The 141198-nt window shown below is 47.1% G+C and overlaps 4 protein-coding genes across 8 annotated transcripts in view; 3 read left to right on the top strand and 1 right to left on the bottom strand.

The window, feature by feature from the left end:
• Window positions 1–3140, top strand: part of SCAP (SREBF chaperone) — a 39695-nt gene extending 36555 nt beyond the window's left edge. For both annotated transcript variants that reach the window (XM_072330423.1, XM_072330424.1), the window contains 6 exons: window positions 241–326; window positions 691–773; window positions 993–1159; window positions 1419–1499; window positions 1699–1905; window positions 2135–3140. In XM_072330423.1, the coding sequence (XP_072186524.1) occupies window positions 241–326; window positions 691–773; window positions 993–1159; window positions 1419–1499; window positions 1699–1905; window positions 2135–2380 (870 nt within the window). In that variant the 3' untranslated portion in view covers window positions 2381–3140. The remainder of the gene's footprint in view (window positions 1–240; window positions 327–690; window positions 774–992; window positions 1160–1418; window positions 1500–1698; window positions 1906–2134) is intronic.
• Window positions 3141–3241: 101 nt separating this feature from the next.
• Window positions 3242–18066, bottom strand: PTPN23 (protein tyrosine phosphatase non-receptor type 23). 2 transcript variants are annotated; one of them, XM_072330420.1, is made up of 25 exons: window positions 17901–18066; window positions 15345–15419; window positions 14565–14692; window positions 13888–13964; window positions 13171–13220; window positions 12631–12762; window positions 12085–12165; window positions 11499–11630; window positions 11335–11382; window positions 10975–11031; window positions 10326–10384; window positions 10007–10086; window positions 9668–9782; window positions 9165–9230; window positions 8698–8843; window positions 8141–8458; window positions 7858–8012; window positions 7540–7691; window positions 7171–7350; window positions 4944–7086; window positions 4688–4872; window positions 4421–4525; window positions 4187–4325; window positions 3984–4094; window positions 3242–3912 (listed from the first exon to the last, which is right to left on the bottom strand). In XM_072330420.1, the coding sequence occupies exons 1-25, from the start codon at window positions 17982–17984 to the stop codon at window positions 3373–3375; spliced, it is 5358 nt and encodes a 1785-aa protein (XP_072186521.1). In that variant the 5' UTR covers window positions 17985–18066; the 3' UTR covers window positions 3242–3372. The 2 variants fall into 2 exon arrangements, with proteins under 2 accessions (XP_072186521.1, XP_072186522.1); XM_072330421.1 differs by lacking the exons at window positions 13171–13220; window positions 13888–13964; window positions 14565–14692; window positions 15345–15419; window positions 17901–18066 and having other exon boundaries at window positions 12624–12759.
• A 1871-nt stretch (window positions 18067–19937) lies between these two features.
• Window positions 19938–48665, top strand: LOC140247938 (uncharacterized). The gene is made up of 19 exons (XM_072328138.1): window positions 19938–20023; window positions 20204–20255; window positions 20962–21584; window positions 21931–21976; window positions 22360–23002; window positions 25977–26008; window positions 26692–27320; window positions 27667–27712; window positions 28097–28729; window positions 30948–30999; window positions 31345–32028; window positions 36411–36442; window positions 37040–37667; window positions 38300–38307; window positions 43179–43185; window positions 43832–43863; window positions 44547–45189; window positions 47280–47311; window positions 48019–48665. The coding sequence occupies exons 2-19, from the start codon at window positions 20234–20236 to the stop codon at window positions 48663–48665; spliced, it is 5439 nt and encodes a 1812-aa protein (XP_072184239.1). The 5' UTR covers window positions 19938–20023; window positions 20204–20233.
• A 6892-nt stretch (window positions 48666–55557) lies between these two features.
• MINDY4 (MINDY lysine 48 deubiquitinase 4) lies at window positions 55558–120832 on the top strand. 3 transcript variants are annotated; one of them, XM_072329852.1, is made up of 18 exons: window positions 55558–55823; window positions 57556–57675; window positions 58084–58292; window positions 60742–61000; window positions 62204–62619; window positions 73589–73647; window positions 73969–74078; window positions 74792–74908; window positions 77269–77357; window positions 80238–80339; window positions 81481–81544; window positions 82980–83045; window positions 83622–83689; window positions 98607–98670; window positions 98827–98988; window positions 108079–108259; window positions 113042–113114; window positions 117674–120832. In XM_072329852.1, the coding sequence occupies exons 1-18, from the start codon at window positions 55761–55763 to the stop codon at window positions 117720–117722; spliced, it is 2271 nt and encodes a 756-aa protein (XP_072185953.1). In that variant the 5' UTR covers window positions 55558–55760; the 3' UTR covers window positions 117723–120832. The 3 variants fall into 3 exon arrangements, with proteins under 3 accessions (XP_072185953.1, XP_072185955.1, XP_072185954.1); XM_072329853.1 differs by having other exon boundaries at window positions 55613–55799; XM_072329854.1 differs by lacking the exon at window positions 113042–113114 and having other exon boundaries at window positions 117674–117862.
• Window positions 120833–141198: the final 20366 nt, after the last annotated feature.

Below are 141198 nucleotides of genomic sequence, written 5' to 3'. Positions count from 1 at the left end.
TGTTGTATTACGGAGCCGTTGTGTGGTGTCCGCTGCCACCCAGAACCACTTCCAAGGTGTTTGAATCAGCTTCTCCTTTCTCAGCACTCGGCTTTATTCCTCGTTCCTCAGCGTGAGGATAAGAGTTGCTTCATTTAGCGTGAGATAAAGCAGCGCTCCTGGAGGAGCTTGCCATCATGGTGGTCTGCCTGCGGGATCCCTGCGGGCTCGGGATCACACACGGCACCTTCCTCCTTCCAGGTGTGGGATGCCATCGAGGGCACCTTGCGCAGCAGCAACGACGAAAGCCAGTCTGGCATCACAGCCCTCGTGTTCCTCAACAACAGGTAACCAGTGCGTGTGTTCGGTGCTCCCTTACGAGGAGGATGTTTGGGGTGAGCCCAGAGCTCGCTGTGTCCCTCCTGCAGGGCGCACAGCCCAGCCTGGCAGACTCAAGGCGTTGACTCCCTGCTCCCACTCAGTCCCAGCAGCCCATGCCCTCAGGCTTTCTCATAGTGGAGCATGCAGAGTAACTCTGGGAGCTGCTGCCTGTGGGTGACGCTTCCTGCTCACACCTGGTTGCTGGTCGATGCAGTTTCCAAGCACGAGGAGCTGCCACAGTCTGTGCTGTGTGTGGGGAGGGTCCCCTTGTGGCCTCTCAGCCCCTGGCAGCAGGTTGTTCTGTGCTCACCGGGCTCATCTCTCCCCCAGGATTGTTGCTGCCCGGCTGAACGGCTCCTTGGATTTCTTCTCTCTGGAAACACACACGTCTCTGAACCAGCTGCAGTTCCGAGGTGAGCAGGCAGCACCTCACAGCCCCTGTTTCACCCTTCTCACTCTTGCCAAGGGCTGTGCAGTGGCTGCTGATTTGCTCGGCCCTTTGGTGCCCAGGCTCTCTTTGAGTTCAGCCCCGGGCATCCTCACACTGTGCCGCTCTGGGTGTGATCAGCCACACGCTGAGCTGCAGCGAGGCCTTACCGTGCTTGAGGCCTTACCGTGCTTCCTTCCTGCAGGAGCCCTGAGCAGGAGCAGCATCCCGTCCTCCCCGCTGTTCAGCAGCAGCGACGTCATCGTGTGCCAGCTCACCCACACCGTGTCCTGCGCCCACCAGAAGCCCATCACAGCCCTGAAGGCTGCAGCAGGACGGCTGGTCACGGGCAGCCAGGACCACACTCTGAGGGTGAGCAGCTTCTTCCTACATGAGGCATCTTTGGGTGTGGGTCAGCTCCTCTCGTCCTCCAGGTCCTTTCCTACATGCTCCTCCCCAGCAGCTCACCATGTTCCCCAGTGCCCTGATCCCAAGCTGTGCAGGTCCCACTGCGTGGCAGCATCACAGCCTTCTGATGTGGGAGACCCTCCTGCCTCAGGGCTGGGAGCCATTGGGCTCTGGGCTGTCCCTGCTCTCCCTGATCCTCCCCTTTGCCTCTCGTTCCCTGCAGGTGTTCCGCCTGGAGGACTCGTGCTGCCTGTTCACGCTGCAGGGCCACTCAGGAGCAATCACTGCTGTGTACATGGATCAGGTGAGCTGGGCTGGGAACCACGAGAGCATCCTTATGGTGGCTGCTGAGCCAGAGGAGAAGTTGGGCTGTGCTGCTCTGAGTGAGCCCTGCTGTGGGATTGCTCCCCATCCCATGGGAAGAGGAATGAGGGTGGGGAGTGCTGGTTGGTCCGGGTGGCTCCGCTGCTCTGTGGTTCCTGACCCGGTTCTGCCCCTCGCAGACGATGGTGCTGGCGAGCGGAGGGCAGGATGGGGCCATCTGCCTGTGGGACGTGCTGACGGGCAGCAAGGTGAGCCACATGTACGCACACCGCGGGGACGTCACCTCCCTCACCTGCACCACGTCCTGCGTCATCAGCAGCGGCCTGGACGACGTGATCAGCATCTGGGACCGCAGCTCAGGGATCAAACTGTACTCCATCCAGCAGGTGGGTGGCAGAGGGGAAAGGGGGGGAGGGTAATAATCCCTGCAGGCATTCAAGGCCAGGCTGGATGTGGCTCTGGGCAGCCTGGGCTGCTGGTTGGTGACCTGCACACAGCAGGGGGTTGGGATGGGATGAGCACTGTGGGCCTGTGCAGCCCAGGCCGTGCTGTGATCCTATGATACGAGTCACGTCGTGGCAGTGCTGGGGCTGAGCCTGCTTCCATTCCATGCAGGAAATGGGCTGCGGCTCCAGCCTGGGCGTCATCTCGGACAACCTGCTGGTGACGGGCGGGCAGGGCTGCGTCTCCTTCTGGGACATCGGCTACGGCGACCTGCTGCAGACCGTCTACCTGGGCAAGAGCAACGAGTCGCAGCCCGCGCGGCAGATCCTGGTGCTGGAGAACGCCGCCATCGTCTGCAACTTCGGCAGCGAGCTCAGCCTGGTCTACGTGCCCTCGGTGCTGGAGAAGCTGGACTGAGGAGGGACGGCTGCTGCTGCGGGACGGGCTGCGAGAGCTGGGCTGGATGCGGCGATGGGGCTGCGTGGGGAGCTCTGAGGTTGGTGTGTGCGCTGCAGCCACCGCGCTCTGCTCTGCACTGCACAGCCCTGCACAGCCCTGCACAGCCCTGCAGAGCCGGCTGCGGCAGGAGCTGCGGCTGGGGGAGGTTGAGGTGGTTCCCTGAGCCGGGCAGGTGATGGGGAAACAAATGAAGGGGAGCGTGGAGCTGCAGCTCGGGGCTGAGCCGGTGCTGTGGCTGAAGGCAGGACGGCTCGGTGCGGCCCCATGTGCCTTTGGGTGCAGGCCGGGCCCGGGCAGCCCCGCTGTGTGCCGGCTGAGCTGCAGCAGTTCCTGCCCTATTTATTTATATGCTGTATATAGTTATTTATTGTGGCAGGAGGGGGTGGGAGCTGCCGGGCCCCATCTGCAGCGGCAGCACCTTCCTCCTCCTCCTGGCGCTGCCCGTGACACACGTTGTGCTCCGCGGGGTCCAACGGGGCATTTCCCGGCCCTTCCTAATGCTCTTCTTGCTCTCGACGCGGATGGATGTCTGTCTGTCCCTCCAGCCCCGCTGATTGTCGGGCAGCGCTGCGGGGTCTGCGGGGGGTTGTGAGGACAGCCCGGCCCCAGCGCCCGCCCCCCGGGTGGCCTTAATGCGGCCGTGCGCCTCGTGCTGCGGCGCCGGCATTTTTGTACCGATCGTGTTTTCTATGTGTACAAAATCCATTAAACCGGACTAACAACAGCGTCATCTACCACCTTGTATCCCCCCCCCCCCCCATTGAGCCCCACGGGCGGGGCTGGAGCCGCAGCCCGAGCAGCAGTTCAGTGCCAGATGAAACTCCTTTATTTAGTAGCAAACAGCTGCAAAAGTCAGTTGTGGCCGCACCGAACCGGCCGAGTGAGGCCGCACAACGCGGGGCAGCGCTGCGGGCTGTAGTGCTGCAAGTGGGGGGGGGTTGAGCCGCCCCTCAGCTCTTGTTGAGCGTCCAGAGGGGGTCCAACATGCTGAGCGGGTCGTCGCTGGGTCGGGGCGCCCGCAGCCCTTCGCCCGTCTGCGGCTGCAGGAAGTTCTGCTTGTTCATGCGCTGTTTGCCCTTCAGCGACGCGTCCAACGTGAAGGCCTCGGGGGTCAGAGAGGCGAGCAGCTCCAGGGAGGAGGTGGGCGCTGGGGGGGCGGCGGGGGGCGCCGGGGGGCTCGTCTCCTCCACGTGGTTGCTGCTCTCGGCCTCGGCCGCCGGTTCCGGTACCGGCTCAGGGATGGCGGCACCGCAGCCCCGCTCCGTCCCGTCCCCTCCGTCCGTCTCGGCATCGGGCAGAACCGGCGCCGCCTCCGCTGCGGCAGCGTTGGGCACTGGGGAGACCTCCGGCCCCCAGCCCGGCCCCCAGCCCGACCCCCCTTCGGCCCCGCCGGGCGGTTTGATGCTCAGCTTGGCGATGGTGGCCTGGATGGAGCTGATGGGCACGTCCCCGCCCAGCACCAGGTCCTGCGGGTCCTGCTGGCAGTACAGCTGCGGGACGCGCTCCGTCAGCACCGGAGACACCCCCGGCCCCCAACCCGCCCCCACCGCCCCCTACTCACCTTTGGGGACGCGCTGTTGGCTTTGGGGGCGGGCGGGGCGCCCCCCCCGTGGCGCTGCAGCAGCTGCTCGGCGTGTTGCAGAACCGCCTCGTAGCAGAACTTGAGGTGCAGCTGCAAGAGGAAGGTGGGGGCGCAGTGAGCGCAGCGGCGGGACGCGACCACCACCACCACCACCCCATCCCGACCCCCCCCCCCCCCGGTACCTTCTCCTGCAGCATGTGTTTGCGCTGCTGCCTCATGCGCCTCACCAGCTGCGCCAGCTCGGGGATGCCGTTCCCCGCCTCCACCTCCTGCACGGCCGCGTACAGCAGGCAGAACGCGCCGGTTCGGCCCACGCCGGAGCTGCGGGGATACGGAGCTGAGGCCGGAGGGCACAAAACTGGGACGGCACCGAAGGGACCCCCCCCATTCCAAACTGAGCCCGCAGCGCCGCTCACCTGCAGTGCACCACGATGGGGGTGTGCAGCGGCCGCTGGTGCAGGTAGTGGCCGTGCACGTCCTGGATGAAGCGCAGCAGACTCGCCTTGCTGTCGGGCAGCCCCCTGCGGGGAAGGGACGCTCAGAGCGGGCTGCGGATCCCGACTCGACCCCCAGCCACCCCCCCCCGGTCCGGGCTGGAGCTCCGCGGGTGGGGGAGGCGCACTCGGGGGCTCCAGCAGCTCCAAACCGGCCCCCCCCGCTCCCCCCGCCGCCCGTTGCCGTACAGCTCCGGCCAGGACGTGAACTGCAGGTGGATGATGGTGCGTTTCAGGCTCTGATCGCGGTACTGCAGCGTGATCATCCGCTCCACGTGCGTCGGGGCCGCTTTGACGCTGCTGAGGACCAACGTGATGGGACCGTGCACCAGCGGCTGGCCGCGCTCCGTCGGGAAATAGCGCAGCACCTTTTGCTGTGGGCAGAGAGAAGCGCTTTGGAAACGCTCGGCACAACCGCGGCTCAACCGGCAGCGCAGGAACCCACCTTGTCCAGCTCCTGCTCCGACACCAGCATGACGATCACGGACACCTTCTGCTCGTAGATCATCAGCCAGAAGTCGGCGGCGGTTCCGAGCAGCGGCGCCTGCGTGGCGATGATGGTGGGGCAGTACGGGGACAGGTCCTCCACCCTGCTGGCGTTGATGTAATCGTCTTTACCCGAGCGCAGCACCACGCGGTTCCTGTCGTAGGGCATGATGTCCTGGTGCCGGTTCTTCATGGAGTAGCAGCGGGCGATGGCGATGGAGAGCTGCCGGGCGTCGCGCTCCTGCCCGTCCTGCAGCTCCTTCCAAAGCGCGTCCAGCTCCGCGGTGCCGCCGGGCTCCGTCAGCTCCAGGCGCTGCAGCAGCGCCCGGAATCGCTCCAGCTCGGCCCGCAGCCTCACGACGCGCTCGGGTTGCTCGTAAGGATCGTTCTCGATCAGCTGCACCGCTTTGGGCTTCTGACCCTCCTTGGCGTCCGCCTTGGTGGGCTGCAATAGGGGCTGCCCCACGGGCGCCTTGGAGCCGCCGTGTTGGCTCTCGGGGCTGGAGGACAGGAGGTCGTCGGTGGCGGAGCTCTGCCGCTGGAACGGGGACTCGGCGGCGCCCGGCGCGGGGGTCAGAGACGGCGGGGGGCGGTGCGGCACCGCGCCCGGCACCAACGGAGGGGGCTGCACCGGAGGCTGCGGGGACGGGGCCGGGGAGGGGACGAGCGGACACTGAACCACCACGGGGCCCTGAACGTGGCCGAGGACGGGGCCGGGAGACGGGGAGGGCTGCGGGGGTCTCATGGGGGCGGCGGGGTGTCCCGGAGCGGGGCTGGGGCAGAAGGGCAGAGCCGGGGAACCGCCGGGCACGGGCTGCAGGGCGCCGTGTACGGGCTGAGCCAGCGGGCCGCTCTGAGCGGGGGGTCCGGGCACCGCCGGGACGAACGGGAGGGAGCCGCCGTGCGGGGGGAGCCCGGGGGGCGGCAGTTTGTCCTGCCCGGGGGGCAGCGGGTAGAGCTGGGGCCGCAGCGGGGGCTGCGCGGGAGGAAGCTGCGCCACGGGGCCGGAGAAGGGCTGCTGGGCGAAGGGGGGCTGCTGGGGGGGCAGCGGGGGCTGGAAGGGCAGCGAGACCTGCGGGCCGGACGGGGGCAGGAACGGAGCGGCCGCCGCGGCGGGGAACGGCTGCGGAGCGGGGACGGGCTGGGGGAGAAGCGGGAGGTCCGCGGGGGGAGGGAAGGCGGCGGGGGGCTGCGCGGCGGGGAACGGAGCCGAGTGAGAGAACGGCGGCTGCGGCCCGAGCTGCGCGTACGGGGGGAACGAGGCGGCGGGGCCGGGCGGGCGCTGCGGGGCCACGAAGCCGCCGGCCGGAGGCAGAGCGGGACCGGGGAGCCGCGGAGGGGCCGCGCAGCTGGAGATGGGCGCCTGCACGCTGTCCACCGTGGTGGTGGCCGGCCGGGCGGCAGGACTCGGCTCGGGGGTCGGACACACCGCCGGGGGTCGGACGGGGCCGGGAGGGGGCGGCCCCGGTTGGCTCGGGCCGTAGGAGGCCGGTTGGCTCAGGCCGGGCTGCGGGGACGAGCCCTGGGGCAGCAGGTGGGGCGGCACCGCGTAACCGGGCTGCACCAGCGCCGCGCCGGGCTGCAGCGGAGCCCGCAGCAGAGAAGCGGCCGGGAAGAGCTGAGGGGCGGAGGAGGGGACCGAGCTGGGGGGCGGCCCGCTCAGCTGGGGGGCGGAGGGCTGGAGGAGCCGCGGCGGCAGCACCGGAGCTCCGGCCACGTGGGGGAAGGGAGCCGGGCCGGCAGCGGGAGCCGGAGGCAGCGCGTAGTGAGCGGGGAGGGCGGGGAAGCGCGGCGGGGCGAAGGGCTGGCCGGGCTGCAGCGGGGCGCTCGCCGGCCTGGGGGCAAAGGGGTCGGGGCCGGGGGGCCGCAGCGCCGGGTCGAGGGCGAGAGCGGCCAGAGTGGGGGGCGGCAGGCGGGCCAGGTGTGCGGCCAGCACGTCGGGGGGGAGACTGCGCAGCTCCTCGGGCAGGTCGGCCAAGCCCAGGGAGCTGAGCGGGGGGAGATCTCCCACCTCCGGCCCCTCCTCTTCCAGCTCCGGAGGCTTCTTCTGCAGGGCGGGTTTGGGGGCTGTGGGACGAGGGGGCGGCTGCTTCTTCATTTCCCTGCAGGGAGGGAGGAGGCGTTAAGGCCCAAGGAGCCTTTCCCGGCCGTCCCACCGCGCTCCCTCTGGCCCCGACACCACCTACTTCTCCAAGATCTGCTGCCTGTTGCTCTCAGCAGCCTGGCAGGCCGCCCGCGCCTTCTCCAGCAGCTTGGCAGCTTTCCCCTCCAGGTCGGTGTAAAAGTCCTTCCCCTCCTGCGATTTCTTCATCAGATCCTCGTAGGCTTCGTAGGAGGCCACCAAGGTCTGGACGGTGGTGTTCCACCTGCGGATGTGGCACAGAGGTGTGTATGTGTGTGCAGAGAGCCGGGCTGTCCTCATGATCCCCTGCCACTGAGCAGCCCCAGCGTGCAGCACCAACAGCCCCCAGCGCCCCCAGCCCCACAGGCAGCCCCTGCTTGGGGTGAGCAAGGGCTGTTTCCATACACCAAGACCCACATTGCCCCCCACTCACTTGTGCTCCACCTCGGCCAGGGCCTTGCGCACAGCTGCATATTTGACGTTGGCATCTGTCAGCGCCTTCAGGATGTTCTCCTGGGCAGCCAGGTTCTGCTCCAGGTACACCTTGATCTGGTCGTACTTCTTCAGCTGCTCCTCAAAGAGTTTCTGCCCAGACAGAGAAGGATCTGAGGGGCCAGCAGGAAGATGCTGCCACCCGAGGGGCTGAGGGGGAGGTTGGGATGGGGGCGGGATGGAGCAGAGCTCTCGCTGCAGCCCCTCCTGGGGTACACGGCACAAGGAAGGGCTCCCAAACACAGCTGGGGGCACCCACCTTCATCTCGGAGCGGTCGGTGGTGACCAGCGAGGTGGTGATATCGTCCTTCTGGATCATCTCACGCAGCTGCTGCTCCAGGGACATGCGCTGGTCCCTCATCTCCTGCACCTTGCCCAGGATTTTCTTCAGGTTCTGCAGAACCTGTTTGTCATCTGGGGGGACACGGAATGCTGAGCGGCTGCAATGGAGCCCACGCAGCGACCCCAGCCCAAACCCAAAGCAAAGAGAAGGAGCTGCAGGGGGTGGGATGTGGGGTGGGGGTCAGCAGTGCGGGTCTCACCTTCGCTCAGTGTGGGTGAGGGCAGCGCAGCCCGGACCTGCTCCAGCGGCCCACTGAGCAGGCGGAGGTTACCAATGTGCAGGTTCATGGCTTTGTGCAGCTCCGTGTTGGTGAAGCTGGCCTTCTCGTGCACCTCCATGTACTTGGAGCACTCCTTGCTGACCTCGGCCAGCCCTGTGGAGGCCGGTGGGGAGCCCTGAGGCGCTGAGCCCTTCCCCAGCAGCTCCTGCAGCTTCCGCTCCTGCGCCTCGTCCTCCTCCAGCAGGTCCCGGATCTCCTTCAGCGAGGCCTCCACGTCGGTGAACACCCCGGAGAGCACTGGAAAAGCAACACACAGGTTGGTCTGTATCCAGGATGGGCCTTGCAGTGCGCTGCAGGCAGCACCAAACCCCTCTGCTGCAGGCAGGACAGCATCACCCACCATGAACAGCCAACAGGAAGGATGCTTTAGGGGTAAGGAATTTATGCAGGCAAAGAATTGGTGATTGGAGGTTCCCCAGCTGCAGACAGGGGGATAACAGCCCAGCCCAGCCCCCTGCTGGTCCCCCTGAGCTCACCTTGCATGGACTGGACGAGGTTCTTGACGGTGTCAGGGCGCACGCTGAGCGCAGCGCACTTCTCCATCAGGATGGGGGGGATGTGACTGTACATGTCCAGGTTGTCCACTGTCTCAGGGTCCAGCTGCATGGAGTCCATGAACTGGCTACAGGTGAGAAGAAGCTCCTGAGTGACAACACCCAACCACCCCCAGCATCCCACACCATGGCCACTTCAGGGCACGGCCCTGCCAGGTTGGCCCCCCAGCAGCAAAGCAAAGCAAAGCTGCAGGGTGAATCTGGGAACCAGTCACTGCCTGGAGCTGGGCAAACTGGGACAGACTGTGCTCAGCACGAGGGCAAAGGGCTGAGAGCTCAGAGGGGTCTGTTCCCATCAGCAGGCACCCCATGCCCAGCTCACTGCCCTACACCTGGGTCTGGAGCAGTGGGAGAGGCCAGGGCCCCGTTCAGGTACAGCTCACACGTACTCCAGCACTTCGTTCTTGGCTTCAATCTTTGCCATCACATCTCGCAGCAGTTTGGCCTTCTCCTCACTACAACAGAGAGAAAAACCCTTTAGTGCTGTGACGAGACTCAGGAAACAGAACCACAGAATCATAGGGGTTGGAAGGGACCCGTGGAGATCATAGAACCACAGCATGGCCTGGGTTGCAAAGGCCCACAGTGGTCACCTGGTTCCAACCCCCTGCTGTGTGCAGGGTCAGCAACCAGCAGCCCAGGCTGCCCAGAGCCACATCCAGCCTGGCCTTGAATGCCTGCAGGGATGGGGCATCCACAGCCTCCTTGGGCAACCTGTTCAGTGCGTCACCACCCTCTGGGTGAAAACCCATGAAGATGAGCTGTAGCCCAACCCAATTGCTAAAGCACGAAGACATGAGGACTCCATGGGGACAGTTTGGGGTCTCTGAGGGTTTGCTGCCTGCAGGGAGGCAGCGTGGGGGCACAGCTCCATGGTTGTCCCGGGACACACCTGTACAGCGAAGAAGCCTCATGGGCAGCCATGGGCACCAGCTTGGCAAAGATATCAGGGCCGGTGACCTCGGGGTCCGTGGGGTTGACAGGGAGGGCTTTCACCAGTGGAGCACCTGCAGTTCAAACACAAAGCACGTGTGGGTCTCAAGCCTCCAAAAGGAAAAATGCTCTGTCCTAAAGACAGAGCCTCATTCCCAGCAGGTCCCACAGAGTGGAGGGTATCTCAGCACAAAGCCCCGCTGCTCCAGAGTTTTCCCAGAGCTCCACAACCCCCCCTCCCACATTCCTGTTTGTGCCCCCTTCCCCCCTTAGCAGCTCACAGGCTGCCCATCCTTACCTTTCACAGACTGCAGGGTGTCCAAGGCAGGCACAGCTTCGTGGTAGATGAAGTCATTGTCTTTTTTAGCTGAGTTGTACCTACAAACAACAAGTGATGAGAAGCACACACCACCCCTGGCTCCCTGAGCCTGCTCCCCTTGGGGTCAGACCCTGCCCCTCCTGGAATCGCTCTGGGAAGAGCCAAGAGCCTCAGGCAGCACAGGGGGACTCAGGATATTGCCATGCTGAGGTCCTTCCCTGGCTGCTCTGGTCACGATGTGTTTGTGGCCCACAGAGAAGCAGGACAGCTATGGCCGGGGCAGCCTGAGCACACTCACTTGCCACCGATCACATCCATGGTGAATCTCAGGGCTTCCTGGACAGTTTCTGGCTGTCCCTGCACAAGCGACAGTAAAAGCAAGTTAGTACAGGCAATGTAGGGTACTGCTGCCCCAGTGGTTGACTACAGCTATGTGAGCTGCAGGCACAGCCTGAGCATGCCCTGGGAGCAGCAGCAGCACCACCTGCTACTTCCTCATCACTGTGCCCTCCCTGTGGGGCTGCTGGAAGGTAGCAGCCTTGGGGAGGGCTGCTGGACATCCCAAAGGGGAACAGTGATGCTCTGGGAAGCCATAACGTCTGCCACTCCAGTCAGTGGGGAAGGAAAGCTTTTACATTGGCATCACCATCTCTTATATTTGATATCTCACTGCCCACCACCACACACCAGAACCCTGCATGACCCAGTCCCCATTTCAAGGCACTGCACTCCAAACTCACACCAGCAATGCCAAAGTCCCTTGTGTCACTCTGTCCCTTTCCTCAGGAGCAGACAGTAGTGCCTGGTGTCAGCCCCAGAGCTTTCCCTCAGCACTGCTCCTAGAGCAGGGACATGAAAGATTCATGCCCAGAGGTGCTTCCACAAAGCAGTGACACAATGAGAGCTTTAAAATCTGGTAGCTGCTACCAGAAGGAGAAGGAACACACCTTTGCCAGTTTGAAAGCTTCATTGAGTTTATCCAGTGCACTCTGGAAGTAGATGACCTGCAGAGAGAAGAGAAATTAGCCCCAGATGTGTTAAAAGCACCAGAGCTGGCCCAGAATTACATGCCTACTCCTTGCACAGGAGCACCACCAGCCAACCCCGGGGCCTGCAGCTTTGTTCAGTTTAATAGGGTTTGCCAAGAACACCTGCATGGCACTAAATCAGCCCCACGGAGCACCAGCACTCCTAATAAACTCTTAATGCAGACACCCCAGCATTAGCATGACAGCACCTCCCAGGACTCAATGCTACCAGGGCAGGACCTCAATCCAGGCAGCGTGGGTTGACACAGTCACACTTACCCTTTCTCCAAACTTCTGATTCTCCTCGGCCTGTTTGCCCATGTACAGCTGCAACACAACACAACAGTAGTGTTAGGGTTCCTTCCAATGAGGGAGATCTTTCTTGACAAGCAAATACAAGGGCTGCTCTCACACCACAGCCCGGTGCCAGTCTTCCCACTTACATGGGCCACAGCAGCAAAATAGTAGATCTTCATTTGCACCAACTTCTTCCAGTCCTTCTGGATCTTTCCCAGCAATGAGGCTGTCTCCGAGTTCTCCAAAGCCCGGCAGGCCTCTTTGTAGTAATCCACCACCTGTTGGGAACAGGATGGACATGTGAAAACCCCACAGACAGACAGACCCCAGTTTGAATGGAAAGCAGAAATGGATTCACTGACCCCGGTCTGAGATCACCCAGCCAGCACAGCAAGAAATTGGTGGGCATCTTATTGATGCATTTTGGGTCAGAGCCAGAGACTACAGCCATCTCTGTGTTAAGCTTAACCCAGAGGGTGGGTTAAAAATACAATTTTCTTCATGGAAATTTGATGCCTTTCTTCTTTGAGGAGCTGTGACTGCATTCCTAGCTTGTTGTGATAGCAGCCTTGTGTGGCTGCACTGATGCTGCACAGGGTCTGGACAAACCCTTCCAAGTTCCTTATCCCAAGCAGCATCGCCATGCACAGAGATAGCAAGGCTTTTTGCTAACAGCAGGTACTCATGGAAGCAGCAAGCATTTAGCACATAGGAGATCCTCCAGTGTCTCACCTGAGCACTGATCCGGGCCACAAGGAAGTTCTTCCTGTTGTCCAGCATGGACTTCTCCAGCAGACACTCCTGTGCCTGGCCCTGCCAAAGTAAGAATGAACCCTGAGATTTTCTGTACAGGGAACCTTCTTGGACCCACCAGTAGCAGTCCCTTTCTTGACAAGCCAGCACAGCACTGTTGACACAGCCCAGAGATGCCCCTCACAGCCCATGGGTCCAGCAGTGTGGGACTGAGCTCTTCTTTATTATTTCTCTCAAAGAGTGGAGAGGAGGAGTTCCTTGAAGAGGAGGAGTTCCTGTCCCTGGAGGTGGAGATGTGGCACTCAGGGACACACTGAGGACGGCTCGATGGTTGGACTTAGTGACCTGAGAGGCCTTTTCCAACCTTAATGATTCTATCTTTCACATCCCTGCTCCTAGGAGCAGTGCTCAGGGAGATCTCTGGGGCTGACACCATGCACTGCTTCCTCCCAGCCCCGCTTCCAGTCACACAGCAGCTGCCCCAGCCATTCCCACTTCCCCACTGTCCCAGAGCTCACTTCCTACCAGCATGAGGTTGATGTTGAGGTTGAGGATCTGGTGGCTCATGTCTACACTGTAGGAGTGGGGGAAGTGGTCCCGCAGGTAGGTAAAGGCACCGGCAGCACACTGGAAATGGGTGCACGAAACCTTCATGCCCTGAGCAGACAGGAAAACACGTGTCATGCGCAATGCAAACCAAGCCAGCGGATGCAATGAGGTTGTGGAAGACAGGAGAGGCAGCATCCTCCCTTCACAGCAATGGTTAGGGTGGCAAGATCCAGCTCAGCAGGGCTTAGATGCCTCCTGTGCTGTTTGTGCCTCCCTTGAGACTCCCAAAAGCAGTTGCCACAGCCTGCCATGAACTCCGAGGGCCAGTTTCAATCTAGAAAGCTCTCAATGGTATGATAGTGTTAACGCAGGCTGTGCACACACTAAATTGTGGCCAAATCCTGTGTGAGATCTGTCCCCTCCCAATCCTGTGTGCTGAGAGGACGGCAGACATCCAGAGTGGGTGTCTGACACTGATGCTTTTAACAACCCACACTAACAAGAAGGGACTGTTACCTCCTCAGACACTCTCTTGTCCATGGCGCCCAGCATGGAGTGCAGTGCACCTGGGGAAAGAGGAGCACAACTCAGTGGAGTGATTTGCAGCTGGTCAGCCCCCACTCAGCCCCACAAGCAGCGCCAAAGCCAGAAGCTGGGTGTCTCTTGCCAGTGAAGCCCAGATCTGGGTGGGGTTTAGCTAAAGCCCTTTGTTCTGTGCATTGTTGAACAGAAAGCAAGCTGCAATGCAAAGGACAGCTGCAGTCCCAGGGATGGGAGTGACTTCAGCTGCATTGACAGTGTCTCTGGAATGAGTGTGACCCTTTGGGTCCACAAGAAATCCAAGGTAGGAGAGCAAGAGGGCAACAAGTGTTGCATTTGCTGCTTTTAAACACGTTCTGAAGGATGCTGCATGACGCAGATGACGTCTGACTGGGTTGTCACTGTGCTAGAAAGAGCATTTGCAGCACTGCAGCTCAGCCCCAAGTCAGCCTTCTTCCTGCAGCTGTGGAACCTGCAGCCCAGCTATGACTCAGATGCAGGGCAGTGCGCAACCGGGGTGATCTCAGATAGAGAGAAAAAGGGAAGAAGTCTGGCAAAACCCAAAGTCAGCCTTCTGTGCTTCTGCTGGGCTGCTCTAAGGAGGGAACGCAGACTGAAGGCAGAGCACAGAGGAGGGACATCCCTTGCACACAGAGGGCAGACCAGCAGGGCAGCTGGTCTCCCAGGACTCACCCAGGTTGTACAGGATGCAAGCCTGCTCATACTTGATGTCCTCATGAGTCACCGTCTTGCCTGAAAAGATCTCTGTCCTGCAAAGAACAAAGGCTGCTCACCAGCTATAGGTGGAGCTACAGGCTCTGTCTTACATCTCCTCAGAGCCAGCCACTGTCTCCTATTGCTGCATGGCTCAGCTCAGCCTTCCTGCCAGCTCCCCAGGGCAGGATGCCATTTCCCACAGGGCTCACAGGAGCCCCCTCTGCCAGATACAGCTGTATTTCAGCAGCAGGGGAAGCTGAATCACAAAGAGACCAGTGATTACACTGCCCTCCTACAGCTTCTGGGAGGCAGATTCTCCCGACCAGCCTCCAAACTCAGGGGCCTTTCTGGTCCATCAAGCTGGAGGCATGTAGGACACTGTGCCTAAAGGGTCTTCCACACAGATTAAGGAAAAAGGTGCAGTGCAGAGTGGAATGTATTGGATGTCTATAAGGGACATGCAAAGCGATAAGGGAGCAGTTCTGGTTTGGAGCAACCTCCTTATTTCACAAAGTGCAGCAATCTCACATCTCACAATCCTCCCATCCTTACTGCCCCAACCCTGAATATACAGGAAAACTGTGCCCCACAAGGGCATGAAAAGGGAGCCCTTTTCCCCCTACCCCAGCACAGCAGCACGTTGCTGCCCTTACCATGCAATGGGGACTGCAGCCTCCTGCTCGGCGCCCATGGGGATCCGGCTTTGCAGGTAGTGGAGCTGGCCAAAGTATTTCCTCAGTGTGCTGCAGCCCTCGAAGTCCCTAGGCACGTTCACAGCACTCTGGGGGAAACAGAGAGAGGAAGAAGTTGCCCAGGGTTGGGCAGTGCACCAGGTGGGATGGCAAAAGGCCCTTGCAGCAAGGCGTGCAGGTGGGAGCATATGTCTTTCTGCAGGGGACAGCTGGGCTCACGCACTTGTTGGCACTCCCAAGATAAGCACACAGAGACAAAGATGTCTGTCTGCCCCAAAACTGTGCTTTGTGGAACCAATTTATGGAGCAGTGTGGTCAAGGAGGAAGAACCCATGTTCCCCTGTCACAGAGTGACACAATAAAAAGGAGGAATTTGAGAGCAACTGAAAAGGGGATGTCTCACACCCCTGACTGGATGTAGTAGGGGGTTTCTGCAGCCTGCAGGGTTGTTAGAGCTGTTCCTTTACTCCTGAAGGAAAGACAGAGCTGCCCTGCCAGCACTTGTACAAGCACAAAGCCCTTTGGCTGCCAGGCCAACAGCTCTGCCTCAGCTCTGTGTACCTGTCACCACCTCCTATTTGGAGGCTCTCAGTGGGACCGTGGCTCTCACAGTACAGAGCCCTGACATCCAACCTCCTCAAACGTCTCAGGGTGCCCAAATCACCTCAGGAGTGCAGGACACAGCCTGGCAGCTGACAGCACTGCCACTGAGTGATGCTGAGGCCAGCAGTGCTGACTTACCTGCCTGAGCACCTCCAGCTTCCGCAGCTCCTCATTGTAGTTCTCTGGGTTCTCCCCATAGTTCTTCAGGACAAACTGGAAAGGAAAAAGAACAGGTGAGAGCCCGGCCCCATCTGACAGCAATACTCATGGCCACTTTCCACTCCAGGTCTGGCAGGGGCTGCAAGAATCCACAGTGTTGGTTCTGACAGACATTTCTCCATGGAGCTTGCTCAGAGAGCAGCCGAGGGGTGGTGGGAGGAATGTACTCCTGCCCCAGGGTTCAGCCAGGAGTGGGGAAGGCACTACTGGGAAGGATTCACATTCTGTACTTGTCTCTAATTCATGTGCATTAGGGAAGAGCCTCTGCTGAGCACACAAGGGTGAGGCAGCTTACAGCATCAGTCCAGTACCCAAAGAGGCTACAGAAAAGCTGGGGAGGGACTGTCAGCAGCACAGAGGTAGGACAACAGTAATGGCTTTAAACTACAACAAGGGGGGATTTAGTAACACAATAGCACAAGGCAGCCCGGAGCAGCTGTGGGTGCCCCATCCCTGCGGTGTTCAAGGCCAGGCTGGATTGGAGGTGCCCCTACCCATGGGAGGGGTTGGGCTGAGGTGGGCCACAGGGTCCCTTCCAACCCAAACCATGCTGTGATTTTGCAATCCTCTGAGTGTTTGTGTGCCAGGTTAAGGCAGTCTGGGTACATGTGAAGCACTGCTAGCCCCCCTCGCCCACTATAGTAGATTCAAATAGATTTAAATCTCTCACCACACAAATAGAGAAATAAATAGAAATCAATCTATCCACAAAACTCTCAGCCAGGCCAGAGCTGCACAATGCCCAGGGCTGTGGGGCATGACTCAGCTGCACAGTGATGGGGCCACTCCCAGTGTCACCCTCTGTCCCCTCCCACCCCATTCTTCTCTATCCCCATCCCAAAAAGCAGCAGGCAAGCAGGTGGTGGCCCTGCAGAAACACCCCTCTCCATGCACGTAAATAAATGGATTTGTAAATCAACGAGGTTATAAACTGCTGTTTCCCTCCGTAGGTGGCACTGCAAAGCGCCAGCTGGAGGTTGGGCTTCTTGTTCGGAGCTGGTAATTAAGTACTGGATCTCCTTCCACCTCACAAAAACAAACTGAAGGACAGAGAGGAGGGATCCCTGCCAAGACAGTCCCCTCGTGCTGCAGGTGAGGGTGTGTGCTCACCACACCATGCTTTTCTCCTTTACAGAAGCAAACATCACGCTCAGAAGAAGGGGGGGGTGCAGTGCCCAAAGCACAGCTCAAACAAGTTTGAAGGGAGAGGGGCTCAGCTCCCCTCAAGGCAGAGTGACGGGCAAGGCACCAAGCTGGGATCTGCAGGAACTTTTCATTCCTCCATGTTTTGCTTTGGTCAGGGAACACACTGAACACGATGCCCTTCGCAGGCACAACGGATGGCCTTGCTAATCTTTCACATCTTGGCTCCAAGGTTGCCAAATATTCTTTTCCATCAGGGCAAATGCCAGATTGCTCCCTTAGGAGAAAACATGCATCCCATGGGAAGGGGATGAACGGGAATGGTTTGGGTTGATCTCAGCACAGGGCAGCAGCCCTCGGCCCATCATCTGGTGTCAGTTCCTGCATGCTTATATCCCAGGATAGGACTCTAGTTCTGCCTGTCCCACGCTGTGTCTCGCAACCCCTCAGCCTGAAGAGTCAGGGAGCCTCTCACCGATGACAGAGGCACACATGAGCACGAATCGACTTCTCTTTTCAACTCCTGATGGGTGCTGGGCAGCTCCTTTTGAAGGTCACTAGAACTCTGCCCTACTTGTATCTCTCTTCAATCCTTTAAGCAAACACTGCTGCACATTGGATCCTCCTGAGTGTCCTCATCTTCCCCAAAGCCCCAACAACAGAAAGAGATGAGGAGAAATTCACCAGCACACAACACAGAGCATCCGACCCACACTTCTCGATGACACCAGAGCCCATCATGGTAATGAACCACGAGTGCAGCGTTGGTTGGAGGTCAGCTCTGAGGAAGAACACGGTGCTGGGAGATGGTCACATGCTGCGGGGACAGAGCTGCCAACTCACCCTGTAACTCTGGATGGCTTCTGCTGGGCACTGCAGGGCTTGGAACAGCACTGAAGCTCCCTCACACCCCAAACTCCGCCTCTAAGCACTGGCAACAGTTAGCAATAAGAGCCCTGGGGGGTCCCAAAGCAGGCATAAAGCCCTTTGGTACAGGGCTGGGACATGCTAGCTGCCTCACTTTCAGCCCAACAGCCCACAGCACACTGAGCAGAGCCAGGATAAGGCGAGGTGAGCCGCAGTCCCCTCTCTCAGCCCCAGGAGCTCCCATAGGCCCCGAACCTACCGGGCCCCCCCGCGTCCCTCACAGCCCCACCGCTCCCCCCCTCCCAGGCTCCGGGCCCCCTCCCAGCTCCCACAGACGCCCCACACATCCCCCATTGGCTCCTCAGCCCCCTCGCAGGCCTCGCAGGCCCCACACGGTGCCCTCGGAGCGCTCCCGGAAGAGGCCTCTCCGCCTCCATCAGGCCTCAAGCAGGCCCCGATCCCCACCTTCTTGACAGCGGAGTTGAATGCGAACTCGCCGGCTTCTTTCAGATCCAGCCAGATCATGGGCATGCGGGGCACGGCCTCCATCCCGGCCCAGCCGCCACCGCCCCGCCGGAAGCGAGCGCAAGGGCTCACGGGAAGCAGAGTCCTCCAGCAGGGCCGAGGCTGAGGTGGGGCCAACTTCCGCTTCCGGTCAGATGAAAGGCCCCGCCCCCTCCGTGCGTTCCTGGCGTAGTTTCCATGGCGACGCTCCGCTTCCGCAGCGGGGCGGGGAGCGTTGTTGCCATGACGACGGATTGGCGGAAGTGACGGTTGCCATGACGACGGTCCGCCTCTTGAGGGCGCAGGGCTGTGCCTGTCCCCCTGTTGCTCCCTCCCAAACGCACGCTGTTCTTTGACAAACTTGGCCCAGATGGCCAAGAAGGCCAACGGCATCCTGGCCTGTATAAGAAATAGTGTGGCCAGCAGGAGCAGAGAGGTGACCATCCCTCTGTACTCAGCTCTGGTGACGCAGCATCTCGAGTACTGTGCTAAGTTTTGGGCTCCTCACTACAAGAAAGACATGGAGGGCCTGGAACGTGTCCAGAGAAGGGCAACAAAACTGGTGAGGTCTTATAAGGAGCAGCTGAGGGAGCTGGGATTGTTTACCATGGAGAAGGGAAGGCTCAGGGGAGACCTCATTGCGCTCTACAACAACCTGAAGGGAGGTTGTGATGAGGAGGAGCTTGGCCTCTTCTGCCAGGCAACAAACAGGAGCCAAGGAAATGGCCACAAGTTGTATCAGATGAGGTTTAGGCTGGATGTAAGAAGGAACCTTTTCTCTCAGAGAGTGGTCAGGCACTGGAATGGCTGCCCAGGGAGGTGGTGGAGTCTCCATCCCTGGCGGTGCTCAAGAAGTGTCTGGATAGAGAGCTAGGAGATACGGGTTAGGGGTTTTGTGTAGGTATGTAAAGGGAGGATGGTTGGACTAGATGATCTTGTAGGTACCTTTCCAACCATGTGATTCTATGATTCAATGCCGAGTGGGGAAACTGATATCACACGCACTATCCGATTCTCTTCCCTCGAAGCATTTTTATATCTCAAGTGCGTGTTTTTCATGGGAAAATGGATTGATGGCCACCTGCAATACCTAAACGTGGATGTGTAAGGGGCCCCAGTGCTGGCTGGGCCACCGGAGGAAGGGATGTGGAGAGCTGAGGTTCTCATCCAGCAGCCTTTGCTCTTGGATGTGTTCTCTGCACTGCTGGGAATGGAGCACACTTACGGGAAATGCCCTTGTGGGAACTTGAGCCTCCCTGTTGGCTGTGAGCCTGCAGTGCCCTGCAGCCAACAGGGCCCCATCCCGTGGGGTGCAGCAGGGCCAGCAGTGCTGGTGAGGGAAGGGACCGTCCCCTCTGCTCTGTGCTGAGGCCTGATATTGAGCACAGGGTGCAGGTTGGGTGCTGCTGTGTGATAAGGACATAGAGCTGATAGAGAGCGTCCAAAGGAGGGCTGGGAGATGGGGAAGGGTCTGCAGGGCAAGGGGTGTGAGGAGAGCAGAGGGCCGTGGGTTTGTTGTGCCCAAAGCAGAGGAGACCAAGAGGAGGGCTCATGGCAGCTGCAGCTCCTCATGGCCATACAACCCCTCATGACCCTACAGATCCTAACGCCCCAAGGATGACACCCCACAGCCAGTGGTCCTTGTGCCAGGGCTGCAGCACTGCAGGGCACGACAGTGCTTCATTTATAAGAGACTGTACCCATAGGACAAAGGGGAGTGGCATTAATGTAAGAGAGGGCAGGTTTAGAGCAGGCATTAGAAAGAAATTCATTAAGACCAGGTTGGTGAGGCCATAAATCAAGTTTCCCGGAAGAGCTGCTGATGTCCCATATTTGGAAGCACCCAAGTCTAGGCTGGATGTGGCTTTGGCACGGTGGGTGTTGTCCCCACAGTGGGGGCCACTGTGGCCAATGGTGGAGCAGCACTGATGTGTGATAGCAGCACTGCCCTCCTGCTGACGCTGCCTGTAAAAGCGCTGCTGAGCTGCACAGCGGTTCCAGCCCCAGCACTGCTGTGCAGGAGGAGAGCAGGAAGAGCACAAGTGCAGCAGTCAGAGCAGGGGATACAGCGCAGCGCTGCTTGGGTGAGTTCCATGCAAAGTCAATGGAGATGGGTAATTCTGATGACATTTGGATTTCTGCAAGCAAACATGGGTTTGGGACAGACCCGAGTCCACAGAGATCATCTGTGTCACCTCCATCAGCACAGGGAGGGAAGCAGGGGAGGTTTGTGCTGTTCTCACTGAAAACATGTCTCCTTTCAGGCTCCCCGTGTGCCTGTGAGTGCTCTCCCAATGGCAGGATGTCAAAGCAAAGGTGAGCCGCTCAGCATCGTGCACAGGCAGGCGCAGCCCAGCCGGGCTCCTGGCTGAGTGCTGGCGAAGCACGGGCGGTTCGCATCCTCGTGCAGCCTCGTGCACGCGGTGTGTGGGCTTTGTGGGAGGGCTGGGGGTGTCCTGAGGCTGCCTTCCATCTCCCTGCTCTGAGAGCCGCACACAGCGAGGCTGAGGGCGGATGGGGCGGTTGTGTCCAGTGGATGCAGCCTGAGACGCAGCACAGGAGTAATGCTGTAACCCTAAACCCCACTGTCCTTGTTCCTGTGTCATGGAGCCCGTGTCCTGCTGGCACCATGAAGGGCAGGAAACGGCCCGAGGGACAATGCTGCACAAACAGCACCGCTAGTTTTGCTCAGTGCGTGACTTCCTGGAAAAGGAGTGGTTATGCCTTGTCTTTTGTTCACCCAGTGCAGTCCTGGGTTGCAGGGAAACTTTGAGATCTCTTTCACTTTCTGTTTTTGCTGTCAGACAAGTACTGGGTAGCAGCCCTTTGAGGAAGCCTGGAACTGAGCAGCCCTGGGGTCCCTCTGGGCCACACGTTCCTCCTGATTGTCCTGAGGGTCATTGATGGTGGCTCTGGGACACCTTTCCTTGCGGCCCCAGGCACCTCCACCTGGGAGCTGGTTCGTGGCCAGTAGGGGCTGTCCTGGCACCGTGGGCCTCACACGTCTGTGGTTGTTCCCCAGGATCCCAGCTGAGGATACTGCTGGTGGGCAAGACAGGGAGTGGGAAGAGTGCAACCGGGAACACCATCCTTGGGAAGAAGGCATTTGAATCCTACATGTCAGCAGAGCCTATAACACAAGAGTATGAGAAAGCCACAGGCCTCTTTGCTGGACGGTCAATGGTTGTTGTCGACACTCCTGGCTTCCATGTCACTTTGGAAGCCAATCTGAAAACAGCTGAAAAGATTAAGAATGCTCTTCAGAATCACCATGAAGGGGTTCATGCCATCGTCCTGGTGATGCAGCTGGGCCAAATCACAAAGGAAGAGCATGAAATGGTTGAGTGGGTGACCAACATTTTCCATACTAAAGCAGAGAAGTACACAATCCTGTTATTCACCCGAGCAGAAGAGCTGGAGCATCCAGATGACCTGAAGGGTTTCATAGAAGGGAGCCCATACCTGAAGGGGCTGGCCAGAAAGTGTGGGAATCGCTACATTGGTTTCAGCAACAGAGCCAGCGGAGTGGTGAGGGATGGGCAGGTTGCAGAGCTCATCCGCATGATCGATGCCATGGTAGAGCAGAATGGTGATGCTCCGTGCTACACACGAGAAATGCTGGAGAAACAGAAATTGCTTGAAGAGGTTGGTACCACCCTGTATGCAGTTAGGGTCTTTTGGGGAGAACGCATCTCCTCAACTGTGATGTTCCTGCTGCCTATGTGGTATATGTGAGTCATGGTGTGTGGTGGTGGGCCTGAAGGAGTCCTCAATAAGTGTTTGAGCAACGGGAGCACTGCCCCATTGTCAGCTGTGGGACAGGGTCTGCACCGATGCTGTCCTTGTCATGCAGCTGCCCATGCCCTTGTGCGTCCTTGCAGCAAAGTGTCCCCATTAATGGTGCACTGATTATTTGCATCACTTTCATTAGCACAGGGAGGGAAGCAGGGGAGATTAGCGCTGTTCTCACTGAAAATTTCTCTCCTTTCAGGTTCCTGGTGTGAGTGCTTTCCCAATGGCAGGATGTCAAAGCAAAGGTGAGCCGCTCAGCACCACACGCAGGCAGGCGCAGTGCAGCCGGGCTCCTGGCTGAGTGCTGGGGAAGCACAGGGGGTTCGCATCCTCATGCAGCCTCGTGCACGTGGCATGTGGGCTTTGTGGGAGGGCTGGGGGTGTCCTGAGGCTGCCTCCCATCTCCCTGCTCTGAGAGCCGCACACAGTGAGGCTGATGGCGGATGGGACCAAGGAGCCCTGTGTACCTGCTGGCAGCCGGCTGCAGCCCGTGCCCTGTCTCGTCCCAGCAGTGGCTCAGGAGAACCTTTCCTTGTGCCCCGGGGACCTCCACCTGGGAGCCGGCGCATGGCCAGCAGGGGCTGTCCTGGCACCGCGGGGCTCACACATACCTGTGGTTGCTCCCCAGGATCCAAGCTGAAGATATTGCTGGTGGGCAAGACAGGGAGTGGGAAGAGTGCGACTGGGAACACCATCCTTGGAAGGGATGAATTTCAATCAGATTTGTCATCATATGCTGTAACTGAAAATTACTCAAAAGGTAAAAGCAGCGTTTGTGGAAGATCAGTTGTTGTTGTTGATACTCCTGGCCTATTTGATACAAGGGAAGCCAACCGGAAAACAGCTGAAAAGATTAAGAATGCCTTTATGTACCTCTATGGTGGGGTCCATGCCATCATCCTGGTGATGCAGCTGGGCCGAATCACTAAGGAAGAGCAAGAAGTGGCAGAGTGGGTGACCAAGATTTTCCATACTAAAGCAGAGAAGTACACAATCCTGCTGTTCACCCGAGCAGAAGAGCTGAAGCCTCCAAAAGATCTGAAGAGTTTCATAGAAGAGAGCTCATACCTCAAGGAGCTGGCAGCAAAGTGTGGAAATCGGTACATTGGTTTCAGCAACATACCCACAGGGCAGGTGAGGGATGGGCAGGTTGCAGAGCTCATCCGCATGATAGATGCCATGGTGAAGCAGAATGGTCGTGCTCCGTGCTACACACGAGAAATGCTGGAGGAAGACACACGGACATTCTTTGAGGAGTATTGTAGAATCCTGTAGGCAGAAGGGGCCGGTCCCAGAGCAGACCTCCGCTCTGATGTGATAATCCTGCTGTCTCCATGGGGTGCCGTGGGGCATGGTGTGTGGTGATGTTCCTGAAGGAGCTGTCAATAAACAGTGAGCCTTGCTGTGTGGAGGAGCATCCAGCTGTGCCCTGGGTTCTGCTGTGCTGAGCAGTGCTGGGAGGAGGTGGTGGCACACACGGCGCAGTCGGGGGGTGGGATCATAGAATCATAGAATTACTCAGGTTGGAAAAGACCTTGAAGATCATCAAGTCCAACCGCAGCCCAACCAGTAGCCGATCTCTTAAAAAACAACCACAAAACAACACCACAACAACAAACCTCTGCTAAATCATATCCCTGAGTACCACATCCAAACGGCTCTTAAACACATCAGGGATGGCGATTCAACCACCTCCTTGGGGAGCCCATTCCAGTCCCTAACCACCCTTTCTGTAAAGAAGTTCTTTCTAATATCCAACCTAAACTTGCCCTGGCGCAACTTGAGGCCATTTCCCCTCGTCCTGTCACTTGTCACTAGTGAGAAGAGACCTGCCCCACTCTCACTGTAAGAACCTTTCAGGTACTGGCAGACGGCAATAAGGTCTCCCCTCAGCCTCCTCTTCCTCAGACTAAACAGCCCCAGCTTCCTTAGTCTCTCCTCATAGGGCTGATTCTCCAAGCCCTTAATGAGCCTCGTTGCCCTTCTCTGGACCTGCTCCAGTACCTCCATGTCCTTCCTGTGCTGAGGGATGTGGAGGGCTGGTGCTTGTGGCTGTGGGCAGGCAGGCTGTTGTGGAGGATGGTGGGGATGTGGGAAGGGGAGCTGCCCTTGGTGCGAGAGCTGAGGTTCTCATCCAGCAGCCTTTGCTCTTGGATGTGTTCTCTGCACTGCTGGGAATGGAGCACACTTACGGGAAATGCCCTTGTGGGAACTTGAGCCTTCCTGTTGGCTGTGAGCCTGCAGTGCCCTGCAGCCAACAGGGCCCCATCCCGTGGGGTGCAGCAGGGCCAGCAGTGCTGGTGAGGGAAGGGACCGTCCCCTCTGCTCTGTGCTGAGGCCTGATATTGAGCACAGGGTGCAGGTTGGGTGCTGCTGTGTGATAAGGATGTGGAGCTGATAGAGAGCATCCAAAGGAGGGCTGGGAGATGGGGAAGGGTCTGCAGGGCAAGGGGTGTGAGGAGAGCAGAGGGCCGTGGGTTTGTTGTGCCCAGAGCAGAGGAGGCTGAGGAGAGGGCTTATGGTGGCTGCAGTTCCTCATGGCTGTACAGCTCCTTAAAGGCAGTGGAGGGGCAGCGCTGAGCTCTGCTCTCTGTGACAGTGATGGAGCCCATGAGAATAGCATGGTGCTATCAGTGGTGGGTCGGGTGGGGTTGAGGGAAAGTCTCTGCCCCAGAGGGTGGTGGCCAGAAAGAAGGAAGATCATCTACAACCCCATCCCCTTCTAACCTGCTTCGGGACCCTTCGTGCCCCCACCCTGGTCAGGCCGTACCCAGGCTGTGCAGTTGCTGCTGTTGTGCTGTCCCAGTACAGGCTGTGAGCTGTGGGCCAAAGGTCCCACAAAGAGGCATTTCCCGTAACTGCTCTCAGCTCCGGGCAGTGCAGCATCCATAGTGCAGGCTGTGACTTGGGGCGCTGGGGCTGCTCCCCACTGCTCACGGCTGAGGACAGCACAGTGTGATGGGATCTGGGCTTTCCTGGGCATCCATCCACGCACCAGGAGCACTGCTACCATTGTCAGCAATGGGCAGGGGGCTGCACGGTCCCTGTCTGTATCATGCAGCCGCCCATGTCCCCCTGTGTCCTCACAGCAATGTGTCCCCAGGGCCGGTTCAGTGTCCCCAGGGCCCGGCCTGCATGGAGCTGCACAGCCCTGCACCTCGGGGCAAGGCCTGTCAAACATGACCCACAATCACCAAAGCACACCCACGTCTTCCTTGGTGCCACAGCCGGTCTGAGGGAGAAGGAGCTGAGGCAATGGGCAAGACTGGAAGCACAGGAACTCGGAGGTAACATCACCGGTCCCTTTCCCAGCTGTGCAGGTGGGTGAGCACGGAACTGGCTGTTTGGCACGGTGGTGGGGCCTCCGTCCCTGGAGAGGATCCACAGCCAAAGGGACACAGCCATGGGCAGCGGACAATGGGGAGTGATGGAAGGAGATGGAGCTGGCGGTATGAGAAGAGCCTGTGGCCCCAAGTGACCTGTGGATTGGGATGGTGGATTTGGACTCCTCTGCCTCCACAGGGTCACCCAGAGCAGGTGGCCCAGCCTCACGTCCAGCGGGATGGAGGTCAATCAGGAGGAGACTCATCAGACTCCAGGTCCTTGTGCCAGGGCTGCAGCACTGCATGGCACAATAAGGCTTTCTTTATCAGAGTGTACCGATAGGACAAAGGTGAGTGGCATTAATGTAAGAGAGGGCAGGAATAGAGCAGGTATGAGAAAGAAATTCGTTAGGACAAGGGTGGTGAGGCCATAAATCAAGTTTCCCGGAAGAGCTGCTGATGTCCCATATTTGGCAGTGCCCAAGTCCAGGCTGGATGTGGCTTTGGCACGGTGGGTGTTGCCCCTGCAGTGGGACAGCTCAGGTGTGGCCAATGGTGGAGCAGCACTGATGTGCGATAGCAGCACTGCCCTCCTGCTGACACTGCCTATAAAGCGCTGCTGAGCTGCACAGCGGTTCCAGCCCCAGCACCTCTGTGCAGGAGGAGAGCAGGAAGAGCACAAGTGCAGCAGTCAGAGCAGGGGACACAGCGCAGTGTGGCTTGGGTGAGTTGCCTGCAAAGTCAATAGAGGTGGGTAATTCTGATCACATTTGGCTTTCGGCATGCACACGTCTGTGGGGCTGACCTGAGTCCCCAGAGATCATCTGTGTTGCATCCATTAGCACAGGGAGGGAAGCCGGGGAGGTTTGTGCCGTTCTCACTGAAAACCTGTCTACTTCCAGGCTCCCCGTGTGCCTGTGAGTGCTCTCCCAATGGCAGGATGTCAAAGCACAGGTGAGTCGCTCAGCACCGCGTGCAGGCAGGCGCAGCCTGGCCATGCTCCTGTCTGAGTGCTGGGGAAGCACGGGGGGTTCTCAGTGTGTGGGCTTTGTGGGAGGCCTGGCGGGTGTCCTGAGGCTGCCTCCCATCTCCCCGCTCTGAGAGCCGCACACAGCGAGGCTGAGGGCGGATGGGGCGGTGGTGTCCGGTGGGTGCAGCCTGAGACACAGCACAGGGGTAATGCTGTAACCCCAAACCCTGCTGTCCCTGTGCCTGTGTCATGGAGCCCGTGTCCTGCTGGCACCATGAAGGGCAGGAAACAGCCCGAGGGACAATGCTGCACAAACAGCACCGCTAGCTTTGCTCAGTGCGTGACTTCCTGGAAAAGGAGTGGTTATGCCTTGTCTTTTGTTCACCCAGTGCAGTCCTGGGTTGCAGGGAAACTTTGAGATCTCTTTCACTTTCTGTTTTTGCTGTCAGACAAGTACTGGGTAGCAGCCCTTTGAGGAAGCCTGGAACTGAGCAGCCCTGGGGTCCCTCTGGGCCACACGTTCCTCCTGATTGTCCTGAGGGTCATTGATGGTGGCTCTGGGACACCTTTCCTTGCGGCCCCGGGCACCTCCACCTGGGAGCTGGTTCGTGGCCAGTAGGGGCTGTCCTGGCACCGTGGGCCTCACACGTCTGTGGTTGTTCCCCAGGATCCCAGCTGAGGATACTGCTGGTGGGCAAGACAGGGAGTGGGAAGAGTGCAACCGGGAACACCATCCTTGGGAAGAAGGCATTTGAATCTTACATGTCAGCAGAGCCTATAACACAAGAGTATGAGAAAGCCACAGGCCTCTTTGCTGGACGGTCAATGGTTGTTGTCGACACTCCTGGCTTCCATGTCACTTTGGAAGCCAATCTGAAAACAGCTGAAAAGATTAAGAATGCTCTTCAGAATCACCATGAAGGGGTTCATGCCATCGTCCTGGTGATGCAGCTGGGCCAAATCACAAAGGAAGAGCATGAAATGGTTGAGTGGGTGATCAATATGTTCCATACTAAAGCAGAGAAGTACACAATCCTGTTATTCACCCGAGCAGAAGAGCTGGAGCATCCCGAAGACCTGAAGGGTTTCATAGAAGGGAGCCCATACCTGAAGGGGCTGGCCAGAAAGTGTGGGAATCGCTACATTGGTTTCAGCAACAGAGCCAGCGGAGTGGCGAGGGATGGGCAGGTTGCAGAGCTCATCCGCATGATCGATGCCATGGTAGAGCAGAATGGCGATGCTCCGTGCTACACACGAGAAATGCTGGAGAAACAGAAAGAGAAATTGCTTGGAGAGGTTGGTACCATCCTGTATGCAGTTAGGGTCTTTTGGGGAGGACACATCTCCTCAGCTGTGATGTTCCTGCTGCCTATGTGGTATATGTGAGTCATGGTGTGTGGTGGTGGGCCTGAAGGAGTCCTCAATAAGTGCTTGGGCAATGGGAGCACTGCCCCATTGTCAGCTGTGGGCCAGGGTCTGCACCGATGCTGTCCTTGTCATGCAGCTGCCCATGCCCTTGTGCATCCTTGCAGCGAAATGTCCCCATTAATGGTGCACTGATTATTTGCATCACTTTCATTAGCACAGGGAGGGAAGCAGGGGAGATTAGCGCTGTTCTCACTGAAAATCTCTCTCCTTTCAGGTTCCTGGTGTGAGTGCTCACCCAAAGGCAGGATGTCAAAGCAAAGGTGAGCCGCTCAGCACCGCGCGCAGGCAGGAGCAGCCCAGCTGGGCTCCTGTCTGAGTGCTGGGGAAGCACGGGGGGTTCGCATCCTCGTGCAGCCTCGTGCACGTGGCGTGTGGGCTTTGTGGGAGGGCTGGGGTGTGTCCTGAGGCTGCCTCCCATCTCCCTGCTCTGAGAGCCGCACACAGTGAGGATGATGGCTGATGGGACCAAGGAGCCCTGTGTACCCGCTGGCAGCCGGCTGCAGCCCGTGCCCCGTCTCGTCCCAGCAGTGGCTCAGGAGAACCTTTCCTTGTGCCCCGGGGACCTCCACCTGGGAGCCGGCGCATGGCCAGCAGGGGCTGTCCTGGCACCGCAGGGCTCACACATACCTGTGGTTGTTCCCCAGGATCCAAGCTGAAGATATTGCTGGTGGGCAAGACAGGGAGTGGGAAGAGTGCGACTGGGAACACCATCCTTGGAAGGGATGAATTTCAATCAGATTTGTCATCATATGCTGTAACTGAAAATTACTCAAAAGGCAAAAGCAGCGTTTGTGGAAGATCAGTTGTTGTTGTTGATACTCCTGGCCTATTTGATACAAGGGAAGCCAACAAGAAAACAGCTGAAAAGATTAAGAATGCCTTTATGTACCTCTATGGTGGGGTCCATGCCGTCATCCTGGTGATGCAGCTGGGCCGAATCACTAAGGAAGAGCAAGAAGTGGCAGAGTGGGTGACCAAGATTTTCCATACTAAAGCAGAGAAGTACACAATCCTGCTGTTCACCCGAGCAGAAGAGCTGAAGCCTCCAAAAGATCTGAAGAGTTTCATAGAAGAGAGCTCATACCTCAAGGAGCTGGCAGCAAAGTGTGGAAATCGGTACATTGGTTTCAGCAACATAGCCACAGGGCAGGTGAGGGATGGGCAGGTTGCAGAGCTCATCCGTATGATAGATGCCATGGTGAAGCAGAATGGTCGTGCTCCGTGCTACACACGAGAAATGCTGGAGGAAGACACACGGACATTCTTTGAGGAGTATTGTAGAATCCTGTAGGCAGAAGGGGCCGGTCCCAGAGCAGACCTCCCCTCTGATGTGATAATCCTGCTGTCTCCATGGGGTGCTGTGGGGCATGGTGTGTGGTGATGTTCCTGAAGGAGCTGTCAATAAACAGTGAGCCTTGCTGTGTGGAGGAGCATCCAGCTGTGCCCTGGGTTCTGCTGTGCTGAGCAGTGCTGGGAGGAGGTGGTGGCACACACGGCGCAGTCGGGGGATGGGATGTGGAGGGCTGGTGCTTGTGGCTGTGGGCAGGCAGGCTGTTGTGGAGGATGGTGGGGATGTGGGAAGGGGAGCTGCCCTTGGTGCGACAGCTGAGGTTCTCATCCAGCAGCCTTTGCTCTTGGATGTGTTCTCTGCACTGCTGGGAATGGAGCACACTTACGGGAAATGCCCTTGTGGGAACTTGAGCCTCCCTGTTGGCTGTGAGCCTGCAGTGCCCTGCAGCCAACAGGGCCCCATCCCGTGGGGTGCAGCAGGGCCAGCAGTGCTGGTGAGGGAAGGGACCATCCCCTCTGCTCTGTGCTGAGGCCTGATATTGAGCACAGGGTGCAGGTTGGGTGCTGCTGTGTGATAAGGATGTGGAGCTGTTAGAGAGCATCCAAAGGAGTGCTGGGAGATGGGGAAGGGTCTGCAGGGCAAGGGGTGTGAGGAGAGCAGAGGGCTTTGGGTTTGTTGTGCCCAGAGCAGAGGAGGCTGAGGATAGGGCTTATGGTGGCTGCAGTTCCTCATGGCTGTACAGCTCCTTAAAGGCAGTGGAGGGGCAGCGCTGAGCTCTGCTCTCTGTGAGAGTGATGGAGCCCATGAGAATAGCATGGAGCTATCAGTGGTGGGTCGGGTGGGGTTGAGGGAAAGTCTCTGCCCCAGAGGGTGGTGGCCACAGAGAAGGAAGACCATCTACAACCCCATCCCCTTCTAACCTGGTTCAGGACCCTCTATGCCTCCACTCTGGGCAGGCCATGCCCAGGCTGTGCAGCTGCTGCTGTTGTGCTGTCCCAGTACAGGCTGTGAGCTGTGGGCCAAAGGTCCCACAAAGAGGCATTTCCCGTAACTGCTCTCAGCTCCGGGCAGTGCAGCATCCATAGTGCAGGCTGTGGCTCGGGGCGCTGGGGCTGCTCCCCACTGCTCACGGCTGAGGACAGCAGCAGTGCGATGGGCTCTGGGCTTTCCTGGGCATCCATCCACGCACCAGGAGCACTGCTACCATTGTCAGCAATGGGCAGGGCTCTGCAAGGCCATTGACTGTGTCATGCAGCCGCCCATGCCCTCGTATGTACTTGCTGTGATGCGTCCCCACTGCCAGTAGTGTGCCCAGAGGGAAAGGGTGGATCCAGGGATGGTTGGGTCTCCATCCCTGAGAGGATACACAGCCAAAGGGACAGAGCCATGGGCAGTGAGCAATGGGGTCCAATGGGCAGGGATGGAGAGGGCGAACTGAGAGGAGCCCCAGGTGACCTGTGGTTTGGGATGTTGGGATTTGGACTCCTCTGCCTCCACAGGGACACACAGAGCAGGGGGCTGAGCCTCATGCCCAGGGGGATGGAAGCCCATCAGAAGGGAGACTCATTAGACTCCAGGTCCTTCTGCCAGGGCTGCAGCACTGCAGGGCACAACAATGCTTTATCAGAGAGTGTACCAATAGGACAAAGGTGAATAGCAATAATGTAAGAGAGGGCAGGGTTAGAGCAGGTATTAGAAAGAAATTCGTTAGGACAAGGGTGGTGAGACCATAAATCAAGTTTCCCAGAAGAGCTGCTGATGTCCCATATTTGGAAGCACCCAAGTCTAGGCAGGATGTGGCTTTGGCACGGTGGGTGTTGTCCCTGCAGTGGGACAGCTCAGGTGTGGCCAATGGTGGAGCAGCGCTGATTTGCGATGGCAGCACTGCCCTCCTGCTGACACTGCCTATAAAGCGCTGCTGAGCTGCACAGCGGTTCCAGCCCCAGCACTGCTGTGCAGGAGGAGAGCAGGAAGAGCACAAGTGCAGCAGTCAGAGCAGGGGACACAGCGCAGCGCTGCTTGGGTGTGTTGCCAGGAAAGTCAATGGAGATGGGTAATTCTGATCACATTTGTCTTTCTGCAAGCAAACATGGGTTTGGGACTGACCTGAGTCTGAAGAGATCATCTGTTTCACCTCCATCAGCACAGGGAGGGAAGCAGGGGAGGTTTGTGCCGTTCTCACTGAAAACCTTGTCTTCTTCCAGGCTCCCCGTGTGCCTGTGAGTGCTTTCCCAATGGCAGCATGTCAAAGCAAAGGTGAGCCGCTCAGCATTGTGCGCAGGCAGGCGCAGCCCAGCCGGGCTCCTGTCTGAGTGCTGGGGAAGCACGGGGGGTTCGCATCCTCGTGCAGCCTCATGCAGGCGGTGTGTGGGCTTTGTGGGAGGGCTGGGGGGTGTCCTGAGGCTGCCTGCCATCTCCCCGCTCTGAGAGCCGCACACAGCGAGGCTGAGGGCGGATGTGGCCGAGGAGCCCTGTGTGCCTGCTGGCAGCCGGCTGCAGCCCGTGCCCATTCCCGTCCCTGCAGTGCACAGCGGTGGCTCGGGGACACCTTTCCTTGTGGCCCTGGGCACCTCTGCTTGGGAGCCGGTGTGTGGCCAGCAGGGGATGTCCCGGCACCGTGGGGCTCAGACATGTCTGTGGTTGTTCCTCAGGATCCCAGCTGAAGATATTGCTTGTGGGCAAGACAGGGATTGGGAAGAGTGCGACTGGGAACACCATCCTTGGAAGGAATTCACTTCTATCCGATTCGTCACCACATGCAGTAACAAGATGCGTCAATATAGTCGAGAGTGTCTTTGATGGAAGACCAATTGTTGTTGTTGACACTCCTGGCCTTTTTGTTACAAGAGCAGACAACGTGAAAACCTTTGAAAACATTAAGTGTAGCCTTCAGGCCCTCTCTTTTGGGGTCCATGCCATCATCCTGGTGTTGCGGATCTCCAAGGAAGCAGAGGAAGTGGCTGAGTGGGTGACTGATATTTTTGATACTCAAGCAGAGAAATACACAATCCTGGTATTCACCCAGGCGGAAGAACTGGAGCATCCAGAAGATCTGAAGGGTTTCATAGAAGGCAGCCCACACCTCAAGGGTTTGGCAGCTAAGTGTGGAAATCGGTACATTGCTTTTAGCAACAGAGACACCAGAGAGGCGAGGGACGGGCAGGCTACAAAGCTTGTCAGCATCATTGACACCATGGTACAGAAGAATAGCCATGCTCCGTGTTACACACCAGAAATGCTGGAGGAGGACAGATGGAAATTCCTTGAGAACTTCTGTACCATCCTGTAGGCAGAAGGGGTTGGTCCCAGAGCAGACATCTCTGTTGTGTTGTTCCTGCTGTCTCCATGGGGATCCGTGGTGCATGGTGTGTGGTGATGTTCCTGCAGGAGCTATCAATAAACAGTGAGCCTTGCTGTGTGGAGGAGCATCCAGCTGTGCCCTGGGTTCTGCTGTGCTGAGCAGTGCTGGGAGGAGGTGGTGGCACACACGGCGCAGTCAGGGGGTGGGATGTGGAGGGCTGGTGCTTGTGGCTGTGGGCAGGCAGGCTGTTCTGGAGGATGGTGGGGATGTGGGAAGGGGAGCTGCCCTTGGTGCGAGAGCTGAGGTTCTCATCCAGCAGCCTTTGCTCTTGGATGTGTACGACACCCACAGGAATATAGTCTGTACCAGCCTGCTCCTTCATTCTCACCCACAGATTCTCAGTGCCCATCTGCCCCTGCACAGTACTCAATACACTGGAGTTGCTCTCACACATGAAGAGCAACTCCACCACCTCACCTTGTGGACATGTCTACGCAGAGAAGGACAAATCCATGACCACATTCCAGCCATGTGATCTGTCCCACCATGTCTCTGTAACTTCCACTGGATCATCACCTCCTCACAGAACACAGATTTCTAACTCCTCCTGCTTAGTGCCCATCCTGCGTGCATTGGTGTAGAGGCATTTCAGGGAGCGAGTTGAGTTTGCTGATTTCACCCTAGGATCATGGGAGGCCTCCCAGTCTTCATCACCATCACATTGCTGTCCCTCCAGGTGTGTGTGTGGGTCCACCTAGAACCACCACATCTTCCTTCAAAGACGGTTCAAAATGCTCTATGCCACCACCCTATGCAAACTGTGCCCAGGCTGTGCAGCTGCTGCTGTTGTGCTGTCCCAGTACAGGCTGTGAGCTGTGGGCCAAAGGTCCCACAAAGAGGCATTTCCCGTAACTGCTCTCAGCTCCGGGCAGTGCAGCATCCAAAGTGCAGGCTGTGGCTCGGGGCGCTGGGGCTGCTCCCCACTGCTCACGGCTGAGGACAGCACAGTGCGATGGGCTCTGGGCTTTCCTGGGCATCCATCCACGTACCAGGAGCACTGCTACCATTGTCAGCAATGGGCAGGGGGCTGCATGGTCCCTGTCTGTATCATGCTGCCGCCCATGTCCCCCTGTGTCCTCACAGCAATGTGTCCCCAGGGCCGGTTCAGTGTCCCCAGGGCCCGGCCTGCATGGAGCTGCACAGCCCTGCACCTCGGAGCAAGGCCTGTCGAACATGACCCACAATCACCAAAGCACACCCACATCTTCCTTGGTGCCACAGCTGGTCTGAGGGAGAAGGAGCTGAGGCAATGGGCAAGACTGGAAGCACAGGAACTCGGAGGTAACATCACCGGTCCCATTCCCAGCTGTGCAGGTGGGTGAGCACGGAACTGGCTGTTTGGCACGGTGGTGGAGCCTCCGTCCCTGGAGAGGATCCACAGCCAAAGGGACACGGCCATGGGCAGCGGACAATGGGGAGTGATGGAAGGAGATGGAGCCGGCGGTATGAGAAGAGCCTGAGGTCCCAAATGACCTGTGGTTTGGTTGGTGGGATTTGGACTCCTCTGCCTCCACAGGGAAACCCAGAGCAGGGGGCCCTTCCTCACATCCAGAGGGATGGAGGTTTGCAGCAGGCCCAGCAGTGATGGTGAGGGAAGGGACTGTCTCCTCTGCTCAGTGCTGAGGCCTGATATTGAGAACAGAGTGCAGTTTGGGTGCTGCACTCCACGGTGCACTTGTTATGCATAGGACAAACATGAGTGGCTTTAATGTAAGAGAGGGCACGTTTAGAGCTGGTATGAGAAAGAAACTCATTAAGACAATGGTGGTGAGGCCATAAATCAAGATTCCCGGAAGAGCTGCTGATGTCCCATATTTGGCAGTGCCCAAATCCAGGCTGGATGTGGCTTTGGCACGGTGGGTGTTTTCCCCGCAGTGGGACAGCTCAGATGTGGCCAATTTTGGAGCAGCGCTGCTGTCAAAGCAAAGGTGAGCCACTCAGCACTGCACACAGGCAGGCGCAGCCCAGCCGGGCTCCTGTCTGAGTGCAGAGCTCATACGTATGATAGATGCCATGGTAAAGCAGAATGGTCGTGCTCCGTGCGACACACGAGAAATGCTGGAGGAAGACACACGGACATTCTTTGAGGAGTATTGTAGAATCCTGTAGGCAGAAGGGGTCGGTCCCAGAGCAGACCTCCCCTCTGATGTGATAATCCTGCTGTCTCCATGGGGTGCTGTGGGGCATGGTGTGTGGTGATGTTCCTGCAGGAGCTATCAATAAACAGTGAGCCTTGCTGTGTGGAGGAGCATCCAGCTGTGCCCTGGGTTCTGCTGTGCTGAGCAGTGCTGGGAGGAGGTGGTGGCACACACGGCGCAGTCGGGGGGTGGGATGTGGAGGGCTGGTGCTTGTGGCTGTGGGCAGGCAGGCTGTTGTGGAGGATGGCGGGATGTGGGAAGGGGAGCTGCCCTTGGTGCGACAGCTGAGGTTCTCATCCAGCAGCCTTTGCTCTTGGATGTGTACGACACCCACAGGAATATAGTCTGTACCAGCCTGCTCCTTCATTCTCACCCTCAGATTCTCAGTGTCCATCTGCCCCTGCACAGTACTCAATACACTGGAGTTGCTCTCACACATGAAGAGTAACTCCACCACCTCACCTTGCGGGCATGTCTACGCAGAGAAGGACAAATCCATGACCACATTCCAGCCATGTGATCTGTCCCACCACGTCTCTGTAACTGCCATTGGATCATCACCTCCTCACAGAACACAGATTTCTAACTCCTCCTGCTTAGTGCCCATCCTGCGTGCATTGGTGTAAAGGCATTTCAGGGAGCGAGTTGAGTTTGCTGATTTCACCCTAGGATCATGGGAGGCCTCCCAGTCTTCATCACCATCACATTGCTGCCCCTCCAGGTGTGTGTGTGGGTCCACCTAGAACCACCACATCTTCCTTCAAAGACGGTTCGAAATGCTCCATGTCACCACCCTATGCAAACTATGCCCAGGCTGTGCAGCTGCTGCTGTTGTGCTGTCCCAGTACAGGCTGTGAGCTGTGGGCCAAAGGTCCCACAAAGAGGCATTTCCCGTAACTGCTCTCAGCTCCGGGCAGTGCAGCATCCAAAGTGCAGGCTGTGGCTCGGGGCGCTGGGGCTGCTCCCCACTGCTCACAGCTGAGGACAGCAGCAGTGCGATGGGCTCTGGGCTTTCCTGGGCATCCATCCATGTACCAGGAGCACTGCCACCATTGTCAGCAATGGGCAGGGCTCTGCAAGGCCATTGACTGTGTCATGCAGCCGCCCATGCCCTCGTATGTTCTTGCTGTGATGCGTCCCCACTGCCAGTAGTGTGCCCAGAGGGAAAGGGTGGATCCAGGGATGGTTGGGTCTCCATCCCTGAGAGGATACACAGCCAAAGGGACAGAGCCATGGGCAGTGAGCAATGGGGACAAATGGGCAGGGATGGAGAGGGCGAACTGCGAGGAGCCTCAAATGACCTGTGGTTTGGGATGTTGGGATTTGGACTCCTCTGCCTCCACAGGGACACACAGAGCAGGGGGCTGAGCCTCATGTCCAGGGGGATGTAAGCCCATCAGAAGGAGACTCATTAGACTCCAGGTCCTTCTGCCAGGGCTGCAGCACTGCAGGGCACAACAATGCTTTATCAGAGAGTGTACCGATAGGACAAAGGTGAATAGCAATAATGTAAGAGAGGGCAGGGTTAGAGCAGGCATTAGAAAGAAATTCATTAAGACAATGGTGATGAGGCCATAAATCAAGTTTCCCGGAAGAGCTGCTGATGTCCCATATTTGGCAGTGCCCAAGTCCAGGCTGAATGTGGCTATGGCACGGTGGGTGTTGTCCCCGCAGTGGGACAGCTCAGGTGTGGCCAATGGTGGAGCAGCGCTGATGTGCGATGGCAGCACTGCCCTCCTGCTGACGCTGCCTATAAAGCGCTGCTGAGCTGCACAACGGTTCCAGCCCCAGCACCTCTGTGCAGGAGGAGAGCAGGAAGAGCACAAGTGCAGCAGTCAGAGCTGGGGACACAGCGCAGCGCTGCTTGGGTGAGTTGCCTGCAGCTCTGCTGCCACTGCTGGGGGAAATTCCGAGGATGCAGAATCTGCTTTCAAGGGGTGGACTTTGATTTCCATGTTTAATGTCAACCAATATCTTTTTCCAAAGACAAAGTCAATGGAGATGGGTAATTCTGATGACATTTGGCTTTCTGCATGCACACACTGTGGGACTGACCTGAGTCCCCAGAGATCATCTTGCCTCCATTAGCAAAGGGAGGGAAGCAGGGGAGGTTCGTGCCATTCTCACTGAAAACCTGTCTCCTTCCAGGCTCCCCGTGTGCCTGTGAGTGCTCTCCCAATGGCAGGACGTCAAAGCAGAGGTGAGCCACTCAGCACCGCGCACAGGCGTGTGGGCTTTGTGAGATGGCCAGGGAGTGTTCTGAGGTTGCCTCCCATCTCCCCACTCTGAGAGCTGCACACAGCGAGGCTGAGGGCGGATGGGGTGGTGGTGTCCGGTGGGTGCAGCCTGAGACGCAGCACTAGGGGTAATGCTGTAACCCAAACCCTGCTGTCCCTGTGTCCATGAAGGGCAGGAAACAGCCCGAGGGACAATGCTGCACAAACAGCACCGCTAGTTTTGCTCAGTGCGTGACTAGCTGGAAAAGGAGCGGTTCAGCCCCGGCTTTTGTTCACCCAGTGCAGTCCTGGGCTGCAGGGGAGCTGTGAGATCTCTTTCACTTTCTGTTTTTGCTGTCAGACAAGTACTGGGTAGCAGCCCTTTGAGGAAGCCTGGAACTGAGCAGCCCTGGGGTCCCTCAGGACCACATGTTCTTCCTGATTGTCCTGAGGACCACTGATGGTGGCTTGGGGACACCTTTCCTTGCGGCCCTGGGCACCTCCGCCTGGGAGCTGGTTTGTGGCCAGCAGGGGCTGTCCCGGCACCGCGGGACTCGCTCACATCTGTGGTTGTTCCCCAGGATCCCAGCTGAGGATACTGCTGGTGGGCAAGACGGGGAGTGGGAAGAGTGCAACTGGGAACACCATCCTTGGAAGGGATGCATTTCCTTCCAAGTTGTCAGCAGAGTCAGTCACTAAATCCTACTCGAAAGACAATGACCACTTTGATGGAAGACCAATTGTTGTTGTCGACACTCCTGGATTTTTTGATGATAAAGTAGATGAGCTGAAAACATGTAAAATAATTCAAAACGCCCTTCTGCTCCTGTATGGAGGGGTCCATGCCATCGTCCTTGTGATGCAGATCAGCCGAACCACAAAGGAAGAGAAAGAAGTTGCTGAGAGGTTGACCAAGATTTTCCCTACAAAGTTACACAAGTACACAATCCTGTTGTTCACCCGAGCAGAAGAGCTGGAGCATCCAGAAAAACTGAAGGCTTTCATAGAAGTGGACTCGCACCTCAAGGAGCTGGCAGCAAAGTGTGGAAATCGGTACATTGCTTTTAGCAACATAGCCACTGGAGATGCAAGGAATCGACAGGTTGAAGAGCTCATCAAGATGATTGATGCCATGGTTGAGAAGAATCGTGATGCTCCGTGCTACACACGAGAAATGCTGGAGGAAGACACACGGACATTCTTTGGAAGGTTGTGTCCGATCCTGTAGGCAGAAGGGGTCGGTCCCAGAGCAGACATCTCTGTTGTGTTGTTCCCGCTGTCTCCATGGGGTGATGCGAGGCATGGTGTGTGGTGATGGGCCTGAAGGAGCTGTCAATAAACAGTGAGCCTTGCTGTGTGGAGGAGCATCCAGCTGTGCCCTGGGTTCTGCTGTGCTGAGCAGTGCTGGGAGGAGGTGGTGGCACACACGGTGCAGTCGGGGGTGGGATGTGGAGGGCTGGTGCTTGTGGCTGTGGGCAGGCAGGCTGTTGTGGAGGATGGTGGGGATGTGGGAAGGGGAGCTGCCCTTGGTGCGAGAGCTGAGGTTCTCATCCAGCAGCCTTTGCTCTTGGATGTGTTCTCTGCACTGCTGGGAACGGAGCACACTTACGGGAAATGCCCTTGTGGGACCTTTGTCCTCACCTGGCATGTGTGCAGGACGATCCAGCTGATCTGCAGCTTGGAGGCAGCAGCAGAATGGGCAGCACATTGCAGGTGGAATTGTCAGGATGAAACGTTCAGCACACAGCTACACACGTACACAGTGCTGTGGGAGAAGACCTGGGCTCCGGGGGGTGGGACAGGGGTGCACTGTGCTGGTGGCACTCATGGGGGTCCCACAGGGCTCCGTGTCAGGGCCGATTCTCTTCAGTGTTCTCTCCACGGCTTGGATTCTGTCTCTAGGGTGCAGTGGGTTAGGTTGTGGATAACGCTGTACTGCCATGAGCTGCTGACTCTGTCAGGTGTGGAGAGCCCTTGCAGAGAGACCCTGAGCGATGGGAGGGCCAGGCAATGCCCAACATCATGGAGGTGAATGGGAGCAAGAGCTGCATTCGGCACCTTGATGCGGCTGCTCTGGGTACGTGTATAGAGTGGGGGATGAGAGGCCACACTGCAGCCCCACAGCAGGGCTCAGGGAGAGATGGCACTGGTAGCTTTAGGGTGTTCAGGCTGTTCTGGGGATGGCTGTTGTGGGAGATGATGAGCTGCCCTCAGTGCAAGAACTGAGGCTCTCTGCCTCCCTTTGCTCTTAGTTTCACTATCTGCACTTCCCAGAGCTGAGTGCAGTTACAGGATGTGTCTGTTTGTGCACCTTGTGCCTTACACAGTGTGTCTGCAGGTGGGGCCGGGCACTCCCTGGCTTGGAGCACCCACAGGGCAGCACAGGGCAGGGCCGGGCTGCAGCCTCAGCACTGCACAGCCCCGGGCTCTGCCCTCCTGCTCCCTGCAGGCAGCCCAGCACCATGCTGCTGCTCAATGCTTCTGCCCATGTGGGGTGGGGAGCGGTGGGAACAGCAGTGGAGCGAGGACTTGTGGGATGGGATGAGGACAGTTTAGTTGGTAAAGCAAAAGCTGTGCCTTCAGTTGAGCAGGGATCTTCTTCTAGAGGTCAGACAGAAAAAGAAAGTGCCTGGCCACTGGGAGTGGGATGGGATAATAATGAGAGAAACACAGAGATGCTGTTCAACATTGCAAGGAAAGGCTGGATGCGACCAAAGCTCAATCAGATGTGCAGCTGTCCTGTACTGCTGGGGACAACAAGAAGTGTGTATTTAAATGGGTGAAGAGTAAAGAGAGGAGCAGAGATTATATCAGCCCATTACGTTATTGTCCAATGTCCTTAGTGATGCACACAGAGATTGTTCACATCTGTCTTTAACATCATTAATGACTCTGAGCCCCACGAGCCCTGTCCTGGAGAACCACAACTGTGGTAACAAAAAGCTTGCAGGCAGACCTCAGCTAGTCCAGGGTTTGCATCAGGGATGGAATCATAGCTTTAACTCATAAGAGCTGACATCATCCTCTTGGATCTCAGGTGACACTCCATACCAATGCTTACAGGAATCTTCTGACACAGTGCCCAGCACACACCATACATGGACACAGTGCGATGGGTGAACACTGGGCTGACAGGTCATGCTGACGGGGTTGGGACATGGGGGTAGATATGCTGGTGGCAGTCCTTGGGGTTCTGCAGGGTGCCATTTTGGGGCCATCTCTCTTCAGCGTTCACTTGAGTGGATATGGGTTCTCAATACAGAGAGGGGAAGCAGAGGCCAGACAGCAGCCCCACAGAAGGGCTCTGGGATGTCCTGATGGATGCAATCACACAGTGCCCTGCAGCCAAAAGGGCCTCATCCCCTGGGGTGCAGCACGCCCAGCTGTGCTGGTGAGGGAAGGAACTGTCCCCTCTGCTCTGTGCTGAGGCCTGATACTGAGCACAGGGTGCAGGTTGGGTGCTGCTGTGTCAGAAGGACAGAGCTGTTAGAGAGCGTCCAAAGGAGTGCTGGGAGATGGGGAAGGGTCTGCAGGGCAAGGGGTGTGAGGAGAGCTGAGGGCCCTGGGTTTATTGGTCCCAGAGCAGAGGAGGCAGAGTGGAGGGCTCACGGCGGCTGCAGCTCCTCATGGCCCTGCAGCTTGTCGAATGCAGCAGAGGGGCAGCGCTGAGCTCTGCTCTCTGGTGATAGCAACAGGGCTCAAGGGAATGGCATGGATCTGCCAGGGAAGGGATGGGTGGGGGGTGAGGGAAAGGCTGTACAACTAAGGATGGTGGTAATGGAGCAGCTCCCCAGGGCAGTGGGCACGGCCTTGAGCTGCCAGAACACTGGGACACCACTCTCAATCCTGGAATTTATGTTTGTCTCGTCCAATGTGCAGCCAAGGATCCCTTCCAACTCAGGACATTCTATGATTCTACCAACCTCACAGCACCCAGGAGCAGACCAGAATCACAGAGTGTTAGGGATTTGAAAGGACCTCGAAAGACCAAGTTCAATCACCTGCCGGTGCAGGACCACATAGATTAGGTTACACAAGAACATGTCCAGGTCGGTTCTGAAGTCCTCAGAGGAGAACCCACAACCTCCCTGGGCAGCCTGTTCCAGTGTCCTGCTACTCTTACAGTGACAAAGTTCAATCTCAGATATTTGTGGCACCCACTGCCCCTTGTCCTGACACTGGGTGTTAGTGAGAAGAGCCTGGCTCCATTTTCCAAACACACACCCTTTACATATCTGTAAACATTAATGAGGTCACCAATCAGTCTCCACTAATCAAAGCCAAAGAGATCCAGCTCCCTCAGGCTTTCCTCACAAGGGAGATGCTCTGCTCCCTTAATCATCTTTGTGGCTCTGCACTGGACTCTCTCAAGCAGTTCGTTGAACTTCTTGAACTGGGGGGCCCAGAACTGGACACAATACTCCAGATGTGGTCTCACCGGGGCAGAGTAGAGGGGGAGGGAAACCTCTCTTGAGCTACTAAACACAGCCCTTCCAACACTCCCCGGCATGCCATTGGCCTTCTTGGCCACAAGGGCACAGTGCTGGCTCATGGTCATCCTGCTGTCCAACAGGACCTCCAGGTCCCTTTCCCCCACGCTGCTCTCTGACAGGACAGTTCCCGTCCTGTACTGGTACCTGGTGTTGTTCTTGCCCAGATGCATGACTCTACACTTTGTTTTGTGTCATCAGCAGACGTATAGACAGTGCCCTCTATTCCCTCATCCAAGTCGCTGATGAATATATTGAATAGTACTGGTCCCAGTACCCAGCCCTGAGGGATTCCACTAGACGTAGGCCTCCAACTAGACTCTGTTCCATTGACCACAACTCTCTGGCTTCTTACCTTCAGCCATTGCAGTGTCCACCTCATTACCCGATCATCCAGACCACGCTTCCTCAGTTTAGCTGTGAGGATGCTGTGGGAGACACTGGCAAATGCTTTACTGAAGTCCAGATAGACCACATCCACTGCTCTACCATCATCTTTCCACCTGGTTACGTCTTCGTAATAGGCCATCAGGTTGCTCAAGCATGACTTCTCCTTGGTGAAGCTGCACTGACCGCCTCTAATGACCCTCTTATCCTTGATCCTGAACTCCACCACCTCATGGTCGCTGCAACCAAGGCTGCCCTCAGCCTTCACTATTTTAACCTGACCCTCCTTATTAGTTAGAAAAAGATCCAGCAGCACTCCTCTCCTCGTTGGTTCCTCCACCATTTGAATCAGGATATTATCATCAGCGTACTGGAGGAACCTCCTGGACTGTGGATGGCTGGCAGAGCAGGCCTTCCAGCAAATATCAGGGTAGTTAAAATCCCCCATGACAACCACGGCCTGGGATTGTGAGGCTGCTCTCAGGTGATTGTAGAAGGATTTCTCAGCTTCCTTGTCCTGATCAACTGCCCTGTACGACACCCACAGGAATATAGTCTGTACCAGCCTGCTCCTTCATTCTCACCCACAGATTCTCAGTGCCCATCTGCCCCTGCACAGTACTCAATACACAGGAGTTGCTCTCACACATGAAGAGCAACTTCACCACCTCACCTTGGGGCATGTCTACGCAGAGAAGGACAAATCCATGACCAGATTCCAGCCATGTGATCTGTCCCACCACGTCTCTGTAACTGCCACTGGATCATCACCTCCTCACAGAACACAGATTTCTAACTCCTCCTGCTTAGTGCCCATCCTGCGTGCATTGGTGTAAAGGCATTTCAGGGAGTGAGTTGAGTTTGCTGATTTCACCCTAGGATCATGGGAGTCCTCCCAGTCTTCATCACCATCACATTGCTGTCCCTCCAGGTGTGTGTGTGGGTCCACCTAGAACCACCACATCTTCCTTCAAAGACGATTCGAAATGCTCCATGTCACCACCCTATGCAAACTTTTCCCAGGCTGTGCAGCTGCTGCTGTTGTGCTGTCCCAGTACAGGCTGTGAGCTGTGGGCCAAAGGTCCCACAAAGAGGCATTTCCCGTAACTGCTCTCAGCTCTGGGCAGTGCAGCATCCAAAGTGCAGGCTGTGGCTCGGGGCGCTGGGGCTGCTCCCCACTGCTCACAGCTGAGGACAGCAGCAGTGCGATGGGCTCTGGGCTTTCCTGGGCATCCATCCACGTACCAGGAGCACTGCTACCATTGTCAGCAATGGGCAGGGGGCTGCACGGTCCCTGTCTGTATCATGCAGCCGCCCATGTCCCCCTGTGTCCTCACAGCAATGTGTCCCCAGGGCCGGTTCAGTGTCCCCAGGGCCCGGCCTGCATGGAGCTGCACAGCCCTGCACCTCGGGGCAAGGCCTGTCGAACATGACCCACAATCACCAAAGCACACCCACGTCTTCCTTGGTGCCACAGCCGGTCTGAGGGAGAAGGAGCTGAGGCAATGGGCAAGACTGGAAGCACAGGAACTCGGAGGTAACATCACCGGTCCCTTTCCCAGCTGTGCAGGTGGGTGAGCACAGAACTGGCTGCCTGGCACGGTGGTGGGGCCTCCGTCCCTAGAGAGGATCCACAGCCAAAGGGACACAGCCATGGGCAGCGGACAATGGGGAGTGATGGAAGGGGATGGAGCCGGCGGTATGAGAAGAGCCTGTGGCCCCAGGTGACCTGTGGATTGGGATGGTGGGACTTGGACTCCTCTGCCTCCACAGGGACACCCAGAGCAGGTGGCCCAGCCTCACGTCCAGCGGGATGGAGGTCAATCAGGAGGAGACTCATCAGACTCCAGGTCCTTGTGCCAGGGCTGCAGCACTGCATGGCACAATAAGGCTTTCTTTATCAGAGTGTACCGATAGGACAAAGGTGAGTGGCATTAATGTAAGAGAGGGCAGGAATAGAGCAGGTATGAGAAAGAAATTCGTTAGGACAAGGGTGGTGAGGCCATAAATCAAGTTTCCCGGAAGAGCTGCTGATGTCCCATATTTGGCAGTGCCCAAGTCCAGGCTGGATGTGGCTTTGGCACGGTGGGTGTTGCCCCTGCAGTGGGACAGCTCAGGTGTGGCCAATGGTGGAGCAGCGCTGATGTGCGATGGCAGCACTGCCCTCCTGCTGACACTGCCTATAAAGCGCTGCTGAGCTGCACAGCGGTTCCAGCCCCAGCACCTCTGTGCAGGAGGAGAGCAGGAAGAGCACAAGTGCAGCAGTCAGAGCAGGGGACACAGCGCAGTGTGGCTTGGGTGAGTTGCCTGCAAAGTCAATAGAGGTGGGTAATTCTGATCACATTTGGCTTTCGGCATGCACACGTCTGTGGGGCTGACCTGAGTCCCCAGAGATCATCTGTGTTGCATCCATTAGCACAGGGAGGGAAGCCGGGGAGGTTTGTGCCGTTCTCACTGAAAACCTGTCTACTTCCAGGCTCCCCGTGTGCCTGTGAGTGCTTTCCCAATGGCAGGATGTCAAAGCACAGGTGAGTCGCTCAGCACCGCGTGCAGGCAGGCGCAGCCTGGCCATGCTCCTGTCTGAGTGCTGGGGAAGCACGGGGGGTTCTCAGTGTGTGGGCTTTGTGGGAGGGCTGGGGGTGTCCTGAGGCTGCCTCCCATCTCCCCGCTCTGAGAGCCGCACACAGCGAGGCTGAGGGCGGATGGGGCGGTGGTGTCCGGTGGGTGCAGCCTGAGACACAGCACAGGGGTAATGCTGTAACCCCAAACCCCGCTGTCCCTGTGCCTGTGTCATGGAGCCCGTGTCCTGCTGGCACCATGAAGGGCAGGAAACGGCTCGAGGGAGAATGTTGCTCCAACAGCACTGTCAGTTTTTTTCAGTGCGTGACTTCCTGGAAAAGGAGCGGTTCAGCCCCAGCTGTTGTTTATCCAGTGCAGTCCTGGGCCGCAGGGGAGCAGTGAGATCTCTTTCACTTTCTGTTTCTGCTGTCAGACAAGTACTGGGTAGCAGCCCTTTGAGGAAGCCTGGAACTGAGCAGCCCTCGGGTCCTTCAGTGCCACACGTTCCTCCTGATTGTCCTGAGGACCACTGATGGTGGCTCGGGGACACCTTTCCTTGTGGCCCCAGGCACCTCTTCCTGGGAGCCCATGTATGGTCAGCAGGGGCTGTCCCACTCCGTGGGGCTCACACACGTCTGTGGTTGTTCCCTAGAATCCCAGATGAGGATATTGCTGGTGGGCAAGACAGGGAGTGGGAAGAGTGCAACGGGGAACACCATCCTTGGAAGGAAGGAATTTGAATCGATGCTGTCAGCAGATGCTGTAACCCAAAATTACTCAAAAGGTGAAAGCACCATTTGTGGAAGATCAGTTGTTGTTGTTGATACTCCTGGCCTATTTGATACAAGGGAAGCCAATCTGAAAACAGCTGAAAAGATTAAGAATGCCTTTCAGTACCTCTATGGTGGGGTCCATGCCATCATCCTGGTGATGCAGCTCAGCCGAATCACTAAAGAAGAGCAAGAAGTAGCTGAATGGGTGACCAAGATTTTCTGCACTAAAGCAGACAAGTACACAATCCTGCTGTTCACCCGGGTAGAAGAGCTGGAGAGTCCCGAAGACCTGAAGGGTTTCATAGAACAGAGCAAATACCTCAAGGAGCTGGCAGCAAAGTGTGGAAATCGATACATTGGTTTCAGCAACAGAGCAACAGGTGAGGTGAAGGATGCGCAGGTTGCAGAGCTCATCAACAGGATTGATGCAATGGTAAAGCAGAATGGTTGTGCTCCGTGCTACACACGAGAGATGCTGGAGGAAGACACACGGACATTCTTTGGAAGGTTGTGTACGATCCTGTAGGCAGAAGGGGTCGGTCCCAGAGCAGACATCTCTGTTGTGTTGTTCCTGCTGTCTCCATGGGGAGCCGTGGGGCATGGTGTGTGGTGATGTTCCTAAAGGAGCTATCAATAAACAGTGAGCCTTGCTGTGTGGAGGAGCATCCAGCTGTGCCCTGGGTTCTGCTGTGCTGAGCAGTGCTGGGAGGAGGTGGTGGCACACACGGCGCAGTCGTGGGATGGGATGTGGAGGGCTGGTGCTTGTGGCTGTGGGCAGGCAGGCTGTTCTGGAGGATGGCGGGATGTGGGAAGGGGAGCTGCCCTTGGTGCGAGAGCTGAGGTTCTCATCCAGCAGCCTTTGCTCTTGGGTGTGTACGACACCCACAGGAATATAGTCTGTACCAGCCTGCTCCTTCATTCTCACCCACAGATTCTCAGTGCCCATCTGCCCCTGCACAGTACTCAATACACTGGAGTTGCTCTCACACATGAAGAGTAACTCCACCACCTCACCTTGGGGCATGTCTACGCAGAGAAGGACAAATCCATGACCAGATTCCAGCCATGTGATCTGTCCCACCACGTCTCTGTAACTGCCACTGGATCATCACCTCCTCACAGAACAAAGATTTCTAACTCCTCCTGCTTAGTGCCCATCCTGTGTGCATTGGTGTAAAGGCATTTCAGGGAGCGAGTTGAGTTTGCTGATTTCACCCTAGGATCATGGGAGGCCTCCCAGTCTTCATCACCATCACATTGCTGTCCCTCCAGGTGTGTGTGTGGGTCCACCTAGAACCACCACATCTTCCTTCAAAGACGGTTCGAAATGCTCCATGCCACCACCCTATGCAAACTGTGCCCAGGCTGTGCAGCTGCTGCTGTTGTGCTGTCCCAGTACAGGCTGTGAGCTGTGGGCCAAAGGTCCCACAAAGAGGCATTTCCCGTAACTGCTCTCAGCTCCGGGCAGTGCAGCATCCATAGTGCAGGCTGTGGCTCGGGGCGCTGGGGCTGCTCCCCACTGCTCACAGCTGAGGACAGCAGCAGTGCAATGGCTTTCCTGGGCATCCATCCACGCACCAGGAGCACTGCTACCATTGTCAGCAATGGGCAGGGGGCTGCAAGGCCATTGACTGTGTCATGCAGCCGCCCATGCCCTCGTATGTACTTGCTGTGATGCGTCCCCACTGCCAGTAGTATGCCCAGAGGGAAAGGGTGGATCCAGGGATGGTTGGGCCACTTTCCCTGGAAAGGATCCACAACCAAAGGGACACAGCCCTGGGCAGCAGGCAATGGGGACCAATGGGCAGGGATGGAGATGGCGAATTGAGAAGAGCCCCAAATGACCTGTGATTTGGGATGTTGGGATTTGGACCCCTTCCTCCACAGGGACACGGAGAGCAGGGAGCTCAGCCTCATGTCCAGGGGGATGGAAGCCCATCAGAAGGAGACTCATTAGACTCCAGGTCCTTGTGCCAGGGCTGCAGCACCACATGGCACAACAATGCTTCCTTTATCAGAGTGTACCGATAGGACAAAGGTGAGTGGCATTATGTAAAAGAGGGCAGGTATAGAGCAGGTATTAGAAAGAAATTCGTTAGGACAAGGGTGGTGAGACCATAAATCAAGTTTCCCGGAAGAGCTGCCGATGTCCCATATTTGGCAGTGCCCAAGTCCAGGCTGGATGTGGCTTTGGCACGGTGGGTGTTGTCCCCGCAGTGGGACAGCTCAGGTGTGGCCAATGGTGGAGCAGCGCTGATTTGCAATGGCAGCACTGCCCTCCTGCTGACGCTTCCTGTAAAAGCGCTGCTGAGCTGCACAGCGGTTCCAGCCCCAGCACTGCTGTGCAGGAGGAGAGCAGGAAGAGCACAAGTGCAGCAGTCAGAGCAGGGGACACAGCGCAGTGTGGCTTGGGTGAGTTGCCTGGAAAGTAAATGGAGATGGGTAATTCTGATGACATTTGGATTTCGGCATGCACAGACGGCTGTGGGATGGACCTGGGTCCGCAGAGATTGTCTGTGTCACCTCCATCAGCACAGGGAGGGAAGCCGGGGAGGTTTGTGCTGTTCTCACTGAAAAACTGTCTCTTTCCAGGCTCCCCGTGTGCCTGTGAGTGCTCTCCCAATGGCAGGATTTCAAAGCAAAGGTGAGCCGCTCAGCACTGCACGCATGCAGGCGCAGCCCAGCCGGGCTCCTGGCTGAGTGCTGGGGAGGCACTGGGGGTTCACATCCTCGTGCAGCCTTGTGCACGCGGTGTGTGGGCTTTGTGGGAGGGCTGGGGGTGTCCTGAGGCTGCCTCCCATCTCCCTGCTCTGAGAGCCGCACACAGCGAGGCTGAGGGCAGATGGGGCAGTGGGGTCCGGTGGGTGCAGCCTGAGACGCAGCACAGGGGTAATGCTGTAACCAAAACCCTGCTGTCCCTGTGCCTGTGTCATGGAGCCCGTGTCCAGCTGGCACCATGAAGGGCAGGAAACGGCTCAAGCGACAATGTTGCACAAACAGCACCGCTAGTTTTGCTCAGTGCGTGACTTCCTGGAAAAGGAGCGGTTCAGCCCCGGCTTCTGTTCACCCAGTGCAGTCCTGGGCCGCAGGAGAGCTGTGAGATCTCTTTCACTTTCTGTTTGTGCTGTCAGACAAGTACTGGGTAGCAGCCCTTTGAGGAAGCCTGGAACTGAGCAGCCCTGGGGTCCCTCAGGGCCACACGTTCCCCCTGATTGTCCTGAGGACCACTGATGGTGGCTCGGGGACACCTTTCCTTGCGGCCCTGGGCACCTCCGCCTGGGAGCTGGTTTGTGGCTAGTAGGGGCTGTCCCGGCACCGCGGGGCTCACTCACATCTGTGGTTGTTCCCCAGGATCCCAGCTGAGGATACTGCTGGTGGGCAAGACGGGGAGTGGGAAGAGTGCAACTGGGAACACCATCCTTGGAAGGGATGCATTTCCTTCCAAGTTGTCAGCAGAGTCAGTCACTAAATCCTACTCGAAAGACAATGACCACTTTGATGGAAGACCAATTGTTGTTGTCGACACTCCTGGAGTTTTTGATGATAAAGTAGATGAGCTGAAAACACGTAAAACAATTCAAAAAGCCCTTCTGCGCCTGTATGGAGGGGTCCATGCCATCGTCCTTGTGATGCAGCTCAGCCGAACCACAAAGGAAGAGAAAGAAGTTGCTGAGAGGGTGACCAAGATTTTCCCTACAAAGTTACACAAGTACACAATCCTGTTGTTCACCCGAGCAGAAGAGCTGAAGTCTCCAGATGACCTGAAGGCTTTCATAGAAGGGGACTCGCACCTCAAGGAGCTGGCAGCAAAGTGTGGAAATCGGTACATTGCTTTTAGCAACACAGCCACTGGGGATGCAAGGAATCGACAGGTTGAAGAGCTCATCAAGATGATTGATGCCATGGTTGAGAAGAATCGTGATGCTCCGTGTTACACAGAAGATATGCTGGAGGAAGACACACGGACATTCTTTGGAAGGTTGTGTCCGATCCTGTAGGCAGAAGGGGTCGGTCCCAGAGCAGACATCTCTGTTGTGTTGTTCCCGCTGTCTCCATGGGGTGATGCGAGGCATGGTGTGTGGTGATGGGCCTGAAGGAGCTGTCAATAAACAGTGAGCCTTGCTGTGTGGAGGAGCATCCAGCTGTGCCCTGGGTTCTGCTGTGCTGAGCAGTGCTGGGAGGAGGTGGTGGCACACACAGTGCAGTCGGGGGTGGGATGTGGAGGGCTGGTGCTTGTGGCTGTGGGCAGGCAGGCTGTTGTGGAGGATGGTGGGGATGTGGGAAGGGGAGCTGCCCTTGGTGCGAGAGCTGAGGTTCTCATCCAGCAGCCTTTGCTCTTGGATGTGTTCTCTGCACTGCTGGGAACGGAGCACACTTACGGGAAATGCCCTTGTGGGACCTTTGTCCTCACCTGGCGTGTGTGCAGGATGATCCAGCTGATCTGCAGCTCGGAGGCAGCAGCAGAATGGGCAGCACATTGCAGGTGGAATTGTCAGGATGAAACGTTCAGCACACAGCTACACACGTACACAGTGCTGTGGGAGAAGACCTGGGCTCCGGGGGGTGGGACAGGGGTGCACTGTGCTGGTGGCACTCATGGGGGTCCCACAGGGCTCCATGTCAGGGCCGATTCTCTTTCAGTGTTCTCTCCACGGCTTGGATTCTGTCTCTAAGGTGCAGTGGGTTAGGTTGTGGCTCACGCTGTACTGCCATGAGCTGCTGACTCTATCAGGGGTGGAGAGCCCTTGCAGAGAGACCCTGAGCGATGGGAGTGCCAGGCAATGCTCATCATCATGGAGGTGAATGGGAGCAAGAGCTGCATTCGGCACCTTGATGCGGCTGCTCTGGGTACGTGTATAGAGTGGGGGATGAGAGGCCACACTGCAGCCCCACAGCAGGGCTCTGGGAGAGATGGCACTGGTAGCTTTAGGGTGTTCAGGCTGTTCTGGGGATGGCTGTTGTGGGAGATGATGAGCTGCCCTCAGTGCAAGAACTGAGGCTCTCTGCCTCCCTTTGCTCTTAGTTTCACTATCTGCACTTCCCAGAGCTGAGTGCAGTTACAGGATGTGTCTGTTTGTGCACCTTGTGCCTTACACAGTGTGTCTGCAGGTGGGGCCGGGCACTCCCTGGCTCGGAGCACCCACAGAGCAGCACAGGACAGGGCCAGGCTGCAGCCTCAGCACTGCACAGCCCCGGGCTCTGCCCTCCTGCTCCCTGTAGGCAGCCCAGCACCACGCTGCTGCTCAATGCTTCTGCCCACGTGGGGTGGGGAGCGGTGGGAACAGCAGCGTTGCGAGGACATGTGGGCTGGGATGAGGACAGTTTAGTTGGTAAAGCAAAAGCTGTGCCTTCAGTTGAGCAGGGATCTTCTTCTAGAGGTCAGACAGAAAAAGAAAGTGCCTGGCCACTGGGAGTGGGATGGGATAATAATGAGAGAAACACAGAGATGCTGTTCAACATTGCAATGAAAGGCTGGATGCGACCAAAGCTCAATCAGATGTGCAGCTGTCCTGTACTGCTGGGGACAACAAGAAGTGTGCATTTAAATGGGTGGAGAATAAAGAGAGGAGCAGAGATTATATCAGCCCATTACGTTATTGTCCACTGTCCTTAGTAATGCACACAGAGATTGTTCTCCTCTGTCTTCAACAGTGATGCTACAGAGACAGGAAAAGAGTCTGCAAGGGAAGGGGTGTGAGGGGAGCTGAAGGCCCTCGTGCAATGAGTTTCTAAATGAAGCTTTATAGGAAACCATGTGAGAGACTCAAGTGGTGCCTGGAACCAGTTCTGTGGAATCAGTGGAAAAGCTGCTCCGTAGAAGTGATAACAACACAGTGAAGCTGCATGAGAAAAAAGCATGGGATTGAAGATAGCGCTAGGTAAAAATGGTGAGGAAACAGAACAGTGTAAAAACAACACTATTACTCAAGAAAAAGAACTGCCCCAAGAGCAGGAAGCTTATGGGAGTCTTGAAGCTACACAGGATTGGAAGCAGAGACCAAAAGGATTAAATAGAAATGACAAACAAAAACAACCAAAACCCAGACCAATTAATTCCTATGTGGTTCAATACAGAGTTAAGGAGGTGGTCAGAAAGAAAAGATTTGAATTTAAAGAAATGGAAGGGTTGTTCGCACACAAAGAACTGAGAGCTCTCAAATGTGAACCAGCAGAGTTGCTGGCAGACTTCTGCTATCTGCCTCACAAAGGGCTGCCCTGCCAGAGGCCTGCAGTGCTGCTAACATAATTCCCACCTACAAGAGAGGCACTACAAAGTATCTACCAATTATGGGCCTGCAAATGGCCTCCTTAGCAAAGTAACAGGGCCTATAATAAGCAGTGAACACACTGTGAACATGGAAAAATACAGTCTGTATGGGGAAAAAAAAAGGCACAGGTTTGTAAAGAGAAATGAAGCTTCAATGGGCTGCGGGATTTATGCATGAGAAGTGACCTTTGGGTAAAGAGAACTAGGCTTCCCTGTGCAATACTGTTTCCTAGTGAGTATGTTAATTTCCTGTGTTCCTGCTCACAGCAGCTCTAGACTAGAAGTCAATTGAAACTAGTTTTAAACAAAAATGTTCAATTGCAGCACTGAAATGTAATTATTTCTAATGAATACCTGAACGATTGAGCCAAGCTCAAACTAAATGCATTAAGAGACGTTAGGGCACACGAGGGATGAGGAGGTGATCTGGGACAACCAGCACAGCTTCACCAAAGGAAGGTTGTGCTTGACCCACCTGGTGGCCTCCTATGATGGAGTGATGGCACTGGTGTATAAAGGGAAGGCAACTGATGTCACCTACCTGGACTTGTGGAAGGCCTCTGGCATGGACCCCATCACATCCTTATCTCTAAAATGAAGAGATATGGGTTTGAAGGCTGGTTGGATGGTTGCAACCAGAGGGTTGTTTGTCAATGGCTCTAGATACAGGTGGATGCAGTGACAAGTGGTGTCCCCCAAGGGTCCATTTTGGGACCGGTGATCTTTGATATCTTTATCAATGACATTAACAGTGAAATTGAGTGCACCTTCAGCAAGTTTGCTGCTGACACCAAGCTGAGTGGTGCAGTTGGCATGACAGGAGGAAGAGATGCTATCCAGAGGGACCTGGACACATTCAAAAAGTGGGCACATGGGAATCTAATGAGGTTTAACAAGGCCAAGTGTGAGGGGCTGCACTTGGGTCAAGGCAATCCCAGATATGAGTGCAGATGGGAGAAGAACTCATTGAGAGCAACAGTGGGAATTGGGGGTTCTGGTGGTACAAAGCTGCACAGAAGCCAGCAGTGTGCACTCACAGCCCAAAATGCCAACTGTGTCCTGGGCTGCATCAACAGAGGGGTGGCAGTGGGCAGGGAGGGGATTGCCCCCCTCAGCTCTGCCCTCATGAGGTCCCATCTGCAGTACTGTGTGATGCCCCTGGAGCTGCCCAAGGCCATGGATGGGCCCTGGGCAGCCTAAGTTGGTGGAAGCCAACCCTGTCCATGGCAGGGGGTTAGGACAAGATGATCTTTAAGGTCCCTTCCATTCCAAGCCATTCTATGATGCTCAAACACCAATTCTGTAGCGAAGTGGGCGTCATAGCTTTCAAGAGCCTTAGTGCTACTTTAAAAGTATCTGTCAATTATTTAATAGAAATCTTTTTAAATACAATGTTGTTGATCTATGTTTCACATCCAAGGTTAATTTAATGCTTAAAATGCAGTGTTACAAGAACCACTGCATGAAGTCATTTACCTTGGAAGAATGTAGAGCACAAGGAATGTCAGTTATTCACGTGAACAAGGAAACATGAATCAGAAGAGAGAAAATTAAATCTACAGAATGCAAATATGCAAAGATGAACCCATTATGCCAGGCAAAGAAGAGAAAGATTTACATTCTGAGGCAAAATTACAGCTATAAACAGGACTTTTCTTCCTTCCTTCCTTCCTTTCTTTCTTGCAAAAGGTAAAGTTGTTCACCACAAATTCTAGTCAAGACAGTTAAGGTGCTACTATGCCATCTGGAAAACCTTTTAACATCCATCCCAGTACAACAGTGCTTCCAATGCATGCTCATCCTTCCAAAGGTGTTGAACAAAAGGAACAACCACAAACACTTTAAAGCTGCACACAAGTTACCAGCACCATTAGGACAAAACTTGGCCCCAAGGCAAAACCAAGGAGGGTAAGTTTCAGTGATAGGATCTATTTGCTCAGTAGAAAGTGGACCTGACACTTGGCTTTTACTGTATCACTAAGTCTAGTTGATGATAAAAAGTAGACAGATAGCCAAACTGACCTGCAGAGATCCCTTTGAACCTCAAACTATGAAGAGGAAGCAGCAGCAGAGTGGCTGATTTGCCATTCTCACTGTGCTGCTCGGTGGGGAGGAGGCAAAAGAGCTACAAATGAAAGACTGAAGATAAACCCAGAAATAAGGAAGAACAGGGAGATGTTCTGGATTTTGCTTCTTTCCATCCTGCTCTATTTTTTTAATTGGCAATAAATGAAATTAATTACGTCATTATTGGAAGGACCTTTAAAGGCCATCTGGTCTCACTCTCTGCAGTGCACAGGGACACTCACACCTCCACCAGTGCTCACAGCCCATCCCCTGACCATCGTTGTCTGCAGGGATGGGGCAGCACCACCTCTCTGGGCCTTATTGTAAACTTCTTTCTGATAGTCAACTCACATCTCCCCTCCTTTAGTTTGAAATCATTTCTCCATGTCCTATCACAACAGACCCTGCTACAGAGTCAGTCCTCTGCTTTCTCACAATTCCCCTTTACTTTTATGTTCCTCTAGCCAAGCCTGATTATTTATCAGTGATGGCACCTGGTAATTACCTTTTTCAGCATATTTTCTCCCCCTGTTCTGCTGAAGACTTTCCAAGTTCTTGGTCTCAGTGCCACCTATTTTCTTACCTGTCAGTACTGGAGATGCTGAAGTAACGCCATGTATTCTGCAACACAGGGATTGTGATTCAGGAAAGCCAGTGATTTCTCATCAGGAAAAATCTAGATGCATCAGATCCAGGTTCTGCAGCTCCCAGGTCACACATCTGTGCTTCCAGCATCCCAAAGAGGAACACAGCACTGCCTGCAGAAACAGTATATAAACCAGCATTAACATGCACACGTACATGCAGCTTTTACTTCACTGCATTAGGCACAAAGCTCCCAAAAAGCAATGCTGTCATCTTGTTCCAGCTGTCAACAGGGATACAGAATATCTTAATATTCCTTTTCTTTTTTTACTATCATTTTCCTCCTGAGCAATTTTGGGATCTGCAAGTTCCTTAGCAGTTTTGACCAGGTCAGAAGCCTATGATGTAGCTCTCTTCCTTTGAGAGAAATACACTTCCTTTGAGGAGCAGACATTGACCAATATGCTGCTGTATAAATCAACTGCGTTGACACCAGTTGTGAAGCTAAGCACCTGAGTGCCTTCTGGACATAGCAAGTTGGTTTTGTGAAATCAGTGTAAGACAGCGGAGGCTTAGCAGCATGACAGCCCTTCTCACCTACCAGATTGTGCACAGTCATACAGCATTACTCTCTGGAACATGTGCATTGAAATGACACCTTCCAAGTGATCAAGTTATTAAAACTATGTTCCACTTTCATTTTGGAATACCGTTCCCAGTATACAGGGGGAGACAGGGACACTATATCATACCAAGCATTCTTTAACATGCTGCATCATGTTTTAGGACAAATGAAACTGCAAGCTAATGAATGCATATCAGACTGCTTGTACTGAAAACATTAACAAAGTAGTCAGACCTTTTGCATGTCTCAGTGATTAAATGGACAGCAAATTACCTCCCCTGCTAACCTGAAGAGACATGCAAGTTATGTTTCACTGAAAGTCAATCTTCTTTTACCAAGATGTTCCCAAGATGGAAGCCACTGTATCACTGAAGAAATACAACAAGGAAAGAGGGAATTTTCAGACAAACTGTCAGCAAAAGAAACTTTAGCTAGGTAACAAGGTTGGTTATTAGGAAAAAGTCCTCTGAATGAGCAGTCAGGCAGTGGAATGGGCTGCCCGGGGAGGTGGTGTGGTCACCATCCCTGGAGGTGTTGAAGAGAAGGGTAGATGTGGTACTTAGGGTTATAGTTCAGTGGGCAGGATTGATGTTAGTTGGACTGGATGATCTCAGAGGTCTTTTCCAGCTTTAATGATTCTGTGAACTGGTTAACCCAGCTAACAGTGGCCAAATACTTAAAGAGTTTGTCCAGAATGCAAAATCACCATCCCTGGACACTGCTACCCTGAGAAATATAATTTAATCCTCAGAGCGCATGTCCTCTGAATGTCCTCTCCAACCTAAAACATGTCCCCAGCCTCAGAGTATGACTCAACACAATCCCTGCCATTAGTATATTGCAGTACTGCATATAACATAGGTTCAACCTGAAAGGAAAGACTGAACTCATTGAATCACAGAATGGTTGGGTAGGAAGGAACCTCAAAGACCATCTGTCTCCAAACCCCGTGCTGTGGGTAGGGTTGCCAGCCCCTAAAGCAGACACCAGGTCAGGCTCTCAGGGAATCGATGAGTGTTTCCACTTTAGTTGTTGCCAATAGGAGAGATGAAATATAATACAACAAAAATGCAGCTGTATTTAACAAGAGCGTAATCTTACTAAAAGAAACAGACAGGACTGAAAGTAGCATTCATACAGGAGCAATAGCTTGCACATAACTATGCTTCTCCCAGCAACTTAGGAGATGGACTTGGTGTCCCTGTGGGTCCCCTCCAACTTAAGCCATTCCGATCTAAAAAATAAAACAGAAACAAACCACAACAAAACAACCCCAAATCAGAGAGTCCTTCAGCTTCTCGGCGTGAAACATTCGTTGCCCGATCGTTACCCCCGAGCAGCTCTCGGCTTTTGCAAGCAGTTACCACGGCGCTTGCTGCAGAGCTGCGAGCTCGGCTCGCGTCCCACGGGGAGGAGTTCTGCCGCTGCCGAGGATCCGGCGGAGCGCAGGACGCGCCGCTCCAGGGCCGCATCGCCTGGCCGGGCTGCAATGGGGGAGCGGACAGACAGAGCTAAGGAGACCCCCCCCGAACAGACTGCGGGCTAAAAATGGACAACTCCTTCGTGGAAGAAGTGGCTGCATCTCTGGTGAGAGAATTTCTCAGTAGAAAGGTAATTTAGCCTTGATTTTCTGACTGGGATAAGCGGGAACAGGAGAAACGCCCGTTGTTGGAAGGCGAAGGGAGGGATGCTGGAAGGGGGGCTGCTGGTAGCCTGGAAGCAGCCAGCCCTGAACCGCAGCGAGCTGCAGGCCGTGGATCTGCACTACATCTCCCACAATGCCAGCCGGTTTCCGAACGTGGAAGGCGGCTTCCTGCCTGCCTGCCAAAATCTGATTCATTCCCTCACGCTCCTGCGCTTAAAAAAGGCTCAAGCCAAGAAATGCTGTTTTAAGCTTTTTTTCCTTTCTTTCTTTTTTTTCCTCTTTCATCACCTATCATCCTTGTTTTATGCACACGAATACTAAAACAAAACAAAAGTAGCTATAGAGAAGACAGATATCTCTAGGGCTCTGCAGGCAGCAATTTGCCCACTTGGGGAATGAGAACGACCACTGTGTTTGTCATAGAAACCGATGTTGTAAAGGAAATAATTGGGATGTGGGCACTGAGCAGAGGAAAAGAAGCCTTCATGCTTCTGGGTGAAATTACCTCCTACTTTGTATTTGATGCAGAATCCAAAGGAAATACTGCACGTCATTCCCCCCCAGCCCAGGAATGAGCTGCCTTGTACAGAACGTAAGAAACAGTCGTGCTAAGAAGCACCCTGCCAACCTTGTTTTCCCTCACCTGTCCTGCATCCAGCTTCCAGAAGCCTATTTTCAGCGTTGAAATGTTTGCCAACACAATTTCCAATGCAGAATGAATCGCTTGCCATGAAGTTCCAGCATTAGCAGAACATCGTCCCACAGTATCTGACTGCAAAGATTTCTCAGATGAAATGCCCTCACGTTTCTGACTTAAATAAACGTAGCACTGATTAAAAACATACAAGGAAAGGGAGTGCCCTGCTGGTAAAACTGAGCACGCATCTTACCACACCTTGCATTTTGATTGCAGCACTGTCTCGTTCTCTGTCCTGTTGCAAGGAAGAGCCCAAACTAGTTGATGCCACGAGGATGCTGTTGGTTTCCAACCTGGTCAGGTCACCCCGATAACAGGACAAAGAGCAGGATGAAGGTTCTGAAAAACCTGCCAAAAAGCAGAATACACCCGAGGTGCAGATTCTGTAGCTCAGGTGCAGTGAATTGCACTGACCAGTCTTATTAAGCTGTTAAGTAGCTGCAGCAGCTGCATGGAGTAGCTCTGTTTTGCTTGTTTGTTTCCCTTTGGTACATTCTGCACAGGCAGCATTTTCACCAGAACTACTTTTACATCCCTGGGCTGAAGAAATGCAGAACTGTATAATCGAAGTGCAGGTTTTAAGGCTTAGCTTGTAATTACTCCCATTTTAATGTATGCAGAAGTTTCAGTTTGCATCCAACAAAGTCAGCAATAAAAGCTTTTGTTACCTGCTGTCCTCCCAGATCCACACAGGAATCATAGAAGTCCACAGTGCTCATCCAGTTCCAACCCCCTGCTGTGTGCAGGTCACCAACCAGCAGCCCAGGCTGCCCAGAGCCACATCCAGCCTGGCCTTGAATGCCTGCAGGGATGGGGCATCCACAGCCTCCTTGGGCAACCTGTTCCAGTGGAAGCACTGGCAATCTAGCATATCCAGACTGCAACTATCAGTAAGCATAGAGATGTGGCACTGAGAGTCATGGTAGGGATAGGTTGGTGTCTTAGAAGTGATTTACAACCTTAATGATTCCGTGACTCTAAAACCTCCTGCTTGTCCTCAGGGTCTGAAGAAAACCATCAGCACCATGGACCAGGAGCTGCCACGCTCTGCGCTCAGCATCAATAACAGGAACGAGCTTCGAAACGTCCTACATTTGCAGTCCCTGTACAAACAGAACAAGGTAAGGGATGAGATGGTTCTCCTCACAATCTGGTCTCAGATCCCATAGAACTGGGCCAAACAGACCAAGGCAGCAATGTATGTGCACCACTGCAGAGAACTGGAGCCTGCACTGCTGCGGATATGCTTAGAGGTCTCCATGGTGAGACTGCATTACAGCTCACGGGACTGAGCTGAGGACTGGCACTGAGCCCTTATTACTGAATGCAGCTTCCAATAAACCGGGAGCACTTATTCACTTATAATTCCTTCCTATATTGTTTGTACAGCCGTACCATTTATAACCAGCAGGCGCTAAGGAACAGTTAACATGTTCAGCTACTGCACAGTGTAACAACCCCTTCTTAGATTGTAGTGAGACTAAAACGTTTCAGCAACAACCCAAACCTTTATTTTTCTTCTTGAACAGGCCAAGGAGAACCCCCTGAAAACACTCCTGGAAATCATTACTAATTATTTCCTTGAGCGCCGCGGGTCCTCCAGGAGCACAGCTTCAAGTTCTGCTCTGTCAGCCTCTCAAAGTAGGAGCGCAGCATCCCATCCACCTGACCTCTCAGATGAAGACCGTGCGTGTGGGAATGCCAGCCAGCCTCACGACAGCAAAACTCAAGCCTCCAGGTACCGCCTTATTCCTCTTTGCTCTGGCCAGTCTTCTTCCCATTAAGCGAAATAGTGTTGAATGATTTGTATGGTCTGATTTTGGGGTGGTCCTGTATGGAGGCAGGAGTTGGACTCAATGATCCCTAATCCTTTGGTTAATTAGGAGGAAGTTTTTCACTCATAGGGTGGTGACACATTGAACAGGTTGCCCAAGGAGGCTGTGGATGCCCCATCCCTGCAGGCATTCAAGGCCAGGCTGGATGTGGCTCTGGGCAGCCTGGGCTGCTGGTTGGTGACCTGCACACAGCAGAGGGTTGGAACCAGGTGACCATTGTGGTCCTTTGCAATCCAGGCCATGCTGTGATTCTATGATCCTTTTGGGTCCTTTCTGGCTTAGGATATTCTATGATTCTACAACATCCTCAGCAACACCACCTTTGGTTTGTTCTCTCAGTAACACAAAGTTTACAACATTACTGCCATCTTCCTTCAGAAATGCTCTTTTATGCTCCCAGGCCTTTACCGAGACTCGTGTGTTCTTCAGTGACTGAAAGATGGAATTAAGATGCACAAATCTGAGCATTTGTGCCTGGTAAACCGTAAATCATTCAGTGTAGCCTGATGAGAAGCCAACCACCCGCACTCAAACTAGATACATCAGTACTTCAGAGTCTAAACCATGCCCTACTATTCAGCATCGCTGCAAACTGTATAGGCTATTTCCATCATCAAAAGCACATGGGAACAGCATGCAGCCAAGCCTTCCAGTGCCATTTATGAGCACCTCAAGGCAGATCCTGAATATAAGGGGGCTCCCCACAGCTCTCTGGGCTCCATCAACGTGACAGTTTTTCCTCCATGTCTGGAACACCCTCTGCTCCAGTTTTCTGCCTGTCGCCCTTTCTCCTATTGCTTCTTAGCGAGGAAGCCCCTAATCCGTCTCTCTTATATGGAACAGCAGCGATGCAGCCCCTACCGGCCCCCAACAAAATGGCGGAACCCCCCCGCCCCTCACGGCTACTGGCAGCCCGGAGGGCGCATGCGCATAGCCAGCCCTGCCCGTAGTGCTGGAGTGAGAGTGACCACAGAGAGCGCGCTGCTGCCGGGCCAGAGAGGCCTTCATTGCGCCGGAAGTGATACGTTGAGGGGCCGCTCTGCCTTGTGCTAGCGTGCACTCTATGTTTTTAGTCCTCCAGAGGTTTCCTTCTGGGTTGGGAGGTGTTGGTGGTCATTGAGTTAATCACGCCCCCCCCCACTGGCACCTTTTCCCTCAGAAGATGCTCGCTTTATACATATAGTTAAACACATGGGGGGAGGACATGACATAAATGTGAAGAAGGGATGCTATCATCATGGCGCTGGTGGTCATGAGGGGAGGCCTTCACCTGCACTGCCCCATCAGTGGGGCAAATGGAGACCAAAATGGCAAATGAAAGGAAAACTGGGAAGTGAAAAGGAAAGACATGCAGCTTTGGGGCGGTTGAAATTGGATGTAGGATGAATGTCTTCACAGGGAGCCATTGCACTGGACTACCCAGGGAAGTGGCAGTAGGATGTGGTTTGGTGGCAGCACTCAGTGGGTCGGGTTGATCACTGATGATCTTGAAGGTCTTTATGAGATAAACCTTTCTCTGTTTCTATAAACATTATGTGTATGAGCCTGGAAGCACTGAACAGTGAAAGCTCCCAGCATCAAGGCATAACTAACTACAAAAACCAAAACGAAACAGGACAAAAAAACCCCAAACAAAAATGCACAACAGTTTTAACTGGTTAAGTGAGATGAATGTTTATGTGATACAAGATGCTTCACCTCATGGAACTGCTTAGCTATGAAATACGATGAAGAAGAACATCCTAGAGTTATAAAACACAAGTTAAAGGGCAGTTATTGTAAAAGAAGGGTAGCATTTTTAGGTCACCCAAGATATCATAGAAACACAGAGTCACAGAACCACCAAGGTTGGAAGAGACCTCCAAGATGATCCACTCCAACCATCCACCTACTACCAGTATTTCTCCACTAAACATAATATCCCGTAGTACCACATCAAAACGTTTCTTGAAGACCCTCAGGGACGGTGACTCCCCCATCTGCCTGGGCATTCCATTCCAGTGCATGACCACTCATTCGGAGAAGGAATTGTTCCTAATATCCAACCTGAACCTCTTCTAGTGTAACTTAAAGGTATTCCCCCAAAGTGTGAAGGAAGTCAGTTTAGTCAAAGTTATGTGATACCAGAGGATGCTGTGGTTTGTGTATTGTCATGAATTGTCATGCACAACAACGATACTGATCTCTTGAAGACCTACCTAGAGGTTTTAATGTGAAAAGGGATTGTATTTGAGTGCCACTTCCAGGTAACAAGTGACTTAACCTGAAAGCAGTGCTTTAATTAGCCAGTTTTCATCGATTCATTACTCATCATTTCACTGTTTATAATATTGTTTTATTACTTTATTGTAGACACGAGGTTGAAAATCCACCTGATAAAATCCTTCAATCCAGAAGACATCAACACAAAAGTGAAAATTGCCACACGGGGACAATGTGCAACAGCCACTTAACCTCTGATGGGGATAAGAAGTTAAAGTGCAGTCAAGAAGATTTAAAATCAGCAGTGACCTCAGAAGAGCTGCAAGCCATGGTGAAGGACAAGCAGAGGCCCAGGTCTGGTCTCATTGTCAAAGGAATGATGGCTGGACCAGGAGCAAGTTCTCCAGAGGTGATTTTCAACCCTTCCAAATCATAGAACCATAGAATCACCAAGGTCAGAAAAGGCCTCCAAGATCTTCCAGTCCAACCATCCACTTACCATCATCATTTCACCACTGAACCATGTCCCTTGGTACAACATCTAGATGTTTCTTCAACATGATAAAGTACCGGGCATGACCTGAGATTTTGAATATGACCTTCTGATGTGAAGTCATTTGCAAAGAATATTAACATTGCTTCTTCGTGCTAATCCATTCAATTTGCAGTCTGAAAAGATGGGTTGGATTAGGGCAGTGGTTTTGGTTAGGTCAGAAATTCAAACTGTTTCAGAAACAGCCGCTGCACACAGATCTGTGACCTTTCATTACAGCATTTCGTTATTAAGTGTTCTCCACTTTTGATATCTCATCTCTCTTGAGAGCTGAGATTTTCCATTTTCCTCAGGAAATTGCTTCTTTACCTCAGAAGCGTCTCCAGCTCTTCAAGCAGGCACCTGATTTCCTCAGGTTTTCCTGAAACCCCGCATTTAATCATTAGCTTTGGACTTGGAAAAATTGCTTTCAGTAAAACAGTGTTTCTAAACTTGCCCAAATGGGATATATTGCATCAGCAGGTGATTTTTAAACACAAAAAAATATTTGTTCTCTTTCTTTTTTGGTTCTATCGTGTTTCCTTCATAGAGACAGGAGCTTCCCCTGTGTCCAATTGAGCTTATAAAAATGAGAAATTGAAGTATTTTAAACATTTCATTTGGCTAATACTGAAGCAAATATGAAAGCTAAATTAATGGCATTTTTCTAAAGAGTTTTGGTTCAGGAAAGGAGGACTGGATACCTTTGACAGCCAATCCTGGCAGTTAAATATCATAATATGTCTTGACTTTCTCTGAGTACAACCCCAAAATAACATTTTTTGTGTTCTTTTGTTGATGTTCTCAGGTAAAAGAAAGTTTTTACAGTATATAGCGTCCTTAGTACCATTCAGATTTTATGTAAAAATATAGACCTGCTCCTTTTTATTATCCAAAAGAGTCACCTCATTTACTCTTTAACTTGATCCCTAATAACAAAGAAATTGTTTAGCCCTGATAGAGTTGGTATCAAGATAGCTACTTGATAGAGTTGTTTTGGTTTTGTTTTTTTTTTGCTTTCCACATTTATGCAAAGACAGTAAAATCTTAATGTATGGTTTTAATGGCATTTCTTTGCAGGATCTGCAGAAAAGGAGGTCAAAACGCTCCACCAGCATCAGTAGCGCAGCATCACTCAAGGGTGAAAAACATGAAGGAGGTGACCTGAGTGCCCCAAAAATTGATTCCCAAGAAAATAAAGGATCTTCAGTGCAAGTAAACCCAGAGATTGCCTCCAGGACTTTGTCAAGTTCACATGTGAGTTCGGCTTCCGAAAAGCTACGGAGCATCTCCAAAGATACGTGTGACTCTTTTATCAAACTGCTGTCTGAAAGAGGGAGGACCAAGATGGAGGAAAGAAAATCAGTGCCAAGCTTTTGTACAGACGGCAGTGAGAAAAGCCTTAAAGTCAGTGCCCCGCACAGACATTCAGGGACTGGAAGAGAAAAGAGAGAAAGGGCCCTCAAGAAAAGTGAGAGCTGGTTATCAGGCCACAGGTAAGAATATGTGTAAGAATATTGTACTAAGAAGTCCGAAGAAAATATGATGGAGGACTAAAAGAGATTGAGATTCTGTTTTTGTTGAGGGCGATCAAAGGGAAGAGGTGAAGATACTGAAAGGGAGAAGATTTTTCAGATTTAACTTGCTAATTTTGACATCCCAAACCAGACAGGACACTTTTCCTTGTCACTGGAGTGACCCCATAGCCTTTGCTTTCTCTTTGCTTCTTTACTAGCTCAAACTCAGACCCTGAGGCATGTAACAGGTTTGCTCCCACCTGCAGGGATCGTTACATCTTAAGAAACAGCGCTAATTACCACTGCAGTACTGTGCTCTATTGATGTTCAGAGTAGCTTGCAATGGATTCCTTCAGAGGACTTGGCTTCATCAAGAGCAGAAGAGGGAGCTATTTCCTAAGTGGAGTCCATTTAAATCGTTCTGTAAGCAAAACTGGAACAGCCCTGACAGATGAATTCAAAGGGCTTGAATTCATGCTGAGCTTTGGGCTCCCGAAGCTCTCACTGGAATCAGTGGGTCTGCTGACACTCTTGAAGTTAAGTGGAAGTAACAGAGAGTGGAAGTGGACTCCAAATAAACACCATTACAAAGTAAGGTCTGGCTCTTACAAAGCTTCTCTCCCTTTGGCCGAGTCCTGTGCTGCTTCAGAGCTCTTTGGGATTAGGTCAGCTTCAGCATTTTGAGACATCAACATATGCAACTTAAGAGCACGTATTTATCTTGATCCTCTTCCATTCTCAGTTACTACTTCCTGATTCCAGTGACAGAAGTGCTAATCTAAGTGTTGAAAATCTATTTAGGTTTAAACCCAGCTTGTTCATTTGCAGGCATCTGAAATTCCATCCCTGTTCCTCATAGATAAAGCCAAACAAACAGCCCGTTTTTCCTTCCATTCTGCTCTCCTTTTTCATTCCTATGGTTGTTGTTGCACACAGGCTGAAGGCATCCCTTGTCTCCATAGGAAACAAACAAACCAACCGACAAAAAACCCAAAGCAAAATGCTGTCCTTCAAAAGTCAAGCTGAATGGGACTGAATGCGTGCTTACAAACAGAGTGGGCAGAAATGCCTAGTTGCAGAAGTACAGATCCCACAGTATTTTGACTCACATGTTTTAAGGAAAGAAATGACGGGCATCAAACTGTGCTTCTTGTTCCATCAATGCTCTGATTCTTGGCTGCTGCCTAAAGTGTGTGTGGGAGGGGGCGGTGGTGTTGAGAGGCCAGATTTGGGACTTTGTATTTCAATCTTAAACCATTGACATGAAATTAGACCTCTGAGTACGGGAGTCAGCAGCTTTGTCCTAAATAAGACTTGGAGGCTCTTTGGTTTTGGTTCTAATGGATGAAATTTTGCTGTTTTGTCAGCAAGGTGGCATTAAGCGTGGAGCTTTCCAAAATGGCAGACCAACACACCAACACAGATATGGAAATGAATAAGCAAAAGAAAAAAACAAACCCAAAATGTCCGTCTTGCTTTTCTGCTGTTTCTTTTTAGAATAAAATGAAAAAAATGCATTGAAGTCAGTTAGAGACTGATGATACAGATACATTGTCTGCTTATGTTTTGAACTGCTTTAGCTGGGAGCATCTGCTTTCAAATTCAGATATCTCTGAGGATGGCTTAGAAAGTCAGTGTTTAACTGCAGATATTACCTGATTGCTCTTAACTGGGATAAAATGCTGACTTTTTGTATGAAAGCACGTGTTACCTTTTCAGATATATTCTTAATGCTGATGTCTGTGCAGACATGTTGACATTACACAGAGTGCACCACATGCCATTAACTGTGCAGAGACAGATGTGAAGAGAAATCTGTTCATCTACATTTGTTGTGTTCCTCACAGTATGTCTGAATCCCCCCCCCCGGAGAAGGGAGAATAATAATTGCAAATAATTAAAAGCAAAGGCTCTGTTTTCTTCCTTGTTTTATAGGGGAGCAGAAGCTTTCGTGCCATTGGGTATAGGTGGCAGCAAATAGTCAGGCATCCTTCGCCGTAAGCAAACAGCAGCTAACGTGGTTTCTCGATTCATCCTGATTTGATTATTGTATTGTTTGCAGAGCTGTTGGTAGGCACTGGGGATATTACAAGGGCAGTATTTCAATATTAGTTTCAAACTGATTTTCCTCAGGTGTCAGGTGTCTCACTTTTCATATTCCGAGTCTTTTGATTTTAATAGCTTAGGTGTAATGCTTCAGCGGCCACGGTGCGTTTCTGCATTTCTGTCCATACTACAAAAATACATGAATTAAATCTGCAGAGGTAGTTGTTTGCTTTAGTGGAGAAGTAATTAACAGTGAATCAGATTGTGATGCTTGGTTGTGCAAGGGAAGAGTTTTATAAACTCATATACAGTGTGCAGAACTGTTCTTCAAAGGTAGAACCTCCTGTTGTAAGGACTTAACAGATTGAAAATGATGTTTTGTTTCAGATCCACTTCAGTGAGGGATCTGAAACCCCATCCATCCTTTCAGGTGGTTTTGATGCCTTCTCAAAGCAGCGTTTCTTACTGCTCTCCAGTTCACTGAGTCCTTGTTCCTCTCTACAGTGTGAGCAGTTCATGAGTAGAATCTGGGTGAACCCATCACTTTTTATTTTTTGACTCCATGGTTTGCATGGGGCTAAAAAAAATTATATTTAAAAAAATGCATAATGAAAATGAACAATGCAAGGATCCAGCTGAAAAATTTCTGTACCTGTAGTTACGATTCTGATCTTACAAGTTCCATGGGAATCCAGGAATAGGAACACGTTCAGATAGAAGGCAGAAAATGGAGTCATTTCTGCTGGGCAGAACATTGAATGGCTTTGAGGAATGATTCTCTGCCACCTCAAATATCCTCTGCTTAACCTCCAGCAGGGAAATATGTATCACCAGACGGAGCGCGCAGAATAAAGAATGAGGATCTGTGGTGGAATGGAATTTGTGGTCTTTGGGAACTGTGAAAAAAAGAATAGCTGTTGAATTTGACGCTTGGCCTTGGATTAGAATCATTCTGTTGCTTTTCCAGGAAAAGTCTGATGAATAATGAGTTCCTTGCGAAGGTTAAATGGTGTTAGAAGACTTCCCTGTGTTTCACAGCTTGAGCAAGCAAAATTGGTCAAAAAGAACTTCATAGCAGTAGAGGAACAATTCTTTTGTCTCAGCTACAGACGTGCTACTTCTGTTGCTGATAGGACCTCTGAATCTGAAGTATGCTTCTGGTTTTCCATTTTCTTTAGCTATACAAATGTAAGGCTTGGTGGTGATGTGGAAACCCTCCAGTTCTCAGCTGAATAGTTTCTAAACAGGTAAATATGGGCTGACCAGCTGTGTTCTTACTGGGCGCTACTGGCACCACCTTATGCTGAGTTGGATGGGCAGATACTATCAAAGACATGTGTTTCACTTCTGGAAGTCAAGAAGTGCATATCGAGATGTCTGAACTTCTAGTTGTATAAAGCAAACCTTTCTCCTTTTCTCAGTGTCAAGGCAAATGGCGTAGAAATGAAAATCAGATAAATGAGAAAAGGAAAAAAATGGTGTAAACCTGGAATCAAAGACTCAGGATGAGTCCTGAAGTTAAGGACATGTGGTTAATTTCATAAAATCGTGGTAGAATTGTGGGATGGCTGAGCTTAGAGGAGACTTTAAAGGTCATTGAGCTCCAGTCCCCTTGCTGTGGGCTGGGTTATGAACCACTAGATCTGGCTGCCCTAACTTCATAGGAACAAAGAGGGAATGGCTGTCAGAAAGGCAAATAAATGAAACTACCTTACAGTAGGAGATCTCATTGTCCAAAACAAGAGACTTATAAAGCATTTTCAGGAGTAAGGAAGACAACTGACTCTCCACTCAACCTTTGTTTGTGAATGATCCCCTTCATTATCCAATTCTTCTAATTGCTCCTGCTCTGCTCTCTGTTTGTTGCCTTGCCCCCAGTCTTGGCTGCAAACCGAATGTGACCTAGTGGTTTCCTTTGTAAAGTCTGCCAGTGCTGATGGATATTTCTGACAGCAGGGACTCTTTTATGACTGTGTGGCTTGGCCTCAAGATGCCTTTTCCAACCAGAAGCTGAGGATCTCAGATGTGCTTCATTTTGACCCCCAGAAGATCAAGTACCTGTGAGTCTAGAGTCAGAATTTCTCTTCCTGCAGTGGTCTCTCAACCAACTTTGCTTTAGGTGGGCAGTCTTCAGTGGTTCCCAAAATATTACTCATTGTTTAGTAAAAAAACCTTTTTCTAGCAGCACTCTGCATGCTAACACAAATAGAGTAGGGTTAGTGAATTGCCATAGATACCAAGCTCTTTAGTGGAACATTACTCATATTTCATAGAACTGTAGAAATTACAGATGGAAAAGACTTTTCAAGGTCATTCGCTTCTGTGGCAGATTATTCATTACTATATATATGATTTGATGTAATGCTTTCTTCCAGGACTTAGTCTAATCCACTCCTAAATGGCTCAAGTGGCACCTCTCCTATGAGAATACATTTCAGTGTCTAGAAGCCTTAATCTAGGGAATTTTTCCTTTATATTCCTCCAGGATTTGTTTTCCGCCCTGTTATCCAAATTGAAGTTGTTTTTCTGACTGGTGTTTCTGCTACAGATATTCACCTCTGTTAAAGTACTTCTAAATACTTCTAAATCTGCTATTGTCTGCTTGCATTTTTATCCCTTCTGCTCTGAATGTTTTGCCATTGATTTTCTGTGAGGATTTAGGATTTAGCACTGGTGTAACCTGCTTTGAGCAGAGAGATTGGACTAAGTGAGCTCTGCAGGTGCTTTCAAACCTCAGCTATTCTCTGATTGCAGACTCATGACAGAAGGAAGAGAGCCAGAGCAGCCGCCTTCTTTTACGTAGATAAAGAGTAATAACCAATATTCCAGTTTTATTTGTATTTTTAAAATTAAATTGAGATTCTAACTCAAGAAATCTAGCTCCAAAAAGTTGCTTACTGCACATCCTTTACCCAATAGTTGTGACTGGCTCCAGTCTTTTCTGCTGGCTTTTTTCTTCTCCTCACCTTAGACTTACAGGTCAGGGGATAGAGTACCCTGAGGTTAACTGGTCTGACTATTAAAGGCAGATGTAAAGAAGGCATTGAGAACCTCAGCTTTTTCCTTATCCTTGATGGTCATGGTTCTTATGGTTCATGCCTTGTCCTGTAAAGGATGGAGATTATCCTTGGACCTCCTCTTACTTTGAATGGAGGAACTGCCTCCCAAGGAACCCTTTCTACCAGCATCCTGAACAGGTCAAAGTTTTGGTGTAAAAATGGTTTTTCTGGGCATAATTAATAGTTTTAATTCTGTTCTGTTTTCCCAGTGGGCTGTAATGCTTCACTGCTACTCATATAAATTGGAGCACTGGATGAGGTTGCTTTGTCTAAAATGGCATCTGGCATTTTGTTAAGTAATTGAGTTTTGGTCCTATGAGGTTCCTAAAAGTGCTCATTGCCTTGAGAGCCAGTTCTATGACATGAGGACTGAGTTCGAGTCACCGTGCTTTTATAAGCTAGAGGAGTCATCCAATACCAACTGATTTGTTGTGGCATTTTGTGTATTACCAGCGTGCTTGGGGACGTATGATGTGTATGAGCAATGTCTGAGGAATTAATTTCTCCCACTATAAGAGGAAGAGGATGTAATGGGCAACGGTGATACTTCTAGGAAATGCAGGCTTAGTCAGAATTCAGTATTCCAGATAAAAGAACGGGAAGGAATGCAGAGCTGGAGTAGTGTAATAACAAATCACCTTTGCATGTTTCCTTCCATTTTGTCTGTGATCTCTGCATAGCACTGGGCATTGCCCTTAAGCCACACAAAGAAGGACATAGCGTCATCCCAAGCCTTTGTCTTGGTGTTGCTGTGTAGCCAGGAAGCGCAGTGAGAGCTGTGTGGTTGGCACCTTCGATGAGAGATGGAGCACAGCCCTCCTTGGGATGTGCTCTACCACCAGTGGGGAATGTCTGATCCTTGCAACTGACGATCAGGAGAACCACTGTCAGAAAACAAAAATGGGGTCATATTTAGGGGCGGTGGGTTTAATTTGCTCATATACAAAGATGGAGACAGAGAAACTGCAGTTGTCAAACCACTCAGTAATGAAAACCTTCAAGAATCTGGGGTTGCATAACACTTGTTATAACATAATGCTTGGACAGGAAAAAAGAGCCTAAAATAAAAGTAATGAACTATTGTGATTCTTGTTTTGTGCCAATGGATTTATGGCATCAGAGCCTCCGACATAACATCTGTGTGTACTGCCATTTGCCCTTTTAGTATTTTTCCAGCACTCCATGGGAAGAGGCGCTGTGCAATTACTGGAAATGGCAAATGGCTTCTGTATCTTTTTTGTTTTGTTTGGTTTTATTTAATTTTTGGAAAGGACGTCAAATTGGAAGTGTCCGGCCTGTGCCTAAAATGCATTCAGTCATTGAGAAGTTGCCTGGCCCTTATGTACATACCAGGGCTTTAGATCTTCCCAGATTTAAACCAAGAGCAAACAGTGTGCATCCCCTTTTAATGGGCAGAACATCACACTACTGGAAGTAGCACAAGAAATTTCCTCCTCCTTAAAAACAACCCTTTGATTGCAAGGAGCTGAAGGAATTTGTTTTCACCTCTGCGTTGCTTCCCTAGTATTGCTATAATGGGACAGTGCACGCGTTTGCCAGTAGGCTGTTCTCTATGTTTGAGTTTTCATAGCAAAATGAGTTATAGGACCTAGCCCACCATTCAGTGTAAGCTGTCGTCTTCTTCCAGTTGCCGACTGATATCAGCTTTCAGGAAGAGAATTTATTTTGCTAAAGTCTGTCAGTTTCCTCTTAAAAATTGAAAGTTTCTAACATGAAATGGAAGGTCAGGAATTTTCCACATCTTTAATAATAAATGGCCTGAAAGTTGAAGGCCAAAACCAGAAGGAGTGTATACTTCATTGGGCAAACAAAATGGGAGGTGGTACTCACCTCCAGTGATGTGAATTAATTGAGTGTTGAGCACTGGGAGCCCATCTCTGTGCTTTATGTCCTGTTTCCTTGCTGATGTATTGGATCATCTGCATTTGAAGGAGTTTTAGCCCTCTTGTTTTACTGATAAATGTTTATTTTGCTGGTGTTTGAATGGGGAGATATAATGTTAAAATGTGGTGTTGTGTGCCTTTGTAATGCAGTGTGGGGGTGCCACACCAAGAAATCTTTGATGGGTGTGTGAATGATTGAGCTACACTTCCATTACACTACTTTCTCTATACTTCTATTGAAGTACATTGCACAAGACAGGATAACTGTGACTTCATGCGTCCTTCTGGCACTGAAAATTACTATGCAGAAAAGGCACGTGTCCAGTAGAAAAAGCTGTTTTCATCGAGTGGTGAAAATGAGTTTTCCCAACACAGTAGCCTTAAAGCTACCGATGATCACTGTTTTTATTTTAAGCCAGTTTGTTTCTTTACCTACATATACAATAATGTAAATAGGAAACAGTGGAATGCACATGCATTATGGTGAAGATAACTGCTTTTTCTGCATGTTCAGCTTTTCTATGTAAATTGTTTTCTGCAATACCCGAAAATTGGTTAGGAATGTTCAAATATTTAGAGAAAGTACTGTATAGGATGTTTATAATGAAACATATTTTCTTCCTGTCCCATTTTTCTGCCATGACAGATGACTTCCCCCTTCCTAAGTATTCTAACTGTAGGGTTTTACATGTATGATAGATTTTCCTGGAGCTGTAACCATCTGCTGAAATGGAAATTGCAATAAATGTCCCGACAGTGTTCTGAGAAACCTTAGGGAGAGAACTTTTGAATATCCTCCATCTGCAAAAATACCCCACTTAACCAGAAAACACCCGACATCAATCTTTGATGTCAGCGCTTTCCTCAGCCTGATAGGAATTTCCTTCTGCCTTGAGAAATCAAAGCACTTTGCATCCAGGGCATGGTTCTTCCGGGAACGGGTGTATAACCAATGTCTTTTATACTCACCAGAAAGCAGTAGTGTTACCAGAAATGGTCCTGGGTGAGCTATTGTGCCGTAGTCAGCCTTATTTTCATTTACACATTTTTTTGGATGAAAAACTACTGAGAAGTACTTGGGACAAAAATCAATTAAGAATGCTACCTTAATGTCAGCAATTCTATATATGCTTAAACATGGGCATATAGTGCCGTTTGGGACTCTAAGGTACACAAGGCATCTAATGATGCTGGCAGGTGTGGTCGACTCCCTAGAGAAAACCCAAGTCCTGCTGAAGCAGTGGTTGGGGCCAGGTAGGATGCGGTACCTAAGGGACTTCATGTAAATCCAGATGCCTGAGTTCCTAGAAGCTGGCACATACACTTAGTTGTCTGAAAGGATTTTTAAGCTCTTGGCTTGAGCCTCCTGAGTGCTGACTCAGTCATGAATCAGTTCTCATGGGAATGTTGACACCCATGTATGCAGGCAACTAAATTTAGGCTTCATAATCTGCAAATTGAATCCCGTACCCTTTGTCATGCTGTGACGGCCAGTCAGATCTAAACATTGTCTGTTTCAAGCACCTAATGGGTACTGACATGATGCCTTCCTATTAACTGCTTAATGTGCCAGGGTTTAAGTTAGGAGAAAGACGTATGAGTTGCTTACGACTCTTCTGAACTGACAGGATAATTATAGCAACACCTAGGCTGATTTGCTTCAGCTAGTGCTGTGAAAATCATCCTCTCAAGTTAATCAGACTCAATCTTTTCCATGTATGAAGTGGGAAATCTGTGCTTTCAGGAACTCAGTGCACTGATGGAGACCATCAAAATGACAGAGAGGTGAGGGACATGTGTGTAAGGATATGCAGGAGAAGCCAGGGCACTAAAATGTAAATCCTGTCCTTGTATTTGAGATTGCCAGACAACACGAGCACTTGTTTACAGCACCCATGTCCACACTGACTAAATTCATATTTAAATCCTGAGCTTTCTGTATAGCAAAGTGTAGTAATATAGAAATGGAAACTAGGAACTTTTCTGATAACTCACGGGCTTCCTTGATAATGATGCTGAAGTAGTGGGAATGGTGTTCCTAATGGAAAAGGATAATTAACCAAACCTTGCTTTGTGCATTGCTTCGGAGAATCTTGGATGGTGTGGGTCAGACCCATGTTAGGATACATGGAAACTAGGAACAGTGTGGATTAGTGGAGGTATGAGCTAAATCCTGTCTCCTTCCAGATCTGGTTAACAGCTCTAAATGATAGTGCTGTATTCTTTAGCATCAATAACTCTGTTTTGAAAACCAAATCCAAACTGGCTGACCTAGGAGGAAACACATTATTCTCTAGGAAACAAGAGACAGTAGTTTGCAAACTCAGACAAAACAAGAAAGTGGATTCTGTTTAAGTGCAGTTCAGTGGCATTAGTACTTGTCTGGAAAACAGTTTATTTGCAAATTTAGTGTCATTGAGACCACTCCTATGATCAGGAGGGGTGAAAATAACAGCAAGTGACAGAAAGAAGACTGCATTGGAATCCAGTATTAGTGAGCAGCATTATTTGTCCAGTGGGAATTCAGTACACATAGCGCTGTATGTATTTGCTCTTGGTTCTCTTATCTATGCTTGCCTGTTGGTCATCGTATTTTTACCTTTGATCCTTAGTAATGTGGCGCTTGTTGTTTGTATTCTGTATTTTCTTAATTGTGGCTGTGCACATTTCATCCTTTTTGACACATATATGTACAGAAAGAGAGGTGTTTATTTCCATGTCAAAGACCATCAATGAGAATGTTGCCAAAAAAGATTTTAAACTGGAAGAATCTTGTGTGTAGCGTGTGTATGTGTTCTGTTTTCATTCATATTTCACATAATGAAAAAGGAAATTAAGTTAATGGAAATTATGTGATACGACAGCAGTTGTTGCTATAATAATATCATGCACACAAAGGATGTTGCTGAGGAAATTATCCCGTACTATTTCTGAACGGTCTGTCAGTGCAATCCCATTTTTTCCAAAGCAGAGGCCAGTGGTGCAGCGTTGCTCCTTTGGAAAAAAAAGAAAAGAAATAATCTTTTTACAACCGTTATTTGAAACTTTTCCTGAGTTCTGAATTCATTTTGGTATGAATTCTACAGGAAGAGGAATCCCATCTCACCTCTCAAAATGTAACTTTCTATTTAACTTCTGTTTTCGCAGCCAAGCTTAAGTGCTTAGTCCTTTCAGTATTTCTGTTTGTGAATGTTTAGCGTGTCGTTTACGTAATAGAGAAATCACAAGAGCATTTCATGGAATCATAGAATTGTCGAATCACCAGGTTTGGAAAAGAGCTCCAAGATCATCTGCCCAACCGTCGACCTACCACCAAGATTTCCCACTAAACCACGTCACTTTAGAGCCACTGTTACCTATGGGTGGATGAAAAATTACCCTGGAAGAGGAATATAACGCTGATTCTCACTTACATGTTTTGGATGTTTAATAGTTTAATAACCAGTGTCAACCTTATCCTGATCCCCATCAGGGGTATTAACTTATGTCATAATCTTATGAGCTCAGTTAGTCCCATGTACTTGAATACCCTTGCAAAATTCAGGGCTGTACATATCTGCCTTTGTTGATAAGCAGGCAAGGTCTGAATTCTACTGAAATCATGCATATAAAATTAAGTCAGTGTTGAAGCAGGACTGAAATCCCGAATCCTTTGCATTGTGCTGCTCTTTGCCGACTGCCTTTCCAGATGAACCCCTCGAGTTCAACTCTCTTCCAGTCAAAAGATTTTTGTTCTAACACTCTTTATTTGGACAAAATTAATGATAAACCTGAGATTCTATACAGAATGCATTAGAACCTAAGATAAAAGACATTGAATAATTCTATATATTTTTATTTCTGCATGATTCTACCAAAATTTTCTTTCTCATTTATTCAAGAAACGTTTCTCATTAAAGCAAACATTCATTTATTTGTTTCTTGATGATTTTGATGTAGGAAGTCTCCAACATCCACTTGGAATAAAGAAGACCAGATGAAAGATGCCCTAGAATTAGGTAAGTTTGTTCAGAGTCAGTTTGATTTAGAGTAATTGCATCTGCTCTTCTTTGGTGAGACTGTGTGAAGAAGCTATTAAGAAATAATCCAAGAAAGGGTGGCTTATCATAGAATTATAGAATGGTTTGGGTTGGAAGGGACCATAGAGAACATCATGTTCCAACCTCACTGCTGTGGTGACAACCAGACAAGGTTGGTCAAAGCCCCATCCAGCCTGGCCTTATTTATTTTCTGACTAGGTCTATAATTTCCCCTACTGGGGGGAGCAGACATAACTTTTCTTATCTCCAATTCATTCTATGTTTTTTCTTTACTTTCAGTTGATGTTGAGGATGAAGTAACAACTGGAGAAGTCAGTAGGAACCTGAATCTTTCAACACTGCATATGCTTCAAGAAGCGTCAAAGGCGATTGACATTTCTCTTGCAAAAGTAAGCCTACGATGGTATATGGAAATGGAAGTGTGAAATTGTCATTTCCATTCAGTTAGAGCAGCAATGGATTGTTCTGTGTTATCTGCTTGTTTGTGGTTTAACTCTTGCTGTACATACTCTTGAATATGGTGTGAACCCTAAGCAGTCAACCCTTATTTGCTCAGCCTTACTTTAGACTGAAAGCAATTCTTCAGCTTAGCTATTCCTTAGTAGCAGAGTCTGCGGTCACTCAGGGCCAAGATCTGAATTTGAATGTTGCCAGCAGACACAGATAAATCTCTGAATGTTTGTCTTATAACAGCAAATAGGGTTCTGCCTGTTCTGTGTGCTGTGCCCAGCAGGGTTCTCTTCTGACTGATGTCAGACACGAGTAGCCATCACCCTTCTTCTATAGCTTTGAGGCACTGTTTTGTAATGCTTCCATGGGAAACTGCCCCAGCCAATCTGCCTAGCCAGTTTCCTAGTGCTGAGCAATACACAGCATTATGGGTTGAAGTAATATTGCAGGAAAAGGAAAAAATTGCTCCGTTTCATTTGGGTGTTGCTATTTACAGTAAGTATAAAAGAGAAAAGGGTGGCTATAGTGAGTTAGTCATTACCCTGACACGCTCTGCTTTTCTTTCTACAAATGACTGCTAGAAAACATCAGTGTATATATGTAAAAATATATATATTTAAATCAAACAGCTTTTCTTTTTCTTTTTTAATAGGAATTAAAAAATCTTCTGTTTGGCTCCAGTCTTTGTTGCTTCAGTGAAGAATGGAAAATACAGAGTTTTACATTTAATAACATACCTCAGTTAAAATATGGCATTGTACAAAAAAAGGTACTGTAAATGGGCTTCTTAAAGAAAAAGATCTTTGCTTTTTACACGAAGTTAACAGAGGTTGTGTGTTTTAGTGGTGAAAAAATAAGTCTTCTAGAGAGTCTTTGCTTTCTTTACTGTCACTGAATTCAACTGAATGATGTTATCTTGTCAAGTCTGCTAGGAGATTTGGAATGGAAGGAATCTGCTGAAGATTATAGAGTCATGGAATGGCTTAGGTTGGAAGGAACCTTAATTATCATCTACTTTCAAGCACAGGAAGGACATGGAGGTACTGGAGCAGGTCCAGAGAAGGGCAATGAGGCTCGTGAAGGGCTTGGAGAATCAGCCCTACGAGGAGAGACTAAGGAAGCTGGGGCTGTTTAGTCTGAGGAAGAGGAGGCTGAGGGGAGACCTTATTGCCGTCTGCCAGTACCTGAAAGGTTCTTACAGTGAGAGTGGGGCAGGTCTCTTCTCACTAGTGACAAGTGACAGGACGAGGGGAAATGGCCTCAAGTTGCGCCAGGGCAAGTTCAGGTTGGATATTAGAAAGAACTTCTTTACAGAAAGGGTGGTTAGGGACTGGAATGGGATACACATGGTTAGGGACTGGAATGGGATACACATGGTTAGGGACTGGAATGGGATACACATGGTTAAGTACTGGAATGGGATAAACAGGGAGGTGGTTGAATCGCCATCCCTGATGTGTTTAAGAGCCATTTGGATGTGGTACTCAGGGATATGATTTAGCAGAGGGTTGTTGTTGTGGTGTTGTTTCGTGGTTGTTTTTTAAGAGATCGGCTACTGGTTGGGCTGCTGTTGGACTTGATGATCTTCAAGGTCTTTTCCAACCTGAGTAATTCTATGATTCTATGATTCAACCCTTCTGATGTGATCTGGTTGCCAGCCACCAGCTCAGGTGCGCAGGGCCCCATCCATCCTGGCCTTGGGTTATAAAAAGTCCCTTTCCAGCTTATAATCTCCCTTCAAGTACTGGAAGGCTACACTCAGGTTTTCCTGGAGCCTTCTCTTCTACAGGCTGAACAATCTCAAATCCTTCAACCTTCCTTCACACAAGAGAGGTGCATCATCCCCTGAGCATCATCTGAACACACCTACAGCTCTGCACCCCTCCCGTGCTGGGGGCACCAGGGCTGGACACAGTGCTGCAGATGGGGCCTCATGAGGGCAGAGCAGAGGGGGATAAATTAATAAAACCTAGAGGGAAAAAAGAAATATTGCACTTTATCTTAAACTCCAAAAGGAGCCATGACAGTAATGTTGCTATTTGCTAGCCCATGGTAGATGTTACTTTGCTTTTTCCAGACCCTGCAGAAAGGGAAAGGACATTTTATCGCTTCTTGTTACACACTGGTCATTAAAGACCCTTCCAACCATAACTGTTCTCTCACTCAAGGAAATCAGAGGTTGTGCAACACTATCTGCCGTCTAGTTAAAGCATAGAAATGAGTCTTGGTCATTCAGTGGAATCAGATGGGCTGGATGGGTGGGAATAATTGAGGGGAAGGAAATACAATGCTGCACCATCCCACGGTCTTTCACAACAGCCATTAATCTGTTTTCCACTGCACTTAATGCTAATATGATATGTGTTGGTATTGTGATATTTCCAACATTAATGATTTGAAGATTCGAGTTTCCTTTAGACTTTCTTGTGTGGAATAACTCCCCAATGCAGAGAGATATACATAAATCTGGAATCTTTCTTTAATGATAAAAGTGGGAATTTGAGGGGGAGGAATGGTGGTCAGAGGAGTTTAAAGGGCAAGGCTAAACTTTGTCCTTCAGAAAAGTCAGGTTTGTTTTTTCTCTTGAAATGAAGGTAGTTTTTGGCTCATAGGGATCGGAGCATCTTTTGCTTGTTTGCATGAGCACAGAGCAGGCTTAAAAAAGCACCACAGTACTTTCCTTTCATTAGAATCACAGAATCACCAAGGTTGGAAAGGACCTACAAGATCATCCAGTCCAGTTGTCCACCTGTCACGAGTAGTTCTCACTAAAATATTCTCTTTGACATTATATTCACTTTGATATTATAGAATCATATAGACCTCTAAGACCATCTAGTTCAACTATCCACCTACCGCCCATACTGCCCACTGGTCCATGCCAGTGTGGCAAGTTCTAGGTATTTTCAGGAAAAAAATAGATGTGAAGCACACGACCAGTCAGTAATTCTGAGTTTCAGTGGCTTGCAAAAAACAGCATCAGGGAGCACTGCAAAGTCATGGATGGAAAGAGATGAAAGGATGGATGAAGCTTGAATGAATGGAGTCACGTGGCTTGCAAAGCAGTTTTCTCCAGCGTCAAACAGAGCAAGGTGTTTTGTTCACAGATTGTCCCATTGTTCCCCTCAGGGTGGCCCGTGTGGAGTACTGGCAGCAGTTCAAGCTTGTGTTCTACAGCAGCTTATCTTTGGAGACAGTAACAGGAATAAGGATGCTCGGTAAGTCAACAACTGGCAGAAGTAATTCCCATACAGAAGCGTAAGAGGATTTTCTGTGTCGCAGCCCCTCAGGAACCTTGTGGAGTTTGGACTTAACCAAGCTTTTCTTTGAGAGAGAAAGAGTATGAATTTTGTCTTTAGTTTTCTTTTAAGTGTCGTGGTGTCATTGAACCTCAAGATCCCACGGGGATATAATTTCAAAGCAAATGCAATCAGGACTTGGAACACTATGAGATTCATGCAATTTTTATCACTAAGAATCTCAAGAAGGGTGGAATTTAAAAGATAGAGCTCTCTATTTTTTTTCTTCTTGCTATTTGATCTTTCATATCTAATCCCCTTAATAGAATTTAACTTATTTGTGTGTTTCTACTTTATAGAAATAGTTTTATGTACTGCTAGCATTGAGGAAAATTGCTCTATTGGTAGTATCAATGAACTTGTGACATTGATACAGGTACAGAGCTCATTCATGCTGGAAAACAATATCCAAAACAATTTACTTTATTACCTGACCTATTGTGTTTGCATTTTTCGTTTTCACCAAGAAATGTAGTCCATTTTAAAAAGAAAAAAGCTTTCCTGTGCTCTATAGGCCCTCGATATGAATTAGTTTGGGCTGCGATCATCGATAATGGAAAGAACTGGATGCATTTGTCATCATCGCTCTACAGCACGTGGGATGGGAGGTGATAATTAATGAAAGCTTTATTGGGGCCTGAGGGGTCTGCGCAGGTGCCCAGACCCAGGAGTGGTTGTGGGCAGGCAGACCTGCCATGAGATGCTTAGTAAGGCACCAGAGACATTGAAAACCAAACTTACAGACTTAGAATAAAACATTCACTATCATGGAATCATAGAATGACTGAGTTGGAAGGGACTGTGATTGTTACTATTGTTGTTGCTGGGTAATAATGGCTCTGATTGCTTTCAGACCCCCAAAGAAAGGTCCAAATGAATGAGATACTGTGAATTAATCACAGGAAGGTCACCTGCTCTTTGAGCTCACCTCCAGTTAGTTTCACTGGTAAACCCATGGAGTCAGTGGTATAATACATTAGCAAAGTGTAATGTCAGCTCATGGGTTAGGGTTAGGGCTAGGGTAGGGTGACCCTACATCAGCTTAATTCTATGGTGTTACATAGCAGCCGTTGGTTATCTGCTCCTTGATCTGCCTGAGCCTCAGTAACACCTCGATAGCTGTTCACTGTTTGCTCTTTCATCACAATGATGTTAAATGCTGGAGAGTCATGTAGCACCCAGATAAGTGGGCTGAAATTAGATTGCTTAATCTGACCACAAGTGTCCCAATGCATGCCAGCTACAACCTGCCCTGTGTACTTGGCAATATTTGCCTCTTATTTCTGTCCTCTCATTATGCACGTGGTTTTAAAGTACTTTGTTTTTACATATTTTGTATATGAAAAACGCTACTGAGGCATGATGGAAGTCCCCAAAGGATTTCAAGTTGGTAGCTGAGCTCTTGGTCTTTGTGCAAGGAAATGCTAAAAGTCTCCAGGTCTTAAAGATGAATAGCAAGACAGACTGTTTTATTCATGAGATAAACAGATCTTTCTTATGATACGTTTGCCATGGGCAGAAACTCTTAGGCAGGCAGAAAGAGAGGGCAGTGTCAGAGCTTGAAATCAGAGGATTCGCATTCTTTTCTAATTCTAACCTACAATTTTCAACCTTAATGATTCTGTGATTCTATGATTTTCAAAGTATTGGCTGCTTCACAGTAAGTGTTTGACTTCAGGCTTCTTTGTGGTTCAAGAGGTAATTGTCACATATCCTTCTTATTCTGCTACCTCTTCTACTACAAACCAATTATAAACGGATTGAGTTGAAGTAACTTGCTACACTTCCCATATATTTGGATGTCTGCTCCAGAACACAGGCAGAAAGAAGAGAAAAATGTGATTTGTTTTTTGCTTGATAACCATCACCTTTTATTTCCCAAATCTCATCATCCTTCAGATATGGAAAACTTTGGTAAATGAACATTATATTCAGGATTGGAAAGATGCTTTTGTTGTTGTTTGGTGTTTCTTGTATGTGTTTTTAATTACTGGATCTTTTTACTTACGTACTGGGAATGGGTTCAGACTTCATCTCTCATGTTGGTAAAACCCTGGGACTGATAATATCTGAATTTCAAGAATGGCCGTTCTGGAAGTCAGCAGAGAAGAATCCATTTCTGGAAAGCACGGCGTTTATTGTGAATGTCATTTAAGTTTTAATAGTAGGTAGGAACATCACAGTGCAGATTTGAAGAGAGCAGTTAAGAAGTCAGATCTCAAGAATGAAATTAAATACGAAGGCCTTTATAAACTAGAATTCAGATAGTAATGTATGAAACAGTCCTAATACAGGTGCAGCTCCCTGCTTAGAGCCCTTGAGATGCTGAATGGCAGCACCAAGCCCTCCCATCACAGGCTCATTCCAGTACTAGGAAGTCCTGCTGCTGCATGCACAGGGAGTGCTCTCGTGGCATCTCATACAGATGAGTGAGCCCTGAAGGTGGGATGCAGCTTCACCTGGTGTGTCTTCTCAGTAACCACAAAACTATGACAAGTGCCTTGCAGTTCAACTCAAAGGATTTCTGGATTTTTTTGACTTAGAGCCATCTAAGTCTTGGGGACAGAAGCAACTAAAATACTCAGATGACAATTTGCTAAGGCAGCTTGCTGGATCCTCCTTATTAGCACTAGCATCGTAACACCTGAATTGTCTCTAAAAATGTGCTTTTGTTATATATCGATCGCTAAAAGCCTGCTATGAAGCTGTGCATGCTGTGACTGGGGCACTTTGCCCTCACATGAGCTCTGTCATACACACTTTGGTGTTGTTCTGTTTCTTGCACTTCCCGGACTACAGCTGTCTCCAGCCTTCAGAAGCTCACAGGACCAAATGCCTCACCATGGCTATTGCAGACATCTTGTGGCGTGCAGGAGGCAATGAAAAAGCAGTTGTGGCACTGTAAGTAGGAGAAGCAGCTTCAGTTAAATGATGCTCTTATAATTGTGTCTGTTAAGTATGTACGAAGTTCACGAAATGGAAGTTCATAAAGATCATTGAGTCATAGAATGGTTTTGAGTTGGAAGGGATCTCTAAAGGCCATCTGGTCCCACTCCATCAGTGCTCAGAGCCCATCCCCTGGCCATGGGTGTCTGTAGGGATGGGGCAGCACCGCCTCTCATTGCAACCCGTGTAGTGCCTCACTGCCCTTAGTGTATAAAATTCTTCCTTATATCCATCTAAATCTCCCCTTTTTCAGACTGAAACCATTTCCCCTTGCTTTATGACAGACCCTCCTACAGTCTGTCCCCTTCCTTCTTTACATGCCTTTCGATACTGAAGGCTGCTCTCTGTTCTCCCTGCATCCTTCCCTCCTCCTCCTGCACAGCCCCAGCTCTCAGCCTGTCCTCATTCCATTGTCCCATCCCTGGGATCATTCTTCTGGTCCTCAAGATGTATTCAGTGTGAAATGGATGAGGAAGAAATACAAAAGGCCATTTTTGCTGTTCCAATAGCTGGGAGGTACTGAATCCTGCCGTATATTTTCATGTAAACCAGATTTAGTGAGATCATTTATTAGAACAACTGAGACTGATGTAAAAGTGAGAACAGACAAAACCTTCTGAAGGCTTCTGGGCACAGAAGTTCTTCAGACCTGGAATAGAAGCCAGTAAATTCATAGACATTTCCAGTGATATTTTGTGTGTTTTCTCTCTATAAAATATTTCCTCTGTGATGACCCTGTACATCTGTTCTGCTGCTTCTCTTTTCATGTCACTGCTCTGCTATTCCTTCCCAATAAAAACTGGCATTAATATCTTAAATCTATACTTATCTTCCTTCTTCACTGAGAAACTTGTAGTTCATATTAAATAGATGGAGGGAGCACAGCTAAAGGTGTTTGATTAGGAAAAGCCAGTGAAATACCCAACATGCGCTCATTGTGTATGAGGTTGTCTATAGAAGAACAGTAATTAGTCAGTGAAGTAATAAAACCAGATCTTTGGTCTGTAATTCAGCTCATACAAGGTTTTGATTTCTCTTTAGTGTGATCTTGGTCCATTTAACATGAGCTTTGGTTTTGTTTGAATGTTCTCTTTAGGCCATCAGGAAGACAGCAGTTCACTCCCATAGGAAAATACAAGGCCGATGGAATCTTAGAAACTGTAAGGCTCTGTGTAACTCATACTCACATTTTCCCTATATCCTTTTTGTAGCTTTTCTTGCTTGAGTACAATGAATCCGATTTCTGTGTATCCCTTATTTCACTTAAGTGTTTTAAAACCTTTAATGTTACAGTAGTCAGTTGTGATCCAAAAACCAATAGGAAATCACCGAACTTGGTAGTTTACCTGGTTCTGAACCATCCCGCTGCCTGTGGACAGCTGGGCTTTCTGAAGTCCTTTTTGTTCCATCTACCTTCCAGGCTCATAAACTGTGCCTAATATTGCTGGTATGCAGTAAAAACTGTAAGTGGATCCTTTTGGGTCAGCTAGCACAGCCATGAACATCAAGAGGCAGTGTTTTCTTCTCATGTTTTATACAGATTTCATTGCCTTTTTTTCCCCCCAATTGCTCCAAATGGCAAAATACTTTCCAGTTGTGTCTTTGTTTCCATCCAAAGCCCTCAGATGGCTTTGTAAACACTGATGACATAAGCCGGGCCTCAGTGGTTTAAGGAGATATTACTGGCCTCCTAAATGGAGTAATAGAGGTACCAAGTACTTTTCAGAACCAGTTTTGAAACAACTGGAAGTGAAAACCTGAGTAAGTGCAACAGATGCAGCAGAAAACCTTGGCTGTCATGTGCATACAAAAGAAAAGTTGTACTCTTTAATGCATTAAAGTGATTTTGAGCTACTGGTCATTTCAAAGTGCAAATAACAGCATGGTGCTGTGTCAAAGTATTGCTTGTCAAAGCTCACGTGGGCACAGCCACAGTGAAACAGTGGAAAGGAAACCCCAGATAGAGCCAGGGATGTGATCAGCCATGCATCATGGAATCATTGAGTGGATTAGGTTGGAAGGGACCTTATGGATCCTTGAGCTCCAGCCTCGTGCTGTGGGCAGGACTGCTAGCACCGTTTCATCTTTACTGTATGAATTCATCACTGCTGTTGAAATAGGAAGATGCAAAAATGGACAGATAGCTTGGAAGGAAGGGTTGGGAGCTGTCAACTCTCCTGAAGTTCATGTGATGTTTAAGAAGTCATGGGGGTATTCTCTGAGCAATAAGAAGTGCTCTGATAGAGGTCTGCTGTAGACAGCTCACCCCATGGGTACAGCCTCCTGGGCTGCTTGCTGCTTCTGTGGCTTCCAAGGCTTCATGGTTGTTCTAAGAATTGTTTTGCATTGCATGAAATTGAAGCAAGCTGACGGCTCGATGAACTTAAAAGCAGCAAGAGGCAGCATTTAACCACAATACAGCATCTAACCAAGTAGCAGTAAGAGGTAGACTTCTTTAGATTCTTATACCACTTTATGTTAGTTGAAAACTCTCTAGTCAGATTTAAAGTATTGCCTACTTTCCCTCAGCTGTCCATGTTTTAAAATGAATTGCTCTTATTTCAGGTAGTTTATTTTTCTTCTGTTTCCTCCCAGCTAATCCTGCATAGTGCCACAAGATATGAAGATCTGATTGTACTTCTGCAGCAGAATATTCACCAGGTATCACGTGTTCATCTGCCAGTATTTATGTATTTAACAGTCTTGTGATGGCTTCTGAATGTAATTTCCAACACTTTCTGTAAGCCAACTGAAGGTGGAATCATAGAACCATAGAACCATCAGGGTTGGAGAAGATCTCCAAGATCATCCAGTCCAACCGTCCACCTGTCACCAATAGTTCCCACTAAACCATGTCCTGCAGTACAACATCTGAACATGCCTTGAACACCTTGGGCAGCCTGTTCCAGTACGTGACCACTCTTTCTTAGAAGAAATTGTTCCTTATATCCAACTTCAACCTCCCTTGTTGCAATTTGAGACCTTTCATTCTCATCGCGTCACTAGTTATGTAGGAGAAGAGACTGATCCCCATCTCTCCACACCCTCCTTTCAGGCAGCTGTAGAGAACAATGATGTGTCCCCAACACACACCTTGCATTTTAACAAGTAGAGCGAAAAAGAAAAGTGGTTGTAGCATAATTGAGAACCGTTCTTTCCACTTTCAGTTAGATTTCCATTTCTTTAGGATTGGACTAATGTGTGCAATAAAGTAAATACGAGTCTTTTCTTTTTCAGTTTGAAATCGGTCCTTGTGGATGCATCCTTCTGACCGTGTCCGTCATCTTATCGAGATCCATCAATCTGTGAGTGCCTTTGTATCAAATTTCATTAACTACAAAGAAACCAAGATGTGCAAAGGGAAGAAACAGCCACGGTGCACTTAAATCTCTGGCTTTTTTTCAGCGTCTTGATGTTTATTCTGATAAATACACAGATGTTACAGTTGTGATTTGCACAGTTAATCTTGGCTTTTGTTGCTGTCAGTTTGAGATCAGACTCCAAATAGATCTTTATTGTGACTCCATATGGAGGGAATTAGGGATGTAGGACATAAACACAAGGTAAGGACAAAAAGTATCTATCAGCTCATCTACACTTGTCTTCTGCTACCAGAGGAGTGATATTTTACAGGAACAAAGCTTATCTCATGCCACTTTAACGATGGAAGATTTTATTTTTTTGCCACTGCTCCTCTAAGATCTCTTTAAGAATCTCATTATTAATGAGGAGAAATTGTTTCAATTCCACGTTCAGTTTCTTCATGACTAAATTTATGTCTTATTTGCTGTTCAGACAAGGCAAATGATTTCTCCACGTCCTGCCACGTCCTTGTCAACATAGGAACAGCCACACTTGGTCAAAGGTCCATCTGCCCATCAGCTCTTGGTAGTTGCATATAAAAAGATAATGAATAACAGGAGGAGCATAGAGGGATCTCTACCTGTGACATTTCTGCCTATGTGTTTACCTCTGGTAATTTGCTTTCTTTTTCAAATTTGAATGAACACAGCACTGGAATTGCTTGACAGACTGCAAATGGGTTTCATATGATGATTAATACTCTCCCATCTTTAGCAGAGCATCTTTTTATCTGATATGTTGCAGTATTGTTTAACTTGTTGCTGCCCTGAAATCTACAAAGAATTGCTGCTCTTTTTCTTCTCTGTAATGTCCAGATGATGTTTTTTGCTTCTGTCAAACCAAATGTTAATCAGTGAAGCTGAAACAATGTTTTTTTCTTGTCCTTTATACTTCCTGTCTTGAATAAGCTCTGAAAGAAAATATTGCCCATAGAATGAATATTGCCCACAGAATGAATCCATCCAGATTACAGAATGGGCTGGTGCTGTTCCAATGTCACAGTCAAAAACAGCGGACTTCAGAGATCTTTACTATTTTCCTCTTCATCTGTTCAGGAAACAATATGATTGATCAGGCCCTGGGCAGTCTGATTTGATGGTTGGCAACCCTGCCCATAGCATGGGGAAGTTGGAAACCCTTCCAACACAACCATTCTATGATTCTGTGATTCCACGTCCTATGATTCTGTTCTTGGTTCTTTATCAGAGACTGTCCCATGCCCTGTGAGATTTCTGATACACTAGATAGCCTTGGTTAGTTTTTATTTTGAATGGTGTAGTTGTTGTACTACTACGTATTTTCTCTCTCCGTCTCTCTGTTCCCTCTAGGTGTGTAGATACACAACCATATATATAAACGTGGTATTGACTCTGTTGAAGTGGCAGTGATCACCCCACTCCTGATGTGACTCTGCCATAGGCATTAGCTCTAGGGTAGCTGCCAATGCTCTGTCTTAACAGCTGAAAGCAGCCTGCTTCAGGTATCTTGTCTTTTTGGCAGGGCTGAACCACTCACTTGTGATGCCCCAATTTCTCCATCAATGATAATGGTAAGGACTATAGTGTGAAATAATCAGGGAGGTATTTCAGGATGATTATAAGTAAATCTGGTCTGAACTTAGTGACATAGATATGCTGAGCTCTAAGGGGTAGTTGTTAAAGCAGCCTCTTTTAAATATTCCTTGAGGTTTGGTCTAGGACAGTTGTGTTCCTTCCTTCCTTCCTTGTTTGTTAGCTTACAAATGGAATGGATTGCTTTGGAGCAGTGGTTCTCAGGGTGGAGCAGAATCTGAAAGTTTCCTTAATTTTGTCAAATTCCACTTCTGTAACAATCTTGTAGAATTATCTGCAAGTGAAAAGAGCTGTTCCTTGACAACCTACAATGATAACTGACATGAAAAGAGCAGCTGCGCTTGAAAGCAGCGCGGGTTTGATGTGTGTAAATTGAATGATGCTTTTATTTCTTGCATCATTGCATTGTCTTGAAAATAACCATTTAGTCCAAGTTTGATTTGATTTTGCTTATACAGTTACTCACCCACTGAGCCTCCTAAAAGCACTCACAGATATATTATTATGTGTTTCTTTTTGTTTTGCTGACATTTCTTCCTTTCTTTTGCTTACAATAACACTTCATGTCACTGGCTTTGCTCCTTTTTGGCTCCAGATGTGAATAAAGTGAGAATTTCATAACACATGTAATGACCCTCATTTTTCTAAGCTAGTTAGAGCAGAGAGGTATACATTCGTAAAGGTATTTGAGCAAGGAACAGCATTAGTCACCTAGGAGAATTCTCAAAGGCAGCAGTGTTCCTAATTGCTACTGATGGCATTGCTTTATTTGTTACTAAATGGTAAACATTTTTTAATGATATAAGCAAAGAGGTTATTTTTCCCATCACCTCTCAGTTATTAAGAGGTTCAATGTGACGAGGCCAGTCAATCATCTGTGATTCCATTTCACAATTAAACTAAACATGGAAATCTGCATTTTTAGGTATCTAAATATTTTTGGGGTTGACAGTGGCAGAGTTGCTTAGAAAATGTTCTTTTTTGAGCACAAATCATGACTTTCTTACAGAAATTTGTCTTAAAGGCCCATTCCTCTTCTTGCTTGGTACACCGCATCAGTGCCTATCTTTTGTTTACATGAAACAGGGATTTTTCTCTGCTCCTAGATACAGCGGAATGTGTCTGCAGACTTTGCGTAAGGCTTTTTTAGGCGTGCAAACCAAGCTTCACTTACGTAATCTGCAGTAATAGATTTGAATAGCTGTGTCATAGTACTTCTCTTTGGATACTGAAAGTATCGAGACAGATAACTCTGCTCATATCATCCAAAGATATGTACCATTTGGTGGGTGTTACAGGCATTGTGAGTAACTATTTACATACCTGGCATAGCTCTGGATGAATATTTGAAGACAAACGGAGTTGTTTTAAGTAATGGAATTTTCACCCAGCAGTTGAGCTTTCTGGGACGATTTTCATTTCAGCCTTCAGTTTGTACCCTCAGTGTCGGTAATCACGATCCTTGGAAAATTGCCCTTCTGTAATTAATTGGCATTCTTATAAGAAAATGGAAGGCTAATGACAGAATTACATTAAACCACGTTTATCATAAAACAGTGTTTTTTAAGAGGCAGAGATGTTTCCAGCTGAAATTAATTAAAGATATACACTTCAACAAAAAGAAGATAGGCGTTTTAATTAATGGATATTGAAGTGTTTCTGACAGTGATACTCTTCCTGATATTTTCCATTCCATGAATATTTACTTCAACTTTCAGTCTAAAGCATAATTAGAAGGAAAACGTAATACATTATTTTGCATGATGGGGAAGCATTTATGGTGGCTTAAAAGACAGAACACTGAACGATGTGTTGCATCAATGAAAGAGGAGTGCTATTCAACCCATCAAGAACTGATGTGAAAAGGGGTTGCAGGATCATGAAACCTCAAAGCTTTTGGATGATGGAGACTTCCTTAGAGCAGTCAGATCTGAGGGCAGGTGCTTCCCAGGTCTGTGCAGATGGCAGACAGCATGCACTTGTGATCCTGCCAAATAGGAAGATGGGATGAATTGCTTCATTTACATTCTATGGAGATGTTTACTTCTAGGCTCCCTTCACGCTCCAAACCTTCCTCCCCCCAGAAAAAAGGCTGTAATTAATTTGACTTGCATCATATGTCTACCTTAGAGTGAGATAAATAATCTCTTAAAATGCTGTTTCTCTCCTTTACTAAGAAGACAGTTTAAATGACCCACTCATTAGAGGTTCTACACTATGAAAGTCATGTAGTCAAACAAATTCAATAAGTTGGAGGTGAACTGCAGTGTTAATAAAGCAAAGCATTATTCATGAAGAAAAAGTGTCTCGACTGTACTAAGCTGGTGATGGGCTCTAGAGATGCTGTTATGTAAAGAGGGAGGAATTCTGGCTCCATTGCTAGTAATTCTCTGAAAATATCACTTCTGTTTTCTATGATAGCCAAAAAAAAAAAGAATGGATATATTGGGAGTTACAGTGATAAGGGAACAGAATAGAATAGCTGTAATGTATTTGCAGAAAGGTAGTCTTGTCTCCTCAGGCTGGTGAAGACACAGTAGAACTTGAACACATTGGAAGACGTGAACCGGAAAGTTTCCCTTTGCAGTGGAGTCACCATCCTGGAGGGTTCAAGAAGAGTTTGGATGTGATGCTAAGGGATATGGTTTAGTGGGGAAATGTTGGTGGAGGTGGATGGTTGATCTTGGAGATCTCTTCCAACCTTGGTGATTCTCTGATTCTGTGAGTAGCTTTTGTGTGAGCACAGATTAATTCTTTTCTCCATGGTATTGGAAAGGGACAGGTTGGATGTGATGAAAGTGTAGAGATCTTTGATAAGACTGGACAAGGAATAACATATATTGTTTTGCAGAGTCCAGAAGTTGTTGATCCTCACATTTAAAACAAACTGTGCTACTTCTTCATCCACAGCATAAGTAACTTCCAGTGCTGGGAGATGAGGAAGCTGGCAGTATGCAGAGGTTCACATCAATCTAGACAAGTGACAGGAAGGTGCACGTTTCCCTTATGCCCTCCCTGAGCCCAGTTTTCTGTCCTGCCTCAATGCTTGCTGCTGCTGGCTGGGTGCTGGGTTAGCCTGGCTTTGGCCTGGCTCTTTGCTTTTTACATTGCTGTTGATTTATTTCTTGTAAATGGAAATTCCAGATTTCAGCCAGCTCTGTCGGGCAGTTGCTCTAAATCACTGAAACTCAAAGTATTTTTATGGAAGGGGCACACGCAGCCAGGAAAGGCAGAGTTTTGCACTGCTTTGTAGATTTTGTTAATGAGTTTGTCATACTCTGCACGCTAATGATCAGCATTGGTAGAACTGATAACGAATGGCCAAAGAGGAGTGAGAATTCCTGAGGAAGTTGCTCAGAACGTGCTGTTGTTTCTGGTACAGGAAGGAATGCTGGTCACTAACAATTGTAACCTCTTTTTTTTTTTTAAACAACCAATGATGAATTAAACAACATTAGTGTTGTTATACTAGCTCCGGGGGCCGATCGTTCTGAACGTGAGAAATACATCTTCATCTTAAGAGCCACAACATATTTTCCAGGTACCTGGGAAAGACTAAGCTAGAGCAGGCAGTAAGCTAACATGAGACCATCCCATGAGATCTGGCACTCTGTGCCTTCTGAATGTGCTTATCAGTAAAAAAAGCTTTGTATATTGGTATATTGGAATGTGGCTGTTTTTTATCTGCTCATCAGAAAGTCCTTAAGTGTCTACCTCTTACCAACCAGAAACATTACCCTTTGTCATTGCCATAATTTGCTTGATCAATGTAATAACTTCATAGACTGAAAACCTCTTTACTAGACCCTTTTAGAGCTAAGGAAATGCCTTAAATTCTTTTGTGGAAAAACAGTGTATTGCCATTTCCAAGCTACCTTTATGAACTAAGTACAGCCTCTGCTGAAGCACAGACTCGTGCTACGCACAAATATGCTGACCACTGCAATCAGAACAGCAGTGTTTGCAGTCTGTTTCGTTGCCTCATGCATGGATACTTTATCATTTACTGATAGCAGATGGCAGATGGAGTGCTGCGGTCAGCACTGGTCATTTGGTTATCTTTTCACTTTTTTCTTTCAAGTGTTTGCATGATAATAAAGAAAACAAGGGCACTATCTGTAAAGAAAAGAAAATGCAATTTTGCAAGTTGAGAGGCGGCTGAGTGCTTTATTAATATCGGCCACTTATAAACCTAGGAAAATATGCATCCAGGCATTTTTCTTTTTTTGTGACCCTACAACTCTGTTAACTGTTCTGTTGCAGCCTTTTCTCTTCCAGAAATACAGACCCATTTCAAAATGATGTGTGCTGTTCTCCATTTCTGAACTTACCAAGTTTTGGCGTTGAGTCTTTATTTTTTTTCCTTCCCCCCTCCCCCCCCCCTTTTTCTTCATGTTGTTCATTTTTTGGGTTGTTTTCTCTTTGTTTGCTTTGGTTTTTCTTTTCAAAGGGTGATGCCTTTTTATTTAATGGGATAGTGATTTGATTGGTAGGCCTTGTGACATCTAGTAATTACATTCTTATTAGTATCTATCTCATTCTGATCCTTCCTTGTAGTGAAAACAAGCAACAAATTGCATTGAGATCTGTCCAGTAGACCTATTCCATCACCAAAAACATCCTTTTCATAACAGATGAAGCACAGCTGCACTTGACAAACTAGAGAAAAGAGAAATTTTGACTTGGTTAGACTTCATAGAATCACAGACTGGGTTGGGTTGGCAGGGACCTTCAAGATCATCTCGTTCCAAGCCCTCACACAGACATAAAGTCCAGTGGCTGCAGTCCCCCTCTGGCTATTCAAAGCCTTTCTCTCTAGCATTTGCAGAACCTGTACGCTTTCCTAAATGTACGTTGCTTATCTTAAGAATCTGATTTTTAAGTGCTCAGAGGATCTTGGAAGAGTTTTGCACGGTTGCCTTTATTATGCCATGCAATGTGCTCAAACACAAAGTGTGCCAACTTGGCTTTGCTTCTGTAACTATTTGGTTGCGAGTCGCATGCCAGTAATCTTCTTGCTTTGGTACACTGGCAAATTGTGTATGTATATAAATATTTAAATCCAGCAATTTTGTCTTCACTTTTCCTGTCTCTGTAGTACAGCATTTCCTGGGGAGTTGTTCTGTTATGTATGCATATTTACACAATTTACTTATAGTACGGCAATACCTGTGAATTTTAATAAAGATCAAAAGCCCTCTGTCAAACAGAGAGAAAGGCTGAGGCTCAAAATAAGACTATCTTTGCTCAGCCAATTTTTTATTGAGAGAGGAATAAGATAAGCATTGTTGTAATGACATGTATCGAGACATTTTCTTCTGTATCCTTGCCCAGCTCTATCATTGTGAAATAACCCAGGTTCTGATATGTTACTTTACACTTTGCCTCTTCCAATCACGTAGGACATAAAAAATAAAGCGATTTTGTGTTGGCACATGAACTGCGGGTGGAACAATAGTCCTCCACCCTCGATCCATTTTCTTGAACAGACACCTTTTCCTGTCGCTGAGCCAATCTCTAATTTAGAGTTCCCTTAAATGGCACCTATTCCCATGTTAAAATCTTCTCATGTAGTTTTGCTGGTGACAAAAGGCTCTCTGTGAAATCACCATGTGGCTTGCCCAATAGCAAAAGCAATTACAAGTTCCATAAAAGATCTAGTCTCGTAGGCGTACTCTGTTCTTGGTGGAAATAGGTATTTTTTATGAACCAGTTTTCTATGGAAAAGAAACAGTTTCCCCCCACTTGAGAATGCCTGGAAGACCATCAACAAGGGGAAATTACGTGCGTGACCAGTTTTCATTCATTGCTTACTGTCGTGTAATGTAAGTACATGTCCTCATGTATTTTACCACTTAGACTTTTGGTGTTGGAAAAAGATAAGCAGTTATGTCTAAGGGAAAACAGCTGTTAATTATGTTGCAATGCAAAATACGAAGCAACTTGACCTAACTGAAACATACACATTGGTGATGTGACTGTTTGTGACTTTACAATATGGAGGAAGCATGAGAGTAGGTTTACCAAAGGACAGCAAGCAGGTGAGCTTGTGTGGGACCCAGTCCTTGCTAGGAAAGACACCAGTCCTTGTTTCTCTGGGTAAGTGAACTTCTGTATCTGCTGCTGGATAGACTGCATGCAGTTGATAATCAGTTGTGTTGATAATCACTAGGATCTTTCATGCCTTTGGTTTTCTGTTGTGTGAATTGGATAGAGGTTTTTTCAAGCTGCATGTTCACTGGATAAATACTGGCTTTATTTATGTGGAATCTTAATGAAACACAGATTGCAGCTCCATCTGCTAAGAAGCAATAAGCTAGGGAATGTGCTTGAAAGGAGTTTGTATTTCTTCAAAGAAAGACAAGAGGAGCAGTGCAGTAAGAAAGACAGCCTTAACAGTATTGAAAGGAGGGTGAGGGACTGAGGTTTGAAGCTGTGATTCATGTTCTTTCAGAGGTGAATATGCAGTGGAATATATTGATATATGAACTGTCACCTTGCAACACTTGGGGGAAGGAGGATCCAGAGACTAAGTGATAAAGCCAGACATGATGGTAGAATGGGATTTGGAAGACAAGATAAAAGAGAGTAGGCTGTGACTAAATACAAACATGCACATCTGTCAGATAAGATCTGGAGATAAGGAAGATTTATATCTGCAAGATATGGAATGTATCTCAAGTGGCAACACAACCACTAAGGCAAGTAGGAGTTGAATTAAACTGAAAGAAGTTTGCTGCACTGAAGAGCAGAGAACAAAAGTTACCAATAGGGAAACAACAAAAAAAGAAATGTTCTGGGTCTGTGCATTCATTCTGTTGGACGTCTCGGTGTGTAAAAGACTGATATATTGGGAAAAAAATAAATAAATAAAAGGAAAAGAACTGGAATTTGCACAAATAATGAAGACATGTATGATTCCTCACTCCCTATTAAGAACATTTAGGAAGCTTGTAAACCGCATGGGTCCGCAAAACAGAGGGAGGTAGGATGCTTGGTAAGGACATGCAACAGAAGGATTTCTTATGGTAACAGGGGAAAAGTCAAAGAGAATTGTTGGCTAAATTGAAAAAACAAACAAACAAACCCTAACACCATCAAAATAAAATTGGTTAATGGTGAAATGATGAGCTTTTTGCATTCGACACCACGCCATATGGGAAGTCATTTACTGGTGTGATGACAGGAGATATTTAAGGAATGGTATGGATGATAACAAAAGGTACTCAGAAGAGACATCAATGTGGAGAAAAATTACCGATAAAATTCATCAATGATCAGTCTGGAATTACATTTCCTTAATATCCCCTTCAGTAATGTTGGGAAAAGGAGTGGTGTGCTACTGAAATGTACTGATCACTCAGAGCTGAAAGATACTGGCAATACAGAGAAGGAATCAGGTTCTGAAGAAGAGCTGGCTCAGCTTTATGAATAACAGAAGAGTTTATTTTAACTGCAGAAATTACATGGTCATGCAAACAGAGAGGACTCACTGCTGTACTATGGGGATTCATCAGCTGTAAATGGAAAGATAAGGAGTTGGGAAGAGTTGTGGAGCACAAGGGGACACTGATCCAGTAATAAGAAATAACCTTGGATTTACTCTTGGGCTGTTTCAGTGTGAATAGTTTGAGGAGGAGTAAAAGGTTGTGCAAGGCATTTATATGTCCTCGCAGAAATACCATCCACCCATTGGTTCACCTATTAATGCTATTAATGCTAGAAGAAGTGTAGGTGAAGGGAAGAGCGGGGAATGAGAAGTTTGTCTTATAAAAGGAGAAAAAACGTTTATCTGTTGTGGCCTGAAAATCAAATTTTGAGACAGGATGTGGCTGTCATCTACAGTATGGGAGATGACTGGGGCTAAGGAAACAAGAAGGACTGGGAAGCATTATTTAATTCAGAGAACAACATTACGACAACATGAAAAAGCATCAATGACTCGATAAACCTGGTCAAATTACAAGTAGATTTCAGGTTCCTAAGCTACCCCTGTGAAAAGTATGGGAAGCTAAGAGAGCAACCAAGGAATGTGGTTGTCTGTGAAAGAAACTGAGATGGCCAAAGTTTATCAGACAGATACAGAGAACATCATTTTCTTTTCTTTCCCATGTCTGCAACTCTGCCTTATCCCAGCTGTGGTCCATACCGTGGCTAATATAAATTGATGTGCTGAGATGTGCATTTAGTAAGACTGCCTGTTTAGGATTAAAGGTCCATGTTGCTTCGTACTCCATCTTTGAGAGTGGAAGGCTGTGGCTGCTGAGGGAGACTATGTAAGAAATGGGGTGAATATAGGGCAGTCATTTGAACTCTTATTCTTTCGGCCTCTGTGGTATTCTGTGGCAATGAGTTCCCCAGTGTAGTTATGTGCCCTGTGAAATAGTTTTTCCTTCTTTTTTGTTCTTGCCTGGTAATTCTACAGATCGTTGCCTGGTTCATGTTACGAGCAGCACTGAGTAAATGGTCCTTCTTCATCTTCTTATCACTGAGAAATTGTTGGTCCTCTGTTGTACATCAGTTGTCTCCTTCCTTAGCTGAGTGGTCTGTGCCGTCACTTCTCATATGAAAGCTGCTCCATTTCTTGGCAGGGGTTTCTTCTGGACCTCTGAACTTTTTCTGGTTCTGCTCTGTCTTTGTGCATTTTGACCCACCATGAAATCAATTCACCTATGCTGTTCTTGAAGTCCTCTTTTGTATTCTTCCAAAGTAACATTTTCTCCTATAAAAGAAGTAATGCTGAGAAAAGCAAGAAAGGGAAAATGTAAACTAGGGAAACCAAGTACTTAATTTCTGTTGAGTTATAACTTAAAGCAAACTGGTTGTATGACTTAACGTGTGAGCATTCATGCATTGCTTTTAGTTGGCTTCTCTGAGCAAGGGCAGTCTCTTGTTAAAGCTGGCTATGGAATGTTGTTATTTCTATAGCAACTGCATTTCTCAGCTTGTAAACTAAAAATACATACTCAGTCTGCCCACACTACTGGTGTATTTGTGAGCATGACTTATCTTTCCAAACCTTGGTATGCAATGACAGGGTGGCCATATCCAGACCATAGGAGGCTCCTTTACACTCACCAGACAGGGAAAACACATTTCCCAGTATTTTACTGTGCTCTACAAATGATCTGAGGTCCTGTAAGTTAACTTCGGGACATACTGGTTTCTAAAGAAGAGTGGTTGAATGAAGACTCTGCATCCATCTTTAAATATTAAAAAGAATTGGGCAGTCCCTAAGAGGCAAATTAACTTTGTCATCTTCCCAGTCTCGTCTTTTCCTCTGGGAAATCAAAGCAGTTCAGAAATGAATGGTTTTGATTTTATGGGCATAATGTGTGCTCCTAAATGCAAGCTGTAGGGAATGGCCTCAAGTTGTGCCAGGGGATGTTTAGGTTGGATATTTGGAACAGTTTCTTCTCTGAAGGGGTGGCCAGGCACTGGAATGCGCTGCCTGGGGAGGTAAGGGGGTCACCCACTGGGGAAGTGTTTCATAAATGTTTAGGTGTTGAACCAAGGGATGTGGTTTAGTGGGGAAATGGTGGTGGAGTGAGTGAATGGTTGAAGTGCTTGATCTTGGAGGTCTTTTCCAACCTTGGTGATTCTGTGATTCCTTCTTTAAAAAAGTCTCCAAGGAGATGAAAGAGTAAGTGTGATCTTACTACAAAATAGGGCGGTTATAAAAACGTGGTCATATTTTTGCCAAATTGAAGCCACTGCCCTCTTTTACTGCATGCTATTCAGCTCCATTTGCTAAACATAAGGTCACTGTGGTTAAAAAGATCGTGGTTTAATATCTTTGCTTGATGTGTTCATCAGTGGGACGTATTACATTCAAGGTAAAGATAATTTGTTTTGGAAAATGGAGCAGAGTGTTGAATGGTCTGATAGCTTCATTGGTTTTCACATCAGATCTGCCCTCTGAAATACAAGTACTTCCTAAACTGTGTTAACGCCCCGTTGCAACAGATAAGATGACTTTTATGTGCATGATTACCTGAGCATACGCACTGTATAAGAACTTTGTGAAATTACCAGGTAAGTGAAGAAAGTGACAAATACAGGACGGATGCCACTTCCTTGATTTTATGTTCTTCTTAACACAGGGGCTCTTCCCTTCATTTTGAAACATTCATTTATAGCCTTTGCAGTGTGCCAGTATTAAAAAAAGAGAAAGAGGAACACTTACACAATAAACCCGTCGCCCATCCTGTCATTTTCCACATCCCCATTGTAATTATTTGAAATCCTTGTGCTTGAGGAGTTTTTCTCCCTCCCAACCCAAATTCTATTTTGGGAGTAGACTTGTAATTGTGTGTTTGTTAATATAGCTGTCTGTTGCCATGAACAAAGTGAGGTCACCAGTTTTCAATTACAGCTTTGCCACAGAGTTAAGGGCTTTCAAACAGTTTAAACGTACCATTTTTTTTTTTACTTTATATCATTTCATTTTGTTCTGCTCTTAAGTTGCTATCAATCCAAATGATATCAAGGAAAAGTATCTATCATTAGAATAGCATATTTTGATGGGCTGGCAGTTGTGCTGGTGTCACATCTGTCTGTGACTTTTGTGTTTAATACGCAACGTTCAGATGTTCTCCTTTAGAGACTTGGCAAAGGTTTTCCTGGAAATACATTGAGAATTAGTGCATATGTACCATTTAAAGAATGCCTTATTTACCCAATTCAGTGTTATTTCTTCTTCAAGCTCATCCGTTGCACGTTATGTTGTATTGTAACATCCAGAGCTCAAAATGTTTATATTCTGAATCTGTATTTGTGCACTTTTAAACTTGAGTAGAGTCCAGCAAAGCACTATAATTTAGTTTATCAGTGCTAAGGCTTATACTGCCTTTACAGTACCCACTGATTGTAACTGTGCTGACTTTCTCTCATCTACCTTAAACTCCTTGAAGATATTTTTTAAATCGTTTGTATGTTCTGAATTAGATGAACAGTTTGAAAACGTGAGGCACATTTCTGATGAATACAAACCGCGACGGCTACCTTGAGATCAGCAGGTTGTGCCACAGTTCAAGCCAGACACAAGGCTGACTCAGAACGTTCAACCTGATCTGTGATTGAGTGACCCACAAGGAGGAGGGGAAGGCTGTTGAGGTATTCTGCCTGGACTTTAGCAAAGCCCTTGGCACTGTTTCCTACAGTATTCTCCTGGAGAAGCTGCAGCTCATGGCCTGGACAGGTGCTCTGTTTGCTGGGTGGTAGGAGGACATTTGGATGATCTCGGAGGTCTTTTCCAACCTCGGTGATTCTATGATTCTATGATCTGTACGTCTCCAGTACTTGAAACTCTCAGGAGCTGCATTACTTTCTGATAACTCCAAGCCAGCAGTTTCTGCAAGGCTGAAGACAAGCACAGAATCTTAAGCGGGGCCATGGAGGAAACAAAATTTATAATATACAAAAGTTGGAAAAAGGAGTTCTGGCACTGCTGAATGGAGAATTCAGCCATTGGAGGCATCTCTGCAAGAACTGAAACATAGCAATAGTTGAAACCAAGTCTTCATGGCCATTGAGAAGCATGTTAGTATATGTATGTTAACCCGATGTGAGCTCTTATGGAGTGATCTGAAATGTAGCAGATACCATCCACTTTTTGGCTGTGAAAGTTCTGGCTCAGGAACTGATGATCCCTATTGAAGATACTGCTTCAGTGTGTTTGAACACCTTTAATTTTAAGTATTTCTCCAGGAGATGTTTGAAATGAGTACCTTGTTATCTATCTAACTGAGTGGTTTCATAGTACTGTACTATGAGTTGAGACAAAGACCATCACTGGGGGCCAGCAGTCAGCATTCTTCTGCCTCGCTCCAGTTAGGCTTATGTACTAAGGCTGACTTAAAAGTCTCATGGCTTAAAATTAGGTTTTCTCTTTTAATGTAACTTAAAAATTAGAGATGGAAAATTCCACGCAGTGACAACGTAGAATGAGTAGTGCCTGGTAGCCAAGATACCAGCACGAACAAACGCTTCCTATTTACTTGTCATCACTGGATCTCTTCACAGTCCAGCAGAAAACAAAACACGCTGTTATAGTTATCTGATGTCTTTACAGTGCACAAAGGGCGCTTACGCTTTTGGTAAGCTGATGCCTTTTGTCATAACAATGATTACACCTGCACTGATGTTGGTGAGTCTTTGGGGGTATGAATCAGAATCTTAAACCCCTTCAGAATGGATGTAAATCATCTAGCTATATGCCTGGTGTTTTGTTTCCTCATCATCAGAGATGATTTGAAAGGCAGATGTTCTTCTCCTTAAAAATCTGAGGTACACCTCTAATCTCCCATATTGTTTGTACCTACAGATGAAATTAGAACTTCCTCCTATTGTCTTTCTCTTATGTCCCATCGTCCCTAACTGACGCATATTGTATAGTCTACTCATTTCAAACAAGGCAACGGCGTTTTCAAGATGAAACTGTTTCTCAAACTGAGAAGTGGCTGAAATCCAAAGATCATTATCGCTCCATCCATTCCTCACAGTGTTGCATACGAGGATTTTCCATATCATGGACACACTATCTGAGGTCTTTTCTTTGATTTCCCGTTAGCAGGAGAGATTATCATTACAATTATTTTTTTTTTTAAATTTTATTATTATTATTATTATTATTATTTTTTTGTAATGAGATTAACCTGTAAATTATCATTGAAATTAAAAATAAAATGAGAATTGATGGCTAAGACAAATTTTATATGATTCTAAGAATCTTTAGGGCTGGAGGTCTTGCCAGAGAAAAACAATTTTGTGATGTTTGAGGTGAAGTGTAGGGGTGTCCCAGCTTCTTTCTTAAGAAATACATTCTTTTCACAGAGCATGTATAGCGATATTGAAGAGAAAATTCAAGCTAGCTCTAGTGTAACCAGGTGAAATTAACTGTTGCTTTATAGCAAGCAATGTCTTTTCTTTTTAAAAATAATCACGCTAATTAGAAAGGACCGTGGATACTGATGTGCACAGGAGACTTTGCAAGACAAACGAGAGGCAGAAGGCTGTATGTATGGAGAAGAACCCAGTTTTAATTGGTGATGCTTTGGTAACGATACCCAAGTAGGGATATGTGAAAGCAATTGAGATCAACGTAAGAAATAGCTTTTCTGTGAAGCACAGAAGCACAGGAAAAAAAAAATCATCTTGAATAAAGTTCCAAAATGTAAAGTTATATTCATATTGGAAATGATAGAGTATTTTTCTCCCCCAGGACTTAGAGATATTAAGTCTTATGAAAAGAGGCAACTGTGCTTGAGTATCCCCTGTTCCTTTCCAGGGTGCGCAATGATTTCGACGTCCTCACGAACCGGCTGATCGGCAGCCATGGCTATTGCACTCAGGTAAGGGAAGCATGGAGCCCTGGAGATGCTGTGTGCCTGTGCACAGAGAGCTGTGTGCTCACCTCTGGGAGGAGGTGGCATTTCTTACACGCACACACATACACCTTTGGGTGTGCATTGGAAAAACTCAGCTTATTTTAAATCTGTCACCAACAGGAATTAGTGAACTTGCTGTTGACTGGAAAAGCTGTGTCCAATGTTTTCAATGATGTGATAGAGCTGAATTCTGGAAATGGGAATATCACCATTCTGAAAGGCATCACAAGCCGCAGTGACATCGGTTTGCTGTCTCTCTTTGAGCACTACGACGTCTGCCAGGTATGTTTTCCATTCTTCTGATTTTAATCAAACAGGAAACCATTAACAACTTTAGAATTGTTTTGGAATGAATATAGAAAGTGAGAAATTATAGGCTTGATTCTGCTGCTCACTCAGATGGTTCCAGTGCTATTTCAGATGCCCCAACACAAAGCATGGTCAACTTTTGGATGTGGGTCCTGTGTCACACATCCCTCTGTAGATGGCTTGGGCAGTCTCTGAGCATTTCAAACGTTCTGTGCCTACATGTGTTTCTGACTGATCTCCTGCAGTGGCAGTCATCTTGCTAGCTGACACATGGCTGCTGTTCCCCTGATTGTATTCACCAGATCTCTGCTGATTATAGTGGAGCTGCTCAACTCACACGTGGGTGATTATATTCTGGTCATGTAAACATAACAGGCTGTATCTGGAGCTGATGCTTACCTTAAGCGTCGGTTTGCCATTAGTTTGTGTGACTGGGAGCCAGACTGGTTGCATCACCTAATTCATGCTGGAATGCTGGAAGTTGTCATATTGTGTTAGCAACAATAACAGACAATGGACGTAGCTGGCAACAGAGGCAACAGAATGTGATCGTTCCCTTTAATATGTTTATGAAATTAATACTTTAATTGTGTTTATCATGAATTGAGAAAGATAGATTAAAATTGAAAAGAACAGCCATTAATTTACCTCTGGAAAAACTTGCGTGAGGATTTCTCTGATTTCTCCATCAGCAGATCTTATCACCATCACGATGGACATCTTTCCTAATGACATATTCTATCTAACACAGACAGTCTTGTGTCTGATGCTGGGATTTTCTTTGATGCCTGTGTTAGATGAGATAACTTTAATGGCCCCATCTGGATTTGCCATCAGTGCCTCTATACAAATTGGAAGGTTATTAGCACAGATTCTGTTTGTACTTGTCTAATATAAATGTATGCTTGAAAACAGAGTTAGATTTTCAGTGTTTCCCATATGGCTGAAAGCAGTTCCGTTTTCCTACTACTGAAAATTCTACTTCCTCTTACTTCTAATTAATGCAATGCTTTACATCATTTACCAGGTTACAATCAGGCTTAAATTCAGTAAATAAAGCATATCTCAACATTTCCAATTCAGACTAATTCGGAACTAACTGAAGTAAAAATAAATTAGCTTCTGTGTCTATTTGAAGCTCACTGTCCTTTCCCATAAAGAATGTAACACTTAAAACCTCAAATAAAAAGGTTTTGCACTGCAGTAGCATTTTTTCCACTCTCCAGTGAGGAAAATGACTTCTAAATAGCAAGATGGTCACTGAGGTCAGTGCAGCTACGAGCTATTTCTTTCTCATCTAAGAACAAAACAAAGCTTCCCAGAGAATCAGACACCGTCTTCCACTCACTCTGCAAATTATACAGTGGAGAGGGTCCATCCTTTTGGCTGGACTTGGGAGTGGGGATCTGCTTTCCAAAGCCAGAAACTCTTCATCAGCTACAGAAGCCCCAGTACATGTTGTCTTCTCTTTTTTTCTTGTTGTTGAGTCTACACCAGTTAGGCATCTGATGCCAATTGTCACGCTTTTTATTAAGAACATCTGTGAGCAGTGCAGTTCATACATCCTGGCGCACATTGCGTGGCCTGACTGAGGGCTGGGCACAAGTCAGTTCTTGCTGGAGTCTGCCTTCAAGTTTGGGCAGACCCTACTGCAGCTTCGGTGAAAGGGGCCAGATTCTGCTTGCTGTTTCAAACCTGTTTGTTTAGAAAATCAAATGGCACCGATAGTTTGATGTGTTGGAACTGGGAAGAGAATTTGCTTTTGAGACTTTCGAGTCGACTGTTTTCTTCCTCTTTGTATTTCAGTAAGAAGCTCCAGCCTCCAATTATGTTGCGGCTGTGAGGATGGCTGAAACCAGAAATGGAAAAGAACTGTAATTTATCTTTTTTTTTCCCCCTGGGACTAAGAAGATCCTGAGCGTGATCTATGGTGAATCATAGACATTAGAGTTGGGAAACTCCCTCTATGTCAAACCCAGCCAATTTCTCAGGGGATGATGCAGGATATTTCTGTGTCCTCTTGCAAAGCAGGCTCTCTTTTAAAAGCCCCTATTCATTCTTGTGATTGGAGACCCTGCCCATGGGTCCATTCAATGATTCCATTCAATGGGTCCATTCAACCCAGTTCATTCTATGATTCTATGAACTATGGCTATAACTATATCTCTGAATGTGGAGATTTTAACGTTATCTCCTGTACAGTTCGTGCTTTGGACATACTTCCTCATGTTAAACATGATGGTCCATTTACTTAGTTTCCTCTGATTATCTTTCTTCCTTCTAATCCAGCCTTACCCCCAAACACCTAATGGCTATCTGCTAGACCTTTGTGAGCTGGTGCAACAGTCGCAACAGCTTTTTCAGCAGCTCATCTTGTCCAAAGCTTATTTTTATTGCTCTCCTGTAGACTTCTTCATACTTACCAATGCATTCAGGAAGAGATATCCAGGCAGTAAATAGTAGGAAAATATTCTTGTATATTTCATCTCCCCTGTCTAAAATATGGAGTATTCATATATATGGCACAGTTTTCTTGGCATATATTCGGAGCTGAGAACACTGGACATGAGAACAGGGTTAATCCTTCTGTCAAATGCCAACAGTAGCAAAAAAGAACAAAATGATCTGTCCCTTTTTCACTCGTGATTCCTGAAGAATCCCTCTCTTGCTGATCCAGCAGTCTCTTTCAGTGAGCCATGCTGAACGTGTTATCTTTGCTGATTGGAAAAACGTGTGCTTCTTGTAATTTGTCTGGAACTGTTAAATGTCCAGTCATCGCTCTTAGTCGTAGCATTACCGTGTTCAGTTTAGTCTTTGTATTGTAATTACTTGTTGCACATTTTTTTTTTTGGACAATGACAGATGGATTTATTCAATGTAATTCATATGCGAACATTTAGTTTTATAGTGAAATTCCACATTTTTATGCAAAAAAGCTAAAAATCCGTACTGTTCCTTCTCTGTAGGCAAGTCACAGATGTTTGGATTTCTTCCCCTTATTCAAGCCACGTATATTAGTTCCATCTGATCCTACACATTGAACTGAGAAGACTTCATTAAGATTTGGGGCTTCCTGGTATTTCTTTACTGCTCTTTGGGTTGCTGAAACGTTTCTTAAAGCTGGTCAACCCACCTGAACCTGGGCAGGCTTCCCCCTGTCTGCAGGCTGACAGCGGGTCCATGGTGGTCTGAGGAGCTGTGTGGTTTCTGCAGTGGGACAAGAAAAGTAAAGAAGCCAGGTGCAGAAGTTGTCAGGACCAATGTAGCTGTCGTATGGGAAAGTCCTTTTTGGTCGGTCTTTGGCTTTGCAGTAACATTTTACAAGGGAGGTGGTAGATGAAGAACAGGCAAAGCACTTATCTCAGGGTCATTCCATAAGCTAGTAGCTCAACTTGAGGGAGGTACAGATCTTCTGAATGTCTGATTTCATGGTTTGAACAATACTGGCCAATTTGGCCTTACTTCTGAAATGCGTTCGGAAAGCACTACCAGTATGTACTGTTACACCTCCTACTGCAAGCATTCAAGGCTACTCAGCTCTTTTAGATGAGGACTCTGATCCTTCTAGTTGTTGGACTCGATGGTCCTTGTGAGCCCCTTGTAACTCAGGATATTCTGTGTTTCTATGATTTTGGTTATCCCTGCTCCTGCTCTTAGGCAGTCCTGCTATCACAGAGAAGCCAGTTATCTACCAGGTGACCTCGCAGGCTCACCATACTCTGATTCCTGACAGCATCCGAATCCATGCATCAGCTGTCAGCATTTCAAAAGAGATTGCTTTTTAGTGTTTGTATTTCTGAAAACGAAGAGAAAAAAGTGTTGACAAAGAAATTACAGTCATGTCTTTTCAGAAAGAGAACGAAGCATAAAAGAACAGAATTTATCCATTAAAATTCCACATATGGGAAATATTATCTTTGGTCCCTTTGATGAAACCAGCACAATCTGTGCTATAACAAGACCTACTTGAATTATTAAATTCAGCACACATGCTCTGTCTTCTGGCACCTCACCTGTTTATTTGCCCTGTGGAACGTCCTTCCTATAACCTCCTGTGCTGGGAAGTACGTCTGCTAAGCAGGCGCCTCTCTCAGTTAGATGGACTGGATTCAAGTCAAGTCATTGGTGAGGTTGTGGAGGGAGAGGGGTAGAAAGAGTTTTTTAACCATCTTGTTTGAGAAAACATAACAAAAAATAAATAAATAGGCATTTGCAAAATGGAAACCAATGGTTGGTTTTATTTTCTGCTTATTTTTCAGTAATAGGTAGCAGTAGGTGTCGTACATGGTGGATGCGTTCTGCAGGTGACTGCTGTTTATGTAAGACATTCATGAGGGCCACTGTGGGCAAAAATATGCGATACTATCAGATTGACTGAAGCAAAGCTGACAAGGCATTGACCATATCAGAATTATATTCTTCATTCCTTTATTTTAAATCCCTCTTTCTCTCTTGGAACTGAAAGTTTCTTCAATGAAATCCTATTGCCCTCCTCATGGACATTTATTTTCCCAGTAGCCAGTCACTGCTGATGAAATACGGGCATTGATTTCTTAACAACATCCTGCCAAATAACAAACCGTCACAGCGTTTTTATGTAAGACTATAAGACAAACTTCACGTTTACATGAACTTTGCATTGTTTGTTAAAATGCAAAACAGAAAATGTTAAGTAAAATGTTGTCCTCATATCTGTTCATATTGTAGATGTCTGTATTTTGGTCTGGACTGATCCCATCAAACTGTATCTCCTCTTCACTGATTTTCAAAGCACAGAGGCCAACCTAAATTAGAGGGCCTACAAATAGATGTTAGAGTTAAGTGGACTGAATCTTGACCTATCTTTGGCATTGCAGTAAAGCAACAGATTGAAATTAGTATAAATTCCTCCATGTGGCCTGAAGGAATGGCAAAGTCCTGCAGTCTGAATGAGGGGGTGATTTTCCCTCGATATTACTTCACTTGGTGGGACGTACAAGAAAAGCAACAGAATGGAACAAGGATAAAGGAACTATCTCAGGGCTACCTGGCACCTGGAGATGTTTTTGCCTTACTACAATTGCTGTGTTCTCTTAGAGACCTAAGTAAAAAATCAGTGCTGCCAAGTCTTTGCTTTGCTTTGGTCATCCTGGAGCTGAGCACACATCTCTTTCAGTTCTTCTCCATTAATTATGTACTTTTCCCCTCCAGTTTCACCATTAGAAAGGATTCAAAGCTATGGAAAAGATCCGTGACTCCCATTTATCTATAATTTTTCCTACTATTGTTAATAAATATTTGCCCAAAAGAATACTTCAATCTCTGCCTGACCCGGCATAGGCATTAAATTGTGTATAGTCTCGATGTCAGAAGTTGTGAACCTTAATTTTATGTCTTAATCTAAAATTAAAATTAAGTACATATTAATGAAAATAACTTAAACTTGACAAAGTCCCTTAGTAACACGCAAACATAGCAGTATGTAGCAACAATACAAGTGTAAATGGAGATGTAACAGTGATATGATTGACCTGTTGCTTTATCAGTGGTGGTGGAATGGGTCATCTGAGTTTGTTGTCCTTGATTACCCAAGCGCTATTATAAGGGTGTCTATTATTACATCATTAACTCTTCTGTCCGAACACTGTTGGGACATTGTTTAATGTTAATTCAAACCAGCTAAGGCCATGGCAATGGGGGGAGAAGAGCTGTCAGAACAAACGATAGGCTGTTTGTTTGTTTCATTTGGTATACATATGGCAAAAGCCTTGTTCAGTGAGGAAATAAAGTCTGAATGGTGCACTACCATACACTCCTGTTGGCAGTTACATAGGAATAATTCTCTTGTAGTAAATATTTGTCTGATTTAATTTCACCATTGTGCAAATACACACTGAAGTCATATGTGGAAAAAGACCACCCGTAGTGTTGAAAATGAGCCTTTTGTAAGGGCTTGCTGTAGAAAGGCTGACATTTTCCAAAGATGAGGATTATGCCTCTAAAATTTATGAGCATTCTTACAGCATTTGTAAGGGAGACAATTGCTGTTCAGTGAAGTCTCCTTAGGAATTGAAAACATGCAGCGCAAAAAGACATCTCATACACTCCTTCTCTTAATTTTTTTGCCTTGGCAAAGATTAATGAGCAAGCTTGAAAATAAATACTGAATAGTGATGCATTATTACTTTTTAATGCATTATGGTACTACAAGAAGCAACAGTATAGGATTCTTCTTCTGTTCTTCAAACTAGAAAACAGCCAATGAGCCATTAACAAAAAATAATGATATTTGATTGAACAGATTCATGTCGTGTACTCCTGATTTGCCTTTGGAAATCAGTGCTGCCTTGTAGGGCAGCTCGCAGCAGGTGAAGGAAGGGCCCTGCTTTCTGGAAGCACTTGCTGGAAGGTTCATACTCAAAGTCAGCTTAAGTGGTTTTGATTCAGATCATGAGATGTTCATTCTTGTCCTTCAGTGTCCTGTTTCAAGGTCCTGTTATACTTCAGGATTGTTATCATCCACCAACCTGGCCAGGCAACTGAAGAAGCTCTCAGCACTGAGCAGGTGGATCAGTTAAATGAGGACATTCTCTTTGTCCACTCGGCAAGCGATACTTGAAAAAGTGGTCAAGAGAATCCTCAAAGTGAGGGTGAAGGGCTATTTTGGCTTGCTGTGATGCTCATAAGCGTAAGTGGAATGTTGCTGCACAGTATGATCAATATGTGCATATATCAAAGACTACAGGACATGTGTAATTTACTAATCGCCTCACCAAATAGGGACATGCTTAAGGGAGACTGTTCCCACCTGTCTGGAGTTTATGGTCTGTTTCTCAGATTATTGTGTCTTTTTCTTACTTTCGTTTGAATTATTTCATTGACGTAACAGAGAGCTCGTGGGATGGGGAACTGGTAGAAGATGTCTGTAGCTGTCAAAAGACCAAGGAGAGCCTGCAGAAGACATGGCACATACTTGTATGGGGAAAGATGAAGAGGCATGGGAGTGTTTAGATAAGAGTTTAAAGGGAACCCGTGACACTGTTAGTTGTTTGGCCTGTGTGTTTCTGCATGGCAAATGCACATCATGAGATAAAAGGCAATAAGTGAATGGAGTAAATGTGTTTGAAGGAGGGGATTCCTTGGGTTTGGACTGCTAAGAAGTTAGACTTCACTATGGACTCTTTGCTCATTAAGTCTTACAGTTCTGCTCAGCATCTGTTGGGTGGACCACTGTAGTGACATCTGGGATTGCTGCAGGCCATGTCTGTGTGCAAAACTAACCAAGACCAAGGCATGGATCTGAGAACAAATGGTTGTGAACCCATGGTTGTGTGTATTTTCTAAAAGTCTGGAAGCATGGTTCTCAATTACCTTTTAATACTTTTTGTAGAAACAAATACACATGTAGCTTGAGGAATGCTGTAGGATAGGGATGCTTCTTATAACCATATGGACACAAATCATTCCGTGCCACTTGGCCTGAACTTGTATTCTCTACTAGAGTAGGAATAGCCTGACGTACCTGGAGAGACAGAAGCTCCTGGAAGCTGATGACAGTAAAACAAAGTGGCTAGAGGTTTGGGGGAGAAGCACACCTATGGGCACCAACTACTCCTGGTACACAGTGTGGTGTTAAAAGTGGCATCTGATTCTGAACTAGTAAAAGTGATGTAACTGAAATGGAGACTTCTCATTTCTTATGGGAAACGAAGAGTTGACATGCAACATTTTAATGTTCTCATTGTTGCCTTCAAGTGGAGGGCCTTGCCTTCCTCTGCTAGCATTGTGATTGAAAACTATGCATATTTGGAAAGTGTTCCTGCAAGACCTTACTCATCTGAACAGCTTGTCCTGACTTCAGTAGGATTGATCATGTGAGTAAGAGTTGGGGTGGATGTCTTTTTGGAAGCAGTTCTGTAACTCTCTAATCCTTTTTTGTCAAATATCCTGTGATGAAGCTTACGAGTTACTTTAGCAGACATATATGGGAAGAAAACATTTTTTTTTAAGGGAAGAGTGACTGTTCCCTTTTGGCTTTGATTTATCAGGATACTAAAATATGGATGTTTGTGCAACTGAATCTTTTCATCCATTGCCCTCTAATTTGCCGTCTTTTGTTGTGTCTGTGTATTTCCCTTCTTGATAACTCGTATTATGAGTGTTTTTGTAAGCTTGTAAAAAAAATGCAGTACATCTAAGCCAAGAATCAGAAAACAAAACTGTTGTATAAAAGCCTGTTTTAAATAGATACTGACAAAGCAATGAGTCAGGGAGGAGTTACTTAAGTAGTGAGAAAACTGTTACCCGGCATCAGAAGAAATTATCATTTGGGAAGATAATTTTGTACCACTTCAGATTTGAGTTCTAAATCTTGATAATAAAAGGGATATATTCCTTATGCCTTAGACTATTATTATTAGGCTACCCTTTTGCCTATTTAGGCTTTCCATTACAACTGCATATCCATTGGCTTCTGCTTTTCAGCGGTGTACTGTATGACCTGTATTACAGAGGCAGAAACTGATGCTGTATTTTCCTGCACATACACTTGGACGTTTGGCTGCCATCCCTTGAGTTGCAGATCTACATCATCCCAACAGTGCCACGTCTGTTTAGGAGATAAAACACAACACTTCAGATAGAATGAAGGTGGTTATACACAATATCCAGCATGGCAGTGATTCTGTCATGGATTAAGGCAGTGGCATGCAGCAGGAGAATAGTAACTATCTCAGAACACAGTAGTGTCAGGTGAAGAAAATACTACATTTTACTCATTGGCTTCAGGGGATGCAGAAATTGCTTAGCATCCACTAAGTTTCAGAGCAATAGATGCATCCCTCTAGGAATTTAAGCATATATATGCATGTCTGCCCTAAAACATAAGTTCCACCAGAAGTGATAGAAATGAGTTTTACAGCTATTTCAGAGGACAGAGTTTCTTTTTGTTCTGATCATTTGGGATGTGATTTTGTGCTGCAGCTGGATTTTGTCACCTATAATTAAGGCCAGATACTTGCTTTAAACATTTAAATGACTTGCCAGAGCTTTTCTGATCTGTAATCTTCTGAATCTTTCCTTTAGGTTGGTTGTTACCTGAAGACCCCTAAATACCCAATTTGGTTGGTATGCAGTGAAAGCCACTTCAGTGTGCTTTTTTCTCTGGAAAAGGATTTACAAGGCGACTGGAAAACTGAGCGGAGGTTTGATCTCTATTATTATGATGGCTTGGCCAACCAAGAAGAAGAAATACGATTAACAGTTGGTACGTATAATGCAGTGACTCTGCATCTCACTCCTTGTAGTGGTGCTTCAGAAGATGACTGTAACCTGCTAGCAAAGACAGGCCTGCTCGCTAGCATGCTTGGAAATGTGAGCATGTGAAAGATCTGACTTGTTAAACACATTCTTTCAGGAAACCATGTCAAATTATGGGGTTGCTTTTACAGCAGTTGTGCTTCTTGAACTGGAAGACAATCGGACAAGCAGTATTCTGATGCTGAGAAAGCTCCTACTTTCCATATTAAGATATTCTTGAGCACTGAATTCATATTTGCTTATGATAGCCTCCTTATCCTTTGCTTTCTTTCCTTTGCTACATTTATACAATCTAATCAAACTCCATCTTTATCTGAAGGAGACACCCTGCTGAAGTCCTCTTTTAAGAATAGCCTGTTGGTATTCCTTGTTTGCATTAACATTGTGATTCTTGGACATGACGAGTTATGCACGAGTGTTGCATGCTCTAATTAAGGCCCTGTGGCAAAGCAGTTGGTATCATGGTGGCTCTAGAGGCCTTCAGCATTTTGTAAGGTTTGGTAGTGATTGCTGTAGTCTTTCTCTCCTCTTATTTTAATTGAAGTCCATGACTTTCAGTTGTAGCCATTGCATTATATCTTATCCCAGCACATTTCTCAACCTCCGCAGCGTGTTGCTGCAAAATGCATCTCACAGTCTGTCCCAGATACAGGAAGATATATTAAAACAGATTGTACAAAGAAATCCCTGTATCTTCACCTGGAGACAACCTATTGTAAATGTTAACATGTAATCATCAAAACAACAATGATTACCAAAAATCTCACTATTTTCATAGGCTGATACTTTTTGTTCAGCCTTTTTAGGCCGAATATTTTCCATAGTTTATTTGGCAGGTATATGTTGTCCTTATGAAAGAAGTAATCTCTTCGATGGTTTTGGACTGTGGATGTGTCCCTCGGCTTTCTGTTTTCAGATGGCTCACGATAATTGCTACATGCTCATGACTGTATGCAGAGGGGGATTTCTTCTTTAGGTAGAGGGATTCTTACTAAGTGATATGGAGGATTCGGAAAAGGAATAGGAGACTGAGACACGGTCGTTGTATTCTGTTGCACTGTGCAACACATGGTCCAAAGCAGGCATCTTTCCTTTTCTCTTTAATAAATCAGAGACACCTCCAAAATCCAAATGTACCCAAAACTCTGAAAGCCCTGGATGAGAAAGAGTTCAGAGGCAGAACTCTTTATTTCTCCTCAAAGATGGGACTTGCACTGAGAGGTAGATATCTTTTTGTTGTAGCCATAGCCCCTTCCAGAGATCCAGCCTCTTCTTTTGTTATCTGTGACATTCTGCAGAAGGCTGTAAACAGCAAATAGTTTCATCATTCCGGGGAAAGACTTTCGTAGCTCTGTTAGTGCAGTAATCCTGCTCTTGGTCTGGAGAAAAACTAGAATTGTTTTACTTCTTAAAGGTGACACTGAACATAAATCTAAGCTATGCATGCAGTACCAGGTAGAAATACCATGATGGTAAGTATGACTGGTATTTCCATCATGGAAATATCAACGAGCTGTGATGATAAGGTAGCATTACGCAGAGATATAGCATGAAGTCCTGGATGCTGCACAACCACATCCCACAGATGTAAGTTTTGGAGGTTGCTTGCTTCTCTAGGAATGCGGATGGCTGTTTATGAAGGTGGGCAAGAGGGAATGGTTTTAAACTGAGACAGGGAAGGTTTAGGTTGGATATCAGGAGGAAGCTTTTCCCCCAGAGGGTGGTGACGCACTGGAACAGGTTGCCCAAGGAGGCTGTGGATGCCCCATCCCTGCAGGCATTCAAGGCCAGGCTGGATGTGGCTCTGGGCAACCTGGGCTGCTGGTTGGTGACCCTGCACATAGCGGGGTGTTGGGACTGGATGAGCACTGTGAGCCTTTTCAACCCAGGCCATCCTATGATTGTGTGATTCTATAATTCTCAATAACAATAAGGGGAATTCCTTTAAATGCGGATCTTATTTATAATTATGAAGATTACAATCAAGGTCACACTTCGGGAAATTCTGAAGAAATTATACTGGGCAAGAACTGCATAAAAGCCAGAAAGTAGGAGCAGAACTACATTTTTGGGGTAACAGCAATTACTGTTTTGCATTAAATCACCATCACTATTATATGGGGTTAAGACTTTGCACTGCTTTTCATACTGAATACCACTTGCCAAGATATAGACAAGAAATATGAATTTCCTTCCTAAAAGCAGACTGCAGCTACTAGTGAGTTCAACACTCAATCCTAAATAAAGGTTCTTCAGTTCTTCTTTCCATTTGGTAGAATTTTCTGATATTCAGAGAGAGAAAACAAGCCAATGGATCTAAATTAATTTCTCCATTGCTTTTGTGGGTTGTTTAGGGACTCGGTGGAGATTGTTGTTACAGGTCACGCAGAGCACTTGTATGAAAGAGCTTGTTGTTCTGCTTGGAGAAATACTGCTGTTTTCTAATGTATACCATTAATACCTGTCTACATTTATAATATACCGTCTCCAAGTGGATATATAGCGAATTTTTGTACAATCTGTTTGAACGAATTTTTTTACATCTCATTGTTTCATCTCTTGAACTCAATATCCTTTCAAAGGTATTTTCAAATTAGAGCTGAATATTTGCTAATGAAACAGAACCAGATTTCTCTGGAAATTCTTGCAGACCTAGAGGTGCCATTTGCACATCCCATAGAATCAGCAGATCTCTGGATACTGGAGGCAGCTTCTGGGCAAGACTTGTTTATTGATGATGATGGCACTTTCCAAATGGTTTTATCCCAAAGTTGAGATTGTTCCAACGTGCAAAAGGCTTCTGGAAAAGCAATTAATAAAACATCACTTCTTAGGGTGGCCATTTAAATAATGAGCATTATGTCTTGTCTGTTCCAGTTCTGCTCTTCTGAACCCATCCTCACCATATCTCTTGAATAGGAAGTTTATAACTCATCTGATGCTCAGTTTCTCACCATCTTTAGCTTAAATATAAGGGTAAATAGAAGAGATTGTACTCAGGTCCTTCTTGCTCTTGGTGACTTCAAGGTAGATAAATGCAACGTTGAGGCTCTTTGCTCCAAATGAGTTATGTGAAACACTTTATTGCAGTCGTTAGTTAAATAACTTAGCTAAATGCTCTCTGCCTGATTTGGCGAGGTATTCTGTTAGTGATACTTTCATATCCCTTTCTATGAAAAACTTCAGTCCAAAATCTAGTTGGAAGAAATCAAGTCAAAAACGGACAAAACTTTGCAAGTTGTCAATGACTCTGAAAGGCAGCTCTGCTGATGTTGTGATTAGGACAGCAAATGTTGCCTCTTATCAAGAGATCCTAAGATCCTAAACGTTAGTATCAGGAATTCCTAGAGTGTACAAACACTATTCATAGGATCATAGAAACACCAAGGTTGGAAAAAACCTCCGAGATCACCCAGTCCAACCACCCATCTACCACCAATGTTTCCCCACTAAACCATGCCTCTTAGTAAAACATCTAAATGTTTCTTGAACACCTGAGAGAAAGATGTGCTGTTGGAGACCTGTAACAAACTCTCATAAACTCTTCAGTACTAGGATGAGAGAAGCCCATTGAATCTTGGAAGATTCCAGCGTATCCCTTCAATTCCTGAAGTTCCAGGATAAAATGGCCACTACTTTATGTAATTATAAATTTTGTCTGTTTTCTGTTACTCCATCCCCTCCAGTCACTCAGAGCATTCTTCAGGTATTTGTACTGGCAGGAGGAAGTCAGATATAGTTGAGAAGGGCAGTAGTGAATACAGGAGCATTTGCTTCCCATCCTGTCTCCATCAGTCTCACTGCGTCAGCTCCATATCCTGCACCCTGGCTTAGTACCATCAGTTGCTTACAACATTCCCGTGGGCTGAAAGAAAACTGCCAAAAACCAGCTCCAGTGTACGGCAGTCTAAGATGTTTTACTCCAAAACAGGAAACAGCTGAGCAGACTGACATCCAAGCTGGCTGCAGGATGTTTTCTCCCTGGGAAATTCAGCAACTACTTTCACTGTTGACAGATCCAGGCTCTGAGACACTGACCTCTCTGTTTTCCCCGGAACAATGCAATTGCCTCTCCATCCCAAAGGAATGCTCAGAGATGGTGGTAGCTCTCTTCCATCTCACACGATACCGTTTTCTCCCATCTGTGCACTTTTTCCACAGTAAAGGAACAGTTTTCCTTTCAGGGGTGAAGGAATCTTAATTTACTTTGGGTTGGACTTGGGATTTGTTATTCACGTGTAGGACTTACTGTGCTCAGTGTGTGATTAAACTGCTTTCTTAATAATCAATTAATTGCCTGCAAAATAAAATTCTCACAATAGCTCTCCTGCATGTCCTTTCATCTTCTGGCCCTCTAGTTTTCCCTGGGACCATCTTTATACTAATAAGGTAGCCTGGGTCAGGTCGTGATCCAAACACTGTCCCACAGTTATCCTTACTGCTAAGCAGTCAGTACAATTCTGAGCAAGATCAGCTAACATTGGGACCAACCTAGGGATTGTTCCCAACAGCAAGCTTACATGTAGTCACCTCCTTTCAGCCTTTGGGCAGCCATCGTGTGAATAGGCAATAGACCAGGAGGCGAAATACTACAAGGTTTGTAGTGTGAGTAGTAGGGCCTCTTGTCTATTTTGTCACATACATGGGTGGAGTTCCTAGAAACCACTGCAGCGCAGATATTAACAGACATCTACCTCAGCCTCTAATTATGTCTGATATGTGTTTGTAGACACGACTCAGATGTGCACTGAAGATAAAGAAAATGATCTTACGCCTCCACTTGAGCACTGCATTAGGACAAAGTAAGTGAAAACGGCATTTGTCATACTGGTATTTTTACATTTATGTAAAGCTTGAGTGTGGCTAAAAAGTTAATATTGTGGCAGTTACTCTTGCAAAATTACTGGTTAAGAGTTAGAAAAGATCACCCTTTATTGTACATCAAATTGCCCAAGGCATTCGTTTCACTCCTAGAGGGACTGTCATTATGTCACCAGAAGCTGACTGAGCCATAACTTGAGAGCTCAACTTGATTTCAAAAGGTCAAAACGTGGATTCCCAAAAGACATTGGTTCCTATTGTAGAGGTATTGTAGAGGTATAACGAGAAAAGAAATTCTCTTCCATCTCCATCAGTCTTCTGAAAAATGCCAAAGCACAGAGGCACTTGGGTACCACATTTGACACCTGAAGACTTAAGACCTCAGTGGTCTTTGTTCTCTCAAGCTGCCCATGGAAGTGCTGACTTCTCCAGGCAGATATGATATTAAATGATGGACTTTTAAGTAACGTATCCAAATGGTACTGAAGTTAATGAGAACATTTTCAGTTTACCGAGTTATGGAAGAAGCAAAATCAGGAACTTTCCCTGGCTGAAAGTATCGTCTTTATATCACTCCTTCAACAGGACTTTGAAAGCTGCTATCTGAATATCTCTGGAGCAAGAATTAAAAGCCTCATTGTCAAAGCCCTAACAGCCCAGCAGCTTCAGATTTCCCTTGTCATTTCCCTCCTTTCTCTGCCACATTTTTTTTTCTGCTAAGGAAAAAGAAAGGCAAAACAAATAAGGACAGTGGCTGCCAAACAGCGTGTTGCTGCAGGGCTGGCTTTATGGAGCTACAGGAAACAAATGAGGCATCCTTTAGTGTGACAGCACCATTGGTTCAGACTCCCTGCACGTATAGGCTGTATATGGATTCCACTGTTTAAGCGAAATTTAAGCATGACTGCAAACAGAGATAGATAATCCTTCACCTCAGAAGCCCACAATGTGGGGTGAATACTACATGCAACTATTTAAAGTTACACTTAAAATGTCTCCAATTCCTGGCAGTGCATCAAAGTTACACTCAGCTTTGGTAACGATGATATTTGTTTATTCTAAATTCCTTACTTTAATCTATTGTGGAAGTAAATTACCACCAAATTCCAGTGTCAATTAATTTTGTTTGTACCGTTCCTAGGACGGTCTGATTTACCCCAATCAGTCTCTCTCCTTGTTTTCTGTATTCTCCAATTGCTTTGAACATATTTATTCAAGCGTGGCCTTGCTGCTAAAGGTCTTTCATGCCGTGTTTTTCCTTTTCGTTTGAAGAAATCTTTCTCCAACTCCGAAGCAGTGTGTGGAGAAAAGTAAAAACAAAACAAACTAACGAGTGTTTAACAAATTGAGAGACACAAAAATAAATGTTTACTATCACACAGCTGTGGAAAACACCAATAAAATAGTTGTTATTAAAGCAAGCCAAAGAAACAAGCAAGTAAGCAAACAAACAAACAGGCCTCTGCTCCTTTTGACCTAGCATTTACAGCAGTACAGCTCATTATCAGACCTTTCTCATCAAAAAAGGTAGTTTCTCAGTGTGGACAATTTAATAGTGGAACCAATCAGAATTGATATCAACCATTGTTTCCAAGTTTGGGTTAGGGGTTTTCCTTTTCTTTAGTATGACTTAGTGCTGTTTCGGTCCATGGGAAGTCTTACCAATGGGTTGCCCCGTACCTGAACATCAGCACCCTGCAGGGCGCTGTGTCCTATGCCGGCCATCTGTCTGCTGTTTGTTCTCTTATCATCTCCCAATGGAAAGATCTGCACCTGTAATAGATAGTCTCCATTTTTAGTTTTTTCATTATTATTATTATCAGAGGAGAACAGTTGTTTTGCTTCTGTGGGAGGAGGCTTATGCTTTTATTCCCTGTTTTACAAAATGTCAGAAAAGCAGGGCTTGAGTTTAAAGCAGGTAATCCTTTGCATGACTAGATCATAATAGTCCTCGTCTGGGATTGCTTTAACCTGCAGAATCCCAGCTGAAGAGTCACTGTTGTGTAACTTCTATTGGAGTTTTCAGCCTAAGACATCCCTGGAAGTAGTCAGGTTTGGATCAAGATGTGCCTGGAACGGGCAGCCCTGAGTGGGGTTTCTGGGAGATGCCGTGCAGGTGCCTGATTCCATTCTCCCCCGAAGAATACTCTTATTTCAAAGTCATCATCCTCAGCATCTCTCTGGATTGGTGGTAATAGAATCATAGAATCACAGAATGGCCTGGGTTGGAAGGATCATGAAGCTCCAACTTCCCACCACAGGCAGGGCCATCAGTCTCCACATTTCATACCAGCTCAGGCTGCCCAGGTAACATCTGTTAGCTCTGCCCAAAGGGAAAAAAACTTTGATCTGATATTATAATCTGAATCTAGTGTTGGATTTTGTTAACCCACAGCACTCAGCTTTCCTTTGTGACTCTGGAACAGTGTGGCACATCACTCATCTGTGTTCCTTCAAAGTGAGACATTTGGTAGAAATGTGATAGGTGAGGAGAAAAGGGCAGGCACTTAATCCTAAATTACTGGAGACAGACGATCAATGCAAGAGATATTCTCTGGAAGTTATTCCAGAGGGAGCATTGCCTGGGGCCCAAACCAGTTCTTCAGTGGAACTCTTCCATTTGACTCCCATGACCCTTGAATGAGTTCATAGTCAAACAAAGATGAGTCCAGTGTTGTTTTCATATTGTTAATCTGATAAATTATAGTTCAGTATGAGATCGGTTTAGGTTACACTGTGGCAAGTCAGTTGGAGAGCTCTGAATTGCTTGGATCATGCTTTTTTCCAGTAAGAAATGACTAGTTCAGCACCTGTGAAAGAGGTTCCTCACTATCTGACACTTTTTCTTGTGCAGATCCAAAAGGTGAGAAAGTTTCGAAGCTGTCTCTGCATGAGCAAATTGGCAAATTGCTTTTTATTCTACAGACAGCTCAAGAAAAATAGCTGGAAAATAAATAGAGGAGATAAAACTTGTTGGGAAAGTTACACGGAGTCCTGCTTCAGAATCTGCTGTGCTGGTTAAGCTCTTTATTGAAAATCTGTTTCAAAAAAGGCAAGTTCTGCCCTGCATAGTGATTGTAAGCCAGAAACTTAAAAATGGTGTCAGAGCATTAATATTTTCACTGAGTAACCTCAGAGCAGATTTCATTTGCATCGTGTTGCCTCTGTGGATCCCTCTTGATGCTGTACTCACCTCAGAGAGGTAAAATTTATATGGAAAGATAAAGGAAGAGCTGATGGCATTCCCAGAACAATCCAATAGGAACAGAAGGTGACAACTGAACTTCCCACTTACATCTGTGGTTATTTTTTGGGGGAAAAGTGAACCTCTGGAAGAGACATCTCTACCCTGACAAATGCTAGACTAGGTCAGCTATTCCCAGCAAGGCCGCATTCTGCCATTAGCTTAACGCATGAGGCATCACTCTTGTGTGTTCCTATTAAACCCTGGGAGGAGAACACCCATTCTGCAGTATTTTTCTTTTAATTTTCTTGGCAAAATCAAAAAAGGAAGGCAACAAATTCACAGCCCCAACCATCCACACTTGTGCTTTCATTGGGGATGGTTGTGGACAAAAAAAAGTCCTGTAGGTGGTCACTTCCCTTGAGGCCCTGCGCTTAATACTACAGGGATTCACATTTTGGTTTTGTTTTACATATAACTGGCTTGCTCAGCAAAAAGACTGAGCTGTTACATTTGTGCTGACACATCCTTTCCTCCGTGACAGACAGAACGTGGCTTGCAGTATGGCAAGCCACCGCTGTGCCCACCAGATCGTTGTGTTTGACAGTAGTTCCATTCTTAGAAGATCCAAACCATGAATTTGCAAGTATGAAAAATGCTGTGGACAAGGATGCCATGCACCTAATGAATGACTCTGGTGGTAGGGAGAGCTGATTCATTTCAGCCTGGTGAGGTCACTGGGGAGCCAACCGGCAGCAAGTGCAGGTTTGATGTTCCTTGAGTGGACAGCTGAACAATAGTGGCCAATACACAGCCAGAGATTCAGAAGACAGAAGATTTTGTGCACATTTTTTTCAGTATATATCTTTAATGTTATTCAGAAGAAAGGGTAAGGCTGAGGAAAAACAAAGCCTCCCCATAGAAAAAGCAAAAGATTACCTTTAGGGTGAACCACTGAATGTTTCAAAGGAGCCAAGGACAAGAGAAAGGATAGCTGCTAAATGAAGTTATTTGGTCTCATTTGGGTTACATGAGGGTAATTCTCTTACCCAACTTGGAGACTGCCCATAGTCTTTGCAAAGCCAATCCTCTTGTTCTGAATCAGCTGCTGTTGAGAACTTTTTATTGCCTGGAAGAGACTGTGAAGCGTAAGGAAAATGATCTCCAAACATAGGCCCCTAAAATTAGGGGCACAAACACTTCATTTCACTTCTTTTTCATTGGAGATGTGATAAGTTACCCTAAGTGAGTCAATCCTACATTCTCCATCGGTGGTTGGGTGGTTAAGAGTGGTGAGTTGACCTTTCCAACAACCTGATAAACTCATGGATGTCAAATGGTTGCTTTTATTTCTAGATGGCATGGAGCTGTTATTGACTGGAATGGCACAGAACCAATCCTGTGACTGACCCGACCTGCACTTTATTTGTACAGAAAAAAAAAGGAAATGACAGAATTAGCACATTCCTATTCCCACCAATGCAGGAAATAGGACAGGAGTTCTATGCCGCTTACGGTGAGGAAGAATGACATGGCTGTGTGCAGGCTGGAGGAGCGTCGCCTCATTCTCCTCATGCTTTGGATATTTTGCTTATAATGCAAACAACACTTAGATAAATTCTTTGTTGATGCCTTTAATGTACAGTTTCAATGTGTAGACTGAGTGTCTCCAAAGCCAAGTGACGGTTACGGGTAAAGCAATGGAGTTGTCAGTGTCCCCTTCAGGTCCTTTTCTGGATCAACTCTGTATCCTGCAATTGTTCCCAAAAATCTGATGAAAGGAGCCGAGCTGCTATTTCTGTCCCTGTTTCTGCCTTCCTGTCCTGCCTCTTTCTTCACCTGTAACACTGCAGTGCCAGGATGAAACATCATCCAAGAAATAAATATTCACCATACATTACTAAGTCTAAATCTAAGTCTGAACCTACAGGTAACCTCGTGGGCTGGAGTTCACTTACTAGGTTTTATTTGCACCAAAGTGGCTGATAAGTTCTGTGGTTTGGTGCTTCATCCTTGCAAGAAAACAGAAGAAGTGATGCTGGATTGGAAATGTAAAGGGCACCTGTCTGTGACAGATACTGTTATTCATGAATAAATAAAGTGCTTGTGAGAAAATGGTGTACGGGGGAGATGCACCACGAGGTACCGAAACAGTTTATATTCTGAAATGAATTCTTTGAATGACATATTTTGGCAAAATTTTACCAAAATTGGAACGAGTTACTGAACTGAAGATGAGAAAAAGTGCTTTGGAAAATATTAATTGCTAATGGACAAGTTGCAGAGAAACGGCGTTTCTAGAGTTATTTTTGTCTTTTGGGAGTGCTTATCTCATGTTTCACCACAGACTTTTAATTGCTGATTTTATCTTAGCACCCTCTTAGTGCTCAGTATGCAAACCTCTCTGAGCCCAAACAAACCACTTGCTATTTTCAATATCAGTTTCCATCAGAAATTCAACATTCTACTCCGTGTAGCTGGAAGATACCAAGCTGCCTCTGCAGATACAAATTCCAGGGCACAAGCAAGTGAGCTAGATTTGGAAACCAACCTGAACATGCTACCAGAAAAAAGTGAGGTAGTCTGTGAATAAGCATCAGGCCCTGCTTCCTGTGTACCTCAAACTGTCTACACGTGGTAAAACATCTCAGACCTGTGGTTGTTTTCATTTTATGTGATGCAGTATAATGTAACTTGTTTTAGGTCAGACAGGCAAACTTCCTTCTGTGAACTTGGTGAGGTGAATATCTCCCATCCAGCCTTGGCATCACGGAGAGCATCAGATCTGAGTCCATTCCCAGTTCCCCCATAGGCACATTACGTGACCTTTGCCAACTCCCATCATTTAATGTATGTAGGGGGATGTTTGTACACATTCAAGGCTTCCTCTACGATGCACACCTCATCTGACTTTCAGGATCTCCATTTTCTGGATCCCAAACGTTCAAAGATCCCAGTTTGGCACAGCTTGGAGCATGGGGTCAGCCAGGCCACCAGCTTGTAATGGACACCTTTTTTTCTTGAATTTTCCTATCAGCTACAATCCCTGTGTGCTCAGTGGAGCAAACATAGTATGAAAGGGCAGCGAGATCATAAAGCAAGATTTTTCAGAATGCATTTGGACAGAAAATAGTGAAGAGATGAAAAACAATAGAAGATTTTTGGAACTAGGTGTACCAAAAAACCTCCTTTCCGGAAGTGTTCCTCTGGGGAGGAAGGGAGCCGCCATGTTACTGTCCTGATTTCAGCTGGCTGGAATATGGATGTCTCCAGTGCAGATTTGTGTTGAGGAGCCCTTTCTCTGGGCTCCGTTCAGAGTAGGGAGTGATTTATCTTTTCTTATGGACAAGAAGAAATGTGCTCCTGATGGGAGGGTTATAAACTGAGTATAGATGGAGCCCAAGGGGATTGCCTCGGATGAACTCCATCCCTCAAGATGTAAGAATCTTTCAGGTTTTAAGAAAGAGTTGAAGATTAATGAATAAGTTTTGGAAACTGATTATGTTTCATGGTTTATCTTGAAAGATTAATGAAGGTGGGAGGGAGCCATGTACTCTGTTCCTCCTTTTAAAACAGGCTGCAAAGCCTTTAAGGCTCCGTTCTTACTGATTATGGAGAACAGTTTTGTTGAACCTTAAATTCTATTACAACAAAATCCCATTGAGACAGATCTTTCTTACTCATTATCCGTAATTATTTTCACACATACTTTTTTTTTTTTCTGGAAAGTCGATTATCTGCTATCTGGTTAAGACTGAACTAGTTCAAGATTCATCTGTGCCAAGAAGTGCAACACTTGGACCACATCACTGAAGCATCACCTCTGCAGGGCAATCCCACCAAGCTGGAGCACTGCATTGCTAAGCTGCTGCCACCAGCTTTGCTCTTGAGGTTTCCTGTGGCATTCTTCAATAAAGAGGGAACAGGCAATGAAAATACTCACTTAGCTCTACCTCTTCAGCAGAAAACCAACCAACCAAACCTCTGTCTATTTCTGCCTCAAGAAAGACCTCACATATTTTAATTTGATGATAAAACACATGAAACAATTTGCCTTAAGGCTCCATGTATCTTTTGGAATCAAATGATCAGACAAACCAAGACAAAATGGTATACAGCAATGCAGAAACCTCTGCAGAGACCTGTGCAGAAGCATATCCTGTTGTAGGAACCTCCATCTACTTTGTTGATTATGTTTTCCTTCTCATTGTTTCCCGTTTTCATTTTCATTGCCCGATGAACGTGACTTCCTGAGGTGAACAAAGCAACTGTTTGCAAATAGTACAGTACAAGACACTGGCACTGGGCCTCTATGTATATCTTAAAATCATTCTCTTCCCTAATGTGCTATGAAAAATACACCCTCTGCTGAGACGTGACGCCTTAGCTTACAACCGACATCACCTATTGTAAATCTGAGCAGAAGTGCTATTTTGGTAAAGTGTCATGAATGTTGCCCTTGTGCAAAGTGTATTAACTTTGTTTTGTACTGAATGTCCCATACAAATAAAACCTTTCAAGAAAAGATAATAGCAACATCTCATTTTCTTTTCACTTTATTTTATTTTATTTTATTTTATTTTATTTTATTTTATTTTATTTTATTTTATTTTATTTTATTTTATTTTATTTTATTTTATTTTATTTTATTATTTATTTATTTTTTTTTTTTTTTAGTAATTAATTTGCCAAGGGAAATTAATCTGAGAGAATAGATTATAACAGCTTCATGGACCTCCTCCTGTCCGTGGAATAGTAACAAGAAGCTGATCTTCCCTCTCCTCTGAGTGGAACCACAGTGCAGTTGGAGATGCAGGGCAGAGGGACCCATCCCGAGCCTGGGATTCTCACATCTGAGAGCTGCGGGTGCTGGAACCAACCATTCTGGGGCTGGTTGGAAATGTGAGGTATTGTCTGCCTGCATCAGTGCACGTCCACCATTTGAACCTACTCAGTGCTGTGAGTGAAAACTGCAAGGATCTCATCACCCCTCCTGGCTTAGTGTGAAATCATAGGATCATAGAATCACTGCAAAAGAACACTGAGGTCATCTGAGATCATCCAACTCCAACCCACCCCCACCATGCCCACTGACCATGTCCCCAAGGGCCACATCTCCATAAACACCTCCGGGGATGTTGATCCTGCCACCTCCCTGGGCAGTCTGTGCCACTGTCTCACTGCTCTTAAGGAGAATAAATTGTTCCTAACATCCAACCTGAGCCTCCCATGAAGCAACTTGAGGCCATCACCTCTCATTCAATAAATGAATTGCATCACACTGATCAAAACATGGGGAATCATTGACAATTAAGAGTTTAAGGAAGTTTGTTCAAGGTGGACATGTGCACACGAAGTTTCTTGTCCATCTGCAGGTCATTGTGCATAGAGCTCTCACTGGAGTTGATGAAGCTGCTGAAGTTGCTTTTGTCATATCTGTCCCTATTGCACTGCTAAATCTCAGGGCAGTCTGAGATCTGATGACAGACACATGAGCAAATTTGTACAGGGTTTGTTCCCAGGGAGTTCAAAGATGAAAGCTTGTGTCTGTTGTTTTCAGTTCTTGACTCTCCGGAGGCAGATTGCATTTTGTTTGTGTTGCTTACGCGTGGAATGGGGTAATTTGGAATGACAGGAAACGGTCACTTTAAAATCAGAGGAAAGTTGAAGAGCTTGGGAAAATGACATGTGTGTAAGCCAAGTATTAACAAGTATTAAGTGGTTTGGGTCTCCAAAGATTCCATCGCTGTACCTGGGATACTTGAAAGAAGCTCAGTTTTCTGTCGGTAACTGGGAGCTCCGTTGAAGTACAAGGGGCCCAAACTCCAGATTTTTTTAATGTTTTCTTAGAATGCCGCTGCCAATTTTGTAAAGGAGTGAAATATTCCTTCAGAACGCCTCCATGATTTGAGATACACAAAATACAGACACAGGTTTTACTGGCACATCTGCCCCAGTCCTGCCCCAGGGTGCATTCATTATTGAGGAAACTACCTTGAATTGTGTCACATTCACCAGGTTCAGTATTGCAGAGGGTGCTGCAAACTAAACCAGAACCAAAGCCTGTGCTTTAAACATTAATGTGTTCAGAACATACCTGTAAAAACCTAAGTCTTTCAAATCAAGCACAAAAGTCTTATAGGACAGATCGATGTCGTATCAGGTTGGATGTTAGGAACAATTTCTTCTCCAAAAGAGCGGTCAGATGCTGGAATGGGCTGCACAGGGAGGTGGTGGCCACCGTCCCAGGAGGTGCACCAGAAACATTGAGATGTTGTACTGAGGAACATGGTTTAGTGGAGAAATACTGGTGGTGGATGATCTTGGAGTCCTTTTCCAATCTTAGTGATTCTGTGGTTTGATGTTTTTCTCTTAACAAGTGAGAGCATGAAGGAAACAGAGTTTTACTTATGGGGAGAAGGAGATTGCTCCTGGTTGCTGCTTCTTGTCTGCACGGCCAGTCTGCTGCATAACCTAAGGAAACTGCATCTCCTTAAGAACACTCTGTATATACTAGTACTCTTCTTTTATTTGTTTTCATTGGCTAAAAAATAATAAACTTGACAGCAGTTCTGAAATAAGGAAGCAGTTTCTCCTTAGCGGCTTTGTTTATAAAACCAGAGAAGGAAAAAGGACATTTCCAATCAGATACTTTATTTGTTGTTTCAACCAGGGTGGGAAGGGGTTGTTGTTAGACTGGAAAGCCAAATAGTTCAGCGATGTCCCTCGTTAACAATGGCTTTCATCTGTATCGACACAGAAGCAAGCTTAGACTTTAAAAAGAAAAACCCTTTCAAGAATGCAAAGGGATTTTCCAATAAGATTTATCAGCAAACCCAATCTTCGCTTTTCTCATTATTGTTGTTTGCCTTTTCTTGGAAGAATTATGTTAAACTGCAGCAGTTGACTCTTTGTGGCAGTTGTACTTAAAGGCATGGCTTGGTCCACATAGTCTAAGATGTCTTATAGCATCCAGCAGAGCAAAAGCGAAGGACCCCAGCAGATACATGGGCAAAGGGGATGCTTAAATAGACTACCATAAGAAGCCATACTCCTTAAGGCCATGTCTTCTCTCCAACAGACAAGCTGGTACTCCAAATGGACAGAAGATTTTGGAATATGCATGAGCTTGAGCACTTTTCTCTTACCAATGTGTCACCTAACAAATTGTTTAAAAACAAAAACAAAAACAACAAAATTGTTGTTGAATATTGGGAACAATTTATTCTCCAAAGACTGTTAAAGCAATGGCAGAGGCTGCCCAGGGTGTGGTGGGGTCTCTGTTCCTGAAGGTATTCCAAAACAGTGGAGATGTGGCACGCGGGGTCATGGTCAGTGGGCATGGGGGGTTGGGGTGGGTTTGAATTGAATGATACAATCATAGAATTACCCAGGTTGGAAAAGACCCCAAAGATCATCAAGTCCAACCAATCTTAAAGGTCTTTTCCAACATCAGTGATTCTGTGATTGTATGAATTATTCTTGGTAATATTCTCCTTAGACATTATTCTCCTTTCTGCTGCAACCATAGCCCTACCTGTGGATATTAGGCAGGATCCATCTGGTGTACTCAGGTGATTGCAGGGTGGATATCTCCATGTGAAGCAGGGCCTTAGGTTGACCATTACAGACACTGGTGAGACACGGGCACTACATGAGCATGAGTCATCTGAGCTGTATGAGGAGTCTATGTGGGATGAAGTTAATTGCATTTTTCACTTCCCTGCCTGCTTCTGGTTGGCTCTCAGTGGATTAAACTGAGTGTATGGAGGGTACCTTGAGTAGTCTAGATGAATCCCAGTGTGTGAATGACAAAGACAGAAAAGAAGTAGAACATGTCTACAGACCCCATATAACTGATAAAATGAGGGAGTAAAATGAATTGTTTAGAGATGCCTCCTGGCTGCTGTGTACTTGGGAAGAATCCCTTTGGGAAAGAAGTTTCAGGGCTTAGCAGACAAAATTTGTCAGTGCTTGAAGAAGGAGCTGCTGATGAAGGTTACTCGAATGAAAACATGGAAGGTTTATCAGAGTGGAGACCTGGTCCCAGACGTGAGATTTTGTGAGCAGAGATTTTCTTGTATAACAGAACTAGGATGGTGTCACAGTCCTGATAAAACACCAGCATATCTATAACTCGTGTGGGTGTTCTGCTTATTTTGTTATCACTTCCTTATCATTTGGCAAGGACTTCCAAATTACTCTAAGAGGTATTCTGGGCATTTGTAAGAATACTCCACGCTCTGGAATTCAGCAAATATTTATCCATGGGCAAAACACCGGCAAAGAATGTGTAACAAAAAAGCAAAAACAAAGCACCAAGTGCCTGTTTAGCTCCTCTCTAGAAAACACACAGAGAATATGAGTTTGAAAAGCACGTTCTGCAAAGATGCCTTTCACTGAGATGTACTTGGTTTGGTAAGTGCAATGGATGTGAGCCAAGGTCTCCAGACCTTGAACTGAGGATCCTCATTTGTCATTTTGAGATAGTGTGACAAATGAGCAACGCTTTGTGCTGGTGCCGCATGGCGTGTGAAGAAAGGAGGTCTTTTACGAGCACTTCAATACAGAACTGTGTTATTACAACTGACATCCTTCTCAGGGCTCAATTCCTATCACGCACAATATCCTTCCTGAGCCACTCTTGGTTGGGTCACTTCTGTAAGAAACAATCCACTTGCATTAAATTAATGGCTCAACTTTGAAAATGGGACAAATACAAATTCAAGCATGTGTTACGATCTGCTCTGCTTTTACTGATGTCCTTTTTCAGGAGCTTTCAGTGTCAGTAACAGGTGAGAATATAAACACAGTGAGAACCTGAAAAACAAACTGCTTTTACTATGGTAAGTGGTATAGCTATGGGTGCCTATCTGTTTGCTCATCTAAGAGAGAGATGTCCTACGGCTGCATACCATGTGCTTTGAGAAATATACGTGTACACGAATAGCAGAAGGTACAGAAAAAGAAATTAGAATGATTATTTTTCATGTTGGATGCCATTTATTGGGTTACATAGGGAAGTTTTAAGGCACAAACTTTACTTTTATTAAAACCGAGTGAAAACTACAAGAGAGGGACTAAACAGCTATCAGACCATGCTAGGAGCTGTTAGTCTTCTCTAACTGAACCAACCCTGTTGCATATTCTCCTGACAACCTGTGCTCCATAGATACCCATTGCCCATTGCCTTCCTCCTTTGAATTTCCCTACCTGCTAAGAGCCATGGAAGGTGCTCTGCGACTTAGGATATAATCATGGCAAACATTTTTGCTCCCTTTACTTGTTTTGTCCAATTTACACGTTGTATGTTTGATATGTAGAAGTGAATTAGAAAACCTCTTTCTTTTGTGGACTCGGACAGAAAAATGCCAGCATGGCTTGAGAAGACAAAGGGTGATTGATGATGTTTCCAGGACAAACAGGGCAGGTGACTTTTCATAGAATCATGGAATCACAGCACGGTCTGGGTTGAAAAGGCCCACAGTGCTCATCCAGTTCTAACCCCCTGCTGTGTGCAGAGTTGCCAACCAGCAGCCCAGGCTGCCCAGAGCCACATCCAGCCTGGCCTTGAATGCCTGCAGGGATGGGGCATCCACAGCCTCCTTGGGCAACCTGTTCCAGTGCGTCACCAAAGGAAAAATTATGTTCTTTGCTTAAAAAAATAATCAAGTAAAAGTAAATCCATGTGGAGAATATACGTTATCTACAATCATTCCAGAAAGAGTTTCCTACAGAACAACCATTACAAGTCATTGTAAGTCTCTGGGGAGCACCAGTCAAAAACATCAGCAGATAATTACTCGAACTTCCTAAATCAACCTCCTTTGGCATGACATGAAGTGAACAAGAGCAATAAAAGCAAGGAAGTGCATTGTGCTTTGTCCTGTCCAACTCCTGTTCAGACAGGCGTAGGTCAAAAGCACAAATGTAACCAAGCATGAATTGTTTTTTATTTTAATTCATGGCCTTGGGTTAAATTAAATGAACACGCTGGAAAGGCCAAGGTGAAACACAGGGCCAGGACCTCAGATTGCGTAAATCCTCTGACTTCAGTTGAGTTTTGTCATTTCCACACCTTCAGAGCAGAGCCTCTCCTCCAAAAAGCATCAAAGTCTTTAGGTTATATTGCTAAGTATCTAATCACACCCTACGATCTCCATCTTCAGGCATGGAAATGGAAACAAAATGCCCTCAAAGGGCTGGTAAATTGCAGGGACTGAACAAACTGTCCTTACAGAGCATTGGCTTTGAGGAATGAACATTGATAAACTTTATTGCGCATTATGGGAGATGGAGCTATTATTTGCCTATGACTCTGACTGTCATCAGTCCTGGGGCAGCAGAATGGTTGTGTGAGTTCTGTGGCCGCTGGAACAGAAGGAAAAGATTATAAACACTCTTGTTTTTTTACCAGGCTTGGGAAAGGAAAAATATTTTGTGTAGACTCTGCTTGAAAATAATATTATGTTTTACTATGAAATCAATCTGCAATATCAAGAAGGTAGGGGTGCTGCTCTTTCCCTTGATCTGTCTCTTCTTGCCCTTGTATCTCACAGGTGGGTTGGTATGTTTTCAAGGAGAAGGAGTTGCAAGAAAGGATGTGAATGGGACAGTTGTAGGTGTCTATCTTACATCTTTGATGGAGAGTGAATGGGAAGGAAACCCAGAGGAAAGGCTAGTGTCTTAATGGGAGGGAAGGAGCCAAAGGGAAAAGCTCACAATAGCAAATAGAAATTGTATATCAGGAAGAGTTTTATAGGATCACAAAACCTTCAGAGCTGTGAGTGAGTAGGAACTGGTGATTGATGTCCTTTGGCTGAAAGGAGGAGTGTACGGTGAGATGTTGGCCTGGCCTGACTGGGTTCCCTGGACTTGGGAGCTTAGTGAAGTCTGGGCAGTGGGAAGCAAAAGGCAAAGGTGTTTCTGGATCAGCAGGTGGGAAAATTAGGCTAATGCTATGCAGCCTAGCTACAGGCAGGTTGTTGTCTTAATCTGTTAGTGTATGCAATTTAGGGCTAATCACCATAAACACAAAGGCTCCTCAAGAAGTCAAGGAACCAAACAAGTGGAGGAAACCCAACAGCGTAATTACTGCCAACCTGACCCAGCTGCTCCTGGGCCCTTTCAAGGACAGGGGTCAGGCCACATGGCTCAGCTCAGCCAGAGACCCTCTTCACAGAGGGAACACATGCATGTCAGTGATTTGAACAGAAAACCAAAATCTAACGTATGTATACATAATTATGTACATGTACATAAATAAAACAGCAATGCATGTGATTAGAAAGGGGTAGAAGAAAATGCAGAGAGGAAGGAACACAACTTCAAATCAAGGGCAGATACCAGTACCACCATCCAGTTGTTGTGTACATGTTTTCTGGGTATACTTAAGGATATTTAGGACAATCTTTGTTGAATGAGTTATATTTTTCCATTCCAAATTCTTCACAGCACAGAGTTTGAAAATGAAGCTGACATCTTCATACACTGCCACTATTTGCAAAATAAACTTCTATGTGAATTTGAGTGGATACTGCAAAATCAGAAACCAAATGTTTGTGTGTAATCAGAGAAATCACCTCTAACTACTTCTAGATCGGTATCAGTATGTCTTAAACACCTGTCAATACTGGCACAAGTCTTGTAGAACTGTTAATAACAGACTATTACAGTACCACACATTTCTAATGATCCACTTAATGAGGTTGATTTTATCACTACCCATATGCTTCCTTGAGAAAAAACACAATTGTGAAAAGAAATGAAGCAAAATAGCTCAGTTTTGAAGTTTAATGCCTCGTCAGAAAGATTTAAAGATGATATTATGTTCCTGTTGGCATGATTTGATTTCAAAATGAACAGTGCAGCACTAAAACAGAAAGAGTAATGAGCTCTCAATAAATGAACGCTGTGTGAGCTAATTGAAGTCAAAGGGCTCTATGGGGTTGGCTAATCTGTGGGGCTGTGTTTGCGTCTATGGTTGTCCTGCACTATCAGTGCTAAGACGTGGATCATTATCAGTGCCATACAGTTACCCAGCCAAATGGTTCTATGGGCAGATGGGTTGATAGGGTGACTGCTCACAAATTCCTAGACAAAGCACAGCTACAACTGAAACAGAAAAATACATGTATATATTTTCTTTTGCTGTCCAAAGCTATATACATTTGACTAGTAAATAATACATGGCAAGGCAACTTTGTGTCATTTAATTAGGACAGAAATGTTGTGAGTAGGAATAAGTTGGTTCATTCATGTAGTTTTTAGAAAAAGAGGAAAGATGCTGAGTTATCAACCAGGTGTATGTAGTTTATGGGAGTGATCAGCAGGACCTGCGCACAAATAAAAGACCCTTTACCAAATGCTCATAGAAATAAGGAAAAAGGAAAAAACAACAACAACGACAACAAAGCAACATTAAGAAAACTTGGAGCTGAAGCAACCAAATCACTGATTCGATGGAAAAGGGGGATGTGAAAAAAGGCAACGCTTCTCCTAAGGCAAATGTGCTGAAAAATGAGTCCAGGACAGAGCAAATGGGACCTTTCCTTGCCCAGGGAGGCAGGAGAGACTCATTACTGTGTGAATGCTCACTTAAAATTCCCTGAGCAGCAACTGACGGGGTGCACTGCGTGCTGCCTGTCTCTCCTTTTAGGGAAGCTGTGCAGACTGGAGAATTTTGGAGCCTTTTTGTGCCAAGGAGCAAACAGAGCTGTTAGTTTGTGTGTGCTGTATTTAGGCAACCTCTCTCTTGGCTTAAGCTGTAGGAATAACGACTTGGAAGAGAAATCAGTCTCATCATTCTCTTGAACATCTGAACCCCCCATGTCCTTTATAACAACGTTGTTGGAAAATTAACAACTTGTGATAGTTTTCAGAGCTTTAGAACTGTCAGGGCAGCAAGGGCAATAGGGACTGGTGTTAAAATGGCAGCCTGTATTTGTGGTTGGAAATGGTGGACCATATTGATACTGCTCCCGTCTAAACACGACCAAGATGTCTAAGATATGATGTTGTCTCATTATGTTTCTGACACTATCCAGAGAGAAGGCTGCCTTTAATATACATGTGTCCAAATTTCATATTCTCCCTGCTGGTTGGGTCACATAATTGACAAGAGTTTGTAGGCATTGGATTGTAAACTGTAAGGGGAAACATGGATATACTGCATGACAAATTCCAAAGAAGATTCTCCACTGATGTAAAAAGGAGAATACCCATTTGGGCTCCTGGAGTTTGATCCTTTATTCCAAAATCAAACAACTGAAGAAAAACAATCTGATTTTCAGAAGAATTCTTCTTCCTAAAGGGTTACCTACCCTTATAGATAAGCATCTCTGCTGAGATATGAGTGTGTGGAAGTATGGAAACCTGCTTTCAAATTTTGAGTTATCAGGTAGGTGTTGGTTAAATTCATGGCTGTTACAAATATATAGTAAAACTGGATAATATATAATAATATATAATAAATCTGGAAACTCAGGATATAGCAAGCCCAGATGATACCTTAGAATCATTCCTTCTTTGTGTCTTTCTGCTGATGTTATGAAATGTTCTGCAAACAAAGTCTAGATTTTACGTTGCCTTGCCTGGTGCATATCACTGTTGTCCCTCACTACTTCCACAACAGTTGGGAAATCAAATCAATATAATTTTCTTCTTTCAAGAAACCTATGGTAAATTCTTATTAGGTTTTCTCTTATGAGACTCCAGGACGTACACAGTCCCGGGGAGCGTTTAGTTTGATTTAAATTATTTGCATCTGTTCAGACTCACATTAAATTTGCTGATTTTTTTTCTTTAATTTTGTTTTTCTTACCCTTCCAAAAATCCTAGCGCTGCACCGAAGTGATGGAATGTTGAGTTATGACCCTTAAGACTCCTGTCAGCAAACTGAAGATGTAATTTACTTTGGGAATATTTGAGCTCTGAAAAGGCTGAGTTAGATTTATCCTGATATGGTTTCAATGAATTTACAATCTCATAAAAGCAAAGAGTCATATATATTTTTCTTTATTTTTTTCTCAGTGTAGGCATTTTGAGATATTCTTACATCCACTACAGCAGTACTTTTGAAACATAGGAGGGCTTTGTTGATTATTTTCATTTGCTGAATTACCTTGGACCTCGTTGCTGAAGCTTATAGCTCTATGTCTTTCACAGAGGGGTCAGATTCTGCTGAAAACATTGATCTTATGATGACAGAAAAAGGTCTTACAGCAAGTCCTGAAGTTTCAGAGAGCTCTGTGCCCTATCTGCTCAATGGACAAGTCTTGTTATGAACTCAGATGTTCTTATTTGGGTTTGAAATTCGTGTGTTCTGGAAATCAGCCTGCAACGAGCACTGGTTTAAGAACAAAACAAAACTTTCTGGAAGTTACTTCTAAGGTGATGGACGTGTTCTGTGAATTCAAAATAGAACAAAGCTCGCTTAGTTGTGTTGACTGGGTCTGAAATATCACTAGCCCTACGCCTTCCGCATAATTCTGGCAGATGGACAGTCTGTCCCAGCCAAATCTGCGTTGTGCCAAAGAAAGAAAACATGTCAGAGGGCATTCTTTCAACTTTGCCAATATTTCAATTTTCAGAAAACCTACGGATGAAAATTTAAAGGTGTTTTCATTTGCTCAAGAGAAAGGGAACAGAGAGGAAGATATGTCCTTGTGAATAAACCTTTGACTAAGTTTCAGTTTTGAGGTCCATGCTTTACAATACTTGGAATCCGGGAATAGGAGGAGAATGAGAGTACAAAGTATATCAGCAGACAAACCAAAGATTGCATGTAGAAGAGCAGAAAGTTTTTTGTTGTGAGTCCTGTCAAAGCAGCTGCTGTGGCTGAATTAACGCATGAAGAGTTTTGGTGATATCGTCCAGGTCTGGGGAAGAGTACTCTTTTAGACAGCTTATAAACAATTATTAAAGACAAGAAAGCATCAAAAAACGGGACAGATTGTATGTCTGTACTTGTGCTGCTTTTCTGGGGCTGCAAAACCAGCAGAGAATGGTCGGGAATGCACAACAATCTCTTCTGGAAGAGTGGTGGTGGAACAGAGATACACGTGATGTGGCCCAGCAGAGCTCCAGTGAAGAGTGCTACGGACAAGTCTTCAGCCAGGCTGCCTCTGTCAAAACTCTTTCCCAACCATTCAGCAACTATGTGTTTTTCTGCCAAGGCGCACAAAGTACTTCATTATAAATAAATGCCTTTATCTATTGGCAAAGCAATTGGAAACATAGGTGGGGTTATGGCACTGTGTCCCACAAGTCAGAAGGGTCCAAACCCCCACAAGAGGTGAGGCTGAAGTGATGTTGATGCCCCTTCCTATTTCTTCCACGTAGAAACCAACCTCCTCAGCCTCTCTTGGCCCTTCTCCCTTTGGGAGTCACCCCCAGCTACGTCTCTCCCTTAATATAATCTTTTCTGGTTAATCGCTTCGTGCTACATAACAGCATTTTATCAAGACATGTTTCTAATTAATCTGCTCTGGATATGATCCCACCTTGGAGAAAAAGTGCAACTGACTGAAGTGGGAGGAGGATCAATGTTTGTCGTGTTCTTTTCAGTTAAGAATGTACCAAGTTCTTGTGAAGCAGAATCAAAGAAAGTGATTTGTCTCTGACAGTCTGTCTCTCCTGAGCCTCTAAGAGGCTGTTCAGCTCATTAAGAGCACCTTACAAAATATTGTTCTTGGAGACAAAAAAAGGCACAAACATGATTAGCCGCAGATGAGCAATTTCTTCTAAAAAGGCAGGAAATTAGAATCAAGATTTGGAAATATTTTTTCTTGGTGTGTTGCACCGACAACTCCTTCTCACTGCCCTTGGGAAGGATAACAAGTGTGGTGTTGCTTTCACAGTTGTGTGTTTCAAAGATGCCAACTGAACGCATCATAACCAATCCAGGCAATACATGCTATGGCTCTGTCAAGGGAGTTGTGTTCTTTAACAGCATTTTCCTCTCAAGCACTGGTGCAACATGATGGAAAACCAGAAGAGAACGGCTGGGTGTGCACAGGAATGGTTGTATAGGGACTGCATGCTGCCTTTGGGTCAGTATTTTCCTTTGGGGTGATGTCCATGACTACTGATTTGAATCAAGAGAAGTAAAATCACAACGAAAAATGAAAAATATGGTGTTTTTTGTTTGTTTGTTTGTTTTTAAGTTTGTTTTATTCTAAAACTTACAGTCTCTATTGAATCTTCTTGTACTTTGTCTTAGGCTCTTGTGCGTTTAGCTTGGCTGTTTATTAAATTATGAAGGCCAGGTCAGTGCCTGCAGTTGACCATAGTACTTTACTGTTTGGGAACAGTTTTGCCCCACAGCATTTTTCTCTTTCCAAGGCAACTCTTAGAAATGGTTCAAGTAACACCACAGGTCAGAAACTGTTCCCAGGATGGGATATGGATGGGGTCCCAATTTCTTTTCATGGAAGAAAGACTGTAGCCTCACAAACATTAGATGAATCACACCACTTGCCTTCAGGGCCATGGAGCAGGTCCTGGCCTTCTTATTACAATTGTGTTGTGTCTTTGAGCAATACGAGAAGGGGCTTAATACTTATCAACAGGAAAAAAGAATCAAAAGGCAAAAATAAAAGGAATACTGTTATTTTCCAGATGGTACAGGGAGATTAAAGACATGTTTACTTAGTGCAATGGAGCATTATGCAGATATCCCCAAGCTAGCTCCGATCTGTTTCGGTACATGTTTAACACAGTAATGGAGAGAATAACTTTATTGGCCTGTCAAACTTCAGAAGTTGGCTGAAACCCCATAAAATCCAAAGGCTACTGAGAAAAAAAGTCAATTAGGGCAGAAAAAAGACATTAAACAACAGATATAAATGGGAAGGGATTCACTGTATTCATTGTATTAAATCAGGAGTGTGACAATACTAAGTTTGGTTCCAGAGTTTGCCTTGAGTTGTTAGAGGGCATCTCCTTTCAGGCCTTTCCAAGGTTACAGCTTTATGCTCATTGTGCACCTGTCCTCTTGCAGGAGAACATCACCATCCCAGATATGTTGGGGCATTCTGATTCAGCTTCCCTGTCCAATGACTGGACGTGTTGGATTCCAGCCTTTCAGGAGGCAAAAAGAAAGTTTGCCTTTGTCTTCACATGCTCTGGAAGCAAATCTTTTTGTCTTCAGGACCAGATAGCAGGGTTCACATTTTAGATCATATTGATTAGTTAGAAACTTGGAAGGTGAATTGGAAAATAACAGGAACACCTGAGCTCATCAAGTCTTCTTCTCATTCTGTAGTGGCAACTTAGCAAAGTTCGTAGCCATTCATACACTGATCCTAGTCATCTTCATGTTGACATTATTATCATACAAGTGGAGAACTGTGGCACAGAAAAGCTGTGATGACTTGGTTGAAGTCACAGAGGAAGCCTAGACTGGAACAGGAGATCTGAGCAAAGGGAAAAGCTGAACTCCAGCACTATAACCCCTGCATCACCTTTACTCTATGGACTATATGACCTGGTCCTGTGGTAGCACTGAATAGGAACAGATTTTCTTTGGTTTTGCCCCTTTGCCACATGACCAAAGGTAGTTTTTCCTAAAAAAAAATGTCTGATTTGTTCTATGTGGTAGTTGCCCACCCAGTGGAATAATTGTAACTAAATTTATCAGCCTTTTAAGTTGCTTTTAAATTGCTTTTAGCTTGTGATGTTTCCTTATCTTGGACGAGAGAAAGGAAAAAGGAAGGAGACTATTTCTACCATCTCTTTCCTCCTTCAAGAAAGCCCCCTCCTCCTTCCCCTCTCCTTGCCCTCCAAAGCTTTTGTTAATTTAAAATTAGCCCTTTTGAGATGGTCTTGGGAAAATCAGGCAAGCAAGTCCCAGTGGAGAGGGCTGCTGCAGTAAACACGGGGCAGAAGCTCGGTGAGTCACCTGGCTGGCATTCCTCCTCTGCGTGAGGGACAGCAGCATAGGAAGCCCATAAAGAAACACGCCACCACCACTGGGGAATCCACGCGGGATCCTTCGACGAAGTCATTTCCCATCTTATCTGGGCCTCCTACCAGGTATTCACTGCAAGCGTCAGTCCAAATAAATAGTCAGAGGGCACTAGATGCCTGCCTGGCTCTGATCTCACTGCCATTGTTTGGCCAAAGGAAGGATTCAAACAAGGCCAAAAAAATAAGTCCAGAAATGCAATTTTTTGTTTTGTTTTGTTTTGTGTTTTTTTTTTTTTTTTTTAATATATATTCAGGTCATCTTGTCCCCTCCTCCCCCTTTCTTTATTAAATAAATTTCCCTTGCAGCTAATTTTTAGTGACACCCGCTGGCAAAAACTCAATTGTAATAAATTGGTGGTAGCTACTCTGGTTTGCTTGTTGAGTGGGTACTCACTTGCAATACACAGAATGGCTTGGGTTGGAAAAGACCTTTAAGATCACTGAGTTCCCACCCCCACTGTGGACTGGCTGCCCCCACCAGCTTAGGTTGCCCAGGGCCCAGTAGACAGGCACTTCTTTGTCAGCCTTCTGATGGAGCACAGAAAGTACGTAGGATATTTTATCCAAACCACCTGCAGAGCTTTTTTTTTTCACAGTAGTTGTGTGAAGCAGGAAGAGAAAAATATACAGACAAGAACCTTCTTGGCATCTTTGCTATATGTTTTGTTGGTGTGCAGTGGAACACCTGGATGGAGGGTTTGTTTTGCAGGAGGAGGAGGATGACAAATGAGAACAGCCTGCTGCAGGAGTTCTGTGAGGTGGGAGATTTGTATAAGATTCTGACTTGTTCTGCTTGGGGACAGAGGGGGAGGAGAATGCCCCCATGAACAGGGAGGTCAGGTATATCTGTCAGGTGGTGTTATGTGGCAGCTTGGAAGGTAAATGTTTCTTCTATCCTCTTTTTTCATAGAATGGTTTGAGGTGGAAGGGACCCTTAAAGGCCATCTGGTCCCACTCTCTGCAGCACACAGGGACACCCACAGCTCCATCAGAGCCCATCTCCTGACTGTGGGTGTCTGCAGGGATGGGGCACAACCACCTCTCTTGGCAGATTGTGCAGTGCCTCACTGTGGATAAAGCATCAGATTTTAGAAATCGCAAGCCTCACCTTTCTAATGCTACAGTCATGTATAGCTTTAGTTCTTACCATGAAATTCTGATTGTCAGGACCCCAGAATCATGGATTCACTGTATGGTTGGGTTGGAATGGACCTCAAAGGTCATCCAGTTCCAACCACTGCCACAAGTATATGGGAAAAAAACAGCTTCCTTACATTCATAAAGCCCTTATTGCAACAAATAGGTTGAAACTGAACTCAAAAGCAGTGTTCTGATCTGTGAATGTGGTACGCGTCGGGTCATGGCAGTTACTTGCACAAAGCACACCTGGAGCTCGTTTCAGGTAGTGGTAGAAATAGATGCATGTTTTTTGCCTCCTCACAGAGAGAAAGCTTTTCTTGAGCTAAGGTTGGATTTTTGCTCCATGTTCAGTGTTTTTATGGTCTGGACACAGATATCACAATGGAAAAAATTAAACAAAACCAATGATATTGCATCTAAATGAGAGCAGTGGGCTCAGGACATGTACATCCTTTATCATTGTTTTTTCATCTTACCATTTCATAGGCTTCTTTTATATTTTCATTTCTAAAACATCCATCATTGAATCCTAAATTCGTTAAGTTTGGAAAAGGCCTCTAAGATCATCTGGTTTATTTGTAGAAACAAATACTATTAGGAGAAAAAACTCAGAGCAAGAAACAAAAAAAGGCAGATGGTGCCTGACAAAACTCTACTGATACGTCTTTTTTCAAGTTATCTTACCAAAATGAGTAAGTAATGGTCTTCAGAATTGGAGCAGATTCGTACGCAGCCAGGATGGCATTTTCTGCTATTTAAAAATGTTACTTGATTTTGACAGAAATTATTTTTTGAAAAAAAATAACACAAAAAACATAGAAAAGCAATCAAATCTGAGGAAGTGTTATGAATTAATAAAAGCACGCCTGAAATTAGAGAACACTGAAGAAGGAAAAGGAAGTGAATCATGGCCATGAAGTAATGAAAGAGGTGAATGAACACAGAAACCCAAAGGATTCTGAAGCCTGCACCTCACAGCCATGAGGATGTCTTAATGTTTCACTCCTGCTTGGCTTGAGTGACATTTATATCTTTCTGTACTTACCTGAATAACAAAGAACTCAGATGTGGGCAGAGTAAAGGAATGAGGAATTCAGAAGCGTGTGTCTTAGTGCCACCGTATTTGTGTTGTGATGGATAACAGAACGTAGACCTTAACAGGAAAGAAAAAGTTGACAACATTCAAATAGAATTCAAATTTAAATGGGAGAGCGTTTTGCAGCTACTATCCTAATGGTCTTGATATTTTGTACTGTAAAATTTAAAGCCATTAAGGAATTTCAAAGGGAAAAATTTCTCATCTTTCTAAAGGGACAGTTTGCTCAGCGTGGAAGGCGAGAGTCACTACAGCAGCACTGCCTGGTATAAAGGAACAGGGAATTCCCTTAGCTGTACATTTAGGGGAAAGTCCAACCCTGCACACAGCCTCCCACAGCTGGTTTCACATTTTGCTTAGGATGCAGTTTCCATAGATTTTGACGTTTCAGAATGCCGAGACAGACCAGCAGAAAATATCTTCTCCTTGAAGGCTGTAGGAAGCTGTCTTTTGGCCTCTGTACTTGGTCATTTAATGTGATGATTGTTGTGGTTTTGAGGTTTAGAGCAAAGAACAGGCAGACTGCTGTTATCATCTAGATAGGAAAGACTAAGTTATGACCCATGATTGGATTCCCCATGGCATCACTAAATCTTAGTAACAGTCCTTGGGCATTTTTATGGTTGCTTTGAACCACTGGTCTCTGGCCCTAGCACGACTGCTGTTTAGTGTTCTCAATGCAAGCACTTTTTCAGGTCATCCTCTTGCTTTTGTGAAAGAGAATGGTCATGCTTGGGTCTTGACAGCCATGTCTGTAGACACGTTGAGCTCTCTGACAGCTTTCTTGCTCCTGCCCCACTGGTTTGTATTCCTTGGAAGATCTTTCAGGCTGCAGGAGCATTGGATGTGTGACAGTTTAGTGAACTATGAGCCACCCACTGAGATTGCCTTGAGTATGTGGTGAAATGTATTCAGGACATATCTTTAACAATTTCACTGCAGTGTTTTTCTAAGGGGAGAAGAGCTTAACCAGCCTTTAGAGGATAATACCTTATCCAGCAACATCCAGCAACAACTTGGTTCTGAAGTTAAGTAAACACAGGTGCATGCTGGAAGCTAGTTGCGATGGTGCATGATCTTGGGATCCTACCAAAAAAAATGGAGGCAAAAGAAACTTAACATTTCAGAGAGACCCAAGATATACCACCTTCATGCATGTCTCTAATGTAGGCAGAAATACATTGTGAACATGGTGTATTTGCTAAAACCAACCAACGGGTGCCAGTTTCATTCTCTATCTTTTGGGATTCCTCAGGACACTTTGCCATATATATGAAAGGGAGGAAAAAGAGACCAGCACATTCCTGGAAGCATCATGAGAACTGTTGGGAAAAAATCAGGGGGGACAAGAAATCCAACCCTTGGGATAAAAACAACGGTGATTCAATAGTCATGTCTTTATTTTTCGGAAATTATTATTATGGATGCTCAACCAAACAGAAGAAACCTCTGCCGCGGCTTTTGGAATGAAATAATGAATTCTGTTAATGAAGCATGCTTGACTTTTTTTTTTTTTTTTTTTTTTTTTTTTTTTTTTTTTTTTTTTTTGTCCTCAAGGAGCATTTTTAAATACTTTAAATTGTTTCCCTGACTGAAGACAAGATTAATTAAGTTTTCCTTGGCTACAACTGGGCTTGACCAGAATCTTCAGGATGAATGTGAGCTAAAAGTGTCTATGGGAGGTATGTAGGCTAGCAGTGCATGCAACTGACAAAGCATACAAAGCATGTGGTGGATGCCTCCATATTGTACTACTGACTTGAAAAATAGTATGCAGAAGGGGAATCATCTTCTGTTGATGCTTTTAAACTTTTCTCTGCAAACTCTTTTCTGAAAAAATGATATAAAATGTTATTGCTGCATGAATTCCAGAATGGAAGAGGAGCAAGTTGCTGGAACATGATGATCCTTGGGGTCCCTTCCAACCCAAGCCGTTCTATGATTCTATGATTCTAAGTTGCAAGGGTATGTGGTTTTCAAAGTTAAAAAAAGCAACCCTGTGTTTAATCACGTGGCTTCAAGGCTTGCCTAACACAAACCAGAATATTTAAGCTGGTAAATCCTCCGGTGAGTTCAGTAACATCTGCTTGAGATAACACGAAGGTTTCTTAATTGAGTTTCAAAAGCAGCATTTTCATCTCAGCCTTCCTGTCTTACTCTGTACCTTACAGCATGAAATGTTCCTGTTTCATCTGAGGAATAAGGGAAGGAATGTTCAGGGATGTCTCAGGCATGGAAACCCCTCAATTTCATCAAACACTTAAGCCACTGATCTCAAACTGGAGCCACATGAAGAGCTTTACCATATGTTTATCAAAGGATTTCTCCCCGCGACCTCATGGATGAGGAGATGGATAGGGAAGATCTCTGGAGCTTTTTGAACTTGCCTAGGGTGCTCATTTCTCATTCCTTGGAAAACCCAGTGTGTGGTGAGAGTATCAGCCTGGCTTGCAGAGCAGGAACAGTTTGTTCCGAGCTGTTCAACACACTGCTCCCTGTTTGCTTCATGTTATCAGCGCACCGGCTTTGGTTTTCATACACTCAGAATCAATCATCTTGTAGACCAGCAGGCTGGCTTCAGTGGTTTGCTGTGGTTAGATTTTGTGTTGTGTTTTTTTTTTCAGAGGGTGGATTTATTTTGGAGGCCAAGGGAAGAGTTGCCAAGCAGCTGCCAGAGCTGATGGATAGAAGGCAATTGCAGGAACGTCCAGAAATGTTCCATTGTTCTTTAGTTGTTTAAACAAATGCATACAGGATGAACTCCAGGTTGCAGTGGGTGTGGTTGTTGGCCAAAAAGAAGGGGGGGGGGGAAGGGGGGCATTTGTGAATGTTTATGCTTTTTATTTCAAAAAAAGTAATTGGGTTTTATTTCCGGTGTTTCTGTATTACTGATGGTTGGAAAATACTACCATTCCTCTACATTTCTGCTGTTGATGAAATAAATGATTTCAATTCATAAATTATTTTAAGAAAGGATATGCACCAAATTCACACTACTCTGCATAAATTACTTCCTTCTGTAATAGTACTGGTGATAGCATCAGCAAAGCAAAGGCTGCTGCTGCCAGCAAGCAGAAACTACACCTGTAGTGATATCTTCCATATTCGGAGATGAACTGATAAAGAGGAATGTAACTTCATCACCTCTGCTAGATACCAGCATTCTCCAGCCCCAGTCTATGGGATGAATAGGTTTCATACCAGACTGCTTTCTGGAACAAATGCCCTTTCCAGTCAGAATGCTGAGTTGGAGGCGAAGTGGAAGTAAATGGGGTAAATGTGGATTTTTTTCCTCATATCTCATAGAGATTTTTTTTAACCCCTCTGTTGTGTCTTGGGAATTAGTTATTTCATTAATATTCATTTCCAGAAAGAAGAAAAGTAATGATAACAAAGGGTCACCAGAATGCTGGCTATCTAAACCTTCACACAGCCTTTACACAGACTAATGGAATGCTATCAGTAGCAACATTAGTACTGGCACATTAAAGGATGTCTGGTTTATATAGTATTGCTTATAGGTACCATGTTGTACAATTTTAGCTAGGTTGAGAGTTCCCTCAATAGGATGGTGTGGTCCTATGCAAGGTAAATAATTTCCTGTTATCTTAAATGGTATTTGCAAGATTTCTGATGTGGATCCGTTGTTACTGAAAAAGGAATGCAATGACTCCACATTCTGCAATACTGAATACTATTTGTCTTTGTGACCTTTTGAGAGGCACTTCCTCCACTCCCCTCTTCCCTTTGGGTTAATCTGTAGAAAGAGATTTAAAAAATCAGAGTGATCACAGTGATTATGAAAAATGATGTTCTTTGAAATACTTACTATGTTAGAGATGGGAATCCCTTCTCAGCTTCACATTTTGTGATTCTGACCCTGCTTGTTGTCTTGCACTGTCTTGTCCTGAATATATTTGGGTTACATTAAGTGGGTGCAAAAGTTCAAGATGAATAAAGTAGGATCTAACCTGGCCATAGGAAAAATACTTCTTTGATTGTCTTGCTTTTCTGCCCTCGCCTGCACAATACTGGGGAAGAGAATTACTACTTCCAGAGTTCCAGGTTGGAAATTGTTGTCCTCGATTAGTACTGGAACATGCTGTCAGTGCTTCAAATGAGAAATGTCACCTGGAATATAATTTTCTTGATGGAAATGCTTTTTTTTTTTTTCCAGCTGTTTGGCCAAGAACCTCAAAATCCCTGGGATCTCAGGAAAGATACTTGTAGGAGAGACACAGTGGGAAGAGAGAAATTCATATCACCTAAATTCGAGCATCTAAGTTTGACCAGTCTAGGTTAGGTGACCAAGTTACCAATCCAGGCTCCACGTCAGCGGAGAGGACTGAGTGTTTGGAGCCAGCCCTTGGAGAAAATTCTGTCATCACAGATGTTTGAGGAGGAAAATCACCCAGCCAAAGAACCCTCTTTCTGTCACAGTCATTTCTTAGGTCCTGTGGTTCAGAGATTTCCAGCCTGACAGAGCCAAATCCTGAGGACCAGATATGCACAGATGAGGACTTCCCAGAGAGGACAGTCCACATTCAGTTGGACCTCGTCTCACTACATGAAGTACCTGATAGAGCCCAGGAGGTGGTGGACACACCATCCTTGGAGGTTTTTGAAAGGAGAGTAGAGGTGACACTGAGGGATGTGGGTTAGTGGGCATGATGGT

Source organism: Excalfactoria chinensis, chromosome 2 (genome assembly GCF_039878825.1).
Source record: "Excalfactoria chinensis isolate bCotChi1 chromosome 2, bCotChi1.hap2, whole genome shotgun sequence".
NCBI classification, from domain to species: domain Eukaryota; kingdom Metazoa; phylum Chordata; class Aves; order Galliformes; family Phasianidae; genus Excalfactoria; species Excalfactoria chinensis.
Note: the sequence above shows the minus strand (reverse complement) of the source record. Positions and strands in the feature narration are given on the sequence as shown.

What these genes read in the sequence shown, in the direction of transcription:
- LOC140247938 (XM_072328138.1), top strand. Translation starts at nt 20,234, where the DNA reads ATGGCAGGATGTCAAAGCAAAG. An exon ending in GGCAGGATGTCAAAGCAAAG is followed by an intron (nt 27,713 to 28,096) that starts GTGAGCCGCTCA and finishes GTTGTTCCCCAG; the next exon opens with GATCCAAGCTGAAGATATTG. An exon ending in GGAAGGTTGTGTACGATCCT is followed by an intron (nt 45,190 to 47,279) that starts GTAGGCAGAAGG and finishes TGTGCCTGTGAG; the next exon opens with TGCTCTCCCAATGGCAGGAT.
- PTPN23 (XM_072330420.1), bottom strand. Translation starts at nt 17,984, where the DNA reads ATGGAGGCCGTGCCCCGCATGCCCATGATCTGGCTGGATCTGAAAGAA. An exon ending in AAGCTTTCAAACTGGCAAAG is followed by an intron (nt 10,385 to 10,974) that starts GTGTGTTCCTTC and finishes TCGCTTGTGCAG; the next exon opens with GGACAGCCAGAAACTGTCCA. An exon ending in CCTCGTCCAGTCCATGCAAG is followed by an intron (nt 8,459 to 8,697) that starts GTGAGCTCAGGG and finishes TTGCTTTTCCAG; the next exon opens with TGCTCTCCGGGGTGTTCACC.
- MINDY4 (XM_072329852.1), top strand. Translation starts at nt 55,761, where the DNA reads ATGGACAACTCCTTCGTGGAAGAAGTGGCTGCATCTCTGGTGAGAGAA. An exon ending in AACAGGAATAAGGATGCTCG is followed by an intron (nt 77,358 to 80,237) that starts GTAAGTCAACAA and finishes CCCGGACTACAG; the next exon opens with CTGTCTCCAGCCTTCAGAAG. An exon ending in AGAAATACGATTAACAGTTG is followed by an intron (nt 108,260 to 113,041) that starts GTACGTATAATG and finishes ATGTGTTTGTAG; the next exon opens with ACACGACTCAGATGTGCACT.